General features: G+C 33.4%; 18 protein-coding genes and 3 non-coding genes across 32 annotated transcripts; 13 read left to right on the forward strand and 8 right to left on the reverse strand.

Annotated features, from left to right (window-relative positions):
- Window positions 1-730: 730 nt before the first annotated feature.
- Window positions 731-6,308, forward strand: LOC118057722 (shaggy-related protein kinase theta-like). Its single transcript, XM_035070397.2, is given in 14 exon segments — window positions 731-1,051; window positions 2,630-2,875; window positions 2,877-2,885; window positions 3,021-3,113; window positions 3,518-3,577; window positions 3,689-3,964; window positions 4,120-4,194; window positions 4,631-4,687; window positions 4,774-4,914; window positions 5,349-5,399; window positions 5,502-5,597; window positions 5,688-5,771; window positions 5,922-6,024; window positions 6,106-6,308. Coding segments are annotated over 14 exon segments (1,410 nt in total). The 5' UTR covers window positions 731-988; the 3' UTR covers window positions 6,162-6,308.
- Window positions 6,121-10,438, reverse strand: LOC118057723 (pentatricopeptide repeat-containing protein At2g03880, mitochondrial). Its single transcript, XM_035070398.2, has one exon. It carries the CDS (start codon window positions 9,861-9,863, stop codon window positions 7,461-7,463), a length of 2,403 nt encoding a protein of 800 aa, XP_034926289.1. The 5' UTR covers window positions 9,864-10,438; the 3' UTR covers window positions 6,121-7,460.
- Window positions 10,439-13,705: 3,267 nt separating this feature from the next.
- Window positions 13,706-17,474, forward strand: LOC118057724 (E3 ubiquitin-protein ligase At1g63170). The gene is made up of 5 exons (XM_035070399.2): window positions 13,706-14,569; window positions 15,008-15,130; window positions 15,226-15,358; window positions 16,420-16,584; window positions 17,053-17,474. The coding sequence occupies exons 1-5, from the start codon at window positions 14,031-14,033 to the stop codon at window positions 17,227-17,229; spliced, it is 1,137 nt and encodes a 378-aa protein (XP_034926290.1). The 5' UTR covers window positions 13,706-14,030; the 3' UTR covers window positions 17,230-17,474.
- A 584-nt stretch (window positions 17,475-18,058) lies between these two features.
- TRNAG-GCC (transfer RNA glycine (anticodon GCC)) lies at window positions 18,059-18,129 on the reverse strand. Its single transcript has one exon. It is a non-coding gene; the product is annotated as a tRNA-Gly (tRNA).
- A 6,968-nt stretch (window positions 18,130-25,097) lies between these two features.
- LOC118057725 (BON1-associated protein 2) lies at window positions 25,098-26,100 on the reverse strand. The gene has a single exon (XM_035070400.2). It carries the CDS (start codon window positions 25,771-25,773, stop codon window positions 25,222-25,224), a length of 552 nt encoding a protein of 183 aa, XP_034926291.1. The 5' UTR covers window positions 25,774-26,100; the 3' UTR covers window positions 25,098-25,221.
- Window positions 26,101-29,791: 3,691 nt separating this feature from the next.
- On the forward strand, window positions 29,792-33,477 carry LOC118057727 (cell division protein FtsY homolog, chloroplastic-like). Of its 11 annotated transcripts, none has more exons than XM_073407298.1 (5): window positions 29,792-30,301; window positions 31,073-31,286; window positions 31,705-31,742; window positions 32,174-33,173; window positions 33,321-33,477. In XM_073407298.1, exons 2-4 carry the CDS (start codon window positions 31,172-31,174, stop codon window positions 32,282-32,284), a joined length of 264 nt encoding a protein of 87 aa, XP_073263399.1. In that variant the 5' UTR covers window positions 29,792-30,301; window positions 31,073-31,171; the 3' UTR covers window positions 32,285-33,173; window positions 33,321-33,477. The 11 variants fall into 11 exon arrangements, 1 of the variants encoding a protein (XP_073263399.1); XR_012169050.1 differs by lacking the exon at window positions 29,792-30,301 and having other exon boundaries at window positions 30,879-31,286; window positions 32,543-32,625; window positions 33,045-33,173; XR_012169051.1 differs by lacking the exon at window positions 29,792-30,301 and having other exon boundaries at window positions 30,880-31,146; window positions 31,228-31,286; window positions 32,543-33,173.
- A 275-nt stretch (window positions 33,478-33,752) lies between these two features.
- Window positions 33,753-35,351, reverse strand: LOC118057726 (uncharacterized). Its single transcript, XM_035070401.2, has 3 exons — window positions 34,946-35,351; window positions 34,702-34,848; window positions 33,753-34,009 (listed from the first exon to the last, which is right to left on the reverse strand). The coding sequence occupies exons 1-3, from the start codon at window positions 35,177-35,179 to the stop codon at window positions 33,866-33,868; spliced, it is 525 nt and encodes a 174-aa protein (XP_034926292.1). The 5' UTR covers window positions 35,180-35,351; the 3' UTR covers window positions 33,753-33,865.
- Window positions 35,352-36,980: 1,629 nt separating this feature from the next.
- Window positions 36,981-39,055, forward strand: LOC118057728 (16 kDa phloem protein 2). Its single transcript, XM_035070402.2, has 5 exons — window positions 36,981-37,228; window positions 37,622-37,687; window positions 37,943-38,069; window positions 38,259-38,373; window positions 38,659-39,055. Exons 1-5 carry the CDS (start codon window positions 37,162-37,164, stop codon window positions 38,731-38,733), a joined length of 450 nt encoding a protein of 149 aa, XP_034926293.1. The 5' UTR covers window positions 36,981-37,161; the 3' UTR covers window positions 38,734-39,055.
- A 3,039-nt stretch (window positions 39,056-42,094) lies between these two features.
- LOC118057730 (uncharacterized) lies at window positions 42,095-45,587 on the forward strand. Of its 2 annotated transcripts, XM_035070403.2 has the most exons (7): window positions 42,112-42,622; window positions 42,928-43,251; window positions 43,361-43,451; window positions 43,958-44,079; window positions 44,191-44,337; window positions 44,857-44,988; window positions 45,302-45,587. In XM_035070403.2, exons 2-7 carry the CDS (start codon window positions 42,940-42,942, stop codon window positions 45,350-45,352), a joined length of 855 nt encoding a protein of 284 aa, XP_034926294.1. In that variant the 5' UTR covers window positions 42,112-42,622; window positions 42,928-42,939; the 3' UTR covers window positions 45,353-45,587. The 2 variants fall into 2 exon arrangements, with proteins under 2 accessions (XP_073263471.1, XP_034926294.1); XM_073407370.1 differs by lacking the exon at window positions 45,302-45,587 and having other exon boundaries at window positions 42,095-42,622; window positions 44,771-44,905.
- Window positions 45,588-45,755: 168 nt separating this feature from the next.
- Window positions 45,756-45,833, reverse strand: LOC118057835 (small nucleolar RNA SNORD18). Its single transcript, XR_004689039.1, has one exon. It is a non-coding gene; the product is annotated as a small nucleolar RNA SNORD18 (small nucleolar RNA).
- Window positions 45,834-45,910: 77 nt separating this feature from the next.
- On the reverse strand, window positions 45,911-45,990 carry LOC118057837 (small nucleolar RNA Z199). The gene has a single exon (XR_004689041.1). It is a non-coding gene; the product is annotated as a small nucleolar RNA Z199 (small nucleolar RNA).
- Window positions 45,991-50,255: 4,265 nt separating this feature from the next.
- LOC118057731 (uncharacterized) lies at window positions 50,256-52,928 on the forward strand. The gene is made up of 2 exons (XM_035070404.2): window positions 50,256-50,606; window positions 52,648-52,928. Exons 1-2 carry the CDS (start codon window positions 50,418-50,420, stop codon window positions 52,732-52,734), a joined length of 276 nt encoding a protein of 91 aa, XP_034926295.1. The 5' UTR covers window positions 50,256-50,417; the 3' UTR covers window positions 52,735-52,928.
- Window positions 52,929-56,141: 3,213 nt separating this feature from the next.
- On the forward strand, window positions 56,142-62,806 carry LOC118057732 (NAD-dependent malic enzyme 59 kDa isoform, mitochondrial). The gene is made up of 19 exons (XM_035070405.2): window positions 56,142-56,413; window positions 56,822-56,918; window positions 57,368-57,486; window positions 57,580-57,747; window positions 57,903-58,031; window positions 58,299-58,359; window positions 58,504-58,607; window positions 58,701-58,784; window positions 58,913-59,019; window positions 59,190-59,292; window positions 59,627-59,734; window positions 59,866-59,931; window positions 60,299-60,371; window positions 60,463-60,549; window positions 60,698-60,752; window positions 60,843-60,914; window positions 61,436-61,498; window positions 62,036-62,150; window positions 62,494-62,806. The coding sequence occupies exons 1-19, from the start codon at window positions 56,273-56,275 to the stop codon at window positions 62,563-62,565; spliced, it is 1,824 nt and encodes a 607-aa protein (XP_034926296.1). The 5' UTR covers window positions 56,142-56,272; the 3' UTR covers window positions 62,566-62,806.
- Window positions 62,807-70,100: 7,294 nt separating this feature from the next.
- LOC118057734 (tyrosine-protein phosphatase RLPH2-like) lies at window positions 70,101-72,550 on the reverse strand. Its single transcript, XM_035070408.2, has 4 exons — window positions 71,896-72,550; window positions 71,478-71,545; window positions 70,777-70,956; window positions 70,101-70,578 (listed from the first exon to the last, which is right to left on the reverse strand). Exons 1-4 carry the CDS (start codon window positions 72,434-72,436, stop codon window positions 70,408-70,410), a joined length of 960 nt encoding a protein of 319 aa, XP_034926299.1. The 5' UTR covers window positions 72,437-72,550; the 3' UTR covers window positions 70,101-70,407.
- Window positions 72,551-78,235: 5,685 nt separating this feature from the next.
- On the reverse strand, window positions 78,236-80,710 carry LOC118057733 (tyrosine-protein phosphatase RLPH2-like). The gene is made up of 4 exons (XM_035070407.2): window positions 80,020-80,710; window positions 79,602-79,669; window positions 78,902-79,081; window positions 78,236-78,689 (listed from the first exon to the last, which is right to left on the reverse strand). The coding sequence occupies exons 1-4, from the start codon at window positions 80,558-80,560 to the stop codon at window positions 78,519-78,521; spliced, it is 960 nt and encodes a 319-aa protein (XP_034926298.1). The 5' UTR covers window positions 80,561-80,710; the 3' UTR covers window positions 78,236-78,518.
- A 2,897-nt stretch (window positions 80,711-83,607) lies between these two features.
- Window positions 83,608-85,776, forward strand: LOC118057737 ((+)-neomenthol dehydrogenase). The gene is made up of 5 exons (XM_035070411.2): window positions 83,608-83,764; window positions 83,854-84,103; window positions 84,191-84,268; window positions 84,539-84,715; window positions 85,162-85,776. The coding sequence occupies exons 1-5, from the start codon at window positions 83,730-83,732 to the stop codon at window positions 85,540-85,542; spliced, it is 921 nt and encodes a 306-aa protein (XP_034926302.1). The 5' UTR covers window positions 83,608-83,729; the 3' UTR covers window positions 85,543-85,776.
- Window positions 85,777-90,597: 4,821 nt separating this feature from the next.
- On the forward strand, window positions 90,598-92,704 carry LOC118057736 ((+)-neomenthol dehydrogenase). Its single transcript, XM_035070410.2, has 5 exons — window positions 90,598-90,825; window positions 90,915-91,164; window positions 91,252-91,329; window positions 91,479-91,655; window positions 92,057-92,704. Exons 1-5 carry the CDS (start codon window positions 90,791-90,793, stop codon window positions 92,435-92,437), a joined length of 921 nt encoding a protein of 306 aa, XP_034926301.1. The 5' UTR covers window positions 90,598-90,790; the 3' UTR covers window positions 92,438-92,704.
- Window positions 92,705-93,186: 482 nt separating this feature from the next.
- On the forward strand, window positions 93,187-94,249 carry LOC118057738 ((+)-neomenthol dehydrogenase-like). The gene is made up of 3 exons (XM_073407546.1): window positions 93,187-93,360; window positions 93,916-94,012; window positions 94,098-94,249. The coding sequence occupies exons 1-3, from the start codon at window positions 93,187-93,189 to the stop codon at window positions 94,247-94,249; spliced, it is 423 nt and encodes a 140-aa protein (XP_073263647.1).
- Window positions 94,250-100,567: 6,318 nt separating this feature from the next.
- On the forward strand, window positions 100,568-102,610 carry LOC118057735 ((+)-neomenthol dehydrogenase-like). Its single transcript, XM_035070409.2, has 5 exons — window positions 100,568-100,800; window positions 100,891-101,140; window positions 101,226-101,303; window positions 101,453-101,629; window positions 102,005-102,610. The coding sequence occupies exons 1-5, from the start codon at window positions 100,766-100,768 to the stop codon at window positions 102,383-102,385; spliced, it is 921 nt and encodes a 306-aa protein (XP_034926300.1). The 5' UTR covers window positions 100,568-100,765; the 3' UTR covers window positions 102,386-102,610.
- A 3,920-nt stretch (window positions 102,611-106,530) lies between these two features.
- LOC118057739 (ABC transporter G family member 20-like) lies at window positions 106,531-109,122 on the forward strand. The gene has a single exon (XM_035070412.2). It carries the CDS (start codon window positions 106,678-106,680, stop codon window positions 108,898-108,900), a length of 2,223 nt encoding a protein of 740 aa, XP_034926303.1. The 5' UTR covers window positions 106,531-106,677; the 3' UTR covers window positions 108,901-109,122.
- Window positions 109,123-111,564: 2,442 nt separating this feature from the next.
- Window positions 111,565-115,738, forward strand: LOC118057741 ((+)-neomenthol dehydrogenase-like). The gene is made up of 5 exons (XM_035070413.2): window positions 111,565-111,722; window positions 111,803-112,049; window positions 114,264-114,332; window positions 114,748-114,924; window positions 115,171-115,738. Exons 1-5 carry the CDS (start codon window positions 111,703-111,705, stop codon window positions 115,546-115,548), a joined length of 891 nt encoding a protein of 296 aa, XP_034926304.1. The 5' UTR covers window positions 111,565-111,702; the 3' UTR covers window positions 115,549-115,738.
- Window positions 115,739-117,132: the final 1,394 nt, after the last annotated feature.

The following is a 117,132-nucleotide window of genomic DNA, read 5'->3' on the forward strand; positions in this document are numbered from 1 at the left end:
GGGGAGCGCACTTGTTGTTTTTTATAGAGATGGGGAAAAGTTTAGGGCTTCAAAATTTTTGGTTGATCGGAAAATATATTAAATTGCAATATGGGGCATTCCTCGTAGCTTCTGGAGCTATTTGACTAGGAAATATTGAAACATGTTTTACTAGAAAGGGAAGGTAAATTACAAAGTCGTAGGAATATTAATTTTCTTAGGTATTTGGGCTATACAAAGAATTCATTTTAAAGTGATAATGCGTTACTTAATTCTAAAATCAGGGGAAAGATGCTTTTATTAAAGCTGTTGTCAACAACTTTCAAAAGAAAAAGAAAAAAGGAGTGAATTTCCAGATTGATTCTAATTGACCTGGATTAACCTATAAAACTAGAACCTGGTCTCCTAGTTGAGTCAACTCTCAACCCAGATTTAATAACTATGAATTTGATCTAGTCCAGCCCGCCAAAAAAAAATAATCATCAAAGACCAGTCAAACCTACCCGAACATTCCGTTCAACATCGATATCTGCCTCCAATCCCTTTCCAGTCATTAACGAACAAAGTCCCAACCTCTAACTTTTAAAAAAACTTCTCAAGCAAGACGGTCCGATTATTCCTAACAATTACCGATCAACGGTTTAAAAATACACTTTGACTGCCGTACAAGAACTGATTGATCCCTCAGGGCGATTAGATTTGACCAAGGAAATATATAAAAAAAACAGACACATGGTAGCTTCATAAGGATTATTTTTAGAGAGAGAAAGTTAAGGTTTCTAGAGAGAGAGAGAGATTCTGAAAGAAACAGAAAGATTTTATTGTTGTTGTTGTTCATTGTTTTTCTCTTTTGGGTTCCCTTCTTTTACTCTCACCATTTTCTCCATCTCTCTCTTTGTTGGCGGAGAGAAGGTTGAGTTTGTGTCTTTTTTTTTTCAATATTTTTTTTATTTTCTTTAAAGAAAATTTAGGGTTTGGTTTGTTTGTTGGTGAAAAGAGAAAGGAAACCATGAATGTGATGCGTAGATTAAAGAGCATTGCTTCAGGTCGAACTTCTATATCATCCGATCCTGTAAGTTTTGAATCTTTTCTGTTTTTATTTTGAAAATTCTTGCTTGCTTGGTTCTAAGAAAATGAGGTAAATAAATGAAAAAACAGGAGCTTTAATGTCTATGGTCATACCTTTTGGATTTTGAGAAAATTTGGTCAAGAAGGCTCTTGCTTGCTTTATGGTTTCCTATGGATGATAGCTAAATTTGAAAACAAGGGGGTTATGTGTTTCTCCTTTTCTTCCATTTCTTTTCCTGCATGTTTCTCTATTGTTTTTTTTTTTGTCGAGCTTGACCACATTTCATTGAGCTTGGACCGATTCCTGACTGGGCTTATGCTCTATTTTTTTTTTTTTTTTTAAAAAAAGCTCAAAATTCCGTGGTTTTTCTTATTCCTTTATGGGAAGCACTGGGTCCAATCTGTTCTTATTTTGTTTTTTTGCTATAGAAGGAGATGGTATTTAGTAGTTGGAATTAGGCTTTCTTACTTTCAATGTGGTTTTAACTCGTGGGGCCCTATATTATAGCAATTCCCATTCTTGTTGTATGTTCATTTAATCCTGTAAAGAGGTTTGATTGGTTGGCTGATCTATGTCGGTTAACATAATATTTGTAGCTCAGATGTAACATCAGATTCTATTATTACCTTATGATGATTATATTACTGTGAGCGCTCTTTTGATTGTGTGCCAACTATGATTATAATTTCTAGCAAATGTTATAGGATCTATTTAATGCTATTTGTTTATTTGGATACCCAATGGTGAAAGTGAAGTTTACCGGTTGTTTTTTCTTTAGTGTGTTGCTGTTGTGGTAGGTGGTACGTCATGCTGCAATTCTTGGTTCTTTTCTGAGAATGGTTAAGATGTATCTTTATCAGCTTTTCCTTTTTTAAATAAAGGTGAAGCCAAGATGGAGCGCTAGAAGAAAGTTATTCACATAAGATGCGGTGTCCTTTTATGATGATAACAATGAAATCTTATGATAGATTTGCACTGAATGATTAAATGCCTAAATAGAATCCTGGTTGATATTGAGAATCATTGTATTTCCAAGTGCTCACTCGAAGAAGCATTAATTAGAGTGCAACATCTAGTTAAATTCTTGAATTATGAGTTTTTGGATGTGTCATTTCTGTTTACTTTGGTTCTACCTAGACTGAATTTCAAGTATTAATGCTGGATATGTGTTTTAGTAATCAAGTTGCGATATTGGCCTGTCTGTAGTCTAATTATTTCGGTTCTACCTAGGGGTAAGTTTGAGTGGTCATATTGGATATATGTTTAAATAACCAAGTTACCATATTGGCCCGAAGCTTATGAAATTATTAGTGGCCGAGGTATTTATTTTCTATATTTCTTGGATCATCTGTTGATTTTTGAGAGTTGGTGCTTCTTGTCTTGTCCTAAAATTATATTTTGCAATAAAATCTAATTATCATAAATGGATATGAAATGGCTGTGCAATTAACACTAGCAACTAAATGTGAGATAGAATGGGATTTATGGTACAATTATATTTGTGAAAGTGTAAGATGAAGAAGAAAATGTATTATGCTATTCATCTGATTTCTCGTGGAAAACATGATGTTTTTCATGTAGGGTGGGGATGTTGGAACAAAGAGGGCTAAGGTTGATCAAGAAATAGAACGAAAGGTTGATGAAGAATCTTATTTAGTTGAAAGAAGTGTCACAGATCAGGAGCAGCATATGGCTTCTACATCACAGGAAAATGCTGCGAGCACATCTAACATCACTTTGGTGACAAGAACAGAAAAATCAGGCTATGATCAGCTTCCCAAAGAGATGCATCAAATGAAGATCAGAGATGAAAAAAACCACTATTCATGATGAAAAGGTAAGTTTTTATATATAACTAACCCCACTCCACCTTAAACACCCAACACAATTGGGGAGATCTCAGTAATATTTTTTGTAAAATGAACTGTGTCATAGTTTCTTGGGATGTTCTATTAAGTTTCTGATCATGTAGGAAGTGGAAGCTGCCATTGTGAGTGGCAATGGGACAGAAACTGGTCAGATTATTGCAACCAAAGTAGGTGGTCGGAATGGACAGCCAAAGCAGGTTATTTGACGACCCTGGTTGAATGTTCTTGCAATTTATGGGTTGTTGTTTCATCACATTTTTCTTCATGTAGTTAGGGAGCATTCTGAATGTTTTTATTTTGGAAATTCATTGCCATGGCTGTTTTATAAAAGTAGATTTTTTCCATGTCCTGAAGAATAATGCATTATAGATTTCCACTTGCATATGTGGAGATGTAATGTTTAGGCACCATACCATCCCTCCCAACTCTCGGGTCCAGCAATACCATGCTAAGGAAGCCTTTGAGAAAGAATGTTACCGACCCTCAACTTCTCTTTATGTAACACTTTAACTATTTTAGATTCTTAGGGCTACATGTTAATTTTATACATCATATGGGTTAGTTTTTGACAATTCTGCTAAACATATCTTCTTTTTCCCAGACAATCTCATATATGGCAGAACACATGGTTGGCACGGGTTCATTTGGTGTTGTCTATCAGGTCTGTGGAATTAGCCAGCATCTTGCGTGCAACCACAATCGTTTGTTGTTTAGCATCTATTTTGTTAATAATATTCTGTTCTGTTATTTTACTTTTTATTTTGGTCTGCAGGCTAAGTGCCTGGAAACTGGTGAAGCAGTTGCAATAAAGAAGGTATTACAGGATAAGAGATACAAGAACAGAGAACTTCAAATCATGCGCCTTCTTGACCATCCTAATGTCGTTCAGCTGAAACATTGTTTCTATTCAACTACTGAAAAAGATGAGCTATATCTTAACCTTGTTCTGGAGTATATATCTGAGACTGTCCATCGAGTTTCAAGGCACTTTAACAGGATGAATCACCAGCACATGCCCATTATTTATGTTCAACTTTATACTTACCAGGTAAACTTTGTATATGTGTGTTTTTTTTAACATGCCTTTTCTTGGTTTATTTTGGATACACTGAGATTCCTATGGTGTTGTGCTCTGGATATTTTTCTAAAAAATTATGGTATACTGTTTCATGAGTCAACTTATTCTACTTAATGGCTTTGTAGATTTGCCGTGCACTAAATTACTTGCACCTTGTGGTTGGGGTGTGCCATCGTGACATAAAGCCGCAGAATTTACTGGTAAGTTTTTTTTCTGCCATTTTCCCCTTTGCTTTGGCATCAACATGAAAAAATGATAGAAGTCTTTCAATCCTTGGCTATTCGCAACCACCAAAATTAAAAAATTTCACCCGTCTAGTTTAGTTTCCTTCACATGAATTCTGTGCTGAAGATTACAAATCCTAATGAATTGCTTGTTCACCAGTAACAAATTGGAGAATATGCTGCCACAGTCCAGGACATGCTATTTTTTTTGGCTTTCCTGCAATGAGACTAGAAAATATTCTTTTAAAGGGGAGTTGAAAGCAATTGGTCATCACCTCATCTTCATGCCTCTGAATGATTTATGCAATATATATCATGGAAGTTTTTGCAAAAATTATAGCTGCTATGTGATGTTTTGTTGTTTATTTATGTGGTAAAGTATTACTTTTTGAGGTTTTGTTGAATTCTGCAGGTTAATCCCCATACTCATCAGCTAAAAATCTGTGATTTTGGTAGTGCAAAGATGCTGGTATGTTAATTATGTTACTTTCTGTAGTGGATATTAAATTATGCCAGTGATGTGTTGAAAACTCCCATTATCTTTTTTATCTTCAGGTGCCAGGGGAACCCAACATATCATATATCTGCTCACGGTATTATAGGGCACCAGAACTTATATTTGGTGCTTCAGAGTACACAAGTGCCATTGATATCTGGTCTGTTGGCTGTGTCTTGGCCGAACTTCTTCTTGGACAGGTGGGTCTGTATGACTTTTTTTTCCTGGTAACTGGTGAACTTGATGGCAAGTTATAGAATATTCTAAAGAATAATTTCGAATGCCTCTCTGCTCATGTTAAAAATTCCCATGCCCCTTCAATACTACCTGGTGTGCATGTGGTCAGGGCTCTATGTTCCTGAGCACACATTAATCACCATATATATATTCTCTTTCAAGCTACTTAGCTGATGGCTTCTGAATTCTTTTTACAATTTCACATGTCTTTCTGGCGGAGGAAACGCAGAGGGTTTACTAATCATGTAATGTTTGTCATTATTCACTTTTTGCTTATTGATCACTTGAGTTTGATGCTGTGATTGTTAGGTTATTTGCATGTTGGTTCAATGAGTTATTCTTTGAATGCCAGTATACCCGATGACTTCTGATGTTTACTCAATGTTGCATTTTGCAGCCTCTTTTTCCTGGGGAAAGCAGTGTCGATCAGCTTGTGGAAATTATTAAGGTATGCTATACTACCTTCAAGCCCTTTGTTTTTATGTTATGCTTCTCTACATGTTGGGTCCATTTCTGAAGTGTTCTTTCCCTTTCAATGGTCATAAATTAGGTCCTGGGGACACCAACCCGAGAAGAAATTAAGTGCATGAATCCCAATTACACAGAATTCAAGTTCCCTCAGATCAAGGCTCACCCATGGCACAAGGTCTGCTCACAATTTTATCAAAAGGATCTTTTGATAGTGATATTTGGTGTATAGTTATTGGTGGATAACAGATTAATTCTCAAATTTCAGATATTTCACAAGCGAATGCCACCTGAAGCAGTGGATCTCGTATCAAGGCTGCTTCAGTATTCACCAAAGATGCGGTGCACTGCTGTAAGTGCTGATACTGCTTTAGATAAATTTAATCAGTTTCAAAACTGTCCAACATTTTCTTTCTATCTACTGCTTTATTAGTTTGAATTGCTATTTTTCCTTATAGAATTGCTAATTTACGCCCTACAACTTCTCTTTACTGGCTGTCAGTTGGAGGCATGTGCACACCCCTTTTTTGATGATTTGAGACATGCAAATGCATGCTTGCCTAATGGGCGTGCGCTACCTCCTCTATTCAATTTTACTGCCCAAGGTAAAACTAATTTAGTATTTTGGTCGCCAGTTTTTTCACTAAAGATTCTCCTTGCCTTTCTCATGCCTAATGCCTTTGCAGAGTTGGCTGGGGCATCAACTGAACTACGTCAACGTCTCATTCCCGAGCATGTATGAAAAGAAAATCGCCGATGGGTACATGGTCAGATTTGTAGCCAAATCAGTGCAACTGAATTTTGAATGCCTAAGTCACCCATGCAAGCATCCTGCCTGCTCAGATAATTCAGACCAAATCAATTTTCAATCTTCCCCTCGTTAGTTACAACAAAGGGAGACCTTTAGACAAGGTAGAGGGTGATGGTGGGTAGGCTATGCCAAGATTTTGGATGGAGCTTGAAGCATAATTATTTGACGGGGGCAGGATCTCTTGGCAACAGGGTTCCAACATTTAATATATTTAGACCCTGATTCTTTCGTGTAAACTGATTTACCGAAAACTAACCCAAAAAAAAAATCCAGTCAAATGAAAATTTAACAATTTAGCTTAATTTTTCATAAAAGTCTTTTTTTTTTTTTTTGGAATGAAAACATTTTATAGGAAAATTAGAATTTTGTTATTTATTGATTATATTAAATTTGATTATTAATTTTTTTATTGCTGTATATTTTGTTTTGGATTTTATTTTTTTTAATTTTATTTCTTAGAATTTTATTTTTATTTTTAATTGAAATAAGTTATAAAATTATAATTTTTTTATTTATTAAATTTTTATTTATTATTTTGATTGTTATTTATTTTATTTAAAATAATTTATAAAATTATATATATATTTTTAATTTTATCATTCTTATATGTAAGATTTGATTTTTATTTTTTTAATAAACTAGAATGTGGTGCTGAATGCCGCAATGCATGAAAGACAAGGTATTGTGATTAGATTACCGTTCCATGTTCCAGTTTCCAGTGTATAGTTTGCCAGTATTAGTGGAGAATTAACTGGATGGATGAGTTGGATGAGTCAGGATGTCTCGGTGTGTGCCTTTCTTGCTTGCCTCCTGTGTTACAAAGAAATTCAAGTTTATGAGAATTTCATGGTTTTATTTACTACGTCTGTCTGTAGCTGATTGTTCCCAGGGTTCATTTATCAAGCATTGGTTTGTTTCTGCTGCCCTGGGCTCCAATGTTGGTTTTTTCTTTTGTGGTGGTTGCACGATCTGTATCTGAGGAGCCTGGAGGGATGGTGGATTAAGGGCACCTTGTGGTCGCTGTTTGTTGAAACTTTGCTGAACTTCTGCACTGGTTCGAGCTGTGAAATCCTGTGCAGTACACATTTCTGTTTAGTTAGTACCCAAATGTGGATTGATGCCAAGCATCAACCTTGGAGGGCTGGAGGGTAAATCTTGCAAATAGCTCAACTACTCTAAGAACCCCTTAAAAAAAATCTAAGGGGAGAAAAAATTAGATAATCAAGCCTTCTACCAATAATCTCCACAAGAGCATCTTCCTTCTATGAAATGATGGAAACAATTTGAATCCCTCAAAATGATATGACGAGCATATACTTTGGACGTGTATTTCATAGCAGTGTGGCAGTCGCCGCAAACACGGAGATTCTTGAAAATACGAATCGGTGCTCCTTGTGGCACAGTGAGAAGCCCGAAGGCAACAGCTAGCTTCTCGCTGTGATAAGCTAGACCAAGCTCCTTGACTTCATCGTCTGTGTCATGAAGTGCAAAACTCATGTCTGGCACATAACCAGCCTCCTTGATCAACATAATAATTTCATCTATCTTTGAATAAATCTCATTTCTCAATGGATGGTTTCTATCTTCAGACATAAAGGTGTTCACCTTGCTGTTTGTCTCAATCCAACTGTACCCAGGTTCCTTCCATATTCCCCTGGACCTCATCAGTCGTCTGGTTCTCGCAGCATCTTCCCATTTACCAGCTGCGGAATACATATTAGATAACATAACATAAGGCATGGAGTTCATGGGTTCCAATTCAAAAAGGTTCTTAGCTGCCATCTCTCCCAATTCAAGCTCCTTATGTACCCTGCATGCAGCAAGCAGGGCCTTCCATACTACTGCATCTGGTGCTACAACCATTTGATTCAGTAATCCTTTGGCCTCAGCAAGTTTTCCTGAGCGCCCCAAGAGGTCAATCATGCAAGCATAGTGTTCGGGACCTGGTTTGATCCCATATACTTTATCCATTGCTTCAAAGTAGGCACGGCCACTTCCCAAAAGACCATTATGGCTGCAAGCAAAAAGTAAACCTATGAACGTGATGTAGTCTGGCTTTGTTCCAGTGGCAATCATTTGATCATAAAATTGTAGAGAATGCTTTCCTCTGCCATTTTGTGCATATCCGACTATTAGAGCTGTCCAGCTGATGACATCTCGAGTTGGCATATTGTCAAAGACACGATTTGCATCGACTATACTGCCACACTTAGCATACATTGTCACAAGAGAATTATCAACTGACAAGGATGACCCAAGACCAGATTTAAGTAGGGTCGCATGAATCTGCTGTCCAAAGTCCATAACTGTCAGTTCTGCACAGGCACTCAAAACGCTGGCAACAGCAATTTGATCAGGATATACACCTGAAATTCTCATTTTACAAAATAACTTGATAGCTTCCTCATAAGAGCCATTATGCGAGTACCCTGTAACAAGGGAGGTCCAAGAGACAACATCCTTATCTACCATCTTGCTGAACACCATGATTGCAGAGTCTAACTTTCCCTGTTTGGCATACATGTCAATAAGAGCATTATTGACAAGCTTATATGCTTCAAAGCCAGTTTTGATTATCAAACAATGGACAGAAATTGCATTTTGCATAACCTTCATGGATGCAAAAGAGTTCAAAACAGATGGCAACGTATATTCATCAATCTTCATATTTCTAGAACGCATTTTTTGGAAGAAAGATAGAGCTTCCTCTTCAAACCCCTGCCTCACACACCCCAAAATCACGGAGTTCCAAGAAACCTCATCATCAAACTCCATATTCCCCAAAACCCTCTTTGCACTATTCAAGTCCCTGCATTTTGCATACATATCAACCAGTGCACTCTGAACGAAAATGTTAGCACCGAAACCAGTCCTGACTATGCAACCATGCACTTGAGACCCAAAATCACATGCCATAACCGCTCCGCAAGCTCTCAAAATACTTGGAAAAGTAAATTGATTAGACTCAAGCCCTTCAGTTCTCATGTTTCGAAAACACTCAATCGCTTTATACCCATACCCATAATGAGAATAAACAGCAAGCATAGCACTCCAGACTGCATTGTATTTGCAATCAGCCACCATTTCAAAAAGACACTCAGCTTCAAAAACACATTTGCACTTCCCATACATGTCAACTAAACTAGTAACAACAAACACATTCCAATCAAACCAAGTCTTTATCGCGTAACCATGAATTTGTTCCCCTTTTTGAAGCAAACCCTTTGTCGAACACAACCCAAGAACGCTCCCTAACGTGTATTGACTTGGCCTTTGTCCTTCAAGCTGCATTTCCAAAAACAATTCAAATGCTTCATTTTCAAAACCATATTTACAATACCCCGATAAAAGACTCGTCCAGGTGATCGAACTCTTCACTGGGGTCTCATAAAAAAAAATTTTCGCTTCACTCAATCTCCCTGAATTGGCATAACCAGCAACCATTGTGTTCCATGAAAACTCATCTCTGTCAAGCATTTTATCAAACAAATTCCGCGCATCATCAATTCGACCCTGATTTGACAAATCTTTGAGAACCCTGTTCGATTCTAGTCTTGAATAACTAAATCCATTTGACTTTGCAGCACTGTGTAGATAATCACGAGAGAAATTTAAAAATCTTGATTTGTGCATAACCGCCAAAATTAAGAGTCCTTTTAATTTGGGTGATTTTAACTTGTTTGATATAGATGACTATGCGGTAGCTGCTTCATATTTTAAAAAGAATAAAAATAAAGTGTTTTTTTTTTAAATAAAGATTTGGCATACATTTTCAACAATTGTTGACATGTTCGAGTGGTTATGAAGAGAGGCATGAAGACCCTATTTGTTTTTAAAAAATATGATTTTGTGTTTTTAAAATTATTATTTTTTATTTTAAATTAATTTTTTAAAATATTTTTAAATTATTTTGATGTACTAATATTAAAAAATATTATTTTAATATATTTTTAAATAAAAAATACTTTAAAAACAATAACCACCATTCTCATAAACCACCCTGAAATCTTCTGGGCTGCGACGGTGCAAGTTCAAATATTGCTGTAGACGTGTCTCAATTTTTTCTTCAGAGTTCATTTCTTTTTTGTTAATTCATTCTAGCTGGCGATTGAAATCAAGAAACCACCATCAAGCCCAAGAACAAAAGAATAATGGTAACGCTTTTGCTTTCTTATGAGCTCTTCCTTCTTTTGCAATCATTCTCTTTTGTTTGGTGTTAACGTTACCTGCTTGAAAACGAAAAAAATATGGTAAATTTCTCTGTAGGATTGGCTTGCAAATTTTTAATTATTAATATTTTCTTTAGGATATACTTAGATTGGTGGCTCAAACGATTCTGTGGGCCGTATCAAAAAAAATTTAAATTAAAAAAAAAAATTATGAGATAGTTGTGTTTTTAAAGAAAAACAAAAACCTAATAATCAGATTAAATTTTAATTAAATTGGTAATAAAATAAAATAAAATAGACAGAAACAATAATAAATAAATTTTAAAAAATTAATATTATCCTATGCAAAGTTGGATCACATGAAATCATGATAATTCTATAAAAAATTGATATAGCAAGAATCAACTATAAAAAAATAATTAAAAAAAATATATTCCATCTCAGTCTAATATTACAAGCCCATAACTCAAAAAGAAAAGTTTCAACAAAAATAAGATTGAAAAATAAATAAATAGATAAAATGAACTAAAATATTGAAAGATATAATTGGAATATAATTTAATTAAAAAATATGAGGACTAAATCTAAAAGGTGAGAAAATAAAATGAGGATTAAATTGAATATTTTTTTAATTTTATGAATAATTTTAAAAATATATAAATAAAAAAAACAAGTACAAAATTTAAAAGAACAATAAAGTGAATGATTGATTTGAAAATATGCAGGGGTTGGTGATAGAATTGAAGAGGACAGAGGAAAGAATGACAACCAAAAAATAAATAGCCACATGCGCCGCCCAATAATAGAGGCAATACCGTAAGGATTTCACCATTTGAAAACTGCAGGAAAACATACGAGCGCCCGCACCACTCCCACATGCTGCTGCTTTTTTCAGATTAAATAATATTTTATTTATACAAAAATAATAAAGTAAACGTGATCAAATTGGATAACAATAAAAAAAAAAAAAACCAAAATGAAAATAAATAAATAAAAAGCCTTTAACCCAAGAGAAAAGACAATTCTTATTCAAGAAAAGTGTGGTAATCTTGTTGTACATTAAAAACAACATGTAACCAGATTATTAAAAGGGAATAAAAGGGAATAGTATTTTACTGTAGTGTAGGTTATTGTTCATTATAAATGAATTCATTGTAGATTACAATATGAATGCATTATGAGTGATTTTATTATAAGTTGCAAGAGCTTTCACTATGAACTGAACTGTTAGTGGAAGCTAAGCTTAGGGGTGAGCACTCCCAGCACATGCATGGCGCTCGGCTGTATTGGATTGGGGATAGGTGGTATTCGGGTTATGGCTAAAGACTTAAGGGAAATAAATCTGGCGTCATGATCCAAGATCAAAGAGTCTAGCACAAGAACCCAATTCTATTGGGTCCTTTATCAAGACTCAATGTTCATGGGTCTTAGGATTCTAAATATTATTATTTTTTAAAAAATATATTATTATTTTATTATAATTTTTGTGGCATTTTTTCAAAAAAATAAAGCATGAGCCCTTGGCATAGTATTATTAAAAATACTCAACAATTCTAAGTATTAATATAAAAAATATTATAATTTGCGTTTTTAATATTATTATTTTTCTTAGAATACAAAGTATTCATTTCAAAGATATTATTATTTTTGTTATAATATTATTATCTTTATAATAATTCAAATTTTTAATATAAAAATAATATTATTTGTGTTCTAAATTTTCTTGGAATTGAAAATAGTATTATTTGTGTTATGAATATTGTTATTTTTACTATAATCAAAAGTATTACTATTAAAAATATTATTTTTTATGTTATAAATATTATTATTTTTATAATAATCAATATTATTGATAAATAATTACTAAATTAGAAAAAATTTATTCTTAATATTGAAAAACAGCCAAAGATATGATTTGAAATGTAAAATTAAAAATTACTATTAGTGTAACTCTTATCATCATTAATAAGTTTTTAAAAATTATTATTACTATCAAAGAAAAACCATGTGAGGACATGTTGTGCTTGAGCATGTGGCATACACATTGTGTTTGAGCTATGTCTATGGGTTGGGCACTCCCAACACACATGTGGCACTTGGGCTCTGCTTACAGGTTAGGCACACCCCTAACGCACACATGGCACTTAGGTCATGGCTAAAGACTAAAGGAAAATGGGTATGACGTCAAGACCCAAGATTAATAGGTTTAGCAGAAGGACCTAATTATATTGGTCATTCATAAAGATTCAATGTTCATGGGTCACAGGATTGTAAATATTATTATTTGTTTTAGAAATATCATTATTTTATTATAATTAATATTATTAATAAAATAGTTAATAAATTTGAAACAAAATATTATTATTTATATTATATTTTTTATGGCATTTAAAATAAAAAATAAAGAGTGAGCTTGCAACATAGTATTATTAAAAATACTCAACAATAAAAAATATTATAATTTGCGTTGTCAATATTATTATTTTTCTTAGAATAGAAAGTATTTATCTCAAAGATATTATTATTTTTGTTATGATATTATTATTCTTATAATGGTCCAAATTTTTTAATATAAAAAATATTATTATTTGTGTTCTAAATATTCTTGGAAATAAAAAATAGTAGTATTTGTGTTATGAATAGTATTATTTTTACTATAATCAAAAGTATTAATATTATTTTTTGTGTTATAAAACTTTATAATATGAGACGCCTGGGCACCTGTCGCAGTGTTGGGACACCCCTACTCCCACGTGGCGCTTAAGATCCTGCCTCCGTGCTTGACATATCCCTTCACACACGTGACGCTTAGGCTATTTGCCTGGGGGTTGGGCACACCCCAGCGCGCATGTTGTGCTTGGGTTTGCCAAGACCCAATTATCATTGGACCTTGCATGCTATAGAACTCAAAATAGCTTTGATTCATTAATTGTGTAGGGCCCAAAATAAACTTGAATCATATATGTGCAGGACTTAAATAACCTTGAGTTCTACCATCGTTAGAATCTAATTTTTTTTAAAAATAAATGACGAGCAAGCCCGAGGTATAGTGTTGGCCATCAAACTAGTATTGAACCTAAATTTAATCAATCCAGTTGAGAAGAGGAAATTAAAAATGTTTTAGGAGAAGAAAAAAAAAAATAAAAAAACCAGGTTTTTTAGAAAAAAGAAAATTGAAGTCTTGGAACTTATATATTACTAAAAACGACATTTAGTAAGTAAAAAAAATTCAACATCGATGATTTAATTTAGATTTATTAAAATAATTAATTGATTGGATTATTTAGAAGGTTGATCGATGACCGATGATCTTGGGGTTTGAGGATGTGAGCAGATGAGGGTTAGAAGAGACGAGGACAAGCGACAAACCCAAAACAGGGGATAGACATATTCGTAGGTACAGAGATCCCTTTCTTTCGATATCCAGCGAACAATAATTATTACCCTGACTCACAGCGCGCGCCCTCTCTCTCTCCAAATATAAAAAAAGTTTTTCATTCCCTCAAAAATTTCAAACACCTCAAGGAAGTACATCCCCTCAAATTCAAAAACTTGTTAAAAATTAAGCACACCTTTCTTTCAAATTCTCATTTTTCGTACAAATTAGAGTGAGAGAGAGAGGGGGGAGAAAATGATGCATTCTGCAAATTCTTCACTAACATCACCACAATCCGATGCCATAGACTCTTCACCACTCCTAGCCCGTTCAATTGCCAACCACCTCCTCCGGAGCCGCCGCCTGTTACGCCGTCCACCACAACTCCGTGGCGCTGCCGCCCGTATCCTCCGTCGGGCGAGCAGCCGCCGAATGATGCTCCGAGAACCCTCTGTTCGTGTTCGAGAAAACGCGGCAGAGCAGCTTGAAGAGAGGCAAAGTGACTGGGGTTACTCGAAGCCGGTAGTTGTTATTGATGTTTTGTGGAGTTTGGCGATTGTGATAATAGCTGTTGGTGTCCTGGGGTTAAGTTTGGAGGAGAAGCCAAGGGTGCCTTTCAGAGCGTGGATTGTTGCGTATATTTTGCTGTGTTCGTGTCATGTTGTCTGTGTTGTTGTTGAGTATAGAAAGAGAAGGAATTTGGGGTTAAGAGAGAGTGGGATTTTGAGTTCCGACTCAGGGGATTCGTTGGATTTCAGAACTCAACAAAGTGAAAATGATGGTCAAAATACTAGGTAAGCTTTCGCCATTTGTCATTGTTTTGTTTGTGCGCGTGTTTTGTTTTAGTGTAAAGTAGAACAAAAAGGTTTGTTTTGGTAGAAATGATGGTTTAATTAGCTTCCTTTGCTTGAAAAGTTTGTTTGTTCGTCCTTTTTTCTTTGTGAAGTTGTTTGCATGGTTGTGCAATGTGCGGTTTTCAGCTTTATTGTTAATGGAGTTATGTTGGGACTTGGTGAGAATTGATTTTTTGATTCATGTTGTTTTCTGAAAATTGAGAACAATCTTGCAAGAAAATAAACTGGGAGTATTTCTTTTTCTTCGCTGTAAGTTGCTTAACTATAGTGCATTTGATGATGCTCTTTTATTATTATTATTATTGGAATGTGAAGATTTGAAGCCCATGGATTTTATGAATTCGTAGATATGCGAATGCTTATGCTCTATTCTTACAGTGTTGCTAAGCGTGTGGAATCTGCAATGACTACGTTTTCAATTATTTGGTGGATTATTGGATTCTACTGGGTTACTACTGCTGGTCGCCAAAATGTGGCAAAGGATTCACCTCAGCTTTACTGGTTTGTTTGAACATATTTTTCTTTGATGTGTTTTAGCTTATGGCTCTCATATGTTTATTTATGTTTATTGGTTTACCTGTTGTTTTGCTTTGCAGGCTTTGTATTGCATTTCTTGCTGCTGACACGTTCTTTGTAATTATTTGCATTGCTGTTGCATGCCTCATTGGTATTGCTGTTTGCTGCTTCCTACCTTGTATAATCGGCATCTTATATGCTATGGCAGACCAGGTAAAAAAAATACTCTGAACAAAATTTGTAGTAAGTGAACTGGCGATGCAACAACTGAATCTATAGGGAGTTAGAAGCGAGAGCAGAAATATTGTTACTCTATTTCTTGACATCATAATTTTGCAGTTTAGGACTTGGAAAAACTTGTCTTCTCTTCTCGGTCATAGATACAAATTAGATAAAGCTTGGAGTTTTAAATCTTACCAGATTGAGCCCCACCTCCAAACTCCCTTTAGATGATTACAAGTGATGAATCTTTACCCTTGCTCTTTTTTCTCAACCTTTGATGAAAGACCTTTAATGCCCCATCATGACTTTGTCCCTTTGATGAGGTTGGACCCTTTAGAGTTTAGACTTAACATTTCTAACTTCCTATTGGTGGGAAGCTGGAGCAGTAGAACAACATTAAGGTTGAGAAGAATTAGCATATGCTGCTCCAACCTGCAAAGCCTTAAAGTCTGGTGTGTCGGCTTGAAGAAACAGTAACCTGGTACACTGTTGATTATGACGACGACGACCACATTTTGTGTGAATGATGTCAAATTATGTTGCATTGTTGCTTAATTTTGAGGACACTGTAGATTCAGGTTTTTTTCTCTGTAGACCATTTTGATTTGTTATTCTTTGTGATCTTTAAAATTAACTGGAATAGTTGTCCATTTGAATTGGGAATAATACATATGAATTATCTTATTGGGCAAAGTTTAGAATCATTGCCCATCAAAGACCTCATGCCCGGGGAGTGACATTGACAAGTGTAGGGACATCATTGTTGTCTTAAAGCAATATTCTTTTTACCTCTCTCTCTCTCTCTTTAAAATCCGGTGATGTAGATATGTTAAAGTTTGAGCTGTCACATGTGGTTTGGTTACTGGGCAATGGCTTTGCTTGCCAATTGTTTTTGGTCATCTGACCTTTTTCTTGAGATTCAGAAGGCACTGCCCAACCTACGCGCAGAGAGTTGTCATTTCTGTTTTTGCATTTCATTCGTAGATTGCATCTTTGTCCTCGTCCTTCAATATTCTATGCCTAATCTTGCATTGCCTTTAATTCGAAAACAGGAAGGAGCGACTAAAGAAGAGATTGATCGATTACTAAAATACAAGTTTCACAGGATAGGGAATTGTGAGAAAGTTAATGATGAAAGTCAAGAGTCTTTTGGTGGGATGATGACTGAATGTGACACCGACACACCAATTGAACGTGCCCTTTCCCGTGAAGACACGGTAAGTATCCCAACAAGAATTTATTGTCTCTTCTAGAAATGCATGAACTCTCTGCCTTCTAATGGTAAAAGGCTGGGGTAGGTTGGGCAGCTATTGGGTCTATAATGCAAATTGAACGTGAAAAGTAGAACAATTGGCTCACGACTATTTCAGAATTCAGAGGGATGACTTCCACCTCTGCATTGAACCCGAAGCTTTACACTGCAAACACTTTGGTTGGGAAAGGAGCACAGGGCACCTTTTTTTTTTTTTTTTTTTTTAATTCTTGACCAAATCCCTCATCGTACTACTCAAGACGTGGGTGTATATATGTATTAGAAAAAACCTAATGGCTGGATCTCAATTTGCAACCTTGCATGGTCTCCTTCTCTCGACGATATGGTTACTTTAACATCAGGGGTTGGTTCCCCATTTTCAGCCCTTTATTCTTGATTCACTTCTGACACGAATATTTGTTATAAACCACAGGAGTGTTGCATTTGCCTTTCTGCCTATGAAGATGGAAGCGAGCTACGTGAACTTCCTTGCGGTCACCATTTCCACTGTATGTGCATAGACAAGTGGCTTTGCATCAATGCAACCTGCCCTCTCTGCAAGTTCGACATTCTAAAGGCTGACAGTCAAAGTGGCAGTGAAGAAGCATAGAGATCAGCCATTTGGAGTAGACATCTTCCCTAGACGAATCATGTGGCCCTGTAGTTTAGACAGCATCTGCTCGGTGCTTTTGATAAGAGCGACCAAGCAATCCGCTCATTATTATTATTACTACTACTATTATTATTATCTACCATACATATATAGTTTTCCGTGTGAATTTCATGTGGTGTAATCGTATTTACTGTTGCTTCTCCAAATACTTTTGAGAAATGAAGATCACCAAATTGCTTTTACACCTATTATGTTTTGGGCAGGTGCCAGGGATCAGTAACTCATAAACAAATAAATAAATAATAATAAACTATCAACTTTCAAGATCTCATCAATTTTTCTGACTATTATTTCGTGGAGGCAAATAATTTTATTTTTATAATTTCAAAAGAAATAAATAAAAAACACAAATATATTAACTGATAAATGAAAAAAAAAAAGAACTTGGTACACTTGATAGTTTTTTAAAAAACTAGAAACCATTGTATTGTATTATAGATTTATTAGGTGAGGTTGGATATAAATCATTAATCAATTATTTTTTTAAATGTTTATATGAATGTTAAATAATAATGAAATAACATTACAATGAAAGTAATATACATATATATATATATATATATATAATCACATAATTAGCTCTTTTATAAATCATGTAATTTTATTTACTAAATCTTACAAAAATTACGCAATTTTGTTTTGTTTATATATATAATCACGCAATTTTATATATATAGGTGAAAAAATATACAAAGAAAGAGCTCAGCAGCGCCAATATCATCTGGTGATCAGACGCTACGGCACAGCTTTCATCATTGCCCCTCCATGCACCAGCCGGGAATCGAACCCGGGTCTGTACCGTGGCAGGGTACTATTCTACCACTAGACCACTGGTGCTTGTTGATATGCATCTGTCTTTGGTATTTTGAATAAATTCAACCAATAAGTCTTGTCGTTTTTGACCCTTCCTTTGCTAGGTAAACTAATTCTATATTTTTATTTCTCCCCTGATCCCTGAACTTCTCCATTTTTATTTTAAATTTGAACATCACATCTATTAATGAAATTTTCTGATTTTAACCATTGATGTATGATGGGGTTATCGATAAAATAACTCCATTAATATATTTAAGAGAGAATTAAATTTTTTTTTATTATAAATATCAATATTATTGTTAACTCACCAATATAATGACTCCGTTTTTATTATATATGGTTTCTTTTTTAATAACATGTTAAATTTATTGATGGAGTTACATACATAATAAAATGGATAATATTGTTTTTGCGTGTTTTTTTATTTATAAATTCATCGATATATTTATTACTAATGGATTTATCAACATATCATAAATTATAAATGAGAGTTTTTTGATAAATTGTTTTTGTTTGTGAATCTTTTAATAATATATGTATTGAAAGAAAGTTTTATGAATAAAACTATCAAATGTAATAGTGAATGTGTAAGCAAATAAACACATCCACGAAAGGTGGAAAGACACTAATAAATAAATAAATAATTTCAGCTGGACTTAAATAGATTGAACCAAAAAAGCTGCGGTTATACATGCAATTCTGCCACCTAGAATTGAAAGGAGTAAATGGAATAAGTTACAATAACACCCCCGAGGATCAAGAAAAAAGAAAAAAATGATGAATAAATTACTTAAAGTTAAACAGCTTCTTAATTATTCAGAACTGATACTTTCTTGCACTACCTTTTCCGGGAAATTATGCATAGAATCAACGTCCATGGCAAGCTCTTTCTCTTATTCAGTTTCCAAGCATTTGGATCCATACTAAGATAGATAGTTCTTCAAGTTCGGGAGAAGACTTTGATTGATTAGCTCGAAAGTTCGGATAGGAAGTTAAATAGAAAGCGACGAGAAACAGGCATGTTGTTTCCTGTTCTTCTTCTCTAGGGTTTTGCACCCTCGCCACGCGCGTCATTTCAAGAGCGTGCGTGCGTGCAACTATGTGTGAGGAAGAGAATTACTACGACGTATTGACTTGAGATTGGAATAGTAGACTAGAATTCCACTCCCCTATAAAACAACAATGGCAAATTTAATTTTCAAAAGTCAATTCTCCAATTAAAAGTCAATGTATGCTGGCAAACTAAGACTTCCACGTTTATATATATATATATATATATATATATATATATATATATATATATATATATATATAAAGAGAAAAAAAGAGAGAGTAAAAGCTTGTGGAAAACAATTCCCGGCATTGCGAGACAACTCGATTGGCCTATTTCTCGAAAGTTTGTAACGTAAGGTGGTAAGCAGCTCTGAAGTTTAACAGAGGTTGACTGCGGTGTTTTGAGCCTCGGACGCTACTGGGTATATATATAACAAGTGCTGTATTTGACCAAAAACTCTACCATAATTATGTGTATAATTAATCTTAATTGAAAAATGGATGGGGAGAACGCTGCCTGCATGCGGTTTATTTTATCAGCAAAGAATATTTGTATCCCCTAACTATCACCTAATTCTCGATTTGATCCCCGAACAAAAACATTTCTTAATTGAATTTCTCATTTATTGGGCTTCGATCACCTAATCAACCCTCTACTTCATTTTTTTGCCTTTTAAAAAAAAAAACAAGGGGGCCTAATTTGTCTTAAACAATGTTGTTTTTAACTCAATCTAGATCATTCGTTTGCAACAAATGCTAATGATCTTGTTAGATTTCAAGGATATGTCAATGCCTCACACACAATATCGCAATTGACACTATTTAACATTTATAAACTTGATTTGTTATATAAGTGGAATGTGTATAGTAAACAGATTTTGAGATGTGAATATTATCATATTTAAAATATTAATTGCTTTTATTATATTTATTATAGGATTAAAGAAATATACATTTAAGATACAACAACTCTTAAATTTATAAATAACAAATTTTATAAATTTCTTAAAAATTTTTTGTTTTGTTTCTCATGATAAACATATACGAAGAGTTTGTAAAAAAAATAAATAGAAAGAGAATAAAATTATTTTTTAATTTATTTATGCCAATATTAAATTAATATTTATAAAAAAATAACATTTTTTCATACCAATATATCTATATAATTTAAGCACACATCTCCTCAGACCAATATTATTGTAAAATTTTAAATACAACTCTTTAGTTAAATTAATTGAATAACTTTGTAGGAGGTATAGTGCATGATTAATTAATTAATTAACTAACAAATTCTGAAATCTAATTAATTAACTTAAATTAATTAATTTCTAAAATAAAAAAAATGATTTTGTTGCAGTGATTATCCCATTGGATTGAAAGTCTGAAACTATGACACTTCCTGACAAAAAGAAAAGAAAAGAAAAGAGAAGAAAAGAAAAATATGTTGATAACGAGGATTAATGTGGGAGCTGTTTTAAAAAAAAAATTACATGAAGCTGCACAAAAAAAAAAAAAAAACAGAGATGGTCAGGCAATTGCATTTTTTTTTGAAATAAAACTTGTAATTAATTAGTAGAAGCTGGAAATAAGAAACTAAGATTTCCGCAAGCAAAACAACAATAATAATCAATAAAACAAAGCGTTCTGATACAATGGATCAAGATAGATTCTTTTATATGAAATATTGGACAAATTCTATGACAGCAAAACAATTTATTTAACTAAAGCAAATAAATTTTAAAAAATATTATTAATAAATTAGTAATAATTAATCTCCGTGGACACAATAATGTTTGCATATAGACATCTTCTACTGCCCACTAAAACAATCACGTAAATTTAGCATTCCAAACAGTGAATACCGTTCACAACCGCATCATGCATAATTCTTTCCATCCATCACAGGCAGCGCAGACGCGCGCAGGTGGTGATGTTGAACATTTGTTTTCAGGCACAATGCCAAATACTCCGGCACTCTTAGTCTCACTCTCACCGAAACATTAATGATACCGTTCTGATCAAACCCTTTTGGGACCTTCAATCGATCTATAACTCAAAAGGATGAAATGACCCTCTGGTAAATGCTGTCGATCCCATGAAATCATTCACAGTCAAAGATCCTGCAATGCCCTTCTAGGGTTGTAAAGATTTCTCGTATTGACATGTCTAGAACAAGTTTTCGGTCCCATGAAGGATAGCTTCCTCCGCCGTGCCGGTTGTTGTTTCGCGACAGTTCAGAGGGTCCGTTCGAACAACGTACGTAGGTGTTTTTCTTCACCGATCTGCCATTGATATGTGTTTTTCTTCACATGATATAACAACGATTTCTAGGCCTAGGGTGTGGAAAGACGAGGTCTCCTGCATATTGAAAGGCAACGGAGAATTTCTTACCCGTGATTGTGTTTTGAGAGACTAAATTAAGAAAACAAAAAAATTGAGCTTTAGGGCTTAGGCTGTAGTTCTATTTAGATCATGAGGATCGTGAGCATGTCGTCCCGCAAAAGTCGGGTAATGAGTGGAAACTTCGGTTAAAAAATTGTCTTTCCAGGTAGGCAACATGTTGTCGCCTATATTTCTTTTAAAAAGAAATATGCGGCCAACATGTTTTCTGCTATTTTGGTTTTTTTTTTTAAAAACGGTGTTTGAGATTTTCTTAAAGTTTAAGCATACAGCCTGACATCCCGCTTTATTTATTTATTTATTTTACTTTATTTTATTTTAAAATTATAATAAAATCTAAAAAATCAACCACTTATGCCTTGCTTTTCAAAAAAGATTTGAAATTTTTATAGTAACATTGGCAATTAATTTGTAAGAAAAGTTATATGACTCTAATATACATAATATTTTTTAAAAAAATTGTTCATAAATATCTAATAGAAATTTATTTATTTTTATTTACTTATGTTAATTCTTATGTAGTTTTAAAACAGTAATAATTGTTTATTTTTTTATATATTTGAGCTATAGTTATTATAACAAAAAAATGTTTTTCAATTGACAATTTTTTTCCATATAATACCAAGTTTTTATTTAAAAAAGTATTATTCTTATAAAAATATATTTTTTACTAGAAAAAAATCATGAATAAAGAATGAGGACTCTGGATAAAAATATTTATTTTGATCTTGTTAGAGTTTTATTTTAAAAAATCATGTTATTTATAAAAAAATACATATTTTTTATCAAAATAACAATGAAATGTTTGATAAGAAAATAATATTTTTTTTTTCTAAAAATGAAATTCTTTCTTTAGAAATTAAATAATCTAAGATTATTTATTCGGGATAACGTGTAGATTAAATAAGAATAAATTATTTATTTTGTATTTGCTTGTCCACCGCATTTAATTTGTTGAGCTGCCAACTAATCACATGTGCTTAAACCAGTATTAGGAACGACCACTTAGGATTTTTCCTACAACATGACAAAATACAGTATTCGGTGGGAGCTTCTAGACCAGTACAGCGTTATTGGCGGCGTCTTTATTACAGCCGGCAAAGATCAGATCTCGCTTGCGTCGAGGGATCTCTACCAAACGTGGCATCCACTGGTTCTTTTCCTCTTCGGTCATATATTTAGTGCTGTTCCACTTGTTTGATTTTGCAGACAACTTTTTTAAAGGTAGTGGAAAATGATTCATGCAAAACGCAAAAACAATGGTCTAAGATAGATTAATTAATCACGCAAATCCTTATTCATGAATTGTAAGTAAATAGAAAGATCAAAACCAGTTTGGCCACGTCTACCCCCTTTTTTTTTATTTTTTCTTCTCTTGGTTAGGTTTATTATAGTGACAATTACTGACCGGATTCTTTCTTTGTTAATTTCATCAGTAAACATCGATAGAAAAATTCATATAATATATATTAAGAGAATGCAATAAGAAAAAAAGAATAAAAAAAAAAGACAAATAATGTAATGACATGTAAGTTTTGCAGACGAAGTTATTGACGTGATTAGCTCGACAGAAAAATTTTATCGGTATATACTAACAACATTACGGACAATATTATAACGGGATTGAAGAAGATAAACAATACGATGACGTGACATTTCTACCAACATAATTGCTGACAAGTTATCATCGAAATAATTCTGTTGATCTATCCGTCAATAATATTTAATTTATAATTTGCCGCTCAACCCTCCTCTCCCTCTGTCCTATTTCTACTTCTTCCTTGTCTATCTTTTTTTCTGCAACAAACAGCCACCTCCTCAATCTCAATATCACTCAACCTCTCACAACTTTTCTAGCATCAAAGCACCCTGTTTGTCAGCATTCGAGTCCCAATTCAATTTTTATTAAGGATTCTCCACATTAAGCAAAGAAATCTACATTTTTTTTTGTTTTTTAATTTGAATACAATTTTAAAATGTTATTCTTTTTGCATAATTTTTGTAGTATATGTTTTTTGTTTGAGTGTTTACTTGTTTTAAGTTTTTTTCTCAAACAAACTTGTTATATAGATTTATGATTTGTACATGTTATGATTTGTTTTAAATTTTATAAAATTATATTTGTTTGTAAATTGTTGAAACATATGTTGAATTATCAACTTAGAATTTGAAAAAATCACGTTACAACTAGATAACATCGAAATCATGATAATTTTTTTATTCCTTATATTAAATTTTTATTTGCCATTTACTGATATATAATTCGTTTGTACTATATAGACTGCGTGATTTTTGGCACAAGACATAAAAAAAGTCTAAAAAATATAGGAAAAAAAGCGATCTACCAAGCTAGAATGACACGACGGTTTGGAAGAATTTCAGGTTACCATACATCTCAGAGACTATATGGACATAGTACATTCAAGACGTGACGTCCAAGCATTTCGCGCGACGGTCATGGTTTGGTGCGGGGAATTGAAGCCGAAAAATTCAAGGTTCTGTTATTACGCACACTAATAACTCTGTTTTGTTCGTTTTGCATGCAAAACAGGTTGCAAGATTTTTTTAATTACATCAAATTTTTAATTTCTTTTTTTTTCTTATAAATATATTTAACTGATAACATTTTTATCTTGTGGGTTACGACTCTTGGACATAAGCCAAACCTAATGAAGTTTTTTGTGGAAACGCACGTGCAGAGTGATGATTGCCAAAAAAGGATGCAACAGTTTGTCGATAGTCGAGTTCAACACTTTGTTATATGTTGGTTTTCAACATTTTTTATTAAGTTATTATTTACTTGAATTTGATAGGTTTTTTTTTTGTTCTCTAAGAGATATATAACAACTAGTTGAATGAGAGATACGAAGACGAACCTTCGACCCACCTGCATATCGTTCTGGATTTGTGGTTGGAGGCAAGATCGTCTGGTAATCTCGATAGAAATCGGGTGTATGAGCTCGCTAACATTACAACCAAGAATTTATGGATGACCCATTATGTTTCAATCGTTAGGTGTTCGCAATAAGTCCCGAGCACTCAATATCCGGAATTCATGGCCTTGTTAGATCAAGGAGCACAAGAACATCCTAATCATTTCAATAAAAAATATGATCGACTCTCTATGGATTATAAAAAATCCCTGCAATTGGCCATGGATATAAAATCACATATGGGTGGTACATTTGCATCTTTATATTGGCCTCACAGTCTCGAAGATGACCAGCCTCCAACTCCTCTTCCGACACCGTTTATATCCTATTTTTTTGTATTTAAATGTATAAATTTGTAATAAATATTTAATTTTTATACTAAAATAATTGATTTTTAAAATTTAAAATTTTATATTAATTTAATTTTTATATTAAAATAATTTTTGTCGGTTAAATACGGTAGTTTATAAAGAGTAAGAGACAGAATTTATTATGCTTACAGTAATGTTCAAAGACATCGACAAAATGATAAGATATTTTAAGTTAACAAAACTAGTTAACAGGTAACATAAACGAAGCCAAGCATAGTCATTCGTAAAACCCTTTTATACACAACTCAAAAAAATTATAGCATTAATGATTAAATTGGGATCGATCAGTCAAATAATTAACAACGCTCCAAATTCAATTAAAAAAAAAACCTCTAAAAACCACTAGAAAAATAAAATTAACTCCAAATAGGAACCCCGGTCACAACTCCACCGTAATAGCTCTTCTGGTGACCAGCAGGCACCCCCAGCGTAGGCTGCTGCCACGACGACGAACACCCATTCCTCATCGGATTCTTTGTCACTGCCGGACTCATGGACCCTACCTGCACCTTAACTCTTGCCGAGACATTAATAATACCATTCTTCTCACCTCTGGAATCCCTTAACCGGTAACTCAAGAAATGTAAGTAACTCTCCGGTGTATAATCACCCGATATGTCGGAAATTGGAAGGCTTGCTGTGCCAACAACTCTCTCACCTGAGCCAGTCTTGCATTTCACTTCAAGGGTTACAAAAGGAGTCTGAAATGGCATGTCTAGGGTAAGCTTCTCGTTCCATGAAGGGTTACAGCCTCCTTCAAAATCGGCTCTAGTTGATCCATAGTTTATAGGGTCGATTCTAGCAATAACGTAAGCATTCTTCTTCACGGATTTGCGATCGAGGGTTAGGTTTTCTGCTGATAAGATAGTGATTTCTAGAGTGCGAGAAGCCTTGTGACCCTTGTCCATTTTGAAGAAAATCGCTAAAGATTCAAGAGCTTGTAGGCGTGTAAAAGCTACTATGAGCGTGCTTTAATGCTTGGTTTTGGCAGCTGAAACAATCGTTGATGGAAACCGAGGGACATGGGAGGGCTTTTTATAGGAGTAACGAGTAGGACCAGTAGGTTCGCTAGAAAGAACACCGAAGGAGGGGCGTTTCTTCTGTCCACTATTGTAGCCGTTTTTGACGAACGGTCCACCTAAACCAAAACGACTAGTAAAACAACGTGACCTGCGTTGGTTCCTCGCCGATGCGAAGTATACGGTAAGAAAGTAGAGGACACTTGTGGGATAATTTCTATGGGTGCTCCATTTTTTGGTACAATCGGAATCCATTTAGTTTTTTAACCTAATTCTTATTTTTTGGAGCTGTTATTTTATTTTTCAGGCTAATTATACGGAGCCTTCTATAATTTGCTCATGATTTTGACTTGCCTCCAGCTTACCTTTATTCTTTCAAAAATTATATTTTAAATCTTTAGGTTTATAAATTCATAATATTTTACATCTCACCAGAATAAAAATCAATATAAATACTGAATTAATCACAAAATTATTATTTTATTTTATTTAATAATTAAAAAAATCTTATAATAAACATCTCAACTTTTCCATTACATCTTATAATAAATTGAATTAAAAAAAGATAAAATTTAATTCATTTTATTTTTTATATTATTTTCGTTACTTTCATTTTATTTCTTCAAAAGCCTTTTAAAAAAAGAAAAGAGCTAGATGAATATTTTAAAAAAGTTAATTTTTATATCAATTTTTTTTAGAATTATAAATAAAAAAGGTTGATCTCTAATTTTTTTTTATAATCTTTTTAAATATTGAATTTCATTTACAATTCAATTCTTACAATTAAAATGTTTGATAATAATTTGAAATTCTGACTATATTGTATGATTTTATGATTTATGGATGTGGATATGGTTTGTTCTTTAAACTTAAATTCCATTTTTTTATAAATCAAATAAAAAAAAACTAGATCAGATCCATAAATTGTCGTCCCTGCTGTATCCACCGAGTAGAGAAATTCCTTCATCCAGATCAATCCAACTGGACGGGAGGTGGGGATGGATAATGGATTTAAATATTTCAGAGATTGGCGATGGGCAGACAAAATCAAACTTATCTTAGCTAATCCATTGTCATCCCTGCCGTCACCGACCTCCCATCTGTACACAGAATTATAAGGTTAACAATTCCACACGTAGCTGGTGTCGTCCTATTTCTAAAATGTTGACAAATACAATGTATTCATTAATCCCGTTCCAATGCACCCTCATATTGTAAAATTGGATACATAATTTTCTATATTTTATGTTTCTCCGTCCAATTTGTCAATAGTTGAGGTTTACTAGATCAGATCGTGCATCTACCTGTTGTGAAAGGGAAATTAAAACTGGAATCAACACCGTATTAGATGACATATAATTAATTAATGGAGATTATTTAATATAGGTAAATAAAATAAAAACAATTACTAGAACTACACTTTTAAATAGGCTCTAACTTTTCTAATTATTAAACTAGAATCAATATCTTATTAGATGACATACAATTAGCGGAGATTATTTAATACAAATGCATGGAAAAACTCAAGAATTACTTCAGCTTGTAATTTTCTTCAAACAATAAGAGTATTAAGATGAAAAGCGCAAGTTTCGGTAGTAGATAGGTGAGTGTTGAGCAATTTATTAAATCATAGTTTTAAATCTTGCAATGGATCGTCATTATTATCATTATTGTGAATCATCAAGTAACTATTTGGAAAAATTCTCCACCTCCTTCATTCTTTCTTCTTCACGGGTGCATCTTTTCCTTCATTTTTTTTCCATTTTCCTATATAAAACAACTCAACTTTTTCTCTACGATGGCCCCTCCCTCCTTTTTTTTTTTTCTTTTTCCAATTTGATTTCACACAAGATTGATGAAGCTAAACTCAAGATTTCAAACAAACTTGAGAATAACAAGCACCAGCGTAACAACGTTGTTTATAAAAATAACTAGATTGGTGACCAGCATCAGGTCTCTAGCTTAGTCAAATCTTTTCTAATATAAAATAATATCCAATCAATGTCAGGCTTTTAAATAAATAAATAAAAAATCTAAGACTCGATTTATTAATTAACATGACTAGATTTAATAAGCCTAATTAATTTAATAATATAATAAAAAAAAGATAGAAACACTAGATAAATCAAAAATTTTTTTTTGATAATATTTAATTATAAAAATAAAGCTGTCAATATTATATTTATGAAGAGAATAAAGATAATCTCATTGAAAATTTATCATCACTTCGTCGTAAACATTGTCCATCACTATAAAGAACTTAGCAAGATATTTTTAATGCTTCCATGAAAGACTACATGACAATACAAAAAAAAATCACAAAAGCCACCAGAATAATGACTCGGAATCCAAACAAAACAAAATATTATTCAACATCTAGTGTTTATATTTAATTAATTAATTTAGTTTAATTAAAAATAAAATCTTTTTAAATAAAACTAAATTTAACAAATAAAATAAATAAATAAACTTGAAATAACTTGAATAATTTTTAAAAACTATAAGAAATCCTATAAAAAAAAATAAAGAAATAACAAACTCAATGTCCAATTAACATAGGTTAATGCATTGGATACTTAATTAATCATAGATACATATCGATCATATACAATTTATTTGATATACCCTAATACACGTGTGGACAACTTGGGGCCTACACACCTCCACGTGGCTTGATAAGCTGACATGCCAAGAAGAATCCTCCCCCCACGTGGACAACATATGCTCGGATAAAGCATGGGATCGTGCCCCCCTTAGGATTATCCAGGGAAGCTCGATCAGGGCTCAATGTGAGAAGGCCCCTTGACTCGCCGTCCCGCCCACCAAGTGTTAAATAGCGCACTCACGCTCTTCGAAATACACACGCGTTGATGTTTGGAAAGCTTATTTTTGAATAATTTTATAAACCTTTAATAATTATGTAAAATTCTAATAATTTTAAAAAAATTTAAACTCATTAGAGAAAAAAAAATTAATACAAGATATTTTTAAAACTGGAGCACATATTACTATTTACCGTAGTTATTAAAGGCTTGTATGTTTTTGTATTTTAAAAGTATTTTTAAAAATAATTAATTTTTTTTATTTTAAATTAATAATTTTTTAGTATTTGTAGATTATTTTGATACGTTGATATAAAAAATAATTTTAAAAAATTAAAAAATATTATTTTAATATAAAAAATATTTTAAAAATACCTAGAAACAGAATCTCAAACCGACTGACACTCCCTTTAATCTGAAATCATGGTTGGCATGTGAACGTTGAACCCTATAGTAAGAAAACTCCATCTCCTTCCTTCATATTTTTAATAATAACACGTGTACAAGCGTAATACATTAAGAAAATAATAATGTCTAAGAAGCATCACTTGTAAAAAAATATGTAAGAATTTGTCTCGTTGACCTTGTTTCAGAGAACACGTTCCTCAAACCTAAAGTACCGAGCATGGCATTTTCGTCACGCAAATTATTCTCGGTCCATTCGGCCGAAGGATTTTACTTGGTCTTCCACCGTGTAAAATGTATTATATGATCACTAATGGAGTACATAATTCTTCTTCTTCTTCTTCTTCTGCAATAGGATATACAAGAACACCTCAATTATATATTTAGAAATTATAACTATGGATTTCCTCGTTTGATTCATTCCACTTGATAATCTAATTAGGAGCTGTCTTCCTCAAATCCGCACCTCTCGCAATCGGGGTTAAAGCCTTGTATTTTGAGTTGATTATATCTAGGTCCCTATAGTTTAATGAATGTATAGTCGGCCTTCATTATTTTAAAAAATATTGTATAATGAATCCTTTGGTCCACTCCATGTGCTTTCCAAATTACCTTTTCTTTTCTTCTTTTTTAAAAATATAAATAGAAAAAAAATAAGTGGGAGACAGGAAGATTTGTCTAGGAAATTAAGAATGTAGAGGATGATAGTCAACATTGATCAAATAATTATTTAAGCTTTTGAAAATGTGTCTGTATGGTGACTGTCAGTTACTATAAACCACAAAGAAGAGTAGTGCTGTTGTAATTAACTTCGCATATATTTCATGTAATAAAAAGGAAAAAGAAGAAGAAGATAAGGCACGCCGCCTTAATTGCGTGCAGTAGTGGAGAAGATACTGATCGTGTCAATCCGTGATGAAATTGGATGCTGACGTTTTCCCCTTTCTTTGCCTCTGAACAGTGAATGGATAAGTTCTTGGAGCTTTTTACACATTTTTAACTTCCCAGCATGTGTAGATGGATCATGGATGACGGTGAGGCGACGGCTAATTTCCACGAAAGGGGGAGTTGAAATTGGATTCACAGGTTTTGTCTCGCAGTTCTCCATGGTAGTTGAGGCCATTTATGGAGGAGCTGGATCTGAAGGTTCTTGGATGGATGCTTGGGTGTTAGAATTTGACTTTCTCACAGTGAGAGAAAAAAGAATTGCTAGCAGACGACTCTCGATTTTGTTTCTGCCGCCATTGCATATGCATTTCTTGTTTTTTTTTTTTTTGTCAAGATTATTCTCGAAGCAACTTCACACTTTTCAATTAAATCCACTTCTTCAGTATAGTTGAAGGTTGTTTATTCATATCAAAGCAATAAAAATACTGAATTAATTCAATTGACCTTCTTCAATTGAATTAATTTTATTGAACATGTATTGATTATATATATATACGGGCAATCAAGTTATAAAACTTTTTTTTTTTTTTTAAATATGCATTTACTAAAGTTGGTAGGGAGAAGAAGCAGCTGATCAGGAAAAAGAAAAGGAAAACAATGGGTGGTTGAGCTTTTGAAAATAAGATTATAGCTTACACTTCATGGATATCAGATCATGATATAGCTTACACTGTATTATAGCTTTTGAAATTTATGAATGCTTTAAGTTGGATTAAAAAAATAATATAAAAGTAATAACTTAAAATTTATAATTAGAATCATGATGATAATTTTATAAAAAAATAAATTATGAAATTTAATTTTTAATTAATCTAAAATTAAAAAAAAAAGTTTAATTAAAAAAATATAAAAAATAATCCAAATCAATTTAAATTAACTTTTTAAATTTATAATCTTAATAATGAAATTAAGATAATTTCATAGTAGCTATACAACAACAGTTCATAAAAGAGAATCATCGCCATTTGAATTGTAATGTTTTTTTTTTGTTTTTTTTCTCTTTTGGTTTGTAGGATGCATCGAAGAAGAGTGTGTTGACTTTGTTATAGGAGAAAGGGAATAAAACTGAATTTCAACTAGGATTCAGGTTTTTTTTCTTTTTGTGGTATGTGATGATCAAGTTTGGTTTTTCAATCTGGAGCTGTTATGGTTTACGCTGTGTTGTCAGGAAACCGGCTGTTGTTATGATAGCTGGTGTTGATGGAGGTGGGAAGACAACATCCCTTGGTAAGTCAAGAATTTAGCTACTAATTATTGGTTTTGAATTGAATTTTGGAAATGAGGTAATTTTTTTGAGTGGTTGGAATATTTACCTAAGCCAATTTAATGATTGCCAAATTTTTAATGGTTTCTGGTAATATACACATTGAGAGAAGTGTGGCTCCAGATTATGAGGAGGTTTGAGCTGTAGAATTTGACTTGGAAGCTTAATTAGTTCCTTGCTTTTGAGAAGTTTGAGGCCCGCCTAACTACAGTCTCCTGGACTTGTGTTCTTGAGACTCTCTCTCTCTCTCTCTCTCATTTATATATATATATATATATATATATATATATATATATATATATATATATGTATATGTAACTTTTTTCTTTCCTTTTGGTTGCTGAAGAAATGTGATCTCATTCACTGCTGCTGCTGCTGCAGGAAAGCTAGCATATAGATTGAAGAAAGCAGGGGCGAAGGTAAGATTTTGCTTGCTTTTGCTGCAATGTGATAGATGCCTTTACAAAGAGAGAGTATAAGGAAGAAAATTTAGAACTGCCCTTTATTTGAATGTCGTGTTACAGATCTGCTGGAAAAGCATTGTATCAATTGCTTGAATATATATGTAACTATCACAGGGGCTCAGTAAATTGATATTGACTCCCAGGGATATGAATAAAGTTATTACTTTGCGAATGTAGAGGAGGGTGTACCGGTGAGTGCAGTCAGAGGACATTGTTCAGGGATCTTACTGCAGTACTTGTGCTCATGTGATTTATTTTCTTTCCATTTTTTCTCGTTTGGCTTGAATTGTTGCTTGCTTTATCCTTTCGTCCTTTCTGAATCTCCCCAAAAGAGAGATTGTCTCGTTCACAAGAGGTCTTTCCTTGGCCTTTTGCTATCATTCCAGATACTGATGGCAGCAGGTGATACATTTAGGGCAGCTACCAGTGACCAGTTGGAGATATGGGCTGAGAGAACTGGGTGTGAGATTGTTGTGGCTGAAAGAGAGAAGGCCTAAGCATCATAAGATAGACAACTTCTTTAGCCTTTTCCAATCTTTAAAAGTTCGAATACTTGACATAGCTACTAACATATGATCTTGAAGTGTTTTTCAAATAGTTCTTAATTTCCCAGGCTGTAAAGAAAGGGGAAGAACAAGAATTTGATATTGTTTTGTGTGACACATCTGGACGCAAGTCAACAGATATTCCATGATTAGCTATCTATGTGCTTTCTACCTGTTATATCTTAACTGAAACCTATATATATTTATCAGGTCTCCACACTAATTACAGCCTCATGGATGAGTTGAAAGCATATAAGAAAGCTGCGGGCAAAATAGTTCGTGGGGCACCTGATGTAAGCTGTGATCATGATGTTTTATATTCAAGTCATGACTTCTATACCATATATTTCTGTCTCCAACACCATCTTTCATGGTCAATTTACACGTTCCTAATCTGAAAGATTTTAGCAGAAATTCCAATCCTTTGAAATCTCTTGTTTGGTGTTTTGTAATTACAGTTCTATCTGGATTTTTGAGATAAGATATATGGTTATAATCATCGGTTATGGAAAACTCGTTTTAGGGATGAAATACCATCAAGCAGTTGATAATTTACTCTTAAAAAAAATTGCTTTGCACTGCCAAAGACTAAGCTTGAACAATTCTTGTAGAATGGATTAGCAAGATATTTTAGTGATTGCCTCTTCATTTATATCGTGCATGTTCTCAACGTTTTTGTTGGCATTATTATGCCCGTGGTAATTTTTGGAAGAAAGGAACATTCTTAGAACATCCAAAGGATTAATCCAAAAGGAGGAAAGGGAGGGAGGCCACATTCTAAACATGATTATCTAGGTGCAGAAACACGAACTAACAACCTTTTTGAGGAATGAACGATCAGGCAAGTTACTTGCAACACAATCACCTATTGCTTTTTTCTGTTTTTCATATATGTAATGCTTCCCGATTGCCACGCTTTGATGCTATTATTTTTTCTTCAAGTGTTAAACATCTTGTTCAAGGCTTTAACATGCAACTGTGCTAACAGGTTGTTGGAATAACTGGTTTCATTTTGACAAAACTCGATGGTTCTGCTAGAGGCGGCTGTGTGGCGTGCTCCAGTTTCAACGAGACGTTCATGTCGCAGATGATGTGAATATGCAAGTCCGATTTAATAATTTTGCGAGATGCTTCATCATTTGAAACAGTGATTGCAGTTGGCCATGATGCATATCGAATTTCCAAGCAAAGAAGGAATCTTATAAAAGAAACATGCATCTAAATGCACAACATTACAGAGGACGCAAAGGCAACAGCAGCAGCTGCAGAACGCAGAAGTGAACACTAAATGACCCACAAAAATATTAAATTGGTTTTCTAAGATTATGATGTCCTGTTTTGAGTTCAAGCACGCCCACACACTCGCACACTTTGAAAGGCACATAAACATAAACTATCAGATACCTACAACAGGATATCAGAATACTGCAACGAGCACCTCATTCTTATTGAACAAATTAAAAGAACTCGTTAATGTTTGCAGGCAAAGCATTCGAATAGATAAAACAACAACATATTTCAAATCACAGAAATTCATAACTTGGCAGGAGGCATGTGATAGATGGTAGCGCGAGAAGTGTAGACCAACTTCCTGGTTTTCTTGATTCTGAATTCGGATGCAACTACAGTCAAGTTCCTTCCACTCCTCGCTACGGCCGCTTCAACAACCAACACCTCCTGCCAAGATAAATTTTTTAAAAAATTGTATGACTGTAGTATATCAGATAAGAGTCCTCAGGCATGTAAAGCCAATATAATCAACACAGGGGAAAAAGTCATTATACAGAGGTAAGTACCGCACTGTAAGCCAACGAATTACGAGTTAAACGAAACCATAAAATAAATGCAGATGAAGGAAATTGAGTGGGGGGGGGGGGGGGATTTTCTAAACTTACACAAGTTAATTGCATTTCATGACAGCGTTTCTTTGTACACACACTTGCATTCTCAAACACTTACTATCTTGAAGAAAGCAATACGGCTAATATTGACTATCAAGGAATCATCTCAATCTAAAAGCTTAAACTATTAGGTGAGGTTTTAGAATATGATTTATATTATTCTCTAACACACCCCCTCAAGTGAAAGCTCTTTGGGCTTGAAACTTACACAGGCTCACATTACCTTGTGCTTAATTTTTATCAAATAAATAGGGATGGTGAAATTCGAACTCGTGACCACTTGGTCATCAAGGCTATGATACCATGTCAAAGAACCATCTCAACTGAAAAGCTTAAGCTTTTAGGTGAGGTCCTAGAATATGATTTATATTATTCTCTAATATTACAAACCAACCACGCTATTAGTCTTGAGGCTTTTTCTATATTGCAAACGAGACAAGCATAAAAGACACCAAAGGAAAAACTCACATTTAGTGTTGCTGCAGAGAGATAAGAGATGCTTAATTCACCAAGAAACAGCTCTTTATCACCAGCCACTACCGTTCTAGCACAAGCAATGGACACTCTCTCTGCTATTGCTCCAACAGCGCCTCCGTGTAACCCATTAAAGTAATTCTAGAACAGTAAATTAAAAGGACGGTTAAACAAAAATAAATCATTTTCAATCCCATTTCTTCATGAATTTTTAGAAAGAAATGAGTGAGAATCTTACACTAACAGCAGGTGAGACAGAGAAGATGCAAGAGACGCGGCCACGTAGGACATTGTCGACTTTAAGGAGATCGCGAATGAGATCAGAGTAGAAGTCTTTGGAGAAGGAGTTTTGAGGGAGAGAGGCATGGATTCCGACGTCTGCAAAAAAACCTTTGACTGTTGAGACGTAATCTGAAGGTAGGTCTTTGGATATGATTGTCGTGGAAGAAGAAGAAGAAGAGGTTCCTGTCATCTCTCTCTGCCTCTGCGTCTGTCTGCTCCTTCAATCCCACCTAATCTTCTGGGTAGTTATGCTTATAATTTTTGGATTTAAATCCCAGGACCGGCTCAAATAGCAAAATTCAACCTCGTGTCCAGATCCACTCTAAAATTTTTATTAGGGGATGTTGGAAGAAAAAGTGAGGAAAAAATAAAGTTGTTGGTTGATAACGTCCGCTCTTTTTTATTATTTTTTCTAATTTATTTAAAAATATATTTTTTTTATTTAATCCTTTGTTCATCAAATTCCATGAAAGTAATTTTTAAATTGTGAAAAATAAAATAAAATAAAATAGAGGGGAAAAACCTCATTCAATCCCTTTCACTTTAAAAATTTTAGTTTTGGTCTAAAATTTTATTTTGTTTTCTTTTCTGACCCTTAATTTTTATTGAGAGAGAAACTTATTGAAAAATAACATAGAAAAAAAAAAGTTATTGATTGAATATATGTTATATCAATAAAAAAATCAATTTTGATATCAATAGATTTTATTTGACAATATAAGGTCTATTGAGGTGTTTTTAAACCTTTTTAAAGCTTGAAAAAGTAAATTTTTTCTCAATTTAATCTTATGTTTTAATATCAATTTTATAGATGTTTTGAGTTTAAAACATGAAAAAATGAAACCTTAGAAGCAATGGGTGATAAGCATTGACATTAAGTTAGAGATTTTTGTTTAATTTGATGCGGAATTATTGAATTGGGAATGATTGGAAAATTGTGTTGAGTTTGATGTTTCAAATGGATACTTGTGTATTGGAATGAGGATGGGATGGTGCTGAGTAATGGGTCTTGTGGCTAGATGAGTAAGAGAAGAAGTGTGAAAATTTGATAAAAATTATTTGGAAATGTAATTGAAAGGTTGTAAGCTGCTTTGTCTTAAAGTTTGCTATATATGGCCGAAAATTTACAGTTGTGAAGATAGAGAATTTGGAAATCTTGAATTGATTATGTGATTTTTGTGTTAATTGATGACTTGTGAGTTATTTTTTTATTGAAATCGGTGGAAATGTGGAAATTTTTATGTTAACACCTGTATTGATAAGTTAAATATTAATTATTGGTTTCTGATGTATTAAATAAGAAATTAAAAAATTTTAGTGTAAAATTCCTAATTGAAAATTTAAATAGTTTGCATGACCTTTATGAAATTTTTTTTATTAATGTGGGTGTTTGAGTTAACTTGTGTACATCTCGACTAATCCCACGGACCCTGAAGTTAACGGTCATGTAAGTCTTTAGTGGTTGTCATATTAACAATCACATGATTCGAATCTGAGACCACATGAAAAGTAAAATTAATTTAATATATGGATTTTTAATATATAAATTGGTGGTAATAATTTCAGGAGCTTTAGATCATCCTGGCTTAGGAGAGTGAGTTCTTTTTCTTTTTTTTTTCTTTTCTTTTTTTTTTTATTTATTTTAATTACTTTGTTATTTGATTGATTTTTAATTTTATAAATATCTGTTTTAGATATAAAAAAAAAAAAAAAATACTAAGTTTAATTGAGGTCATGACACTGATAATAAGTTTATTTGGTTATTCGGTTGATAAATATTAAGCTTCAGAAATTTTTTATTATATAAATTTTTTTAGATTTATTTAATTAAATGCAAATAAAAATCATCATAAATGTCTACGTTCAGACTTCAGAGGATGTTGTTTCCAAATATGAATTTTGTCATCATAACGCTCTATATGTGTAATGGTCAGAAATGACTAAAAACAGGTCAACTCCCCAAATAAATAAAACAAGATCGGACAGATCATTTTCCATAACTAATTAGCTGGAAAAAAGTTGGCAATCTATAAAAAAAAAGAAGCTGATTCAAGTATTTATAATTTATAAATCCTCGGAGAATCAGAAAAACACAATCGTCTGATTCTCCATCTCTTCTCTGTAGTTTGGTGCTACGTTTCTGGTCCTAAAAGAATAACCAGAGTTAGCAAGATGCCTGAAGGGACTATTCAAGTTCTTCTTGTCGGAGCCAAAGGTCTCGAGAACACCGATTTCTTCAGTAAGATTCCTCTCCGTCTTCTTCCTTTCCACCTAAGTCCTAAGATATGTTTTCATAGATAGTTGCATCTCGAGTGTGCTTTATGATCAAGGAATTTTTGTTTTATCTATAAATTCAATTTCACACCAGCCATATGATTTCTTTCAGTGTTTTCTTTGAGTTTTATGTAAGATCTTGCTATGATCGATCCAGATTATAGGGTTCCCTGCAGTGATGTCAAAACATATCCATGTAATTTAACACTAGCCATATGATTTGTTAGTGATCAGATCAGACAAGTCTCAATTTCTAGTTGATGATGCTGATTTTGAAAATCTACACACTATTGTATTCATTAGTTTTGTGAAATTAATCTGGTAAATTAATGCATTTGATTTACATGTTCATGAGCAGACAATATCGATCCATTTGTGCTTCTCGCTTGCCGATCTCAGGAGCAAAGAAGCAGTGTTGCTTCAGGTTCATTTCTAGACCCCTTTCCAAATATATTTTTAGGCATCGCATATTCAAGATTAATTTGGTTGAATAACAGAGGATGCCATAGATTTTTATTTAATTAGCGTTTGTGTCTGAGATCAAATTAGAAGGATATTTTGCTGATCACAACACATGTTGGTCAACTTGTAATGTATCTGTTTAAATCCTTCAGGAAACTACAAATGACTATATATATATATATATGTTTTCAAGTGAATAAGTGACTGGTTTATGCAGGACAAGGATCTGAACCAGAATGGAATGAAACCTTCGTTTTTACCATTTCCGAGGGTACTTCAGAACTCGTTCTGAAGATAATGGATCAGGACACTATCACGGATGATGATTACCTTGGAAAAGCAAGGTGACCCACATTCATTTTCATCAAATTTTGTTTTTTTTTTTTTCACCAGGAAGATCGGTATACCAAAATGTTTGTGGATTTTATCAAAGAGGACCGTACTATGCTGTTAGTTCTGTATATGCATAATTATTTCTTTTGCATTGGAACATGCAAGGACTAAGATTATCTGCATCATATTCCCTGTTGCAGCATTCCTTTGGAGCCACTGTTCATAGAAGGAAATCTGCCAGCAACTGCATACAATGTTGTCAAGGACGAGGAGTACCGTGGAGAGATCAGAGTTGGCCTTAGTTTTACTCCCGAGGTATTTTTCTGTTTCTTCGGTTCTCTTATATGTAGATCGGTTCATTTCATGGTCCTTTTGGGGCCTAGCTGGCTCCTGTGACCAAGAGTTCTACGATTTGTCTGAAAGCCATTACTTAGTAGTAAAATGGTCAAGTCTTGGAGAAACGGTAGATTCTAAGCAAGAAAAAGTATCGTTCTGTTCATTTTCTGATATAATTACTGTTTTCTCTCTGTGATTTCATAACCATGACAATTTAATGTTTTATGCTAATTTTTCCCTAATCGCAATATCTCCATCCTGCAGCGTCGCACTAGTAGGACATTTGATGCTGGGGAGGAGAGTTATGGAGGCTGGAAAGAATCAGCTTACACAGATTGATTTCATGTCTTCAGGGCAAGCTCATTGTTTTCTGATCCTTGGTGTTGAAAGTGAAGGGAAAATAAACACTTTGATTTGTTTTGGGAATTCCAGTTTGTATTAATAAACTCTTCTAGTCTTTCTTCACGGATAAAATTGTTGCAGAGACCTGTATTTCCTCGCTTTGCTACCCATGGTTTAACCCAGTGGCCAAGGATAGTTTTGAGATAGGAATTTTAGACACCACAGGGAATCTGCATCACTGTACTCATTTTCTTCCACTGGGCGATGGTTAAATATATTCAACAGCTGAAACGCAATGTAAAACAGCCTTTTAATCCAAGTTATAGTGCTCATTTTACTGTCATTCCCATATCACAGTGTAAGTATGTTAGCAGCAAGGACAGAGCAAAACCATCACCAGCATTACCAGAGAAACCTCCAGATAAACTGGAGTAGATCTTGAACAGGATCCGTGTTCAAGTTTCAAGTCTAATGCAAACTGCAACAGGAACAGGTTTAGGAAAAACTACCAAACTTCTGAATCACAGGTACAAAAACATTTCTGCAGAGACCATTCCTCCTAGACGCTCGAGCTCGTTCGTTCTTCTATATATATATATATATATACCGTCTCTTTGCACAGGTGTTGTTGCCCTTAGAACGCTTTTACCCCTGCTAAAAACTGGCTATTGCAGATGAGCTGTCTCAGCTCGGAAAGGTACCTGCTTCTCTTCAAGCTCAGCCTGAGAAGCTCCAAAAGGTTCTGATGCTGAAACGAAACCTTTCTCCCTTGATCAATCCCCTTCCAAAGTCAATTTTTTTGTTGCGAGGCCAGTAGCGGATTAAAAAGTATTGTTAAGAAAAAAAAAATCAAAATCAAAATCATCGACCGAGCAACGGTAATGTTAAAATGTCATGATTTTAGCATGATCTCTGTCAACATTATACCTTGCAATATCCCACTGAGTAATGCTCAACTAGAAAGCACCATTGAATAGTTAACAAAAAGCTTATTTTTGTCTATAATTTTATTGTAATTTCATCATCTTAGATTTAATCTTTATTATTTTGATTGTTATTTATTTTATTTGAGATAATTTATAAAAAAAAAAAAATTCATTTTTTTTTTCATTTAATTTTTTAATTTGTAAAATTTATTACTCGTTATTTTAATAAACTTGAAAAAAAATATTAACAATTTATTTTCTTACTTATTTTTCATGACATAGTCAAATACTAAAAAATATTTTCCAACTTATTTTTCATGCTATTACCAAATATAAATAAATATTTCACTTTCTAAATTTTTTTTTTTAAATCATTTTTTTAAAATAATTATTTTTCAACAAACAAACAAGCTTTAATATCTTACAATAGAGTTGTACAGAGCACATGTGTAACTTGGACAATGATCCAAGACCTTCATTTAATAAAACAACAACAAAGATCCAAAACTTTGATTTAACAAAAAAAAATCTAATTAACAAAAAGAATCAAAGAACAAGGTTATTTGTCAATTATAATTTATAAAATTAAAATTAGTTCTACTTAACAAAAGATTTTAAATATAAAATGAAGATTCTTCAAGATTTTACTTGTCATATGCATAAAAATAATAAAAAGTATTTCTTAAATTTGTTAAAAAGCTACATTTATAATTTTGATCAAGATTTCTATTTACAGCAAGCTAGCTCTACATCGAGAAGAAGAGATCATATGGGTCATATCAACTAGGTTTCAATGTTTTCAATGTGATTAACACTGCTTCTTGGACTGTAGGTGTATCAAGAGGTTTGGATTTATGATAATAGTTATTGTTTAAAATATTTTTTATTTAAAAATATATTAAAATAATATTTTTATTTTTAAATAAAAATATTAAAAATATTTAAAAATATCAAGAAAAATTAATTTTTTAAAAAAAATAAAATTATACAATTAAAAAAAAAAAAAAAAACAGAATCGCAGTTTTGCATACAGGGAATCCGAGTTCATTGCTGTCACCATGGTTTGTGGATTAGATGGGTGAATTTGATATCTTGGGAATCATGCTAAACATCAATCTCTACAAGTAGTATTATCATCTAACCCACGTCTAATGTTTTGTTGGGCTTTGTAGCGTAACCAGACATAAGAGAATGTGTCGCGTTCAAGCTTGAGGACCCTGGGTTCGCACTCCGGCTCATTAGTTATGGGCTCGGGCTCTATCTCATGCTCTACACCTTTCGTACTGGGCTTTGCCTATTATCTTGTGATTTTGGGCCTGGGCTGTTAGTATATAAAATCCTTGACCCATCTTCTATTACAATCTTCCCAATCATCTTCTCATTTTTTTACCGCCCTGTAAAGGAAGACGTGCATCAAATGCTCTGGCATTTATTGAAAAATCGACAGAAACTGGAGTCATAGCAAACTCCTCTATCAGCCTTATTTGTTAAAGCCTTGCTTGTGGCCTCAACAATTTTGCCCATTGCTAATGCTTCTGCTGTCGTTGTGCAAACCATGTCTGCATGTCTGTGGTGCTTGGATTCAGGAACACTTTATAACTGGTGGAAGAGCAAGAAAGAGGACATTCATGAAAGTTACCCATAAGAGCAATTTGCTGATAAATGTATAAGAACTTACTTTATTTTTTCAAATTCATGTGTTAATTATATTTTAATTTTTAAAAATATATTTTAAGTAAGTCATACTTAATTAAATCATTATAATTTAATTTATAACTAATGATTCTTAATATGTGTGATCCATTAGGTTTTTTATATGTTGACGTGGATATAAATTATAATTATAATTAAATAGAATTAAATAATTTAATTTATTATTAATTAAACAATTAATAAATTTATATTTGAAGAGCATATGAATCATGTAGCAATATGTCATGATCCTTCAAATATTAAAAAAATTATTAATAGTTTGATTTAACCTTTCAATAACTAGTTTCTTAGTATAATTAATATAATTTCATATATTATTATGATTTAATATTAGAGCATAAAGTATGTTTCCCGTATTAAATCATGTCTGTTTTTACATGAATATATAATATTTAAAAGAGCATCAACTAAGAATATTTTAAAAACAATGTTTTGATGCAATATGAATTTCATAATTATAATAGCTTCATAATTTTTTTTATAAAATATTTTTATCTCGTGAATTTTATCTTTATTTTAGGTTTATTGATTTAATATTATATTAATATCAAAAATAAATTAAATATCAATTAGTAATAAAAAAATATCATAATAACAAGTAACTGCAATACATATTAAATCTACCTTAAGCCCAGTCAGCTTCTTTTGCTTGTCGCGAAAAAGTTTAATAAGCTCCCTGTAGCTTTTGCTCCATACTATTTTTCCAATGTAAGAAACATCTTTGGGTCTACCGGGTCTCGAGCCTACCCTCTAGATTAACCAGGTATTGCTAGGCTAAATTTATGATAAATATTTGTCCATCGTTTTTGCACGATGTCAATAATTAACGTAAACTAGAATTAAGTTCGACGGAGAAATCACATAAAAAAGAGTTTTAGATTAGAGGTGCCTTGTTAAAAACAAGAGCAAGCGGGCCATATTGAGAAACTTTCAGGAGAATAGGAACCAAACAGTACGATTAATCAAGTTGTTGAATGTTGAAGACTTGAAGTGCTTTGGTGGTAAGAACCATGTTTAAGGCGCCTCCTTTGGTCTTAAAATTCTCTGATTATTGACTTCTGGAAGCATAAATAATAAAGAATTGAAAAGGAGGAGAAGGGAAGAGAAGAGAATGGAGTGGACTGGTAGTTTTGGCTAACCATAAACCTCCCCAAATATTCAAACACCAAACCCCTGTCAACATATCTTACAAAATTCAAAACTCAGATTTTAGCATTTGGGCTCTCAAGATTCGGAAGACTTACCAGGTAAAGCTAAAATACACTCTCTTTGGTAATTCAAGACTTATTTTAAGTCTTTATTTTCAACTATTTGGTTGCTTATAAAAGCTCTAATAGCATCGATTTAGCTAAGTGCTTCAAAATGAGTGTGATTGTCTAATTCTGAACAATATTGTTATGAACGTTTGATGTAAAATTTTTGGGGTTTATTTCTTTTAGCATTCACAACTGTAGTTTAGCTTTAATTTTTTATCTGTTGTGTTTTTGGATGAATCAATGTTATTGAATTAGTGTTGCGAATGAAGTTTAATTTTGATGTTTTGTATTCTCAGAGAGCTTGAAGCATGATTTTGGGACATACTGATGGTTTATCAGAACTTGGGTCATCAAGAGATCCCCTAATTGCCTCTCCTGAATCAGAGTTGAATGTTGAGGATGACGAGGAACAGATATTGTATGCAGCTTCCTTTGAAGAACTTGCGAAAAATCATGTTAAATATGACACCATTATATGGATTTCTATATCTTTGTTGATGGTTTTAGCTTGGGGGATTGGCATCATTATGTTGCTCTGTTTTCCCATTAGAAGATACATGCTTCAAAAGGATATTTCCTCGCGCAAACTGTATGTTACCGCTAATGAGATAGTTTACAAGGTACTCATATGTGTAGTGTTTTTTTTTTTTTTTTCTCTGGATAATTACAAGGGAGAATTGGCAGCATAGATGCAATTCTTACATTCAGTATTATTTTCATTGTGTGAAGTTTTCAAGGCCTTCGATACTCTTTTGGCGTGTTTCAACAATCGAGAAGTGCATTCCTCTTACCTTGGTGATTGATATCATTATTGAGCAAGGTATTGATGCAATATCAAGAGATTTTTGTTGTGACAGATTTCCATTGCTCTTTTCTTGTTCGCTCTTCCATTTGCTAGATAAAGTTTATAATTTGTGTTACATGTATGATAGTTTAGGCTAGATGTATGTATGTCTTTCTCTCCAAATCCCTGTTGCCCAAGGATATGGCCTAAAGAGAAGAATAGGCTATGCAGTTTTTTTTCTTGCCAGGCTACATGATTGTAAATGCTATTTTCCTGTTGGTTGGACAGCTGCTATGCTCTTTTTTTTTTTAATTATTATCTTTGGTTACTCCCAAGTTTCTCGTCAAAAGTCTGGCTAGCTAATCATTGAATGCACTGCAAATGTGCATATTTTGTCTTTTTGGATGACTCGTGAATTGTATATGCTTCTTCTTCAGTGAAAGATGAGTGATTTAATCAATTTTCTTTGTATGCGAACCATGTCCTCTTGAATGAACGCTTCATAAAGACTGGTGAGATTAATATGTTCTGATTCTTCATAGGCTGCTTACAGTCCCTTTATGGAATCCATACATTTAGAGTTGAAAGCATTGTGCATGGAAAAGCCTCACCTGTAGATCAACTCCAGGTTCAAGGTGTTGCCGACCCTGGAGTTTTGAGGAAGGTATTGCAAACTTGATTGGTTACTTTGTTGTCTTATTTCACTGTGAATGTTCTCGTTTTTGAAACAAGATGAGCAGGATACAAGTTGGCTACAACAATGCATTTCTTGCAGGTGATAATAACAGAAGCTTCAAAGAATGTACAGGATTTCGGGAAAGGTTGGAATCCTAATCTTACTATTGAAGAGGAAAGCCTGTCCAGAGTGGGATCATTGAACGAGGGACCAGCTGTCTTTAAATCACCATCCAAAAGCTGGAAGGTAATTTAAACTTCGAACCTTTTCTATTTATTCTTTAGAAGTTGTTTCCAATTCTTATTTATGAATGCCAACACATCCTTTTCCTCCCATCGAAATATCCCTACTCCAAGGACTTCAATCTCACTGTAGTAACACAGTTGACGTTTTTATGCCTTGTTCTAGCTGAATTATTCAATTTGTAACAGCCCGAACCATTATGGATTAAGTTCTTATTTTAGCTACCTTCTTGTGGAGAATGAACCTCAGATGCTGTGGTTCTTATGATACACATTAAGGTTCGAGTCGAATTTGGTGCTGTGCAAGTTCTATTCTCCTTTGAAACCAAGGGGTACCTTAAACTGATTCTGCTTACAAGACATTGTGGTTCCGTGACTTCTACTTCAGTTGCAAAAATGGAGTCCATTTCATTAGTATATGTTTTCTAAACTCTCAGGAGGATGGATGGTGGGGTGCGGATGTGTTACTGCATTCATCAAATTGACTTCCCTGAAACTAAGAGATGCCGCCTATGCTTTGCAGATGACAGGTTCACCACGGTACGCTTCATCAGAGCAAAGAGGTTCTCCACGCTATGCTTCAATGGAGCATAAAGGTTTAATACAAGGGGAAATGCTGCTAAGTAAACTTGGAGAAGTCTGTGAATCAGTAAAGGTAAGGACCTTTATCTGGTCTTGGCAAATGCATATAAAGAAAAGAGTTTCCGGTTTTCTGAAAATGTTTCATGTGTTCATCCTTGAATGAATTGGTAAGCATTCCGTGAAACACTTGCTCGCTTCCTCGGAACATTCAAGTCAAATGATTTTTTGAGCTGTCCATCCTTACAAGCATAACTTTCAAGTAACCTAGCACATCATGGTTTTTTATTCACCTTAGTTTCCTGACAAGCCGACAATAGTTGCTTCTGCTTGCATTCTCATTTGTTTTTGCAAGTGTCCCTCATAGCTCTCTTTTTTTGTCATACCAGAGAATGGAGTCTCTTATTGAGAAGTCCCAGACTTCCCCAGAAAGCGGATGAAGAGGAGCAAGGCTCTTTTGGACTGGATCATCAAGGCACAGGCGTATTATACAGAACTGCTTGACTAACCACCCTCACAGCAAAGATTAGGGTGGAAAGTTTTGATTGCAAACCTCGCGGTCGACCCATTCGCGGCTCGTTTTGTTTAAATTCAGCTGGGATTTTTTTTTCATAAATTGTTGACCTCTGTGGCAATTGTTCAATGGATTTTTATCGAGACTGATTAGCGTGATGATTAGTAGTGTAACTTTCCTGGTAGGAAAACATCTCTGAAATCTGACATGTCAATTCATTCATGAATCGTCACAGCAACAGATAACTTGAGTTTAACATTCCATTTCTAATCTAGTAATGATAAGGAAAAAAAAAAAAAAACCCTTAATTCTTGAGGCTCAAATTGGAGGAGATCAGAAATTGGTAAAAAATTATCGGTCACGGTTAAATCAGAAACACGGACCAAAGGTTTATCTCATCATATCTCCCAGTAAATCGCATTGAGATTAAGAAAATATCCACATTACTAAACATAAAATCAATAAGAAAAGGGAGGGCAAATGGAATCATCAGAGACTTAAATACAAGTAATCACGAAATTAATCGATCATTTTGTTGCAGTTTTTTTCTTCATCCCATGATTTCATTTTGTCCCTCTAGTTTTAAAAAACAGATCAAATTCCCAGAAACAAAACCTGATGAATTTCTACCTAAAAAGCAAGCAACGTAAAATCAGAGAAAAAGAGATACACTAGCAAAGAGACACGCCGATAAATAGAGAGAAGGTTGAGGGAGCTAGGTGAGGGAAGGAATGAAAGGGCCGAGCATGACGGAAGCGAACGAGTGTGGATTATATTTATAATGTAGGAGGGTAGGGGTGGAGAAACCGAGAAACCCTAATTCAATGCGCTCCAGTTTTGCAACTTGCTGGCGTTTAGTTGAACCGATCGATTTTCCTGTAAAATATTCACATCGACGGTCCTTCTTTTTCTCATTTCTTTCTTTGTGTTTTTCTCCGTATTTGGCTATACGATAAAAACCTGTTAAATTTTGTATTTTAATAATATTTTTTAAAATAAATTATTTTTTATTTAATTCAAAATTATTTATTTTTGATATTTTTAAATTATTTTGGTATAATAATATTAAAAATAATTTTTTTAAAATTAAAAAAATATTATTTTAATATATTTTTAAATAAAAAATACCTTAAAAAATAATTATTATTACACTAATAAACAACCTATAAAACTAGTGGACTGCCCATGCTTCGCATGCGATGTTTTTTTTCAAATAGAAGCAAGCCTGATTTTATTTTTTCATGTGCCTAGTTAATTATTTTTATTGTTTAATTGAAAATATAAATAAATAAAGAGGAGTTTTAAGTGTCCTTTACAAAGCACTGTTTATTGAAGTTGAAACAGTGCTTTTTTTTTTTCAGTTAATTTTATTTTTAATTTTATCTTTTAATATTAGAAATTTTTTTCATTGAGTTATTTCACTTTTATCATATAGATTGTGGGTTTGACATGTTAACCTAGTTAATTTGTATTTTTTATTTTCTTAATTATTTTTTTTTTCTCAATTTCATACTTTAATATTGGGTTGATTAAGAATTAAGTTTCATGATTTTTATTTTTATTAGGTTGTTTTGGTCTCATGACCCAAAAATAATATTTAATAGGTTAACATGAGTTGACTATGGTTTTTTTTTTTATGTCTTTTTTTTTTAATTTAATTGTTTTTCTAATTTTATCATTCACCATTAAATTGATTGAGAATTGAGTTTTATAATCCGCTTTGATTTATTTTCTATAAATATATCTTAGTTATATAATGAAGGTCGCAAGTTTTTGCATTTTAATCTTGGTAAAATCGGGTTGTTTTTTATTTTATTTTTAATAAATTATCTTGGTTTCGTGACCTAGGTCATAGGTCCTTCAACATTAAATTTGTTTTTTATTAGGTTGTCCTTGTCTTAAAACCCAGATTGCATGTTTAGCGGGTTAACCTCAGTGGCTCAGTTTTTAAAAAAAAAATTGAATTTTTCTCCAATTTTATCATTTATTGTGTTTAATTGGGAGTTAAGCTTTATAATTTACTTCGATTTACTTTTTATTAGGTTATCCTAGCCTCATGATCTGAGAATAGTGTCTAACCAGTTAACTCAACTTATTTTTTGTATTATTTTTTAAATTAAAGTTTTTACAAAATACATTGTTCAGTATTGGGTCTGAAAGGTCAATTGAGAATTAAGTTTCATAATTTATTTTGATTTTGTTCTCTATATATGTGGCTATTTCAGTCTCATTATCAAAGTCGCAGATTTGACAGGTTAATCCGGGTTAAATCAAGTCTTTTTTTTATTTTTTTTCTATAAAGTTATCTTAGTCTCATGACTCTGATCATGGTTTTGGTGGATTGATTCAAGTTATTTTTTATATTTTTTTATGTGATTTATTTTTTAATCTCATCCTTCAATACTAGACTGATTGGGAATTAGAATTTGTAATTTGTTTTGATTTTATTTTTATGAGGTTATGGTTATCTCGGTCTTATGACCCGGATTGTAAGTCTAACAAATTAACTCGGGTTGCTTTTTTAGATCCTTTTTAAATGATCAATTTCATATTTCAAAATTAATTTGATTGAGAACTAGACTTCATAATTTGTTTTAATTTACTTTATATAGGATTATCATAATCTCACAACATGAGTCGTGGATTTGATATGTTCATCGGGTTAACTTAAACCACTTCAATATGTTGTTATCTTAATATTAAAAAAATGTATCACATTGAAATTTTTTTAGTCAAATTATGGTTTTACGGATTATCCGGGTTGTTTTTGAACTTGCGAAGTCAATCGAGTCATATTGGACCAGCCTTCACATGATTTAATTTTTTTCTCTACTAAAAAAACGTATTATCAATGTTTGAATTTTTTTTATGTTAAAAAAATTTAACCTGAACCGCTGTATAATAGTGGTTAATGATCTAATCTTTACAATTTTCAGAGAAGGGATGAATTGTAATTATATCCTCCTAGGAATATTATAAATAAAATTAAAATGTATTAGTGTTTTATTGTGGATTATACACAATACAGTTCATGGTAAAATAATTGATGCCTCTCTTAAAAAACTTAATAGTTGAACAAACACTCGAGGGTAATTTTGTATTTTCATTTATTTATTTCATAATGTAATTACTCCTATGTCCTTAAAAAAAACATAACTAATATTTGAAGGTTTTTTTTTTAAAAAAATTGTTTATATATAGTCTAATTACAATAGTTATTAAATTCGGACCAGCCCAATGGGTCTACCCGAGACCCGGCCGACTCGGGACCTGGATTGGTTAGAGTTTGTTAAAAGACTGGTTGGTGCAACAACCCGGTAAAACCTGGTCGACCTAGGCGAACCTAGACTAGACCCCCCCTTTTTTTTCCCCTTTTCAAATGTGGTTTTGTCATTCGGCCTCCCTTCTTATTTCATCATCTTCTCTACAATGAGTTGTTGTTAGCAGCAACATAGAGGTAATGAGAGTGAGGAACGATGTCGTTGGAGGTTGGTAAGGTTGGTCTCCTGCGTCAGTGGGTGACGGTTTTGGTTTGGCCAAGAGACAGAGGCAGTTGGGGAGGAAGAAAGAGGAGCTCTCTAGTTTTGGCCAAAAAACCAGGGGGATGACTGAGAGAGGGGTGAGGGAAGTTATGGCCAGGGTTTTCATCCCATGTTGCTTAACAAAATGCTTTTTAGAACAAGAATGAAGAAAGAAGGGAAGATAATGTCTTTATCTTCCAATTTTTGATAGTCAGATGCGTATGGCAGTTGTTTTGGCCAAGCAAAAAGGGAAGCTTTGGCTGGTTTTGGGAGAGAAAATCTAAAGGTAGGGGGAGCAACGACTTGTTGTTTTATTTGGTAAAGACAGGGAAAAGTTTAGGTTTTGTGTGTCTTTCCTTCAAAATTTTTAGTTGACTAGGAAATATATTAAATTGCAATGTGAGGCATTCCCCGTAGCTTTTGGAGTCATTTAGCTGGGAAATATGAAAACATGTTTTGCTAGAAAGAGAAGGTAAATTACAAAGTTATATGAATATTAGTTTTCTCAGGTGTTGAAGTTATTGTCAACAACTTTTTTTAAAAATAAAAAATGAGTGATTTTTTGGGTTGATCCATAAAACTCGATACCTGATCTCTTAGCCAAGAGAACCCCTGAGCTGGGTTTATTAACTATGCTAATTACTCCATAACCCATTAAATCATTTTTTTTTTTTTGGCAATTATTGTGGGTGTGGACTGTTATAGTCTTTTTATAAATAAAAAAAGTGATTAATTTATACAAAACACGCGCTACCAAGTGGGAGGCACCAACGCCTCCCAATGACTGTTAATCGCCTTCAATAACAGCATCCAAAGCGGCGCCACCATTTACACGGCAGGAAACATTGCGCCCATTACTCCACACACATCTGAAAAGACCCCGACTGCATCTATATCGTAACCGAAGCTAAGGATATCTCCTCAACTTAACTACTTGAGGCCACCTTCGGGGGGTGGGGTAAAAGGTGGATAGTTGTTCAAGTTGAAAGACATTCAAGTTGTAAACTTAATTCATTTTTCCCAGATTGTACGAAAAATGCAGTGTATAAATAAATGAACGGTGAATTTCCATCTCTTAGCTGCTTTGGTCAATGGCCAAATGAAACGTGGCAGTCTCGAATCTAGCCAATGCACTCGGGTACTGAGAGGAGACGTGCTTGAAAAAATTAATTTGTTGTGATTTTTATTTTTGAAAAACCCAGAAAGAATTACCAAAAACAAAAGAAATATAGATTTTAAAAAGGTTAACCTCGTCACGTCTGCAAAGACAAAAATACCCTCCACCATTCCAAGACATCAAGACCAAGCACACGCACGCCCACTCCACAGCCCATACTTGGTTGGAAAGACCCCAGCGGATTGAACATCTTCATTTCCAGCTCTATCCGATTGATTGGTTATTCACCTGTCATCATCATCTCTCAGGTAAACTCAACTTTCTAATACTAGGGTTTTGACATTCGATCGAAGATGGGAGGAGGAGGAGCAGATCATGGACACGGAGCAGAGGGGGGCCACGGTGACTTTAGGGCGAAGGTTTGGAGCATGAGTGGAGGTCCATACTGCAGGCCTAAGCACTGGCGCCGTAACACCGCCATCGCCATGTTCGGCGTCTTTCTCATCTGCATTCCCATCGCCATGAAATCCGCCGAGCTCGAGGTAATTTTATATTCTTAAATGTTTTTCCTTCTGTTTGTTTGGTTGCCGAGAAACTGTAGGAATGATAAGGTGCTTGAATTCTAGATCTTAAATCCTTAAAACAGTGTAGGGGACGGCGATTTAGTTAGAGAGGTGTAGCGAAGGACTTTGGAAGGAATTGGATTCTGGATTCAAAATTGTTGATTGGAGTGTTTGGTTTTAGTGAAACCTAAGTTGAATTACTTTGGTCTAGTTAATCATTGTAAGGGAGTCTAATTAAGTTCTTTTTATCTTTTGATTTTCAGTATTTTCTCAGTTCATACCAATACTAATGCTTAGTAAATTATCTACATCCAATATTACTTATCATTGGGTTTAATTAAATTCAAATTCCTAATCAGTGTTAAATAATGATGTCTTTCACTTGAAAGGATCAGCTATAATTGGGATAATTGACATTTTTCCTGTTCTTGTTCATCTTCTTTTTTAGGCCAGGATCCCTTATAGTTTTATTATTATACATTTTCTATGCAGTTTATATGACCTGTGGCAATTCTGATAGTTTCTGAACATGGGCGGATACCTCTTGGTGCCTACATTAATTGTTTCTTTAACACTTTTACTCATAAAAAGGTACCAACAAGTCTGTATCTAATCAATGATTAGCTATATCAATAATGGGCTTAGCGGTGGTTTATTACTAATGTAGTGGAGTCCTTGAATTTTTTTGAGATCAGTATTTCAAAAATGTTCATATGTTGTGTAAGTCTATGAAATTGTAGTTCCTTTTGTTTCTGTGTGCGGGCCATGTCTTGTGGGGGACTACATTAGTTGTTTCTTTTATGCATTTTGGAAAGGATTAGCTATATTGATGGGTAATCTTATACTCCTGTTTCCAACATGTTTCTGGGTTCCTGCCATCACCAGCAATGCCACTAACTCATTCATTTTAGCTCCTTGTTCTGCTAATCATCCTCACAAGTCCTCCAGCAACTGCCACTGTAACTCAATTTGTTGCTCCATTTTCCATTATCCTTGAACAGTTGCACATGTTACAAAATGCTGTTGCTCAAACTTCCAGTGGCCGTTCTTGCTAATGACAGGTTCAAATTGATAACATCTCACTAGTTTCTAACATTACTAGCGTAGATGATCATTTCAGCTTTCTCAAGCCAAATGTGTTTCTTCTTGATTTTTTGGTGACCAGGACGTTATTGTCCAAATCATATTTCAGATCACACAAGCACTGTTCTAACAAAGGAATGTATACATTTCTTTTATATCAAAGGAAAATATTTTTTTATGATTGAAGTCTTATTTAGTCTTGGACTCTGGTGGAGTTGAGTGTTTGGTAAAATCTCTACTAAGCCGTTCTGTTTGTCTCATGCTTTTCCTTTTTAAAACCCATGTGTTTAACTTTTCAAGTGGTCCCTGAGACATGCTGTGTGAATTGATTCCAGTTCTATTGTCTGTGTTGCTCCTTTTACATTTAGAAATAGCCTATAGATTCCCGAGCTATTTTTTGAACTATGTACTTGTTTTTATCAATCTTAGTGAGTGCAATATCCCCTCCCTGGAGTATCTTTTTGATCTCACTCCTTAAAGGTGAGAGGACTCAAGTGGTCCCTGAGACATGCTGTGTGAATTGATTGAATATTGATCCATTCTTGGAATGCCGTGACTCATGAGATAGTACAGAGGTTGCTGTATATGCTGATATGAAATGGTATCCATTCCTGGGTTTCTCCTGAGAGACTGCAACATGACTGTTATGGAGATCTCTCCCTATCAAATAGACATGAAACTGATGATTTTTTTTTGCGTTTCCTTCTTTGGTCTCATATTGTACTCACTTCATTTAGTAATTATATGTTAATGGATGAGCATGATATAGACATTAAGTGCCGAGCTTTTCTAGCATCGGTCCGATTCTCCATTAGTAACTTAGCAGAGTAGGGAGCTAAGAAGAGACGTTGCAAGCACTTGCTTGTCTAATTTATGTTTGGTTTGGAATTCATAATTTGGTTTCGCTTAAATGCCTAAAATGATAATTTTACTGCAGCAACGGCCACACCATCCTGTTCGCCCAATTCCATCACAACTCTGGTGCAAGAACTTTGGGACTAAAGATTACAATGACGTGCAGTAATTTTGGAGCTTCTATTGCTGGAAGTTTCTGCCTGGCAAAGTGCCTGCTGTATCTTTTTGGTTGCAGGTTTGAGAAAATTGAGACTTGTTCTGGTAATATTAGAATACGATTTTAAATCGTACAATTTAAGGAGTGGATTGTCATCCATGGTGATATTGTTAATAAAATGTTGAAACTGCTGCTTGAGATTTCAATTTTGATGCTAGTTTCCTTTCATTTTCATCCGAGTCTTACGACATATGACGCAGGAAGAGAAGTAAAATAAAAGTAGAAAAGCTTAGAATTAGAAGAAAGGGGTCGAAGAAGGAGGAGAAATGGGGGTTGGAAAACTAAAAGGCGGTAATATTTTTATCAATTCATTATACTATGATCATAACGTTAAAAATTACAAATAAATAGTAAAATCTAATCATAATTAAATTTGGCTAAAACCCACCAGGTAATAGAAGTCCAGCAAAAGAATATTAACTAAATTTCAATAATAAAACTAAATAAAAATCAATAACCCGTGCTTGAAAGAGTACATGGTTGTGTTAATAACGATTCCTGGTGACCTCTCCTGGGGTTAAAGAAACCCAATCCAGGCTTTGATAATATTTTCAAATATTAGGATGAAGCTATTGCTTTGATAATATTCACCAAATGTGAACTTCATCATCCCAAATAAAAAAAAATTATGTAGTCAAAGTAGTATTAATATATTTATTTTATGTAATGATAAGGATAATAAGACATGAGTTTCAAAAGGATCATCACGAGTATGCTTTTGTGTTTTATATATAATAAAATCTTTCATGATAAGGTAGAGTTAATATCAAGTTTGATGAGAATTTAATGATAAAAATAAGATTGATCAGGGTAAAACTTATAATCTAGATCTTAAATCAGATCAACCAAGTAAGCTGGGTTTAAAAACTCAGTTTTCGAGTGCAGGTCACCTTCTCCTTGTGTCGCCCACAAATGAAAATGTGGAAAAAGAGACTAGAACGACCTTTCCAGGTAATAAAAGGACAGCATCAGAAAACCAAGGACAAATGAGCAAACGGCATCAGTTCGCCGCAACTGGAAGAAAAAAAAAACAAAGACCAAAAAAGTGTGCTTTCAGTCTTCTAGACAATGGAATAGGCATCGCATTTCAGATGGAAATATGGAATCGATACCACTCGACTGGTTAGAATTTACAAGCTCTGGCCAGGATTATATATAAAAGATGAATTATTGGTATCATGTTCTCTCTGGGTTTACAAGCACTGCTCAAGATTATGAAAAAGGTGAATTATTTAGGATCGTGTTCTCTTAGGGTTTATACTTTAGGAAGTATCTATCACTGCTAGCCATCCATCCATACGACCCTTCACCCTTCAGTCGATCTGTACAAGATGAATTCGTGATATTCTCCTTCGATGCACGAAGCGAATAAGAGAAGCTTTTTGCTGTAGCCATTCTCCTTCGAGCTGCAGACTTTAAATTCTTCACTGTTACTTACAGCTTTGGAAACCAATTTGCAATGTATTTATGGAACAAGATGGATTAGAGCAAAACCAGCATGCTGTATATGACCAAAACTGTCCCCGTGCTTGGAATAATTCCAGCTGAGTCCCTTAGAGGGTAGAAGAAGTGTGAAAGGAAAAGGAAATATGCGGAGAAAAGTCAAGTGAGGGTTCCTGGAAGACGACATATTCTTAATCTCCTCGGAACAAATTCTATAATTTGATGGTTTCTTGTTTTATGTATAATGGGGGTGTCTAGAAGTATAAGTGTGGTATGATTGTAAATATATTAAAATAAATTTTTTTAATTTTTTAAAAATAATGTTTAATAGTTATATATTTAAACAATATGAAAATAAAAAAAAATTAAAATTAAAATGAAAAATATTAAATTTTTTCAAAAATATTTTATAAATAAATAAAAATAATAAGATTTAAATTCATGATCATTTAATTATTAAGATTTTGACACTATATCAAAATATTAATTTAACCTAAAAATATGAACGGTTTAATAACATTCTATAATATAATTTATATTGTTTTTTAATATATATAAAACAAACATCACCCCTGTTCAACCTTTTTTTACACGGGATCCACACGATGAAGCCTACCCAGGTACACCCAAGCTCCTTTTAACTTTATGCTTGATTTTATTCTTCCAACATCATGAACCTCTTCCCTCGAGGAACTTTGTCGTGATCAGAATGAAAGGCTTGAAAACTAAATTGCTCCGGTCCACCCTTTGTCCTGATTGGATAGAGGAGAAAGATAAACGGAATAAACCAACATCAACGTTTGCACCACATGTTTCCGTCTCTATTCTAAAGTATATTTGTTTTAAAAGGAATATTATAAAATTATATTGATATATTTTTAAATAAAAAAATAATAAAACTATTTATCATAATACCAAATAATTGAAACTTTATTCATCATTCTTCTCATTCCACCCTTTCTTTTCTCATGTTGAGTTTGTCAGCTATCTCCTATTGATCCCTCAACTTTGGCACGAACGAGTTTGAAAACAAAGGGAGTGTTGGTTTTTAAGGCTGAAATTGCATTTTGATAAAATAATAATAATAATATTAAATTAATATTTTTTAAATGATGTTTGATGTGTTGATATTAAAATTAAAAAAATATTTTGATATATTTTATATGAAAATAACACTATTAAACTGCATTACTAAACATATAGTAATTAACTTTTTAGTACAATCCTTTAAACGTTAAAATAAACTAATAATAGTAATATTTTTTTTTATAAATAAACATGATAATCAATCTAATACTTAATTTAGAGTGTTTAAGATAATAATATAAATTTTTTTCAGAATGTTTTTTATTTGAAAATATATTAAAATAATATATATTTTTATTTTTTAAAATTTATTTTTAATATCAGTATATTAAAATTATCTAAAAATATATCAAAATTTTCTAAAAATAATTTAAAATAAAAAAATAAAATTAACCAAATGATAACCCGAATATCCGTTGATACCATGATTGTCCACCTAAAACTGTTCGTAAATACCTTACAGCTAAAAAAAAAAAAAAAAAAAAAAAAAATCTTCCAATCAAGCACGAAACAAAAAAAACCGCTGTTAAAACCCGAATAACTTGGTCCACGTGGCAGAAATTGACAGGAGACTCCTCGGCTAAAGGGACCCCATAACCTACCTGATTCGATTTTCAACCCGTCCTCGTGCTATTTTCGGGCATCTTAGCCTACTTTTCCTTTTCAATTAACAGCTCCAACAATTTCTATTTTCATACCCCGGCAAAAAAAAAAAAAAAAAAAACTCAAAGAAGGAAGGCTAAAAATTGTATAATATTTTTTTTTTATAAAAAAGACGGAAAGTGAATTTATTTTAATATTTTATTAACACACTATAAATTGACCTCAAGCAGTGAGCTTAGTTGAAATGTCATCATCACTGGTCTGTATTTAACATGCTTCGAAGCCTTTTGTAGATTTTTTTGATTCAGCTAACAAGGTCTGCTTGGTTCTAAATTTGTTTGTGTCTAAGGAAAAAATAATGTGGAGATTAGCACGATGTGCGTCGTCGAATTTGAGCAGATCGTTGCGGAGGCGGTTTTTCTCCACGGCGGCGATTCCAGCTCCTTGTATTATTCATAAACGTGGCACTGATATTCTCCATGATCCATGGTTCAATAAGGTTAACAATTCTTTATCTCTCTCTCTCTCTCTTAGTTTTTGTAACTGTATTTTCAAGATAGCTGTTTCTGTTCTTCTGTTACTTCTTGATTGTCTTTGCAAGAAAAGAAGCTGTAGGATTCGTTAGTTCCTCGTGAATTGCAAGATTCTGATTTTGTTGAAATGTACTATATTGTGATGCATTTTGAGTTTTTTGATTAGGTTTTCTGCATAGAGTGAATTTATTTCCTCTGAAATCTTGCAATTTCTTTGTTTTTTTGCACATCTTGAGTTGGACTTTTTTAAGTAACTACAAGTTTTCGAAATCCTTGGCCTTTATATTTTCTTAACCCTCAAAATAATAATTGCTGCTCAAAAACTGATAATTTTTTTTTAATTTTTCATGGTTTCTATTTTTATTTAAGAGCAGGATACAGGATTTCCTTTGACTGAAAGAGATCGACTAGGGCTGCGTGGCCTGCTTCCACCTCGTGTTATATCCTTCGAGCAGCAATATGATCGTTTTAGTAAGTTTAATTCCGACCTCCTTGAAGTTGTCAGTTTCTGCTTTTTGCTCAAGTAACATAAAGCTAAGCTAACGTGCTTGTGGAATTGAAAATATAGAATAAGTTGAAAAAATAAAAAACCTGATGAGTGCAATAATTAGTTAATCCTTAATAAAATTGCCTCTGAGATCTCATAATTCTGGAATTAAGTAGGCAGTTAATTAGTTAGGTTGTCAAAATACAAGGTACAGTAACTTTTGCAGAACATGTTTATTGGAATTATTTGATGTCTCGTCTTTATAAATGCCAATGGTCTTATCTCTTCATAGTCCATTTCTTTGATAGAAATTGGAATTTTGAGGAAAGCTTTCTCTGTCTTCTTTATCATGTAGTTTCCCTGCACTGCCTCTTTTAAGTGAATGGTCTCTCTGTTGGTGCTTTAACTAACATTAATAAGCTTTGGTTGTTAGTGGAATCTTATAGGTCCCTTGAGAAGAATACCCAGGGCCAACCATACAGTGTTGTATCTTTAGCAAAATGGAGGATCTTGAATCGACTGCATGACAGGAATGAGACATTATACTACCGAGTAAGTTCCGTTGCAAATTTCATCTTTAATATGTTAAAATACAGTTAAAATTTAACTTGCTTTAATTGAACTTTTATGTCTTTTCCTCGCCAGGTCCTCATTGATAACATTAAAGATTTTGCTCCAATTATATACACTCCAACAGTAGGGTTAGTATGTCAGAATTACTCGGGATTATTTAGACGCCCACGTGGAATGTATTTTAGTGCAAAGGATAAGGGAGAGATGATGTCAATGATCTATAACTGGCCTGCTCAACAGGTATTGTGTGAATCTTGTACGAGTGTGGCGGATATGACAACATTTTCCTTTTGCCTCTCATCCTTATTAGAGCTTTGTTGTTGACAAAGTAATGAAGATTGTGTTTTATTCTATTCATGATACTGCGTGTTTAAGTTGCTTTTTGTGTGGTGCAGGTAGACATGATAGTGCTTACTGATGGCAGCCGTATTCTTGGCCTAGGTGATCTTGGAGTTCAAGGAATAGGAATACCCATTGGAAAACTAGATATGTATGTTGCTGCTGCTGGTATCAATCCACAGAAAGTATGTACTCTTTTTCTCCCTGCTGGTTTCTGTGTGTGCTTTTTAGCTCTGTTTAAATATTTAGAGACGGAATTTTGCTACTATGCTTGTTTATTTATCTACATGTACAAAAATATATAATGAATGACATGGCAGTGCTTGCTTGAAGATCTGGAGTTTCTGAAACTTTGGAAATTAAATTTAGTTCTACTCATTCTCATATATTATTGGTTTTGTTACTAATCTATTACCTCCTGTATCACTGAACCCATGCTCAATCGCAAACAGATACTCCCAGTTATGTTAGACGTTGGTACTAACAATCAAAAGCTGCTTGAAGACCCTCTTTGTGAGTAGAACATACACGTTTAGACCATTCTGTTTCATTTGGATCGTAACAATTTCTTTTTGTTGCAGAGAATGAATGAATTGTATAAAGTGCTTTTGAAACTGCTCTTTCTAAGAAAAGACTTTATGACTTTCATTTTCACAGATTTAGGACTTAGACAACCTAGGCTGGAAGGAGAAGAGTATCTATCAATTGTTGATGAATTCATGGAAGCTGTTCATACTCGCTGGCCCAAAGCCATTGTACAGGTATTGCCTTTACCAAGAATGTCATATTTTTTCCTTTTCAATTATGGTAGTCTCATTCATGCCATTAACTTGATGATTGGAAAAATCTGCCAGTTTGAAGACTTTCAGATGAAGTGGGCGTTTGAAACACTGCAAAGATACCGTAAGAGGTTTTGCATGTTTAATGATGACATACAGGTGAGTACTGCATACTTGCTGCAGTATGCCAGTGCATTTACTTGGAGTATATAATCTATTGCTGAGTGCTATACACTATCATGGATGATCTGCAATTAATGCAATTGTGCTTGCTTTGGGTCTTATAGGGAACTGCTGGTGTTGCACTTGCGGGGTTACTGGGAACAGTGAGAGCCCAAGGCCTACCATTATCTGACTTTGTTAACCAAAAGATAGTCGTAGTGGGTGCTGGGAGGTAATTCCAGAAAATCATTTTGATATATTAAATTAACAGGCTTTCTCATCCTTTTACCCCCCCCCCCTCAAAAAAAAAAAAAAAGTTAATGCATTTGCAAATGATTTTTCCATGCTTGCATGTGCTTATCCTTTGTATTATTTTTCCTTTTCTTTTTTTCCTGCTTACAGTGCAGGGCTTGGTGTCCTAAACATGGCAATACAGGCTCTTTCAAGAATGTCTGGGAACAATGAAATGGCTGCAAAGAATAAATGTTATCTACTTGATAAAGATGTAAAATGCTACACTTTTCTTTTCTCTTCGACCACAGCATTTTGTGATATCAATTTTCTATGTTTTTCTGACATGCCAGTAGGTTCTTATCCTTGATAAAATGGATAAGTGATCTGATGGATTTATGAGAATCTATTTTACCAAGTGGTTCAATTATTTTGTGCTAATGATCAGCATGATATTAATGGGGTTGTTTTTTTGGGGCTAGTGATCAGAATAAGAAAATGTTATTAAGATCAAAGGGTATTTATCGGCATGTGATTGAAATATCATCTGCATGATTGGGATCATTCACAGAATTATGTTTGAGAAAGAGAACTTGTCTTACATGCAGGGCCTCATTACAAAAGAGAGGAAAAATATTGATCCAGCTGCGGCACCATTTGCTAAAGACTTGAAAGATGTTGAAGGGCTTAGGGAGGGAGCTAGTCCATTTGAAGTGGTAAAATCTCCATGAACTCAAGGCAGATGTTTTATGATCCGTGAAAAGAAGCATTTACTTTTTACCCGTTCAACCTTAGAATTATATTTCCTTGTAAGAGTTATAGTTGCTGACAGCTAAATTTTGTTCAGGTTAAAAAGCTGAAGCCCCATGTGCTTCTTGGTTTGTCTGGGGTTGGGGGGGTCTTTAATGAAGAGGTAAAGTCCTTCGCTCTTTGTTGTCTTTCATAGTTCCTTATAATTAGTTGTTACTGACTTTTGGTGCTCTATTACCTTCCTTACTGGTGGGAGTTCTACTGCATTTATGTCATTACTCTTTCAACTGTGTTCAGACATAATGATTTCAACCTGAATTAAAATAAAGTACTGAATGAATAATATTTCATCCCCATATTCTTTAAACAAGAACTCTGAACTACCTGCAAATATGACCTTTACAAGGATCGTAGTAAGTTAGTTTCCATATAGTCCCCCAAGTATAATACTGTGAGATGTTGCTGTCAAATAATATTACGTTCATAGTCTCCCTTCCATCAATCTTACTATTGATTGCAATTTGAATCAGGTGCTCAAGGCCATGCGAGAATCAGATTCAACTAAACCGGCTATTTTTGCAATGTCAAACCCCACAATGAATGGTTTGTTGTGGCAATTTCATCAAACTTCCAGAGTTTATGATGGCTGTTGGATTTTTTCTATTTATACCCTGTCTGTTTTTCGGTGGAACAGCTGAATGCACTGCTGCTGATGCTTTCAAGTATGCCGGACCAAATATAGTTTTTGGAAGTGGAAGCCCATTTGAAGATGTTGATCTAGGTACGCTACTTTCATATTTATGTTTTTTGTTTCGAAGTCTTTTGACAGAATACAACAATGATCTAGAAGAGTTTGTCCTGTTACTGCATATAATATTATGTTTAATGGTTGTTTTTATTGCCTTCAACAACCTTGTGCGTGTTTGCAGGAAATGGAAAAGTAGGACATGTAAATCAAGCAAATAATATGTACCTGTTTCCTGGGTTCGTGTGTCTCTGTTGTTTTACACTTCGAATTTTTTCCAACCAGGCTTAAATGATGAAGTTCATGTATAATTTTGTTTCCCATTTCAGGATTGGTTTGGGAACTCTTCTCTCAGGTGCGCACATTATAACTGATGGAATGTTGCAAGCAGCTGCTGAATGGTATAGAGATAATTTGCTCACTTGCCTCCCTTCTCCTACCTAAAACTGTTTTGCTTTATTTGAATGAACTATAGTTGATGTTGTAGAAAGCTCATAAATGTTTTCAATGATAGCAGTAGTTTACTCACTATGATGCAAACTGACACACTGTCCTGAAAATTATCAATAATGAGCTGGCTACCGAATTTTTGGATTGATAGATCTATAAGTTGGTTATGAATTTTGCGGTTGACAGTTGTCATTGCATTAGGATATTTATGTCTTGATAGTTTTGTTAAGCTGTTCAATAAGATTCATGCCCACCTAGATGGCTTGCATAATTATATATTTAGTTTATGTTCTTAGACATCCACTGTTGGTGAACAAAATTACCTTCATGAAAACGAAACATAATGCATGCCTTTCAAAGGTCTGCAAGTATCTTTAATATTTAGTTGATATTTTTTAAATGTTTCTGATGATAACACTTGGCTTGAAGTTTGTTTTCCCTGTAAATTGCTGACACGAGTCAATTTGTACAGCCTCGCTTCATACATGACTGATGAAGAAATCCAAAATGGCATATTGTATCCATCTATTGATAGGTAATGTTTCCAGTCATCGGTGGTTACAATTTCTTTTCTCCTTTTGGGAAGTAGGGGATTTCGTACCTGCATTTTGCTATTTGAAATATTCAGTGTTGCATGACTAATCTACATTCTTATAGCATTGATATAATTTTCAGACAGTACAATTGCTAGATGAACCTGCTTCTGGCCACGCACATTATCCATCTGCAAACTATACCACTATCTTCATTTTGTTTCATTTTATGCCAAAAATGTCATATTCTACTTGCATATTACTGCAATTTGAGCAGCCAATCATTCCTTGATGGAAGCAGATTATCATTTTCTTAAAGATCATGATTTAGAAAAACATCATGTAATTAGACTTAGAAGGTAGATTGGCAAATGGATATTAAAATTTATATTGTAAATAAAGTGTAACTTATTTGTGGTTGATACCCACTGTTGTCTTGCCTTGCTGGTTAGTTGTCATCGCCACAAAAAGAGGCACATTCCACTCTACTTTATTTTGGAGGCTCATTGCTGACTGATGCCACTTTATTTTTTATGCAGTATTCGACATATTACAGCAGAGGTAGGAGCTGCTGTTCTGCGAGCGGCTGTTGAAGAAGACCTGGCAGAAGGACATGGTGAGGCAGGCCCCCGGGAGCTCAAGCACATGTCAAAAGTAAGTAGCTATTAACTTGAGAAGTGTTAATAAATAGAGCAAGGAATATGTGCACGCGTAAATTTCTTTTTCTTTGTTGATTGAATAAATAAACACATAATAGAATCATATACTTATGTTTTCTTTATCAAAGTAATTGGGTATTTGCACTGTATGGAGCAAGATAGCTGGAAGACATGATACAAGGAAATTACCATCTAGTCGTTACATATCTCGCATGCATATACATCATCTCAACCAGCCTTTGCTTGTGTAACAACTATAAGAATTATCTACTCGTTTATTTTATCGTGTGAATGTCTTAAAAATGTTTGCTTATTTTTTTCTGTGATTTTGGGTGCAGGCGGAGACAGTAGCATATGTGTCACGGAATATGTGGTTCCCTGTTTACAGCCCTCTTGTTCACGAGAAATAGGGCTCGAGTGACCTTTCCTAATATTTTCCATTGGGGCCATTTTCTTCAAACTAGGTCAGATCCTGTAGCCCAACCATTACATTTTATTTCTGTTTTGTTTTCCTGAACTCATAATTTGCCAACTTCAGAAATAGAAGGGCAAGTAATGGAAGCAGGAATTTAATATTCCGGCTCACCCACCTGACTTCTGATTTGTTATATGTAACGGATTAGTTTATGTATAATATTGAATTTCATTTTCTGGAGGCAGTGTTACAATCAATCATTTTTCGTTTTGAGATCGTGCTAGGTTTCATAAAGAGAAAAATATTGTGTTTTTCCTTTGCTATGCTTACATTGAAAAGTCAATTCGCACCCTCCGTTTCGCTTTTGGTTAATTGCACTTAAAATTTGTACAATATATTTATTGCTAATTAATTTTATTTCATCAAATGAAAAACTGTATGATAATCTTTCATTTAAAATGTATATTGTATGCTTTTCATTGAACATAAATTAAGAAAAATTTATATGATATTAAATCAATCCATTTTAATTAATACTTTTGAGCTGTTTAAAATTTTGTTTTAATATAAATGTTAAATCATGTTTCAAATACATGATGCACTCTTATTATCTTTTAATTAAATTCCTTCTAAACTAAAACATCAAATCATGTAATATAATCTGTAACGCTTTTTTCTTTCTACTCACAAGTACAATTCAGATTTTCAAATGAATATGCACCACGTATATAATATTTTACGTGTGCATTTTTTTAAAATATTTTCTTTTTACCTATAATGATGTTAATTGTTTTTCCTTCAAATTTAGTTGATAAAAACTTATACAAATAGTTAATCAAATTGAATAAATATATATGTTTGGACAAGTAAAATATAACATATGTAGAAGTTCGGTGTTAATTGGATAGAGATTTGAGCAAATTATTTTACTATAGTGTCTCAAATATGCGCACGGACACTCAATGACACCAATTCAGACACAAAAAACAACATTGAGAAACTAATTACATTAATAATTCAAGTTAAAAATATATGATCTCTAATAATAATTTTTAAACAATATACGAACAATTTACTAGTTAATTAAGCTAACATAAATGTAATGCTCATCACCTATTGGTCTCATTCATATGCAGAGATCTGCTCAAACCCAAGTTCGTTACGTAAAGGGTTGAACATTCTTTAGCCAAGCAAGGCACGAATTATGGCAGCTTCACAACGCGAATCCGAACTCAGTATGGGCACATGAAACTAGAAACTTCTCCTTCAATGATATGGATTACGTAAAAAAGAATATACAAATCAAGAAATCCATATCCTTGAAGAATACGGATTAGATCCGCACTATAAATACAGGATACCTGAGGCGATTTATCTCACAAATCCATTCAACCAAACCTTAGAGTTCTCTCTCAGTGCTCTCTCTTTACGCACCAGCTTTCTTGCAACCCATATTCATTGTCTTCCAAGCGATCATGGCTAATTTCAGGAAAACAATACTAGTGGTTTCTTTCTTGACGATGGCTCTTTGCGGAGTCTCCATGGCTACCGTTTACCAAGTAGGTGACTCTACTGGTTGGACAAGCATGGGTCAAGTGGATTATCAAGATTGGGCTGCCAGTAAGAATTTTCACGGTGGTGATCAAGGGCGGAGCCAGGAATTTTTTTTATCCTGGGCTATTAAATAAATATATAAATATCTTTTAAGATTGATTATTAACTAATATACATGAATTTTTAAAATTAATAATAAAATTTTAATTCAAATACACTATTCAAAATATTAAAAAATAAATTTAAAAATACATAAAATTAAAGCGAAAGTAAAAATAAACTCACTATTAAAGTTACATCCTTCGATGTTTTGTAGAATATAATTCATCTATAATCGAATCTGAATCAATATTATAACAATCCCTCAACCAGGATAAAATAACAATCTTATGTCAACTGAAAAACAAAGTAATTAATTTTTTTTTTTCTATTTCAATTTCTTCTTTTTTCACTTGATTCTTTCCTAGATTAGTGTTTTATAAGTTGGACTTTGTAAGTTTACAAGATTATTATCTCACTTCTTTTTTTTTTGGAATTTTTTTATGTTTTTCTCTTACTTTTTTCTATTTCTCTCTCGCCTTTTCTTTTCTTTCTTCTTATATTCTGCTTCTGCTTAATCGACAACATGTAAAAGGAAGGAAGAGCTTATTTGTTTTATTTTTTAATGAAAAATAATCATTTTACTCTTAATGAGTCATTTTGCTTTTATTTGACAGTTCTTTTTTTTGTTAGCACTACCAAGCTCCGTTCATCCTAAACTCTTAACTAGATTTTATTCAATATATATTTTAAGATCCCTCGTAAAATTTTAACTTGATCTGACGGTCGGATTGAAAATTACGTCCAATAACATAAAACTGATCAAATTGTGATTTTTCATCAAATTTCTAAATTTCTCCAAAAATTCTAAAATTTTAACCTAAGCTAAAGCATCATATTAGAAGGCTCCACGCAAATTTTTAGAATTTTTTGATAAGTTGATTGAGAATTATAATTTTTTTTTTACATATAACTAATTAAAAAATAGTAATAAAATCTTGACCTAGGCTAAAGCCCACCCTAGCCTTTGTCATGCCTCCGCCTGTGGTGGTGATACTCTTGTCTTCAACTATAACAACCAATTTCACAACGTGAAGCAACGTCAAATTTGAGTCCTGCTGCATCACCTAGTAGCGCTTCATCTCTTTATTTTAGTAACCTGTCTTGGACTTTAGATGTGTTAGGATTCTGTCTCTTGGGATTTGCTTATTAGAAAGGTTTTCAAGTTGTCTGTCTTTTGCCAACCTCTTGCCAACCTCGAGGGGGTTTTTCGGTTTCATTGATGCAGTGCTTACTTTCTTTTTTCTTATTATAATTAGCAAAGAGATGATTAATGACAGATTAAAATTGTTTTTTTTTTCTTTCTTTAATGGAGATTCGTCATCAATTACATGAATAATTTGAATAAAAATATTATTCGTTCATTATAATTGATGGTGCTTATTGCACTTTGTAATTAACCACGTCTTTTTTTACCCGATCTGATTAACAAGGAGTAACAATTAAAATTAAAAGAAAAAAAAAAGGAGGCTTAGTGTTTTATCATGTACCAAGAATAATTATACATCGCAATGCTACATTTTAGATTATTAATGAAATCGTCTAAATAGATGTTTAGATTATTAATAAGATATTAGTTTCTTTGCTAATATAATAGCTCAATTGCAATCACAATACAAAGCTACTAAATTAATAATGTAAGGAATCACATCTAATTTAAAGATAAACTTATTGATCCAAACGATGCCTTTATTGGCTTTGACATATAGATGTATTTAGTTTTAGTTATAGAATATGTTGTGGTATTTGATTTGAAACTCTTACAATTCATAGCACTATCATTCAAAGTAAAATATACCCAAACTGAGATTTGTTAGCATCAATATCAGATTGAAAACTAGAATCCATATAATAATGAACTACAAGATCATCTCTTACATGGACAAGAAACACATTCTTAGTTACTTAATAATGTTTTTAACTATCAATCTATGACCTTTACAAGGATTAAATTGGTTTATAATCATTATGCTTAAATTGATAGATCCTATAACCGAAGCATATGAAATTATTTCCCTCCTATCTCTCAAAATTTGTGTCTTAAGGCCCATGTCTTTAAATAAATGTATCCATATGTATTAGATTGGTATATACTCATGCTAGATATGAAGTTCTTCAGGATTGTGTGCTGGCGAAATAAACTCGCGAGTAGCTGAATCCACATGTATGAATGAGACCAATCGACTCTCAACCAAACATGTAATGTTTTGAGTTAAAGGGATTGTAAAATACAATAAAGTCCTTGAAGGCTTAAAGTGTGGGTATAAATGAATGAGGGGTAGTGTGGTAATTAGATAAAAATAATAAATATAAATAGAAGAAAAAAAGAAGGAAAGAGTGATCTGAAATTTGAGAGAGAATCGGCAGGAGAGAGAAGGGAGAAAGAAGAAGAAGAGAAAAGAGGAAAAATTAGAAAGGAAATAGAAAGGAGTTGGAGGAAATAAGTAAAAAAGTAAAATTATGTATAAATATGTGTTAATTAAGCTTTAATTTTGATTTTTTTATAAATGTTAGGGTTATGAAATTTGTGTTTTGAGTTTAATTGATGAATTAAATTGAATGTTAGGGGTTGATTGTTGTGGTTAATTGATGATTTAGTTGATTATGAAAGATTGTGATGATTTTGAGTTAGAGTTTTATTGAATGGTGAATTTCGAGTTAAAAATCAGGGGAGAACAGTAGGTTTCTGTTAAAATTATGGATTTGGAGGTTGAAGATGACGAAAATTCAATTTGGTCCCTCAATTTGCAAAACTTACAGTTTAGTCCCCGAACTTTGGAAAATTACAAATTGGTCCCTGGAGCATATTCTGAGATTCTGAACAGAATAACATATGAATTATGGGCAGAATTACTGTATAGATAAGAGAATTTAACACTTTCAATTTGGTCCTCCAATTTGACAAAATTACAATTTGACCCTAAAAATTTGGTAAAAATCCAGAATGGTCCCTGGAGCATAATGATACATCCTGGACAGAATTGAGGATTAATTAAGGTCAGAATTTCAGTATATTCATGGATTTATGATAAATTTTAGTTTGGTCCTCCATTTGATAAAAGTTGCAATTTGGCCCTAAAAATATGGAAAAATTCCAGATTAGTCCCTAGCTGTAATATTAGATTTTTCATATTAGTTTGATGAATAATTAAGGGTTATTTAGTGAATTATTACCAATTTTATTAGTTTTTTTTATTATGGATTAGATTTCGGGAAAACCGTTAGATTTTGGGTTTTTGAGAAAATTGACTAGTTAGTTAAAAAACATATAGGGTTATGGTATACACGCTTAGTTAAGTGTATTAAATAGGTTAAATGTTCTTTTGAGTCGTTCTTGAATATGTCTCCTTTGTATTCAGATAATCTTGATATTCTACCGGCAGGACATCAATAGGATTTTCTTCGGTGTCTGCTTTTGGCTTCTGTTTGCTTTTGAGTCAGGTGAGTGGGTAATTTTTCATATGCATGAGAAATAGTATAAATATTTGATTTGTTAATATTAATTGAATCATGCTTCTTGATAATATATATGTTGATTATTATCCTTGTTATGATAAAACATGATCAATTATTGAATCTGAATTCTTGATATGAACCAACATATATTTTGAATTGACTTTTGAATTGATAGCTCCTCGTTTGATTGATGCCATGAGTTGAGCTTTGAGATATGAATATGTTTGTTAGATTATGATTATGAACCTATGGTATGTCAGTCAGAATACCCATGCTAACAGGGTAGTGTTAGTCTTTGTGCACATCGTATCTGAACCCTAGTTGGTCAGGGGAGTCACCAACCTGTGTGGACTGATCATCCCACAGTATGAAGCCTCATGCTCATTGCATTTTGATTTTTTGATGAGCTTTACCATATGATATTCTTGTTATAGCCTATTCGATAAACCTTCGTATAAGAACCTAAAGCCATACTTGTATATATATTTCTCATTGTTGTATTACCTCGCGTGTGTATATTGAATGTTATCTACTCACTGAGTTGTTGAACTCGCCCTCTCATTATTTATCCTTTTCAGGCTTATAGCTTGATAGCAGGTCACTTTTGTTGAACCTTCCGAACCTGCTTTTTAGTTGTAATTTGTACCTTCCTTTTTATGTCAAGTTAGTGCTCCAAAAACTATAAATTATATGAACTCTTGTATTAAGACAATCGAATATTATATTATGAAGTTAGTTTTGTTCTTAATGCTGCGTTAAACTCTGATTGAGTTGTTTAAAGGATTGTATATAAGTTTGGGTTTGCATAAGTTTGGAACCTTGAAGGGGAACCTTACTTATGTGTCGGTCATAGATCCATGATTCGGGTCGTGACTAAACAAGTGAAGAAGCATCCAGATTTTGACCGAGTGTTCTTAGAGAATTCATCTCTGTTAGTACCAATCGACAGTCCGAAGTGTTCTTAGATGTTTCACACTCTGTTTCTGTTTCTATCAGCATAAGATTAAGAAATCGTCAATGATCACGATGGAGATTTATATGGACATCAACAAAAGATTCCATGTAGTTTTTGGAGTCGTTTAAAGAAATTTAGAATAGAATGATCGAATCAATCAAAATATATGGTAAGACAGGCCGTTCTGATGCATCTGTTTATCATCAATGTATTGTAAGTTCTCTGATACTTTTTTTTTTTAAAAAAATTAGATTAAGACTATGATTATTATTTTTTCCATCATCGAGCAAAAGAGATATTTCATTTTCTACCGAAGATGCTGGGCGGGTGGCTTCTGCAGCATCCACCATTTACCTCTATTACACTAATGTAACTACAATTTGGTATTACCAAAACTAAGAAACAAAATGTTTTCATAGTGTTAGAGTTTCATATATTTTTTTATATTTTTAGATTGTTTTAATGTATTAATATTAAAAATAAATTTTAAAAAATAAAAATATATTATTTAAAAAATATTTTAAAAAATAATTATCATCACCATACTATTCATGGGTTATCATAATTTAATTTTGTATTTGTTTCTGTGCAGCTATCATTAGTTTTCCTTGATTTTTCTGTCTATTTGGACCGTTTCGAAACAAGCATGAATTTTCAGAAGGCCCAGACAGCTCTTACAGTACGAAGTTGCTTATTTTCTTCTAAGCACCGACATTTTCTATGACATGTGGACAAGATTAAATAGTTTTGCTCTGAATTTCCTAGCATTTACATGTAACATCCACATCACACTTTCGAATTTTCAGATCCCTTTCTGATGGGATCTCTATGCCATCCACACCATACTTCTCTCTCCACACATCTCTATGCCATCCCTTTCTGATGGCATCTCTATGGTATCAATGCCATTTGATCCAAAGTCGTCTGAAACATGCAGGACTAGAAACTAGGAAAGATCCATTTTCTGCCGTGCTCTCATTAAAATGTCAGAAATAGACTGTTGTTCTACTCAGTCAACATTAAACTGTGAATGCTAACAGCTAGAGATGAAAAGAGAGGTCTTCGAGCTATTGAGAAACTGAAACGGTCTGGTCTCTGATTATGTGGTTTTTTAACAGCTTGATGTTATGGACCCTGAAAACATTGCATCAGCAGATTTTATGAAGACCAGATACAGAAAACTTGATATTTGGTATGGCCGAGACTCCATTTCTACAGAACCAGTTGGTTAGGTTCATGTCAGTTTAACCAATCTTTTTGAACAGGATACAAATCATTCATGCACTCGACCATTTTTGACATTTGCATATGAAAAACTGGTATGATTAATCTGCTTTTGTGTGTATACCCCAACATAAATGATGGCCAGCCTCTTAGATCTCATTTTAGAAATCAGTAGAAGCTGACAGTCATGCAAGTTTCCCGTCAGCATTTTCGTTATTTTTCTCAAGGAAAAAAAAATAGAATGAAACTAAATTCAATGTTTTGGACAATTTCCATAAGACAATTGTCATGGACACAAGCCCATTTTATTGATATTCCCCAAGAAATTTCTACAATATTAGATACGACATTTGATAAAACCAAGCATCCCCCGTCACAGGGTGGGGGGGGGGGGGAAGCAATGAGAAGAACGTCCAAGGCCAGTACAGAAACGATTGCTCAGGATATGCAACCAACAATGTAACAGTCAGATTACATGCCTGGATGTGTATGCTATGCTAAATCTGGAAAGATTGTGGACACTTGCATCAATCTATAATATACTACAAGCTATTTTGTCAAATCATCAGTATCACGAACAAGCTTCATGGAGGGAAGCGCAATTGCAGCCACTGGTTTATTCTCAAATCCACCACCTTCATCAATAATCAATCTAAGACCATCAATATGAAGTTTCCCGTGGTGGCCGCTAACCACAATGATCGGTTTCTCAGTTAATTCCTATATGAAATTAAACATCAAACATCCACACTTCAGTTATATATATATAAAAGAACAATGATATATAATGTCTTGAATGTGTGAAGCTGTGAACATCCGAGTCTTTTCCCCCTAAAGAAAGTAAGTGGGTGGAGAAATTGGTTGATTAGGATAAAAAGTTTCAGATAAAAAAATTAGTAGCAGGTATCGAGCCATCACCTTTGGTATATCCCAAACTGTTTTCCTCCCACTAAGAGCCTGTATCTTGGGGACATGAGTCTCCTTAGCTTTCAAAGATCTCAGTTGTTCGCCTACATTTTTCCCTTCCTCTAAACCAGCATGCGCAGCAATCAATTTATAGTGTCTAATTCCTTCTTCATCCTCTATGCACACATCATCCTGGAAAAGAAAATGTTAAGAGGGTAATATAAAATTATTATTGAGATTTCATCTAACAGCTCAAGTTTTTTGATTAATATCTTAAGTTTTTGAGTTGATATCTTAAGCTTTGGGGTTGAGATAATTATTTGATATGATTTCAAAGTTTTCATAACCAAATGGTTATGAATTCAAATCTCACTTGGTATTAATGACCAAATGATTATGAGTTCAAATCTGATCACCCTTTTCTAACAAATAAAATTAATCACCGGATAATAATATAAAACCATTATCGGGGCTTCACTTAATAGCTTATACTCTTGGGTTGGTTTTTTGACAGAAAATTGCACATTGTGAAACCCACCAAGCTTCATCCATTGTCCCTACTGATCAAATCAAACTTCAAAGTATGGAACTCGCGTTATGTACTATACTCAGTTGATCATCTTTCTTTTTTGGCAGCTTACACCATAACACTAGTCAAAACCATCATTGATCAAAGTTCTAAACGATAAAGATGGCAATGAAATAAACTTCACCTCTTCATGGACCCAAACCATATCAGCTAGAAACTTCTTGTGATCATCAGGAACTGCCTTCAATAAGTCTGTCTCGATACAAAAATTTACACCAATAAATCACACTATTAATTGTATTGAATTCAGAACCATATCAGGTGTAAAAAATGCAAGAATATAAAGATTCCAATGCTCCATTGATGATTATACTAATCCAAAATATATTATTTTTACCCTCTTACATTAAAAAACTAAGAATCAAACAACTCAAACACAATCTACTCAGTTCAAAACTGCTAGACAACAATAGCCTATTTCATATTTAACAACTAAAAAACCAAACAACAGCGATACATTTCCAAACAAACATGGAGACGTGATTAAGCTATTGATAATTAAAACTTCGATCAAAGAAAGACTTAAAGAAAACAAGACATACCAGAAGATCCATGAGGGACACCATAGGAGGCGAAAGTGGGACCAGCATCATAAATAGAGCCCTTAAATTCAGTCCCTTTAATGGTATCGAATCTCACCTTAATATGACCAGCCCACATTCTCCCTTGCAAATGCATATTCTCATACCCGTCTCCTTTATACCACCCTTCCCTGTCTTCACTCTCTTCATACTCCTTCCATCCTTCCTTAAATGACACCCCATTTTGCGGCTCAGGCAGGACACCAACAAAAGCAGCAAAAGCAAAGTCATGATTTCCCGAAAGAAACACATGCTTTTGATTTGGATACCTTGAAGGTAAGTCTATCAAGAAATCTAGGACTTTCTTGGTATCTGGGCCTCTGTCACAGTAATCGCCTAAGAAGATAATTGTTGCAGCGTTAAAGTGTTGGGGGTCGAATTGGGTTTCGAGATTTGACCAAAGATTTTGAAGCTTTGTGATGTGGCCATGGATGTCGCCTATGCAGATTACTAATCTGGGTTTTGCGACGGTGCTGTTGTTGCTTGGCTCTGCCTCTGTCATTTTGGGTTCCGTGGTGGTTCTGTTCTGTTCTTCGATTGATAAACAGAATGCTTTTGGGTACCTATATTAGTATTGGTCTGGTTTAGTGCTTGATTTTTTTTTTTTTTTATTTACGTGGGTGTCCGGGTTAGCTTGCGCGCACCACGATTAATCTTATGATTCACTGAACATCCTGCAAACCCAGTGAGCATGTAAGGCACCGCGAGGATAACAGACATGCACAATGAAATTTGAATCCAGGATACAGAGGAAGGGAACAAGTCCCTCCAACTGCTGGGTCAAGACCTCAAGTGCTTAGAGCTTGAAAGAGAAGTTCTTCTTGCCTTCTTTGGCTGGCTGATAACGACTCTTCCCGTTGCTCTTCTCAATAGGTAAGCATCAACCATCAACCATCATACATCAGTATTGGTTGATTATGCTTTTTCATTTTGTTATCATTTATTTTATATGAATTTATCTCAGTTTTTATTGTTTTATTTTTTTAATTTTATTATTTATTAAAAATTTTATTAAAAATTTAGCTTTATAATTTTATATAAAGTTATTATGTTCTCGTAATATTAATTTTACCATTGCTATTAATTTAATTCTGATATATCATTTTCCTACTTTATATGCTTGACTTGCTTATCATTTGGTTTCTTGGCCTGTAACAATTTTTACACCATGTTTGATTTTAACACTAGTCCTCTTCTTGAGCCGACTTAAATAATTTCCAAATTATATCTCCACTCATATGGCTCTCATGGATTATAGATACAGGATCAATAATCATGTGATCCAATTCAATAAGCACCTGATTAGTAGCCCCTACTCATTTGTTGACTCATAAACATTGTGTCACAAGGTCAATTGATACGGTTCAGCCCTGTGATACGATCCAAGTAAGGTTAGATTCAGATTTTGACGTAAAAAGCACAACAATCCAGGTTTACGGCAACAATCATAATTCTCAATCCGACCGTTGGATCGGGCTAATATTTTATGTGGACTCTCCAGACATATTTTACTACCTTGGGTTAATATTGCAGGTCAATCGGAGTTCGGGAAGGCACCCCAATACTGGTCAACAGAGGCTGTACGGATTTTGTTATTTACTTCCATTTGACTTGTGGACTTCCTATTTGATTAGGATTCTTTTCCTCCAAGGATGTGGGAGCTGATTTTGGGAATTTCCTAATTCCACAAGGATCTTTAATGAGTTGCAATATAATCTCCTAGTGTGGCAAGGATTCATTAATGTTTCAGAATCCTTTTCTTATAAGGATTTCTTATTCATCCTAGCTACACAAGGAAAGAAGGGCTGGTGGTATTTAATGACAAGTTACTTATTTTTATTATTTTCTTTCATGTTTGGGCTTAATTAATAGTTTGTTTTTAGCTAGGATCTAAGGCTTGTTTGGATCAAGTTATGGGCTTTTTAGTTTAGGGTTTTGGACCAGTTTTGAGTGGACCTCATATAAGTCCACATAAGAGGTCCATTAGGATTAATTTTTCAAGAACTATTTAAACTCATGTAAGCCATAATTTCGGCAGCTTTGATGATTATTATTCTGAAATTTTCAGTTTTAACGTGTGAGAGTGATTCTTGCATTCTTCAGTTCTTGAACGAACTGAATCTGACTTATCGAAGATTAACTGGCTTCGTGGTGTCATTCTACTCATTCCAATAGTGTTGGTGCCTTGGGGCAGGTTTTCATTGTGTCGCACTCATATCAGACCTATTTCGGCTTTCCGGGATCAGATCTCAATCTTGATTGTGGGTTGTGTGACCACGTGATCACGAGGTTCGCATCATCAATCATTGTTAATAAATACAATTTATGCATAATTATCTTTGTTGTTGCGGTTAATTTTTATTTACATAATAGTTACCATTGTTGCGAATAATTTCTACTTATGTAGTGATTACTGCCATTACATTCAAATCTCAATTTATATACATGGTATCATTGTTGTTGTCAATTTCTAAGAATATTGAGAGCAAAAAACGTGAATGATATGTATAATAACAAACCTAAAATTTATTACCCAAACAACATCCTATCATAATCATAGTAATTTTTAATTAAAAAAAATAATATTTTGATAACTTAGATGTGAATGAATTCAAAATATAAAAAAATATGTGTTTTATCATGAGAGATTTTCTAGACAATGTTAATAAATTTAACCCTACAGTTCAATCTAGAGACCCCTTGACCAAACCTCTTACCTTGTCTGAGTTTAAAATCAAACCATGTTTCAGTTATTTTAAAGTGACCTATTCAACTTGATGTTATTTGAACTTAAAAAAAGAAAATATTGAGACAACAACATTTTAGATTGATCTGAATCAATTTTAGTTAACCTACTAAATCATAATTTGGGTTCTAAACCTTGTTGGGTTTAATAAATCTATTTTCTAGAGTTTTTTTATTTAATAAAAGAATAATAAAAACAAACATGCATAGGAAAGCAAAAAAGAAAAAAAAAGTCATAAAAGGTTGCACAAAAAAGTGCTTTCAAATCTTATAAAAACAATCATGATATAATTCAAGAACTAGGTAAATAATTAAATGACATTTAATAAACAACAACCCTAATATATTCTTGATCAATTAATTTTAATGAAATTTAATTAAAATAATATGGAAAAAGTTCTTAAAAAATCCATGAAAGGCTTAGCCAAAAAAGGTTTAGATGCGTAAGCCTAGGACAAATATGATAGACCAATAAAAAGTTTTTAAGATTCTCTTGGGCCTATAAGGCCAAACTCACATTCTTGACCATCTTCTTGTTTTTTAACATATCATCCACCCCTTGAAAAAAAAAAAAATCAAATGACACGTTGTTTACAATAGTAGACAATGTGTCGTTTGCTAGTATAATTTTCAATCACATAAGGTGATTAAAAGGTTGACTTCATTTTATTTAACCTATAAAACCCACTTCCATCCCTTTTTCTCATCCTAAAACACCTAGTACATATTCCATAACTAGTGACACACCAATACCTAACTTCAAACCAATCTTTAATAAGTCAAAAAACTAAAAAAATTACCTCGAACTTAAAAATATCTTGAGTCTCAATTTATGTTTTTCCAGTATAAAGGGTTAAAATCACCCAAATAGAACTCTTCTCATTAAATAAAATTCATTAACATCAAGATTAATTTTTTATATATAAAAAGTTTAACAAAAAAAAAAGTATAGACAACTAAGCTCGAGGACAAATGCATCCAGCACATAATAGAAGAAGCACGAGGCAAGACCATGTGCTTGGCCATTTTTCTTAATGCATCCTCCATCCTTTTAAAAAACAAATAAAATGACATGTCATTTTCAATGAAAGATAACATATTTACTAGTATAATTTTTTGACCACTTAGAGATACTAAGAAGTTGAGATTTGCCTTATTTGACTAGAAAACCCACCTTTTAACCATTTTTTTCACCTAAAAACCCCAAATACATAATCCATAAATCTCAATAAATCCATATCTAACTTCAAATGAACCTTTAATATGTTAAAGAACTGAAAAATCTCATTGCATTCGAAAAAACTCAAGCTCTTATCTATATTTTTCAAGCAAGATACATAAATGATCAAAAACAACTTAATGGAGCTCCTCTAATCAAATGGAATTCTTAGACACAAAGATTGATTGTTTTTTGTTAGATCATGGCCAACCAATCACAACTTAGTGAACCTTTAAAAATATTTTTGACACTGCTTATTGCACTTTGTAATTAACCATTTTTTTTTTACCCGATCTGATTAACAAGGAGTAGCAATTAAAATTAAAAGAAAAAAAAAGGAGGCTTAGTGTTTTACCATGTTCCAAGAATAATTATACATCGCAATGCTACATTTTAGATTATTAATGAAATCGTCTAAATACATGTTTAGATTATTAATAAGACATTAGTTTCTTTGCTAATATAATAGCTCAATTGTAATCACAATACAAAGTTACTAAATTAATAATGTAAAGAATCACATATAATTTAGTGATAAACTTATTGATCCAAACGACATTTTTGTTGGCTTAGACACATAGATATATTTAGTTTTAGTTATAAAATTTGTTGTAGTTTCTTAGTTGAAACTCTTACAACTTATAGCACCATCATTCAAAGTAAAATATACCCAAATTGAGATTTGTTAGCATCAATCTCCGATTGAAAACCAGAATTCAAATAATAATGAATTACAAGATCATCTCTTACATGGATAAGAAACACATTCTTAATTACTTAATAATGTTTTTAACTATCAATCTATGACCTTTACAAGGATTAAATTGGTATATAATCATTATGCTTAAATTGATAGATCCTATAACGGAAGCATATGAAATTCTTTCCCTCCTATCTCTCAAGATTTGTGTTTTAAGGCCCATGTCTTTAAATAAATGTATCCATATATATTAGATTGGTATATACTCATGCTTGATATGAAGTTCTTCAGGATTGTGAGCTGGCGAAATAAACTCGGGAATGATGTAGGACAACTTTGATGATGGCTAGGATTACAGGTTATAGATCAAGGGCTGGGGTTGATGGGTGCGCGTGTCATCAAATCCTTATATCAAGCCTATGAAAAAGAGTTGCTGCTAGCCTGCTAGTCGCTACTAAGGAGAATATGAAGCCAGCCTCATGCAGCTACTAAACGAACTAAAAATGATTCACTGTAATCTAACAATGACAAGAGGAGCAAACTTAACATATAACAATCTGGATGTTTGTATTAATAGTGGAATGAGTCCATCTCTGTTAGTACTAAGGTAGTTTTACTCGAACAAGCAAGACTGTTTGAAGTGTTGTTAGATGTTTCACACTCTATTTTTGTTTCTATTAGCATAAGATTAAGAAATCGTCAACGATCGCAATGGAGATTTATATGGACATCAGCGGAGTAGTTTAAAGAAATTTAGAATAGAATGATCGAATCAATCAAAAGATATGGCAAGACAGGCCGTTCTTATGCATCATGCATCTGCTTATCATCCATGTACTCTAAGCACCGACATTTTCTATGACATGTGGACAAGATTAAATAGTTTTGCTCTGAATTTCCTAGCATTCACATGTAACATCCACATCACACTTTTGAATTTTCAGATCCCTTTCTGATGGGATCTCTATGCCATCCACACCACACTTCTCTCTCCACACATCTCTATGCCATCCCTTTCTGATGGCATCTCTATGGTATCTATGCCATTTGATCCAAAGTCGTCTGAAACATGCAGGACTAGAAACTAGGAAAGATCCATTTTCTGCCGTGCTCTCATTAAAATGTCAGAAATAGACTGTTGTTCTACTCAGTCAACATTAAACTGTGAATGCTAACAGCTAGAGATGAAAAGAGAGGTCTTCGAGCTATTGAGAAACTGAAACGGTCTGGTCTCTGATTATGTGGTTTTTTAACAGCTTGATGTTATGGACCCTGAAAACATTGCATCAGCAGATTTTATGAAGACCAGATACAGAAAACTTGATATTTGGTATGGCCGAGACTCCATTTCTACAGAACCAGTTGGTTAGGTTCATGTCAGTTTAACCAATCTTTTTGAACAGGATACAAATCATTCATGCACTCGACCATTTTTGACATTTGCATATGAAAAACTGGTATGATTAATCTGCTTTTGTGTGTATACCCCAACATAAATGAAGGCCAGCCTCGTAGCTCTCATTTTAGAAATCAGTAGAAGCTGACAGTCATGCAAGTTTCCCGTCAGCATTTTCGTTATTTTTCTCAAGGAAAAAAAAATAGAATGAAACTAAATTCAATGTTTTGGACAATTTCCATAAGACAATTGTCATGGACACAAGCCCATTTTATTGATATTCCCCAAGAAATTTCTACAATATTAGATACGACATTTGATAAAACCAAGCATCCCCTGTCACAGGGTGGGGGGGGGGGGGGGAGGGGGGAAGCAATGAGAAGAACGTCCAAGGCCAGTAATGAAACGATTGCTCAGGATATGCAACCAACAATGTAACAGTCAGATTACATGCCTGGATGTGTATGCTAGGCTAAATCTGGAAAGATTGTGGACACTTGCATCAATCTATAATATACTCCAAGCTATTTTGTCAAATTATCAGTATCACGAACAAGCTTCATCGAGGGAAGCGCAATTGCAGCCACTGGTTTATTCTCAAATCCACCACCTTCATCAATAATCAATCTAAGACCATCAATATGAAGTTTCCCGTGGTGGCCGCTAACCACAATGATCGGTTTCTCACTTAATTCCTAATTAAACATTAAACATCAAACATCAAACATCCAGACTTCAGAGTGTGTGTGTGTATATATAAAAGAACAATGATATATAATGTCTTGAATGTGTGAAGCTGTCAACACCCAGTCCTTTCCCACTAAAGAAAGTAAGTGGCTGGAGAAATTGGTAGATTAGGATAAAAAGTTTCAGATAAAAAAATTAAAAGTAGGTATCGAGCCATCACCTTTGGTATATCCCAAACTGTTTTCCTCCCACTAAGAGCCTGTATCTTGGGGACATGAGTCTCCTTAGCTTTCAAAAATCTCAGTTGTTCGCCTACATTTTTCCCTTCCTCTAAACCAGCATGTGCGGCAATCAATTTACAGTGTCTAATTCCTTCTTCATCCTCTATGCACACATCATCCTGGAAAAGAAAATGTTAAGAGAGTCATATAAAATTATTTTTGTGCTTCATTTAATAGCTTAAGTTTTTTAATTGATATCTTAAGTTTTTGAGTTGATGGCTTAAACTTTGAGGTTGAGATAATTATTTGATATGATTTCAAGTCTTCATAACCAAATGGTTATGAATTCAAATCTCACATGGTATTAATGACCAGATGATTATGAGTTCAAATCTCACCATTCTTTTCTAACAAATAAAATAAATTACCAGGTAATAATATAAAACTATTATCGGGGCTTCACTTGATAGCTTATGTTTTTAGGTTGGGTTTTTTGACAGAAAATTGCACATTATGAAACCCACCAAGCTTCATCCATTGTCCTTACTGATCAAATCAAACTACAAATTATGGAACTCGCGTTATGTAATATACTCAGTTGATCATCTTTCTTTTCTGGCAACTTACACCATAACACTAGTCAAAATCATCATTGATCAAAGTTCTAAACGATAAAGGTGGCAATGAAATAAACTTCACCTCTTCATGGACCCAAACCATATCAGCTAGAAACTTCTTGTGATCATCAGGAACTGCCTTCAATAAGTCTGTCTCGATACAAAAATTTACACCAATAAATCACACTGTTAATTGTATTGAATTCAGAACCATCTCAAGTGTAAAAAATGCAAGAATCTAAAGACTCCAATGCTCCATTCATGATTATACTAATCCAAAATATATTATTTTTACCCTCTTACATTAAAAAACTAAGAATCAAACAACTCAAGCACAATCAACTCAGTTCAAAACTGCTAGACAACAATAGCCTATTTCATATTTAACAGCTAAAAAACCAAACAACAGCGATACATTTCCATACAAACATGGAGACGTGATTAAGCTATTGATAATTAAAACTTCAATCAATGAGAGACTAAAAGAAAACAAGACATACCAGAAGATCCATGAGGGACACCATAGGAAGCGAAAGTGGGACCGGCATCATAAATAGAGCCCTTATATTCAGTCCCTTTAATGGTATTGAATCTCTCCTTAATATGACCAGCCCACCTTCTCCCTTGCAAATGCATATTCTCATACCCGTCTCCTTTATACCACCCTTCCCTGTCCTCACTCTCTTCATACTCCTTCCATCCTTCCTTAAATGGCACCCCATTTTGCGGCTCAGGCAGGACACCAACAAAAGCAGCAAAAGCAAAGTCATGATTTCCCGAAAGAAACACATGCTTTTGATTTGGATACCTTGAAGGTAAGTCTATCAAGAAATCTAGGACTTTCTTGGTATCTAGGCCTCTGTCACAGTAATCGCCTAAGAAGATAATTGTTGCAGCGTTAAAGTGTTGGGGGTCGAATTGGGTTTCGAGATTTGACCAAAGATTTTGAAGCTTTGTGATGTAGCCATGGATGTCGCCTATACAGATTACTAATCTGGGTTTTGCGACCGTGCTGTTGTTGCTTTGCCCCGCCTCTGTCATTTTGGGTTCCGTGGTGGTTCTGTTCTGTCCTTCGATTGATAAAGAGAATCCTTTTGGGTACCTATATTAGTATTGGTCTGGTTTAGTGCTTGATATTTTTTTTTTTTTTTTTAACTAGAGCTTGAAAGAGAAGTTCTTCTTGCCTTCTTGGCTGGCTGCCAACGACTCTTCCTGTTGCCAGTTGTATCATAGGGATAGGATCCCCTCTTCTCAATAGGTAAGCATCAACCATCATACATTAGTATTGGTTGATTATGCCTTTTCATTTTGTTATCATTTATTTTATATGAATTTATATCAGTTTTTATTGTCTCATTTTTTTTAGAATTTATTTTTTCAATTTTATTATTTATCAATAATTTTATTGAAATTTTAACTTTATAATTTATTTTAAATTATTTATCATTCTCCTGATATTAATTTTATGATTGCTCTTAATTTAATTTTTATATATCATTTTCCTACTTTATATGCTTATCTTGCTTATCATTTGGTTTCTTATCATGTAACAATTTATACACCATGTTTGATTTTAACACTATTCATGTTCTTGAGCTAACTTAAATAATTTCCAAATCATATCTCCGTTCACGTGGCTAGCTTGATATATACCCGATCAATAGCCCTCATGGGTTAAAAAAATCAATAATCTCTATTTATGTGACCAGTTCAATAAACACCTGATTAGTAGCCCCACTCATTTGCCGATTCATAAACATTGTGTCACAATTCATGCATAATTATTTTCATTGTTGCGATCAATTTTTACTTACATAATAGTTTAATTTCTATTTACGTAGTGATTACTGTCATTACATTCAAATCTCAATTTATATACATGGTATCATTGTTGTGGTCAATTTCTAAGAATATTGAGAGCAAACAACGTGAATGATGTGTGTAATAACAAACCTGAAATTTGTTTCCCAAACAACATCTTATCACAATAGCAATTTTTAATTAAAAAAATAGTATTTTGATAACTTACACGTTAATGAATTCAAAATATAAAAAAAATACACTACTCATGTAGAGAGACTTTCTTGACAATGTTAATAAATCTGACCTACAATTCAATCTAATGACCAAATCTCTTATCTTATTCAAGTTTAAAATTAAAAAACATTGCAGTTGTTCTGAAATGAGTTATTTAACTTGATGTTATTTGATTTTTTTTAAAATATTAAAATAACAACATTTTGGATCAATCTAAGTCAACTTGAGTCAACTCGTCAAGCCATAATTTGGATTCTAAACCTTGTTAAGTTTAATAAATCTATTTTCTAGAGTTTTTTTTTATTATTATTTAATAAAAAAATAATAAAAATAGACATGCATAGAAAAGCAACATAACAAAAATTAAGAAAAAAAATCATAAAAAGTTGCACAGAAAAAGTGCTTTCAAATCTTATAAAAACACTATCATGATATAATTCAAGAACTAGGTAAAAACTTAAATGGCATTTAATAAACAACATCCCTACTATATTTTCGAACAATTAATTTTAATGAAATTTAATTAAAATAATAAGAAATTTTTTTAAAAAAAATCCATGAAAGGCTTAATAAAAAGAGTTTAGATGCCTATGCCTAAGGCAAACATGATAGGCCCATAAAAAGAAGGTAAGACAGGCATACATGATAGGCCCATAAAAAGAAGGTAAGACGGTCTTGAACCTATAAGGCCAAACTAACATGACAAACTATTTTATTTTTTAAGATATCATTCATCCTTTTAAAAAAGATTGAATGACATCTTGTTTACAATGATAGACAACGTGTTGTTTGCTAGTGTGATTTTCAATCACTTGAGGTGATTGGAAGGTTGACTTCACTTTCTTTAATCTAAAAAACCCACTTCTATCCCTTTTTCTCACCCTAAAACACCTAATACATATTCCATAATCATTGACAAACCCATACCTAACTTCAAACCAACCTTTAATAAGTCAAAAAACTAAAAAATTACCTCAAATTTAAACATTTACCGAGTCTCAATTTATGTTTTCCCAGTATAAGGGGTTAAAATTATCCAAATAAAACTCTTCTCATTAAATAAAATTCATTGATATAAAGAATAACTTTTTTTTTTGTTTTTTTTAATAAAAGGTTTAACAAAAAACTGTTTAGACAGCTTAGCTTGGGGACAAATGCATCTAGCCCATAACAAAAGAGGCAACCATTTATCTTGCAATAATTAAAATGCATTGAGATAAGCATTGACAGCATCTAATTGAACAAGATAAAAAAAACAGTACTGCTGCTGTTGTTGAAGAAGAGGCCAACGAAAGCATAACATCCTGCTTTCCAAACTTGTGAGAAATCCCCTATTTATGGAGGTGTATTGCGCAGTAAATACAGCTTCACTTTTATTTGATGAAGGCATTGAAATCTTAGAATGGTATCATAATCTATGGAGATGAATGATACGGCATCATCATGCAATAATACTCCTCTTTCACTCGTAAGAGAGCGACACCCATACAGAGGCATCGCATAAAAACAACTAAACATGTTTGCTTAGATTTCATCAAATTCATCAACACATCATTTACTTGTCATCTTCCTGGCCAGCTATTGCTGTAATGATTTTGAATCAATCATTGCGGGCTAAATAAATTCAAAGAAAATCACCTTTAGATTTTTTTTTTTTACTTTGTATGGCAAAGAAATCGTCAAAAACCATCTCAATTCAATAACTTAAACTGTTAGATGAGGTTCCAAGATATAATTTATATTATTCTCTAACATACCTTCTCAAGTGAAAGCTATTTGGGCTTGAAACTTACACAGACTCACATTCTCTTTTGCTTGATTTTTATTAAAAAATGGGGACAGTGAGATTCGAACTCGTGACCGCTTGGTCATAAGGCTCTGATATCATGTCAAAGAACCATCTCAACCCAATAACTTAAGTTTAAATAAGATATATAATTTATATTATTCTCTAACCGAAATCAAGTCTATTTTATATTATTTCTAGAAAGAAGTTTGATTTTTGCACCTTCTTCGGCTGATGTTTCTCCTTTGCCTCGTAGGGCCTGGCACATGGGATAGTGACGGATACAAGAATCGAAACTATTTGATGTTTCTTACAGGCAGTAAGATAGCCATTAACTTCTGCTTTCCTTTCTAAATTCATCCGATATCATCTTTCACACCATCAGCCATGGCCCAAGAGTCCACCAGTCTTGCAACAAAGAGGTAGCTATATGCTCTTTCATCTTCTTCCTTTTTTTTCCTTAAAGAGTTGTTAAGAGAATCATTACGTTCTTAAAGTATTTCTGCCGCAGGTATGCAGTTGTGACAGGAGCAAACAAGGGGATTGGATATGAAATATGTAGGCAGTTGGCTTCTAATGGAATTTTGGTGGTGTTAACAGCCAGAGATGAAAAAAGGGGTCTTGAAGCTGTTCAAAAGCTGAAAGATTCTGGCATCTCTGATGACCTTGTGATTTACCATCAACTTGATGTGGTTGACCCTGATAGCATTATTTCCCTTGCTGAATTTGTGAAAAATAATTTTGGAAAACTTGACATCTTGGTATGAAGTAACGAATTTCTTGGGCTAATCCTTCTATTTATTTATGTTTATCTGATAGTTTCTTGAAAATCTTGTAACCTTGTGCAGGTGAACAATGCTGGGATTGGTGGAGTTGCACTAGAGGCAGATGCTTTTCAAAGAGCCTTTGAACAAACTGGTGAATTTGTAAGTCTTTATATTGTAATGACTACAAGAGAAGGACACAAATCATAGATAGACTAATCATTCGGAAGATCATTGCCTGTGCTATCTATATTTACGTAACCCTTGGATAGACCACGAATCAGGCATTGGGACTAATTATTGCTTGTAATCATCATTTAACGGATATTGAGGTTATTTTGAGTAGTAAATTAAGTAGATTTTCATTTGTTTCCGGTGGATATGGTCTATGAAGTGTTGGAGAGGGTCTAAATTTCTTTTGTTCAAATGCAGCCATCTGGGGAGCAAGTGTGGGCTGAAATTGGCACTCAAAATTATGAGATGGCAGAGCAATGTGTGAAAACAAACTACTATGGTGCAAGAGGAATGGCTGAAGCACTTGCGCCCCTCCTACAGTTGTCTGATTCACCAAGAATTGTAAATGTCTCTTCACTGCTGGGGCTTTTAAAGGTACACGACTGTCTTTCAATAATGGAGTCTTGGTATTTTGGTCCCGATTGAAACTAGCAGTTGTCTTATCTTCAAATTTGGCCGAGTTATTTCTCCTCCTCAAGGAAACCCAAATTTGACTTCTAGACTGGTTGATGTGCAGTAACATTTATATGCTTTCTTATTCTGGATTATCGTACTTTGTTTATGGTAATGTCCAAGAATACAACTCCTAGAAAACATGATTTTTCCTATAATCTCTGTTTGTCCCCTGCTTGGTACTTTCATGCACACATTGTTCCGCAAATGCAAATTCACTTCCTGTGCTAGCTCATAACAATTAACATTACAGGAATAGTCTTGTACATACTATCCTCTGAATTTATGTTTCATTTAGCTCAGACGAGTACTCGCAGCATTTGTATAAGCAGTCTTACCAGAGTTTTTTTTCCTGTTATGTGGCTTAGAACATACCCAATGAATGGGCCAAAGGATTGTTGAATGATGTTGAAAATCTCAATGAAGATAGACTAGACGAGGTTGTGAACGAGTTTCTTAAAGATTTTAAAGAAGATTTGTTGGGATCCAAAGGCTGGCCAACTTATCTGTCTGCCTATATTGTTGCTAAAGCTGCCATGAGTGCCTACACAAGGATTCTGGCCAAGAAGTATCCAAGCTTCCGCGTCAATTGTCTCTGCCCTGGCTATTGCAAAACTGACATAACTACCAACACCGGCCCCTTCACCGCTGCCGAAGGAGCCGAAAATGCTGTGAGATTGGCATTGCTGCCTGATGGTGGGCCTTCTGGTTGTTTCTTTTATCAGAAACAAATGCTACCGTGCTTTTGAATGAAAATCAAACATGATAATCATGATGTAGAAAACGGCTACAGGGTTTTGAAAATTTTCTCGTCGATGTATTCTCATCCCAGACAAGTTAAGCTGAAAGATATTGTCTAGATGTGTGAGAAGTTGCAGTTTATCTTCCAGTTATATATTGAACCAGATTCATGCCCTGTGGAATACAATTCTGGCAATGCTCCAATTCTGTTAATGATGGAAATAGAATTTTATGTTGATCTATGTGAAGGGTGCCGGATAGTTGTTTAATTTATTTTTAATTTCAGTAGTTTAAAGACGAAACAATCAATGCAATCAATATATATAAATATATGTGCGCGCAAGACAGACAGCTTGATGCATCGGCAGATTATTGCGCGCAAGACAGACAAGAAAGACGAAACAAAGCTGACCTATCCTCAGTCCTCCCACTAGAGTGTCAAGAATATACTGCTGTGATATTAAGCTAACCACAAAACCATATAAAAATGAATTCGTAATGCTCATATTTCAGTACCTCATCATCTATGGAAGAATCAGCAAAGAGGCAAGAATCATTACTTGTATCTCCAACACTTCCTAAGAATATTGAGAGCAAACAACGTGAATGGTATGTATAATAACAAACCTAAAATTTGTTTTCCAAACATCTTATTATAATCATAGCAGTTTTTAATTAAAAAAAAAATAATATTTTGATAACTTAGATGTTAATAAATTCAAAATATATAAAAAAAATACACTGCTTATACTTTATCATGACAGACTTTCTTGGCAATGTTAGTAAACTTGATCTTATGGTTCAACCTAGAGGCCCCTTAACCAAACTCTTTGTCTTATCTGAGTTTAAAATCAAACTGCATTGTAGTTGTTTTAAAATGACCTATTCAACTTGATGTTATTTGAACTTAAAAAAAAATAAAAAATTAAGATAACAATGTTTTAGATCAATTCAAGTCAACTTGAGTTAATCTACTAAATTATAATTTGAATCCTAAACTTTGTCGGGTTTAATAAATCTATTTTTTAGAGCATTTTTTATTTAATAAAAGAATAATAAAAATAGACATGCATAGTAAAGCAATAGAAAAAAAAATCATAAAAGGTTGCAAAAAAATAAGTGCTTTCAAATCTTATAAAATGTTGTCATGATATAATTCAAGGTCCAGGCAAAGAATTAAATGGCATTTAATAAACAACATCCCTATTATATTTTTGATCAATTAATTTTAATGAAATTTAATTAAAATAATAGAAAAAAAATTCTTAAAAAATCCATGAAGAGCTTAACAAAAAGAGCTTAGATGCCTAGGCCTAGGGCGAACATGATAGCCCGTAACAAATAAGACAAGACACTCTTGAGTCTATAAGGTCAAACTCATATGCTTGACCATGATATATATATATATATATATATATATATATATATATATATCACTTACTCTTTTAAAAAACAAATCGAATGATATGTCGTTTACAGGGGTAGACGACGTGTCGTTTTCTAGTAAAATTTTCAATCATCTAAGGTGATTGGAAGGTTGACTTCACTTTCTTTAACCTAGAAAACCTACTTCCATCTGTTTTTCTCACCCTAAAACACTTAATACATACTTCATAACTATTGACAAACGCATACCTAACTTCAAACTAACCTTTAATAAGTCAAAAAACTAAAAAATTACCTCAAACTTAAAAATCTCCCAAGTCTCAATTTATGTTATCCCAGTATAAAAGAGTTAAAATCACCTGAATAGAACTCTTTTTATCAAATAGAATTCATTGCAATCAAGATTTATCTTTTTTTTTTTTAAAAGGTTTAACAAAAAAAAATCTAGACAGCTAAGCTTGAGAACAAAGGTGTCTAGCCCATAACAAAAGAGGCAAGACACGCGTGGGCTTACAAGGCAAGACCATGTGCTTGGCCATTTTTTTTAATGCATCCCCATCCTTTTAAAAAACAAATAAAATGACATGTCATTAAACAACATATTGTTTACTAGTATAATTTTTTTTATCACTTGAGATGATAAGAAGTTGAGTTTTGCCTCATTTGACTTAAAAAACCAATTTTTAACTATTTTTTCACTGAAAAACCCTATATACATAATCCATAAATCTCAATAAACCTGTATCTAATTTTAAATAAACCTTTGATATGTCAAAGAATTGAAAAAACACCTTGCATTTGAAAAAACTCAACTCTTATCTATGTTTTTCCAGCAAGATAAATGATTAAAAACACCTTAATGGAACTCTTTTAATCAAATAAAATTTATTAACACAAAGATTGATATTTTTTTTGTTAGATCATGGCCAACCAATGACTATCTTTCTCATTTATCGTTTTCCAATAATCATTTTTTGAAACGCAATTAAAATGATGTTTTGGATAAAAAAAATAAAATTCTAAAATTAAATGTACCAAAATAGAAAAAAACAATTGCAGACTAATTTTTATAAATCCACACCTAGTGCACAATCAAAGAAATTAAAAGGAGGTTTATTATTTCATTGTCAATTTTGGTCCTTAAAATTTCAATTTTTTAACAATAAAATTGAATTTTATTATGCCAAATCAAGCATTAACCTAATGTTGAAATATTTTTTTAAGGCCATGAGAACCTCATAAGAAGTTAATAAAAAAAATTATTAGCCTCAAATCCTATTAAACACATTATTTAAAGATGAAATTAAAAAAAAAGTAAGCAATCGAATTAGAAAATTCTTCAAAGATGAAAAAGAGGAAACATGGTTTAAATTTTCATAAGCCCTCTTTGTTTTGTTTTGTTTTTTTTTTTTCCCTTTAGTAATTCAATATTGGTTGGTATTTTAAAAAAATATTTTTAAAGGTGATTTTTATTTTTAAAAAAATAAAATTTTTTTAAGTGTTTTTCTATGGTTTTCCAATTTATTTTTTATGATTTTAACTTAAAATTTCTAAATCATAAAAAAAACATAGGAAAAAAATCAATTTAATATCTTTTTAGTAAAAAAACAAATAGTTCAAACAAAATTTTAATCATGTTATCAAACATAATTCAAATTTTATTATCAACTGAAGGAGTAAATAATCACAAAAAAAATTAATTGAGAGTAATGATATCAGTAATAAAAGAAGACGAGAGCAGGAGTAAAAGGAAATTAAGAAAAAATTAAAAGCAAAGAGGCTTAAAATAGACCTTCAGCCCGTTCGCCTGCAATTCCAGAGCAGTCTATGCTAGGGCCTAGAAGGGTTATTGAGATCCAATAGCTTACAGGCCCAATTAATTAGACATTGGGCTTTTCTAATAGCCTTAGCTACCCAGGTTGCCACTTTTAAGCGCTGCTACCATTTCTAGACATGGACTCGTGACACGTATGAAGCATGTGTTTTCTTTCTAGAAGGCCCTAAACTATTTTTTTATGTTTTGGATTTAATACGAATAGCATTTTTGGTCTGTTGAAATATTTTACAATAAAAGAACAAATAAATTTGAAATAAAAGAAAATGGTTTACAGTTTTCAAGAGATAAAAATATTTTAGAATATTAGTTTGGTTATTCAGTCATTGAATTATATATAGCTTAATTGATCAGGTTTTGAATTTATTTTTTTAAGATTATCAGTTCGAGTCCTACAAATTTTAGAGTTATTAGAGGTTTACATGGTCATTAGCTTCAAGGCCTGTGATATTAGTTGAAATATACATAAGTAGGCCCCGAACACACATGTTAATAATTAAAAAACTAATTATTTTATTTTTTTTCTTCTTAACATTTATTTTTCATATATATATCAAACACCCAACAATTATTTTTGAATATTTTTTATTTACATAAACAAACAAAGAATATTTTTAATATTTTTTTTTTTACATTCAAAAGTTTTTTTGATCTAACCCGTAAGATAAAGCTGGGTTATAAACTAGTATTATAGAGAGTCAAGAAATCAACTAACTTGTAAAACAAATTTGCTAGAATAAGGAAAGGAGATGGACACCAACCCTTCAACTATAATCTCTCCTTTTTCTCGTTTTCTTTTTATAATTGGCCTTCTTAAAGAAATATATATTTAATGGAAAACTTTATATATATGGCCAATTTTGGATCATGAAGGGACATAACAATAGATATACAAATAAATAAATATTAATAAAAAGGGTTCCTTTTTATTTTTTTTAATTTTAATGCTTATCGCGTGAAGGAAGCGCTTTCTTGCAATAATTAAAATGCATTGACAGCATCTAATAGAACAATAAAATAAAAAACAGCACTGCTGTTGTTGTTGAAGAAGAAGAGGCCAACGAAAGCATAACATCCTGCTTTCCAAACTTGTGAGAAATCCCCTATCTGCATCATTGACATTTATGGAGGCAAATAAATATTGACCCTCTGATAATATACCAACGGACTAGAATTTGTCTGCAACGTTGTCGGTGATTCTGGCATTTATGGTGATTATTTGTCAATTCTATGAGAAATCCCCTATCTGCATCATTGATCATTTGATTGTTATGAAGGAGTATTGCGCAGTAAATAAAGCTTCACTTTTATTTGATGAAGGGATTGAAATCTCAGAATGATATCATAATCTATGGAGATGAATGATACGGCACCATCGTGCAATAATACTCCTCTTCCACTCGTATGAGAGCAACAGCCATACAGAGGCATCGCATAAAAACAACTAAGCATGCTTGCTTAGATTTCATCAAATTCATCAACACATCATTTACTTCTCATCTTCCAGGGCAGCTATTGATTTAAATATGTTTGATAATGTAGTAGTGGTTGTTTTTTAAATAACTTTTCATGCTAAAATATATGGTAATGATTTTTTTTTATTTTTAAAAAAATTATTTTTAACATTAACATATTAAAACAATTCAAAACATATAAATTATATTAAATTTTAATAATAAAAAAAAAAATTTAGAAATGCAATTTACACTACGTTAACAAACGGTGTCCAAATGATTTTGAATCAATCATTGCCGGCTAAATAAATTCAAAGAAAATCACCTTTAGATTTTTTTGTTTCTTTTTTTAATTTGTATGGCAAAGAAATCAAGTCTATTTTATATTATTTCTAGAAAGAAGTTTGATTTTTGCACCTTCTTTGGCTGATGTTTCTCCTTTGCCTCGTAGGGCCTGGCACATGGGATAGTGACGGATATAAGAATTGAATCTATTCGATGTTTCTTAAAGGCAGTAAGATAGCCATTAACTTCTGCTTTCCTTTCTAAATTCATCCGATATCATCTTTCACACCATCAGCCATGGCCCAAGAGTCCACCAGTCTTGCAACAAAGAGGTAGCTATATGCTCTTTCATCTTCTTCCTTTTTTTTCCTTAAAGAGTTGTTAAGAGAATCATTACGTTCTTAAAGTATTTCTGCCGCAGGTATGCAGTTGTGACGGGAGCAAACAAGGGGATTGGATATGAAATATGTAGGCAGTTGGCTTCTAATGGGATTTTGGTGGTGTTAACAGCCAGAGATGAAAAAAGGGGTCTTGAAGCTGTTCAAAAGCTGAAAGATTCTGGCATCTCTGATGACCTCGTGATTTACCGTCAACTTGATGTGGTTGACCCTGATAGCATTATTTCCCTTGCTGAATTTGTGAAAAATAATTTTGGAAAACTTGACATCTTGGTATGAAGTAATGAATTTCTTGGGCTAATCCTTTTACTTATTTATATTTATCTGATAGTTTCTTGAAAATCTTGTAACCTTGTGCAGGTGAACAATGCTGGGATTGGTGGAGTTGCACTAGAGGCAGATGCTTTTCAAAGAGCCTTTGAACAAACTGGTGAATTTGTAAGTCTTTATATTGTAATGACTACAAGAGAAGGACACAAGTCATAGATAGACTAATCACTCGGAAGATCATTGCCTGTGCTATCTATATTTACGTAACCCTTTGATAGAGCAGGAATCAGGGTCTAATTTCTTTTGTTCAAATGCAGCCATCTGGGGAGCAAGTGTGGGCTGAAATTGGAACTCAAAATTATGAGATGGCAGAGCAATGTGTGAAAACAAACTACTATGGTGCAAGAGGAATGGCTGAAGCACTTGCGCCCCTCCTACAGTTGTCTGATTCACCAAGAATTGTAAATGTCTCTTCACTGCTGGGGCTCTTAAAGGTACACGACTGTCTTTCACTAATGGAGTCTTGGTATTTTGGTCCCGATTGAAACTAGCAGTTGTCTTATCTTCAAATTTGGCCGAGTTATTTCTCCTCTTCAAGGAAACCCAATTTGACTTCTAGACTGGTTGATGTGCAGTAACATTTATATGCTTTCTTATTCTGAATTATCGTACTTTGTTTATGGTAATGTCCAAGAATACAACTCCTAGAAAACATGATTTTTCCTATAATCTCTGTTTGTCCCCTGCTTGGTACTTTCATGCACACATTGTTCCGCAAATGCAAATTCACTTCCTGTGTTAGCTCATAACGATTAACATTACAGGAATAGTCTTGTACTTGCAGCATTTCTATAAGCAGTCTTACCGGAGTTTTTTTTCCTGTTATGTGGCTTAGAACATACCCAATGAATGGGCCAAAGGATTGTTGAATGATGTTGAAAATCTCAATGAAGATAGACTAGACGAGGTTGTGAACGAGTTTCTTAAAGATTTTAAAGAAGATTTGTTGGGATCCAAAGGCTGGCCAACTTATCTGTCTGCCTATATTGTTGCTAAAGCTGCCATGAGTGCCTACACAAGGATTCTGGCCAAGAAGTATCCAAGCTTCCGCGTCAATTGTCTCTGCCCTGGCTATTGCAAAACTGACATAACTACCAACACCGGCCCCTTCACCGCTGCCGAAGGAGCCGAATATGCTGTGAGATTGGCATTGCTGCCTGATGGTGGGCCTTCTGGTTGTTTCTTTTATCAGAAACAAATGCTACCGTGCTTTTGAATGAAAATCAAACATGATAATCATGATGTAGAAAACGGCTACAAGGTTTTGAAAATTTTCTCGGTATTCTCATCCCAGACAGGTTAAGCTGAAAGATATTGTCTAGATGTGTGAGAAGTTGCAGTTTATCTTCCAGTTATGTATTGAACCAGATTCATGCCCTGTGGAATACAATTCTGGCATTGCTCCAATTATGAAATCCAGGAATACAATTCTGGCAATGCTCCAATTCTGTTAATGATGGAAATAAAATTTTATGTTGATCTATGTGAAGGGTGCCGGATAGTTGTTTTATTTATTTTTAATTTCAGTAGTTTAAAGACGAAACAATCAATGCAATCAATATATATAAATATATGTGCGCGCAAGACAGACAGCTTGATGCATCAGCAGATTATTGCGCGCAAGACAGACAAGAAAGACGAACCAAAGCTGACCTATCCTCAGTCCTCCCACTAGAGTGTCAAGAATATACTGCTGTGATATTAAGCTAACCACAAAACCATATAAAAATGAATTCGTAATGCTCATATTTCAGTACCTCATCATCTATGGAAGAATCAGCAAAGAGGTAAGAATCATTACTTGTATCTCCGACACTTCCTACATGGCTTCTGATGACGTTAATCTCTCTTTGCTGACCACAGTTTGTTTTCTGAGAAAATTGTTTTGCTAGGCATGCAGTTGTTACAGGATCAAACTAGGGGCTTGGTTGGGGAATAGTAAAACAGTTGGCGTCTAAGGGGGTGATGGTGGTGCTAACAGCTAGAGATGAAACGAGGGGTCTTGAAGCTGTTGAGAAACTGAACGCATCTGGTCTCTCCGATCAAGTGGTCTTTCATCTGCTTGATGTAATGGATCCTGCAAGTATTGCATCTCTTGCAGATTTCATCAGAAGTCAATACGGAAAACTTGATATTTTGGTACGAACGAGAGCCAATTTACACAAAACCTGTGGTGCTAAAGTCAGTTTAGCGTTAATCTTCTCAGTTTAATGAATTTCCAGATGGAAAAGTAAAATTAAGTTCGGTTAAGTATAGAAATTGTCTTCATCTTGATTTTCCTGCTTCCGTATTTCTTCAACCTCACATTCAAATAAGGAAGTGGTTTAGACAGTAAGGTGTCGCAGTAGGGGGTTCAGTAAAAAAATTCGAAATTGCTATGCTAACAACTTCCATTGTTATTTTTCTTTGTAAGTAAATGCTGAATGGAATACTAATAACTGATGATCCTCGAAACATCAATAAATGACTATACAGTTACTAAGGTCAAGGGATATTAGGTTCTTGAAAATAGTTCAAACGAACCTGATAAATTGTTCATATTGCTGAGTTCTGTAACGTGGAAGAACTAAGACATGATGGCTGCTTGAAACATATGCAGGTGAACAATGCAGCGATCCGTGGAACCACAATAGACTCGGACGCTTCAGCAGCTTCAAAAATTAAAGTTGAAGCGTTATTTTTCACGTTTTTCAGAATATACCAGATGAATGGGCTAAAGGAGTGTTCAGTGATGTTGATACCTTTACAGAGGAGAGAATAGATGAATTATTAAGCTTTACTGTCAGCCTATGTACTCTCAAAAGCAGCCATGGATGCTCACACAAGGATTCTAGCCAAGAAGCACCCCGATTTATGCATTAATTGCATCTGTCCAGGGTCTGTCAAAACAGATATGAGCAATAATACCGGTACCTCATCGGTTGATGAAGCTGCAGTGTATCCTGTGAAATTGGCGCTGCTTCCTGTTGGAGGACCTTCTGGCTTCTTTTTCATTCTGGATAAATTAACCTTGCTGAATGGAAAATGAATAGAACAGCAACCTGCTCCATGCATTTTCCTTTCAGCAAGATTAATGTAGAACCTCGTGACATCTTAATCCTCTTTGTCAAGTTACCTCGGAGACTCATAATAGATTATAATCGCATGTTGCTTTCCTGTATTATGTTTCAAAATAATCAATATGTGCTTTGTACAGTGTACCCTAATATCATAGAAATAGTAATAATATAACATAACAAATAATTTGGTCTGGAGCTTCTATCCATCCATCCATCCGAATCAATTTGAATTAACCACTAAATTAATTGTATTTTGTGTGCTAAACCTTGTTGTTGATGGGTTTAATAAATTTATTTTTCAAGAGCCTTAAAATAAACCTTCAGCCCGTTTGCCTGCAATTCCAGAGCAGTCTACTGCTAGGGCCTAGGAGGGTTATTTAGATCCAATAGCTTACAGGCCTAATTAATTGGACATTGGGCTTTCCTAATAGCCTTAGCTACCCAAGTTGCCACTTTTAAGCACTGCTACCATTTCTAGACATGGACTCGTGACAAGTATGAAGTATGTGTTGCTTTCTAGAAGGCCCTAAATTATTATTTTTTATCCTTTGGATTTAATATGAATAGCATTTTTTATCATTGAAATATTTTACAATAAAAGGGAAAATAAATTTGAAATAAGAGAAAATGATTTTCAGTTTTCAAGAGATAAAAATATGTTAGAATATTACTTCGGTCACTAAGTCATTGAATTATGTATAGCTTATCTGGTCAGGTTTTGATTTTATTTTCTAAAAATTACCAGTTCAAATCCTATAAATCTCAGAGTCACTGGAGATTTACATGATCATCAACTTTAGGGCCTGTAAGATTAGTTGGTGTGCGTCCAAGTTGAACCGAACACGCACATTAATAATAAAAAAAACTAATTATTTTATCTTTTTTTTTTTCTTAACACTTATTTTTCATATATATCAAACACCCAACAATTATTTTTAAATATTTTTTATTTACATAAACAAACAAAGAATATTTTTAATATATTTTTTATCATTCAAAAGTTTTTTGATCTAACCCGTACGTAAGATAATGCTGGCTTATAAACTAGTATTATAGAGACTCAAGAAATCAACTAACTTGTAAAACAAATTTGCTAAAATAAGGAAAGGAGACGTGCACAAACCCTTCAACTATAATCTCTCCCTTTTCTTGTTTTCTTCTTATAATTGGCCGTCTTAAAGAAATATATATTTAATGCAAAACTTTATATATGTCAATGCATGGCCAATTTTGGATCATGAAGGGACATACTTGATAGAACAATTAATAGTTATAAAAATAAATAAATAATAATAAAAAGGGTTTCTTTTTATTTTTTTAATTTTAATGCTTCTTGCGTGGAGGAAACGCTCTCTTGCAATAATTAAAATGCATTGAGATAAGCATTGACAGCATCTAATTGAACAAGCAAATAAAAAACAGCACTGCTGCTGTTGTTGAAGAAGAGGCCAACGAAAGCATAACATCCTGCTTTCCAAACTTGTGAGAAATCCCCTATTTATGGAGGTGTATTGCGCAGTAAATAAAGCTTCACTTTTATTTGATGAAGGAATTGAAATCTTAGAATGATATCATAATCTATGGCGGCACCAACATGCAATAATACTCCTCTTCCACTCGTAAGAGAGCGACACCCATACAGAGGCATCGCATAAAAACAACTAAGCATGTTTGCTCTTGTAGCACGGCGAAAATGAACGACCTGCTTTCATCAACACATCATTTACTTGTCATCTTCCTGGCCAGCTATTGCTTTAATGATTTTGAATCAACCATTGCGGGCCAAATAAATTCAAAGAAAATCACCTTTAGATTTTTTTTTTGTGTGTGGAATAATTGTATTATTGATCTCATAATATTCTTTAAATAGAGTTTGAGTTTTACTTGGAAACAAATACAATTTATAATTCAAAAACATTACATAACAACAAATTAAATATAATCAGTTATTTATTTCTAAAATCATAGTCTTCAGCAGAGATTTTCATTGATGAAATCCATTCAACATTCAACAACACATCTTTGTGGTCTTCTACAGCTTTCTAAGACATTCTATCAACATTCCTCTTTATCTTAACACCAACATATACCAAGCTTTCTTTGTAAATCTTCAAAACTTGCTTTTGGAAGAGCTTTTGTTAGAACATATACAATCTGATCATTAGTTCTGCAATATAGCAGAGTAACTTCTTTTTTTTTTTTTTTCTGCACTTCTCTTAGAAAATATAACTTGATTTTAAAATACTTAGTTCTACCATGAAACACAGGATTTTTGCAATAGAAATTGTAGCTTGATTGTAGACATAAATCTTTGTTGGTTCCAGTTGATTTATATGCATATCAACAAGAATTTTCCTTATCCAAATAGCCTGATTGACAGCAGCAGTAGTTGCTGCATATTCAGCTTTAGCTGTGCTTTGAACTACATTATCTTGCTTCCTTAAACACCAAGAGAACATGCTTGATCCAAAACTAAAACAGTAGCCTGAGGTGCTCTTCATGTCGTCCACAGATCCTGCCTAGTCACTATTAGAGTACCCATGCAACATGAAATTCTGAAGATGAGAGAGTTTTATTCCATAACTTATTGTACCTTTGACATATCTTACTATCCTTTTTGCAGCTTGAAGATGCAATTCACTTGCACAATGTATAAAACGTGACAGCAAGCTCACAACAAATGCAATGTCTGATCTTGTAGCTGTAAGATACATTAAACATCCAATTAAACTTCTGTACTGACCTTCATCTGCCTTGTTTGTTCCATCATTCTTACTGATTTTTTCCTTAAGATTCATAGGTGTGCTTGTGCTCTTGCAGCTTTCTATGTGAAATTTCTTCAATATCTCTTTAGTATATTTCTGTTGACATATGAAGATTCCATCATCACTTTGCTTCACCTCCATTCCAAAAAAGTAAGACATCAACCCAAGATCTGTCATCTTAAACACATCAAGCATTTCTGCCTTGAATTCTTTAATTTATGTCTTATTACTTCCCGCTACAAGTAAATATCAACATAAATAGATACAATAATTAAGTTTGCATCAGCTCCTTTTACATATAACGTGGCCTCACTTAAACTTTTAGCAAAGCCAAGTTTAAGTAGATGATCATTAATTCTGCTGTATCATGCTCTAGGAGCTTGTTTGAGGCCATACAAAGCTTTCTTTAGCAGGTAGACCTTCTCCTCTTGTCCCTTGACTTTAAAGCCTTTTGGTTGTTCTATATAAATCTCCTCTTGCAAGTATCTATTTAGAAACACAGACTTTACATCCAACTGATAAACTTTCCAATTCTTTTATGCATCAACTACAAGTAGTAATCTGATTATGTCCAAGCATGCTACTAGTGCAAATATTTTTGAAAAATCCACACTGAACACTTCAGCATAGCCCTTCATAACTAATCTGGCCTTGTATTTGTTTAAAGAACCATCTATATTTTGTTTGGTTCTATAAACCCATTTGAATCCTATGGCCTTCTTATGTAAAGGCTTGTCCATCAGCATCCATGTATCATTCTTTTCAATCATTTTAAGTTCCTCCTGCATTGCTTCAATCCATTCACTTTTCTTTACTACTTCTTCAAATTCTGTAGGTTCACATATATCAATATTGCTACTTTGATAAATTTCAGCTAATGATCTTGTACTTTTTATTGGTTCATCGTCAATGTTGTCATTAAAAATCTCCAAGATTGGAGATTCTTGCTTCTCTGTTTATGATTCCAGCTTTTCTTCTAGTTTCTCCAACTTCCATTGTTTATCTTCTATAAAGTTGACGTCTCTACTTACCATAATTCTTCCATTTTGAGGTTGGAAGATTCTATAAGCTTTTGATGGACTGTTGTATCTAATGAGTACTCCCGGTTCTGACTTCTTATCCAGCTGATCTCTTTTCACCTATGGTACATGAGTGAAACAGATACAACAAAAAAATTTCAAATGTTATAGGTCTAGTTTGTATCCAAACCAAGCTTCAAAAAGAGTTTTTTTTTTTCCTGCAAAGCTCTGGTTGGCACTCTGTTCAGCAGATACATTGAGGTATTTGCAGCTTCAGCCTATAATTTCTTTGGCAACTCTTTTTCGTGCAGCATACATCTAGTCATTTCCATGATACTCCTATTTTTTTTCTTTCACTCACACTATTCTGTTGAGGTGTGTAAGGTGCAGTAAGTTGATGTTCAATTCCGAATTCATCACAGAATTGTTGAAATATCCCACATGTATACTCATTTTCATTGTCTCATCTTAATGTCTGAATCCTGCACCCACTTTGGTTTTCCATCCATTTTTTATACTTCTAGAACACGTTAGCAACTTCTAATTTGAATTTAAGAAAGAAAATCCAACATAACTTGGAATAATCATCAATGAAGATGATATAATATCTGCTGCCATTCAGTGAAGCTGTACTCAGAGGATCTCCAACATCTGTATGTACTAACTAAAGTTTTCATGTTGCTCTCTAGGTTGCATGAGGGAAAGGTTTTTTTACCTGCTTTCCATATTGACATGCTGCACAGTTTGCTGATTTGTTCTCTAGTTGTGGTACTCATTTTATAAGAGTATGTTATTGCATATACATAAGCCCTGCATGATGGAAAATGTCCAACTCTTTTATGCCACAGCTCGTCACTGCATGTTTTTGCAGAAAACACACTCTACTCCTTCTTCATAAGGTTTAAAGTAAAACCTTTTGATTTTGTTTTTACCCTGAACACGTTGTTACCCAAGTTGTCTTTGATCAAACACCATTGATCTTCAAATATTACTTTGAAACCTTTTTCCATAAGCTGTCCAACACTAAGTAAGTTTTGATCAATGTTAGGCACATATAAAACATCTGAAATATACTTCAAACCTGACAGACTGTTTAAGACAACAATTCATTTGCCTTTGACATCAATATAATCACTATTTCCAATTTTAACTTTGAAAATAGCAGTTTTGTCAAGTTCCTTAAACAAATCCTAATTGTTTGTCATGTGGTTTGTGCAACCACTATCAATCAACCAGGAATCATTCAAACTATTGCATGTTGAAAAACATGATGCAATAAACAGCTGCTCCTCTTCAGGTTGTTGTGCAACAAGATTTGCCTTTTCTTGTTGTTGTTGTGTCATATAGATTCTTTCAACATCTCCAATTTGTCCACATTTTCTGCACTTGAAATGTTTCCACTTTGTTACTGTAAGTTTGAACCTTTTTCTTCTTGATGAATCTCTTGTCTTTGCCTCCTCCTTGACATTGAGTTCTTGCTTGAAAAGCTCCGTGCATTGATTCTTCAAGTCTCATTGATCTTCTCTGTTCTTGTGCCTACAGTGCATTTGTCAATTCTCTAAGAGAGATGCTGGTTAAGTCTTTTGACTCTTCTAATAAAGAGATCTTAAACTCATATTTTTCAGGCATAGTGGCCAGTATTTTCTGCACAATTCTGTCATCAGAAAATTCTTTTCCAACCAATCTTACTTTGTTTATTATGCTTAGCAATCTGTCAACATAATCTTTGATGTTTTCGATTTCCTTCATCTTCTACATTTCAAATTCTCTGATTAAGTTAAGAACCTGCATATTTTTAGTTCTTTCATTGCCTTGATATTCCTTTTTAAGATAATCCCAAATACCTTTTTCAGAATCCAAATTCATGATTCTTATGAATACTGTATTCGACACTGCAGCATATAAGCAAGCTTTGGCCTTAGACTTTCTTGTCTTCTTCTCCCTATGAATCTTTAGTTGAGCTACAGTTGTATTTGTAGGCAAGTCAAAAACAACATAGTTTTCTTCTATAGCTTCCTAGAAATCTAACGCCTCCAGATGCATTGTCATTCTAATGGCCCATGTTTTGTAGTTTTCACCATTGAAGATTGGTGGTGAACCATGTGAGGTGATTGTTTCAGAATCCATTTTGTGTTTTTTGGTTTTGTTTGTGGTTTGATTTGGTTTGTGTTTTTGTTTCTCTCAACTCACAAGTCCCTCAAGAAAATCTATTGCTCCTATACCAATTTATGGAATAATTATATTATTGATCTTAGAATACTCTTAAAATAGAGTTAGAGTTTTACTTGGAAACAAAGACAATTCAAAATTCAAAAACATTATATAACAACATATCAAATATGATCAGTGATTTATTCCTAAAATCTTGGTCTTTAGCAAAGATCTTCATTGATGAAATCCATTCAACATTCAATAGCACAACTTCCTGGTCTTCTGCAGCTTTCTATGACATTCTATCAACAATTTTTTAAAAAAAAATTATGACAAAGAAAAGTCTATTTTATATTATTTCTAGAAAGAAGTTTGATTTTTGCACCTTCTTCGGCTGATGTTTCTCCTTTGCCTCGTAGGGCCTGGCACATGGGATAGTGACGGATATAAGAATCGAATCTATTTGATATTTCTTACAGGCAGTAAGATAGCCATTAACTTCTGCTTTCCTTTCTAAATTCATCCGATATCATCTTTCACACCATCAGCCATGGCCCAAGAGTCCACCAGTCTTGCAACAAAGAGGTAGCAATATGCTCTTTCATCTTCTTCCTTTTTTTTCCCTCAAAGAGTTGTTAAGAGAATCATTACGTTCTTAAAGTATTTCTGTCTCAGGTATGCAGTTGTGACAGGAGCAAACAAGGGGATTGGATATGAAATATGTAGGCAGTTGGCTTCTAATGGGATTTTGGTGGTGTTAACAGCCAGAGATGAAAAAAGGGGTCTTGAAGCTGTTCAAAAGCTGAAAGATTCTGGAATCTCTGATGACCTTGTGATTTACCATCAACTTGATGTGGTTGACCCTGATAGCATTATTTCCCTTGCTGAATTTGTGAAAAATAATTTTGGAAAACTTGACATCTTGGTATGAAGTAATGAATTTCTTGGGCTAATCCTTTTATTTATTTATGTTTATCTGATAGTTTCTTGAAAATCTTGTAACCCTGCAGGTGAACAATGCTGGGATTGGTGGAGTTGCACTAGAGGCAGATGCTTTTCAAAGAGCCTTTGAACAAACTGGTGATTTTGTAAGTCTTTATATTGTAATGACTACAAGAGAAGGACGCAAGTCATAGATAGACTAATCACTCGGAAGATCATTGCCTGTGCTATCTATATTTACGTAACCCTTTGATAGAGCAGGAATCAGGGTCTAATTTCTTTTGTTCAAATGCAGCCATCTGGGGAGCAAGTGTGGGCTGAAATTGGAACTCAAAATTATGAGATGGCAGAACAATGTGTGAAAACAAACTACTATGGTGCAAGAGGAATGGCTGAAGCACTTGCGCCCCTCCTACAGTTGTCTGATTCACCAAGAATTGTAAATGTCTCTTCACTGCTGGGGCTTTTAAAGGTACGCGACTGTCTTTCAAGAATGGAGCCATCTTATTCTGAATTTGACTTCTAGACTGGTTGATGTGCAGTAACATTTATATGCTTTCTTATTCTGAATTATCGTACTTTCTTTATGGTAATGTCCAAGAACACAACTCCTTGAAAACATGATTTTTCCTATAATCTCTGTTTGTCCCCTGCTTGGTACTTTCATGCACACATTGTTCCGCAAATGCAAATTCACTTCCTGTGCTAGCTCATAACAATTAACATTACAGGAATAGTCTTGTACTTATTATCCTCTGAATTTATGTTTCATTTAGCTCAGACCAGTACTTGCAGCATTTCTATAAGCAGTCTTACCAGAGTTTTTTTTTCCTGTTATGTGGCTTAGAACATACCCAATGAATGGGCCAAAGGATTGTTGAATGATGTTGAAAATCTCAATGAAGATAGACTAGACGAGGTTGTGAACGAGTTTCTTAAAGATTTTAAAGAAGATTTGTTGAGATCCAAAGGCTGGCCAACTTATATGTCTGCCTATATTGTTGCTAAAGCTGCCATGAGTGCCTACACAAGGATTCTGGCCAAGAAGTATCCAAGCTTCCGCGTCAATTGTCTCTGCCCCGGCTTTTGCAAAACTGACATAACGACCAACACCGGCCCCTTCACCGCTGCCGAAGGAGCCGAAAATGCTGTGAGATTGGCATTGCTGCCTGATGGTGGGCCTTCTGGTTGTTTCTTTCATCAGAAACAAATGCTACAGTGCTTTTGAATGAAAATCAAACATGATAATCATGATGTAGAAAACGGCTACAGGGTTTTGAAAATTTTCTCGTCGATGTATTGTTTTACAACATGATAATCATGATGTAGATGATTCTGATGGATAAAGTAGTTTTACAACATTATGTATTATTGGATTAAACTCAGTTCTGAGCTAAATCTATGCATATGAATAAGACCGATAAGCAGCGTCCTTTATTTTGTTTCACATAAAGCGAGAAATGATAGGCATCAAGCTAACCTTAATTAAATTCTAAGGATCATCCAAGAATTTTCCCTAACCCTGTTATCCTATTTGTATGACCAAGGAGTACTCGCGCATTGAAAAGGTATTGCAAGTGAGGAGAAAATGGAGCTGTCCTGATGCTTACCCAAACAAATTTCAATATGCCAATTAATCAGTTTCTTTGATTCGATTGTAATGAGCATGATTATGATGAGATTTGGATTTATATAAATTGCCTATTGTAAAATGCAAACACAGTCTTGGATGCTCACACTCTGTCTTCATCTTCGTCTAGTTTTGGTTTGTATGTCTGAGAATTGAGGACTCTGAATCTGTTGATGATGGAAATAGAATTTTATGTTGATATATGTGAAGGGTGCCGGAAAGTTGCTTTTTTTATTTTTAATTTCAGTTGTTTAAAGAAAAAAACAATCAATGCAGCAAATGACAAGTTTGTGATTATTTGATCAAAATCTCAAAAATACCACAAAACTTAATTTGTTTAACTAATACTAACGCATATTCCCAGTATTAAATTAAATGAATTAACAAAAATAAAATTTTAGAAATTAATTATAGACTTTAATATTTGGGATATAAAATTACATTATAAAGTATATCTCGGGATATTAAAAATACAAAATAATAATAAATACTCCATTAAAATTCAGGCCTTAAAATTATTAGATTTTAGCTTAATTAGGTAGAGACTTTCTTACTAAAAAGGATCTATCTTGAGCCCATAAAAATAAATATCTCCTTATCAAGAAAGATCTACCTCAAATTCATAAGATAAAAACTTTTTTATTAAAGAGAATCTTTTTTAAATCATAAACAGACCAACAAATAGAAACATAATTTAGAAAAAAAAATAACAATTAATTAATAATACAGCTTATCATAGGTAAGGTGTACTAGGGGTAATGTGTTTTTCTTATGCACGACTAGTCCTTTTACTTATATTTTTGCAAACCAATATGTTTTCCAGTAACCATAATACTAAGTGATGACTTCAAAACCTTTCAAATCATAATCCTAATATATCTAAAATCCTCTCAATCCAGAGAGAAGATCCGACATTCACAACCGTGCTAGCAACGACATTGTGCACTAATAGTTATTCAAAATGTACTTGATAACTAACTGTTGTTTTTGGTTTAGCCATTGAAGTGTGCTCGTTGATTTTTGCTATATAGCACGGCACGAATTTGGTGAAACTATTTAATAACATGTTATTTTCTTGCATGGATAGCTGTGGATACTTCGATATTGCTGGTTATGGCACTTAAATTCCTGCAATTATTAATTTTATTGGTTGCTATGGCCTATGGGCAGACAATTCACGCTACTTGCTCATAAATATTGTTTTCAAACCCACTTTTTCTTCGTTAAACCAGTACTGTCAAATTCGAGAAGTTGATTTAATAATAATCTAATAATTTGATCAAATGAAGATGATCCAATGAACCTGGTTGGAGTCCAACCATGTCAAAAAAAAAACAATGCGAAATCCTTTCTTTTCTTTTCTTTTTTGTGTTTCACTAAGAACATAGAAAAAAGCTGATATAAGTGGACCTAATGACGTGATCAATTATCTTGATTGGATCAAACAGTTTGATAATTATGCATTCAACCAAGGACCCACTAACAATATATATAGATATGGGGCAAGAAGAACCTCCCACTTTGAGACTTTTCTTCAATCTCTTTGGCACTACTGAGTCCAGAACAGATGAACACCCCAACGCAACCCAGTCCACAGTAGATATAACATCCATACCTAACACTCCCATAAAGCCAGCCCTGTGTTGTGATTATATTTAAAAAGGCATGGATTTCAAGTGAGGTGATGAGAAAAGTTGAGTCATATGAGCCATCGCCATGTGGGGGGTTTCGTGAGGTAGCGGAGGCGTGTAGTAGAGGGATTAGGAAGTGGAGGTTCACCGCCTTTGCTAGTCTTGACAACAGGGAACAAATGAAAGGTTAGCAGATACAAGAAATCAATTGCACACGTCTGCTATTATTGAGGTTTCTTGTTATAGAGAGACAATGGCATGTTGATGCCAATCTTTAGATGTAATCGGTGCATTAATTCTTGCTTTTTGCTTCTGGAAATGAGATCGATATCCCTTTGTCTTGGTTATATGTGGCCCCCGCACCGCAAGGATTTTTTTTTTTTTTTTTTTTTGTAGTGATATTAAACCCAGGAAATCGTCCACATGGTTACCTAATGATATGATCTTTGAACTGGACTCAGTTTTCGGGGTGAATTTGTTGGAAGTTAACATAGTGTGGCCTAATCAAACTTGTGACTCAGTTGAACATGCCAAAAACCAGGTTGACTTAAATAAATTATATCGACTTCAATTAAATGTTTTTTATATATATATAAAATAGAACGACCGTGCATTAGATTAATCCAAGTTAACTCAAGTTAATTCGTTTAATTCATAATTTCGATCATGGTTCTCACTAGATTTAATAACCTTATTTCTCTAAAATATATATTTTATGTAATTATATGATTATAAAAATAGATATTTTTAGAAAAGACAAGATATAAAATTATCGAGGAACAATATAATTCTTTAGCCTAAATTTCATTTCCTTATCAATGCATCTCTTGATTGTTTAAAGAGAAGTCTGTTTTATTTTTTTCAATTATGAGCATTTTTTTAAATAAAAACCTATCATGATCTCAAAATCAAGTATTTATTATTATTATTATTATTTTAGAAGCTGATGCCCCAACTAGCCACCTTGTCTTCACCTTTGGTCCATTATTTATTTATAAAAACAGATAGACTACACTTTGTTTGTCGGTCCAAATTATAGCCACTGAAGAAGTGGTTGAAAAATAAAGCTAGGGTATTTTGAACCCAAAAATCTATTTTTAGCCTATTTTAACCTTAAAATATTTAATAAACACCTTTATTACCTTAATAATCCAGTTTTCAACTCAAAATATTTATAAATGGGTTCCAAAAAAAAATTAAATTGATACAAATTTTCTCAATCTCAATCTACTTTTTCCAGCAATATGAAAATTAAAAAACACCTTAGTGATACTCATCTCATCAAGAGAAAAACAGTGACATCAAATTTGACTTCTTTGCTCACTGAATTTGAAAAACCAATCACTTTCTTTCTTTTTCATTGCTTTATAGAGAAATGTGAATAAAATAAAATTTTAGATTAAAATATAAAAGTTCAAAACTAAAAAAACCAAAAATAAAATTGGAAAAATCTTACCGGAAATTAAAAAAAAAAAAAACTAGATGAATGGTACCGGCAAGGGAAAAATATCTTTTCTTACCTCATTTTTAATTTTAATCCTTAAATTTTTAATTTTTCTTAGGAAATAAAACCAAATTTTTCATGTAAAATCGTGCACTTCGTAATAAGATGTAGGATACTAAAATTAAAAAAATATTAATAACAAAAAAAAATAAAAAGATAAAAAAACAAAAAACACAATTGAAATTATATTTTGTAAGGTGATGAACAATGAAATCACCTTCTATTTTAGATATTTTTTAATAAAAATCTTCAGATTGACCTGAAAGTTCTACTAAAGTGGACATTGTTATCAGCTGGAAGAAACATTTCCTGATACGAGGGTTTTGTTTGATTCTGACTACCTACCTGAATTGGTTATAAAAATCTTTTAAGTTTTAACCTTTTCCATTCAACTTATTGTATTTCTTTTTACGGAGAAATGATTTTGGGAATTTTATCTACCAAAGATTTCCAATATATATATATATATAAATTGATAATGAATAGAAAATAAACAGATTGGTCTCACGAGAATACAAGAAAAACTTACTAATTAATTCATGTTGCCACCTGATCCTTCGCTTGAGTAAGTTTATCCAAATACGAGTTGACTCGGTTACCTTCTTCTTCTCTACAACTTCTCTACAACTTCTCTCACCTACTATATACTCTGTACCATGGTTGGACACTTGATACACCAAACCTACTAAACTCCTCTCCCTCCCTCTCTATAAACTCTCCGCAAAAGCAGAGGTGCAAGGACCGAACATTCACAAATGTCCGATTCAGGACATTCAAACATGTCACAGGGAAAAGGGCTGCCACCCTTTAACCATAACAACCACCAAATGGAGCTCCAAAATTATCCTAGAAGATCCAAACCATCTCTTTCTCCCACCCTTGCCGAGCTCCTAAAGCGTGTAGACGATGCACAAAGCGACACATCCAATTACAGCACTCCTGTCCATCAGCATCAAGTCCTTGAGCTAGGATATGCTTGTAGCTCTATGCCACCATTAACCCCTTTTGTCCTTTCTTTTAACAACTTGACATACAGTGTCAAAGTTAACCAAAAACTGTCGTTTCCATTCTGTGGAAAGGACTCTTCACTTGGTTCTTCGGATACATCTAGCATGAAGGTTTTGTTGAATGATATTTCAGGAGAAGCAAGAGAAGGGGAAATTATGGCCGTTCTTGGGGCTAGCGGGTCTGGTAAATCCACATTGATTGATGCACTAGCTGACCGAATTTCGAAGGAGAGCTTGAAAGGTTCTGTGACTTTGAATGGTGAGGTCTTGGAGTCAAGGCTATTGAAAATGATATCTGCTTATGTTATGCAAGATGATCTTTTGTTTCCAATGCTTACTGTGGAAGAGACGCTAATGTTCTCGGCCGATTTCAGGCTTCCTCGCTCCCTCTCCAAGTCGAAAAAGAAAGCAAGAGTTCAGGCCTTGATTGATCAATTAGGCCTGCGTAATGCAGCCAATACTGTGATTGGAGATGAAGGACATAGAGGCGTGTCAGGAGGTGAAAGAAGAAGAGTCTCTATTGGAATTGACATTGTTCACGACCCAATTCTCTTGTTTCTTGACGAGCCAACTTCAGGGCTTGATTCAACTAGTGCTTTCATGGTTGTTAAGGTCTTGCAGCGCATCGCACAAAGAGGAAGCATTGTAATCATGTCCGTACACCAACCAAGTTACAGAATCCTGACCTTACTTGACCGTCTGATCTTTCTTTCACATGGACAAACAGTATATGCTGGCTCTCCAGGAAGTCTTCCAGAATTCTTTTCTCAGTTTGGACATCCAATTCCTGAGAATGAGAACCGAACTGAGTTTGCTTTGGATTTGATTCGTGAACTTGAAGAAGCTCCAGATGGAACCAAGACGCTTGTTGATTTCAACAAGTCATGGCAAGTCATGAAAAACCCCAAGAACAGAAACTTCAACGCATCCAAGCTTTCACTCAAGGACGCAATAAGTGCCAGCATTTCGAGAGGAAAACTGGTCTCTGGTGCCCCAAATAATTCAAGCTTGACATCTTCAGTTCCAACCTTTGCCAATCCACTTTGGATTGAAATGATGGTTATAAGCAAAAGATCGCTACTAAATGCAAAAAGAATGCCTGAATTGTTTGGAATTCGCCTTGGTGCTGTTCTTGTTACTGGTATAATCCTGGCCACCGTTTTTTATCATCTTGACAACTCTCCTAGAGGTGCGCAAGAGCGATTGGGCTTTTTTGCTTTTGCCATGTCCACTACTTACTACACCTGTGCAGAATCTATCCCTGCCTTTCTGCAAGAACGTTATATTTTCATGAGGGAAACCGCCTACAATGCTTATCGTCGCTCATCCTACGTTCTTGCTCACTCTCTAATCTCGATTCCCTCTCTGGTTGTACTTTCTATTGCCTTCGCCGCAACAACATTCTGGGCTGTAAGACTCGATGGCGGGTTTTCTGGGTTCTGTTTCTTCTTCTTCACGATCTTGTCCGCATTTTGGGCTGGAAGTTCGTTTGTTACGTTTCTTTCAGGAGTTGTATCTCATGTTATGCTGGGTTTCACCATTGTGGTTGCCATTTTGGCCTACTTTCTTCTCTTCAGTGGGTTCTTTATCTCTCGAGATCGAATTCCTTCGTTTTGGTTATGGTTTCACTATATTTCTCTTGTGAAATATCCATATGAGGCAGCTTTGCAAAATGAATTTCATGATCCAGCTAAATGTTTTGTCAGGGGCGTGCAAATGTTTGATACCACGCCTCTCGCCGCAGTGCCATTGTCATTGAAATTGAACATGTTGAAGAGCATTAGCAACACTTTGGGCATGAACATTACAAGTAACACCTGTGTAGTCACGGGAGCAGATATTCTCAGGCAACAAGGGATAACAGATATAAGCAAATGGAACTGCTTGTGGATCACTATCGCTTGGGGGTTTTTCTTCAGGATTCTATTTTACTTTGCTTTGTTGTTTGGTAGCAAGAACAAGAGGAGTTAAATTATTCTCATGCTAGTTATTGATTACTATAAAATCCATTGATGGTTCTTGGCTTCTGTACCAGGGAAAAAAAACCCAAGGCATGCTCACAGCTTTCCTTTTTCTTCATATTCTTAGGAGGCTTATTTTGTATCCGTTCATTTATCATTCAGAAACTATCTTTCTCAAAATTCAAGATCAAGCTTGATGTAATTCAATCAGTAGAGAACAATTGAATGGCCATTGACGATTTTGAAAATTTTGGAATAAATCATGCTACCCATCATTGTTTTTTGAAACATTAATAATGACTTTGTATGATTACTGAGGATATGGATTCTTCACATGACTGGAAATAAACTAATGGTTATTGATAGGATTTGCGAAAGCATTAGCAACAGTCAAATGCACTATGCCTGCTGGAAATCTGTGCAGGTGAACAATGCAGGGCTGGGCAAAGTATTCAGAGTCTGATGATTTAGCATCCCCAAGATTTTCTGCGGATGGGGAAAGGGCGTCGGGGACTTGAAACTAGTTCAAATCTATTACATGAAGTTGCATATCTAAACGTATTGAATAATCATAAAATCTCTGCCTTGGTGTTTCATCAGTTGTCTACACTACTTGATGGGCTTTTCCATTGTCACACTTGGTCAGTTTGACATTATTGCTTAGAATAGTCCCTGTCACTCACTGGTATACCTTAACTAGACCGCCGCCATCATCTGAGTCCAATCTCCTTGCCAATGACAACCAAGATCCTCTCCTCTCTGCAAGAAACTCAACCACAGCAGTCCTGAATTCCAGTCTCCATCCTCTCTGCTGGAAATTCAGCCACAGCAGTCCTGAATTCCAGCCTCCATGCTTTTGCAAATCCACTTCGAAGTCAGAGGCAGCGCGTGAGGAGCATCCTCCGCCTGAGTTCAATCAGTCAGTGCGTACACTCCAAGCGCCACTACTGCCCCTTTCGGTTCCACCCAATTCCAGCGGTTTTCGGTCAAGTTCCAGCAGCTCTCAAGAGGTTAACTTCAATCCCATGTGATTTACCCTTCTTTTTTTTAATGATTTGTATCTAAATGCAATATTTTGACGGGGCTTTGATAATTGATGCAAGTTTAAATTCTTGTGGGGATGTTGAGGTGTGAGAGTGCTGAGATTTTCGTATGTACAAATATGTTTTGATTTACATGCATCCTGCATTCAGAGTTTACACATGGTTGGAACTGCAAAATAACTGTCATGTGTGAATAATGTTTTGACAAATATGGTTAGAATCATGAACTGCATATCTTTGTGCATACGTTTGTGTATAATTTAAAAAAAAAAATGGTAGGAAAGTTTCGTAAAAAAGGAGGGGTCTTTTGATTTCATGTTTGTGGGTTTGTGCATGTAATTGATTGTTTCTAATCCATAATAAAAAGAGGTTTTTCGTAAAAAAAAAAAAAAATTCTTTGATTTTGTGTTTGTGTGTTCATGTACGTAATGAATAAAATGTTTTTTTTAGAAGTGAATCAGAATCCGAATCCGTGAGGTGATGGATGCCTTGCTATCAATGTTTTTAAACCCGGTTCAGTAGTTGACCCGGTTCAAAGCTTGGGTCACAGGTTTTGACCGAGTCACCTAGATCAACCCTATTTATTTTTATAAATTAAAATGATATCGTTTTGATAAAAAAAATAAAAATAATCAACGGGTTTTTGATTGGATCTTGTCAGATCATCGGGTCAACCGTCAGGTCAGCCGAGTTTTTAACTACTTTTATTTTCTTATAAACCCAACTCGATTTCTACTTTGAATCAGTTAGATCCTGAATCAACTCATTGAATCAAGTTTTAAAACTATACTTGCAATATCTTTTCAAATTACTTTTTCATTTGATATTATCATACCAATAAAATTACCTTTAAGGTGGTTATATATATATATATATATATATATATATATATATATATATATATAAAGATGTACTTTTATTTTATATCTTTTATTTTATCTTTATTTATTATTTTAGAAATAATGCATACTAGAATTTTCTCTTCTTTATTTATTTATTTATAGAGAAAAAAATTATTTTAGTGATGATACTTTAAGAGTTTATATATTTATTTTAGTATAATTAACTTCTTGATAGAGAATTTTTAAAAACTAGTTAGAATTTAATTACTATAAACTCCTTATGAATTTTCATAATTTCATTATGATATTGGGTGAGACACTTCATTGTTGTACTACAAAATCAATAAAATATTATTTCATATTATCCTTTCGTAAGCCACTAGGTCTTACTAAAGCCTCACGATTTATAAATTATATATGACGTAGTCTGTATTTTTTTTATGGTGCCAAGTTCATCTCTCATAATCCATTCATTAGTTAAGTGGTCCTCATTCCAGCCGAGAGGTGTCCGGTTTGCGATTTTTTTTCCTTCTCGTATTATAATTTTAAAACCTAGTCTGGTTTGTTGAGAACCCAGAACTAGAACGTAGGCAGGTTAGAGAAAAAATAAATAAAAGTTAAAAATATGACAGGTTGACCTAGTTATCCAATTAACTAGACAATGACTATTTATTTTTTAAAATTAAAATAATGTTGTTTTAATTTTTTAAAAACATAGAGTTGACATGGTAAAACTCGTAACCCAAACCTTAAACTGGGTCAATTATCAAACCAGGTTTAAAAACTATGTGTACTTCACAAACTTGGACTGGTATTGCTTGATGATAGCATAAATAAGGCAAGAGATTCCCTTAACCACTAGTGTGGACAAAGAGACAAAGAGACTTCAAGCTTGTGTCTCTCTCGAGTTCTCAAATCCTATAATCGATGGCAGAAGCAACCAAGAGGTATTCTTTCATTACACGCATGGCCCCAATAATGAAAAGCTGCTGCTTCTTGGTGACATTTTTTTGTTTTTTTTTTCCAGTTATGCAGTGGTTACAGGAGCAAACAAGGGTATTGGGTTCGAGATTTGTAGGCAGTTGGCTTCTAAAGGGATTGTGGTGGTCTTGACTTCCAGAAATGAGAAGAGAGGCCTTGAATCTGTTCAAAAGCTCAACGAGTCTGGTCTCTCAGATTTTGTGGTTTTTCATCAACTTGATGTGGCTGATATCAACAGTATCGCTTCTTTGGCAGATTTCATCAAAAGCCAATTTGGAAAGCTTGATATCTTGGTATGATTAAAGCCTAGTTTCTTCAATGCTCTATTTTCCTTGTTCTTCTTCAAAAACTCAAATTTAAAATTTTATTCAATATTTTATCTAATCAAAACTCTATATTATATATAGCAATTCTGCTTCTATACTAGGAAAAACATTCTAATCAAAGTTGAAAAAATAATAATCTAAACAAAAAAAAAAAAAATAAAGCTAAATCAACAAAGAAAATATTATAAATCATGAACAATAATGTTTGGGTTTTTATTTGAAGGCCTTCTCGACCTTACGATGACCATGGAATGATAACCCAAAAGTAAATTGAGCATTTAAAATCTCTTAGCAAAATTTCATCCTAACCCAACAGTCAAGTCAAACTTTATATCCATTAATATAAAATTGTGAATTATGAAAAGATTTCTTATATTATTCTCCTCGGGTTGCTAGAACTTGCCTAGTTCTAGCCATATATATGTCTATGTTGTTGTTGTTGTTGACTATTAAATAAAATGTTAGCACCTTGGGCTCCACTAATTTGTAGTGTGCTAGCACTGTATAGTAGGCTGACTTAGATATAACAGGCTAAGAATAAATTCGCAAAACATTATAAATCTTTATATAATCATTACTAGTCGTTAATATTATTTCACATTCCATCATTTCTCACATCATTTTAATTCATTATAATCTCATTCTTCTCTTCCTTTTCAATAAATTAGGATAAAAACAATATATTTTTACTTTTAATCTCAACAACTACCCATTATATTCTAGACATCAACATTATATACTTCCCCTTTAATTAAAGGTATACGCTGTTTGCCATGTATAACATTCATATCATATTTCCATGACCCGCTTAATAGTCAATGACATAGTAATTATATCGCATCAAAAACTATTAAAATATCATTTCTAGAAAACAAAACAGGACAATGTTTGTCTATGATTACCTCATTATCTTAATTAAGCCAATTTAGTTTGTAGGGCATGTGATTTTTTTCTATCTTAAGTTGCAACTTATCTACTACCTCAGCCAACACCATATTTTTATAAATATCTCTTTTGATTATTAGATTACGTACCTTGTTTTTAATGATATAAGTATAAAACCATCAATCTCATTACAATAATTCATTCTATACAACTTTTCGGGTGAAATTTAATACATATAACAATGATCATCCATAATTATATGAAACCTATATAAATATTGATTACAATATGTATTAATTACTAATGTGAACTAAAAAAAATTATTAATAACCAAATAATTAGTTATTATTGGTTTAACTTAAAATTATCCAATTTATTTTGATAGTACCCTTAAATCATTATTAATTTTCTACAAAAATTCAAATTCCTTCAAATTTATCAAAATTTTCAACTTAACAATAAAATTGATAAAATATGAAACGTACTCATTAAATAAGTTATTATTTGTTTCATTATAAAACACCCAAGTTACAAAATTAAATTAAATTTCATCAAATGACAAACAAATATAATTTTTAAAATCTCAAACAAACCCTAACATATATAAATGATATATTCATGCAACAAATTTCTATATAAAAAAACTATAAAATAAGTAAACACATAAATAAAATACATATATTACATCAAAATGCCAAAAAAAAAAATTAACATTTTAAAAATAAGTTGCAACAAAAAATGGATAGTTATATTTATTTGATGTGACAAATCTTCAAAAACAATTAAACCATACCAAGGATATATTGATAAACTGAGTATTGGGGTGGCTAGATTTGTGATGGTGAGAGCTTAATTTGTGACAAAATATAGGGGTGTTGTGTGTGTAGATTTTTTTTTCTTTTTTTTTAAGAACAAAAAGAAAGAAGAAGAAGAAATTAGAGAAGGGTAGAGGGGGTCGTCTATGAGGTTATAACTTAAATATTACCAATGAATTCACTGACAGGCATTAAGAATGAGCATATTGTCTCGGTATTTTTGTTTGTGATAATGACACATCATTTTTCTTTTTCTTGTTTTTTTTTTATTATTTTTTGATTTACAAGTGTAATTCTCTTGGTATTCCTTGATGGAAAATTATTGTCGGTACAATAACAAGGGAAATTGCAAGGTAATATTCCTTCGGTAAAAGTTATTAATATTTACCAACAGGTTTTCATCTGTCAGTATATCTGTTTGTATTTGGCTATTTTCTGGTCCGACTCCATTGTCTGATGAAAATGTTGGAACTATGCACAGGTGAACAATGCAGGAGTAGGTGGAGTCAAAACAGATGGGGATGCTTTAAAGGCTGCGATTTCGGCTAAGGTAAGTCTCTAAATGAAGATGTTTGATGAAGTTCAAAGGAAGACTAATTAGCTTTACCGTCAATTGAGGTTAGACTTTTTACCTGTCTGAAGGGTGATGTCGAGGCTGAAACTTTTGTATTAGCCAAGATCTAAGAATTTCCTTGAATCTCCGGTCTTCGCTATATTTTCTCTCAGTAATTCATTTAGGATCGTGCAAGTTAAAGATTATTGCTTATATCTGTGTTTTTCATTTTCCTACATATATGCGGCCATTACATGTGCTGTTTAGATCAGATTTACTATACAAGACTTTTTCCAGATTTGTGGGATAGGCAGACAGGATCATGTTATCACCTCGAAAATTCCTTATCCTGTATGATTGGCAGTGATGCATATAGCTGCCAAGATGATTGAGTTTCATTTGATTGATGCAGGAAGGTGCAAAGATCAATTGGAGTGAATTTATCACTCAAACTTGGGAGTTTGCCGAAGAGTGCCTGAGAATAAACTATTATGGTGCAAAGAGAGTGGCCGAAGCACTTATTCCCTTACTCCAATTGTCTGATTCACCAAGAATTGTTAATGTTTCCTCTTCCATGGGAAAGTTGAAGGTAAAACCTTGCAAGACTTCTCAAGAAATAATTAATTCGGTGTTTTCTTGGTGAAGAAACTCATTCGATATGATTTCAGTTTCTGACTGTTTTAAAATCCAACCAAGTTGAAACGAAAGAAAACTTCTGGAAATGCAGATCTTCATTCAACCACTGAAAATCTTAAACAGGCTTCGCTACACTGCTAGATGTTACTTGATGTGGTAGGAGCAATCATTACAGACTTCTCTTGTGATGTCTTTACAGGGTGTATCAAATGAATGGGCTAAAGGAGTGCTAGGTGATGCTGAAAACCTTACAGAAGAGAGAGTGGATGAGGTTTTGAGCAAGTATTTAGAAGATTTCAAAGAGGGTTCTTTGGAAACGGAAGGCTGGCCTGCTATGATGTCTGCATATATACTCTCGAAAGCAGCTATGAGTGCCTACACACGGGTCCTGGCCAAGAAGCACCCAACTTTCTGTATCAACTGTGTCTGTCCTGGTTATGTTAAAACAGATATAAACTTCAATACAGGCATAGGTCCCGTTGAAGAAGGTGCTGAAAATGTAGTTAGGCTAGCTCTGCTGCCTAATGGTGGTCCTTCTGGTTGTTTCTTTGATAGGACGGAGGAGTCGCCTTTCTGATCGGAAGCTGCTATCCATCTCTACAGAAACAAATTAAACCTACACCCTCTTGGTTACTTTGTCAGCAATAATATCTAAGAATATACGTGTATCTAAGAATATATGTGTATCTAAGACTTGAACAAACCAGTTTGTAGCTATCCTCCAGAGTTCGGTCGATAGTATCATAGTAAGTGTGACTTTTTTCCAATGTTCATGCATGCAGCGCATGTCTGATTGGTTTTGCTTGCTGACACAATGATCTCAAATGGCAGATTAATTATATACTTACCTGGATAGAGTATATACTGGTATATGAGTTAGTCATTCACAAAATTTTAATCTGAAATGTGCTGTGTTTTCAACTGGACTAAGAACTTATTTCATCACTAAAATAAATATATTATCTAAGAAACAAATAAAATAAAAACATATCAACTGAAAATTGGTGTAAAAAATGGATAACATTTTTTTTTAAAAATATGAAAATGTTTAAAGAGAGATCATTTTACAAGATAAAATAGAAATCTTAAGGAATTAAAAATCCTAAGATACTTAAACATTTAAAAAAAAAAAACATTATCATATCAAAAATTTATGTTAAAATTTAATATTTTTTATTTCCTCCTTCAACAATTGATTTGTATGAAAATCAAGCTTCATAGTTTTTCTCATTTTACTTTCTATTAGGTTATCTTGTTCACATGATTTGGCTCACAAGGTTCAGTGGATTTACCTAACTTTGCTAGTGTTTCATTTTGTAGGTTTTTTTTATTAATTGATTTTCTTTCGATTTCATTCTTTTATATCTGGATTGGACTTTATTTTTTTTTTTTTTTTTTACTTTTCATGAGACTATTTGGGTCTTATGATCTAGATCGCAAGTTTAACATATTAACTTGAATTAACTCGAGTTGTTTTTTATTTTTTTTTAACTTTTTATACTTTTAATTTCATCTTGTTTTAAAATTAAACTTTATGATTGTTTTTGTCTTTTGAGTTTTGTGACAAACATTCTTTATGTGGAGGTTATCGAAATCACTTTTTTTTTTAATTTAATTCATTTACTATTTTTTTATTATGTAATTAAATAAAATAATTTTATTAGATACTTTGTCAATCTATGACACCTGAATTATAAATTTATTTTTTATGTTAAATTTTTTTTAGCTAACCTGGCTCCCGGTATAGCGCCACGACCTATCTAGTTTCCACTAAACTTTTAAGTTGCAAATGACGTGCGGTGTCAATTGTGAATAATAACAATCCCTATAATGTTTTCCTGATAATTTTTTTTTCTCAGGTTTCTGTTATCCGCAGTAGAAAACAGCAAAACACAACTGGAATAGACCATTTTGAAGCACGAACTGATCTTTCGGCCAAAAACTTATTGCGTCTGGATTTTAATTCCTCTGCTTCTAGATTTTCAGATTCATTAGGAAGTAAGGAAAATACAGAATCAGTGGCAGGAGCAGTCTTTGGCATTGATGAAGTGCGTGCTTAACTTCTATGAATCTTTTTTCAATGGATAAACGAAGTCCAGGTAGATCAACTGGTGTTGTTTTCTCTCCTGCACTTTGCCTTCCAGAACAGTTTGTGTTTGGC

The sequence above is a fragment of the Populus alba genome, chromosome 2, assembly GCF_005239225.2.
Source record: "Populus alba chromosome 2, ASM523922v2, whole genome shotgun sequence".
Classification (NCBI taxonomy): Eukaryota; Viridiplantae; Streptophyta; class Magnoliopsida; order Malpighiales; family Salicaceae; genus Populus; species Populus alba.

Coding starts and splice junctions, on each gene's coding strand:
- LOC118057727 (XM_073407298.1), top strand. CDS start 31,172: ATGATCAAGTTTGGTTTTTCAATCTGGAGCTGTTATGGTTTACGCTGT. Junction 31,287..31,704: donor TGGGAAGACAACATCCCTTG/GTAAGTCAAGAA, acceptor CTGCTGCTGCAG/GAAAGCTAGCATATAGATTG. Junction 31,743..32,173: donor TGAAGAAAGCAGGGGCGAAG/GTAAGATTTTGC, acceptor CTATCATTCCAG/ATACTGATGGCAGCAGGTGA.
- LOC118057724 (XM_035070399.2), top strand. CDS start 14,031: ATGATGCATTCTGCAAATTCTTCACTAACATCACCACAATCCGATGCC. Junction 14,570..15,007: donor AATGATGGTCAAAATACTAG/GTAAGCTTTCGC, acceptor CTATTCTTACAG/TGTTGCTAAGCGTGTGGAAT. Junction 15,131..15,225: donor GATTCACCTCAGCTTTACTG/GTTTGTTTGAAC, acceptor TTTGCTTTGCAG/GCTTTGTATTGCATTTCTTG.
- LOC118057737 (XM_035070411.2), top strand. CDS start 83,730: ATGGCCCAAGAGTCCACCAGTCTTGCAACAAAGAG. Junction 84,269..84,538: donor TTGAACAAACTGGTGAATTT/GTAAGTCTTTAT, acceptor GTTCAAATGCAG/CCATCTGGGGAGCAAGTGTG. Junction 84,716..85,161: donor CACTGCTGGGGCTTTTAAAG/GTACACGACTGT, acceptor TATGTGGCTTAG/AACATACCCAATGAATGGGC.
- LOC118057726 (XM_035070401.2), bottom strand. CDS start 35,179: ATGACAGGAACCTCTTCTTCTTCTTCTTCCACGACAATCATATCCAAA. Junction 34,849..34,945: donor CTGTCTCACCTGCTGTTAGT/GTAAGATTCTCA, acceptor TTACTGTTCTAG/AATTACTTTAATGGGTTACA. Junction 34,010..34,701: donor TCTCTGCAGCAACACTAAAT/GTGAGTTTTTCC, acceptor TTATCTTGGCAG/GAGGTGTTGGTTGTTGAAGC.
- LOC118057734 (XM_035070408.2), bottom strand. CDS start 72,436: ATGACAGAGGCAGAGCCAAGCAACAACAGCACCGTCGCAAAACCCAGA. Junction 71,546..71,895: donor TGTCCCTCATGGATCTTCTG/GTATGTCTTGTT, acceptor GTATCGAGACAG/ACTTATTGAAGGCAGTTCCT. Junction 70,957..71,477: donor TGGTTTGGGTCCATGAAGAG/GTGAAGTTTATT, acceptor TTTCTTTTCCAG/GATGATGTGTGCATAGAGGA.
- LOC118057736 (XM_035070410.2), top strand. CDS start 90,791: ATGGCCCAAGAGTCCACCAGTCTTGCAACAAAGAG. Junction 90,826..90,914: donor ACCAGTCTTGCAACAAAGAG/GTAGCTATATGC, acceptor TTTCTGCCGCAG/GTATGCAGTTGTGACGGGAG. Junction 91,165..91,251: donor TTGGAAAACTTGACATCTTG/GTATGAAGTAAT, acceptor AACCTTGTGCAG/GTGAACAATGCTGGGATTGG.
- LOC118057735 (XM_035070409.2), top strand. CDS start 100,766: ATGGCCCAAGAGTCCACCAGTCTTGCAACAAAGAG. Junction 100,801..100,890: donor ACCAGTCTTGCAACAAAGAG/GTAGCAATATGC, acceptor TTTCTGTCTCAG/GTATGCAGTTGTGACAGGAG. Junction 101,304..101,452: donor TTGAACAAACTGGTGATTTT/GTAAGTCTTTAT, acceptor GTTCAAATGCAG/CCATCTGGGGAGCAAGTGTG.
- LOC118057730 (XM_035070403.2), top strand. CDS start 42,940: ATGATTTTGGGACATACTGATGGTTTATCAGAACTTGGGTCATCAAGA. Junction 43,452..43,957: donor TGATATCATTATTGAGCAAG/GTATTGATGCAA, acceptor GATTCTTCATAG/GCTGCTTACAGTCCCTTTAT. Junction 44,080..44,190: donor ACCCTGGAGTTTTGAGGAAG/GTATTGCAAACT, acceptor CATTTCTTGCAG/GTGATAATAACAGAAGCTTC.
- LOC118057738 (XM_073407546.1), top strand. CDS start 93,187: ATGGTGGTGCTAACAGCTAGAGATGAAACGAGGGGTCTTGAAGCTGTT. Junction 93,361..93,915: donor ACGGAAAACTTGATATTTTG/GTACGAACGAGA, acceptor CACGTTTTTCAG/AATATACCAGATGAATGGGC. Junction 94,013..94,097: donor AAGCTTTACTGTCAGCCTAT/GTACTCTCAAAA, acceptor GCATCTGTCCAG/GGTCTGTCAAAACAGATATG.
- LOC118057731 (XM_035070404.2), top strand. CDS start 50,418: ATGGGAGGAGGAGGAGCAGATCATGGACACGGAGCAGAGGGGGGCCAC. Junction 50,607..52,647: donor TGAAATCCGCCGAGCTCGAG/GTAATTTTATAT, acceptor ATTTTACTGCAG/CAACGGCCACACCATCCTGT.
- LOC118057741 (XM_035070413.2), top strand. CDS start 111,703: ATGGCAGAAGCAACCAAGAG. Junction 114,333..114,747: donor AGGCTGCGATTTCGGCTAAG/GTAAGTCTCTAA, acceptor TGATTGATGCAG/GAAGGTGCAAAGATCAATTG. Junction 114,925..115,170: donor CTTCCATGGGAAAGTTGAAG/GTAAAACCTTGC, acceptor ATGTCTTTACAG/GGTGTATCAAATGAATGGGC.
- LOC118057728 (XM_035070402.2), top strand. CDS start 37,162: ATGCCTGAAGGGACTATTCAAGTTCTTCTTGTCGGAGCCAAAGGTCTC. Junction 38,070..38,258: donor GATTACCTTGGAAAAGCAAG/GTGACCCACATT, acceptor TCCCTGTTGCAG/CATTCCTTTGGAGCCACTGT. Junction 38,374..38,658: donor GCCTTAGTTTTACTCCCGAG/GTATTTTTCTGT, acceptor TCCATCCTGCAG/CGTCGCACTAGTAGGACATT.
- LOC118057723 (XM_035070398.2), bottom strand. CDS start 9,863: ATGCACAAATCAAGATTTTTAAATTTCTCTCGTGATTATCTACACAGT.
- LOC118057732 (XM_035070405.2), top strand. CDS start 56,273: ATGTGGAGATTAGCACGATGTGCGTCGTCGAATTTGAGCAGATCGTTG. Junction 60,372..60,462: donor GTCAAACCCCACAATGAATG/GTTTGTTGTGGC, acceptor TCGGTGGAACAG/CTGAATGCACTGCTGCTGAT. Junction 60,753..60,842: donor AATATGTACCTGTTTCCTGG/GTTCGTGTGTCT, acceptor TTCCCATTTCAG/GATTGGTTTGGGAACTCTTC.
- LOC118057725 (XM_035070400.2), bottom strand. CDS start 25,773: ATGGACAAGGGTCACAAGGCTTCTCGCACTCTAGAAATCACTATCTTA.
- LOC118057733 (XM_035070407.2), bottom strand. CDS start 80,560: ATGACAGAGGCGGGGCAAAGCAACAACAGCACGGTCGCAAAACCCAGA. Junction 79,670..80,019: donor TGTCCCTCATGGATCTTCTG/GTATGTCTTGTT, acceptor GTATCGAGACAG/ACTTATTGAAGGCAGTTCCT. Junction 79,082..79,601: donor TGGTTTGGGTCCATGAAGAG/GTGAAGTTTATT, acceptor TTTCTTTTCCAG/GATGATGTGTGCATAGAGGA.
- LOC118057739 (XM_035070412.2), top strand. CDS start 106,678: ATGTCCGATTCAGGACATTCAAACATGTCACAGGGAAAAGGGCTGCCA.